We start from the raw sequence: 144,179 nt of genomic DNA, 5'->3' as shown, positions 1-144,179 counted from the left end.
TGATAGGCCATTTGATGTATATTGTGATGCCTCGAAGATGGAGTTGGGGTGTGTGCTTATGCAAGATGGGCATGTGATAGCTTATGCTTCGCGCCAACTGAAGAAGCACAAGGTGAATTACCCCACTGATGACTTAGAGCTAGCCGCTGTTGTCCACGCTCTAAAGATTTGGAGGCACTATCTGTTTGGCAACAAAGTACATATTTTCACTGATCACAAGAGCCTCAAGTATATTTTTACTCAGTCTGAGTTGAACATGAGGCAAAGGAGATGGTTAGAGTTGATAAAGGATTATAATTTGGAAGTCCATTATCACCCAGGAAAGGCCAATGTTGTAGCAGATGCCTTGAGCCGTAAGTCACATCAGGTTGAGGAAATACCTTTGTCTCTCATCCACATAGAGGTGCTAGCTCATATTGCATTGACCTCAGAATTGCTAGAGTAGATTATTCGGGAACAGAAGGAAGACCTCGAAGAGATTCCTCATATCAGGAAATTGATGGCCAAAGGTCATGGCCCTCACTTTAGCATTGATGATCAGGGGGTCATGAGATACAAGGATAGACTGGTGGTTCCATCCAATGAAGAGCTAAAAAGAAAATTTTTGAATGAAGCTCACCATTCAAAGTTGTCTATTCATCCTGGTAGTAACAGGATGTATCATGATCTGCGCCACTTGTACTGATGGTCTAACATGAAGCAGGACATCACCCGGCACGTCACGGAGTGCGACACTTGTGGCAGGGTTAAAGCAGATCATATACGTACCCCTAGATATCTGCAGCCCTTGCCCATTCCTGTTTGGAAATGGGAGGATATTTCCATGGATTTCATTATGGGTTTACCCTGCACATCCACAGGCTACGATTCTATCTGGGTCACCAAGTCCGCTCACTTTATCCCAGTGGACACTAGATATACTGCTAAGAATATGCTGAGATATATTTCAATCAGATTGTGACCCTACATGGAGTTCCTCTTACTATCGTTTCTGATAGAGGGTCAATTTTTGTCTCTCATTTCTAGGAGCAACTGCAGCACTATCTGGGTACTCATCTTCTTAGAAGCTCAGCATACCACCCACAAACTGATGGTCAAACTGAAAGGGTGAACCAGGTGCTCGAGAATATGTTGAGGGCTTGTACCATTTCTTTTCCTGAGAAGTGGGATAAGTGTTTGAAGTTAGCTAAATTTTCATATAATAACAACTATCAGGAAAGCATCCGCATGGCACCATTTGAAGCTCTATACGGAAGAAAGTGTAGGACGCCACTCAACTGGGTTGAAGTGGGAGACCACGGATACTTTGGGCCTGAGCTCATCCAAGTGGCTCGGGATCAAGTGAGCATTATTTGGAGTCACTTGAAGGCAGCTCAAAGCCGACAGAATGCTTATGCTGATAAGCGGAGAAGGCCCTTGGAGTTTGCAGCTGGAGATTATGTATATCTCAAGGTGTCTCCTATGAGATGGGTGCATTGGTTTGACATTCATGACAAGCTAGCCCCTCGATATGTGGGTCCATATCAGGTGTTGGAGCAATGTGGTCCAGTTGCTTACCGTCTATAACTTCCAGATATTCTATCTACAGTACACAATGTGTTCCATGTATCACAACTGAAGAAGTGTTTGTGGGTTCCTGATGAAGCGGTGGAAATGGAAGGACTTCCCCTCTAGTCAGATTTAACTTATGTGGAGCACCCTATCAAAATCTTGGATGAGAAGGAGAGAGTGACTAGGAATAGAGTGGTAAAATTCTACAAGGTGCAGTGGCAAAATCATTCAGAGGCTGAAGCCACTTGGGAACAAGAGAGTTACCTATTGCAGCATTACCCTCACCTTCTCGCCGGCTCAAATAGTTAGTGTTGCGCCAAAAATGTATTCCTAGTCTCTTTCTCACACTAGGCACACAAAATCTTGGGTCGAGATTTTATTTTAGGGGGGTAGATTTGTAACACCCTCGGTGTTACATTGTACTGTTCTTGCTAAAACATCACATGAGCATCATATTTATGTGCATATGTGTGCAACATGAATTATAAATCAATGTTAGGCGCTTGAAGCATTTATGCAAAACAAGAAACGAATGTTACGTCTTGTGTCACATAACATTGTTTAGTATTCTAATCGAATTCTTGTCAAAACAAAAATGCTATAGAATGTTTTGCGAACGGCGATAAAACATGTGCGGTCGAGGACAAGGATAACTAGCTAGTACATCCCATAGGTCGGATTTGGGATTCGACGCGAAATCGTTCGAATCAACGTCGTTCCATGTAAGTTTTAAAAGGTGTCGACGAAGCTGTTTCTGGCCATTTGTGTAGAGCGATAGGCTTAGGAGGTTGCGCGATGTCATGACTTCGGTGGATAGCTTGATGTACCCTCTTGCGCATCGAACAATTAGTTTGGCATTTGGAGCATTGCGTACAAGTTTTCTAATTGCTTTAAAAAGCGTGCACGACACATGGCCTAAGCCCTAGGCACGGTCACCACCTGCTACTGGCCTGGCATCGCTGCTGGCTTGCCAGCGCACACTGCCACGCCGGCTATGCCCCACCGCCGTGCCTATGCACGCGCACGGCCCTTGCGCTGCGTGCCTGACCGTCTGTCATCGCGCGCTGACCACGGCCGTCGTCGCTGCTGACCGTGACCGCCGCTGCTGACTTGCCCAAACACGCGCGCGCCAATGCACCGGCCACATCCGCACTACCATTGTGAAGGCACACGCGCGTAGGGTCTTAGCACGGCTGCCTTGTCTGCCTGTTGCCACCCGTTGGCGCGTGGGTCACAGCACCGCGGCTGACGTGCTGCGTCCGAGCCACCGACCAAGCTCTGTCGTGCCATGCCCTGCCCTACTTTGGTCGGAGGTGCACTGGGTCCCACGCTACACGCCACCAGTGGCCACGCCTGGTATTGCTCCATTGACTCGCCTTGGCTGCTCATGCGAAGGACGATAGCCTGCTCCACCATCACCTCCACATAACTCACACTGTGTTTTTCTTATCTGGCGCTGCCCGCTACGGCACCGTGCCGAGCCTCGTCGGTTTGCAGCCGTGGCTGGGCAGACAGTTGCCTAGAGCACGTCCCGCTGTCCCCCATCGTGGTGCGTGCTTGTTTGTTGCGTTGACATCCACAACCGAACTGAGCCAAGCCACGCTAGGACCCCACTGCCTCCGCTGTCTCCATGGCCACCGGGACTGTTCTTTCAAATTCACTGTGGTAGCAGTGCCTTGTTACAAACTGACTACGTCCTTGACTCTGCTAGGTAGCCTATAGTCCTACCGACCCCACATCGCTGCCTATAGCGCCGTCCTATGCTTCAATTTTGAATCACCGCTCGCCGGGTCCATAAGACCAGGGTGTCCTGTGCCGTCGGCTAACCACACAACCAAGGCATTCTGGTCCAATTCCTTGCTCTACTAGCCTCTCCTCCAGTTGGGCATCACCATGCTCACCACAGTCTAAGCCCTACCACCATGTAGCAGTCCCTGGTACAGCCATGCCACCATCGTGCACTGCGGCACCACCTCGCGCGCACGTGGCCAACTCACCTCGGGCTTTCTCTGGCCAGACCGTCACCTCTAGGGTCTCCGTGGGTAGTGCCTCGAGCTTTCTAGCTATTTGGTTTGCTTCATTTTCGCTATGGCTCATGGGAACATATCGGCCATCATAGGTCAGGGACAACCGCCAGGGAGGGAGCCTGGGACGATGCCCCTATTTGTCGTAGCACTTCCAGCCACTACGCGTTGTCGTGGAGGTAATCATTGGCCCCTTAGCTAGGCCTTAGAGGCTTGGATGACGCCGTCGTGGCCACCCGGTGCCCGTGCCATCGCGCCAGTGCGTGCACGGGTGCCGGGGGACATCGCCGCGGTAAAGAAGGAGAAAGGGGAGGGTGCAGCTGTAAACCCGAAGACTAAAGGAATAGTTCTTTTGAGCTCGTAGTAAATACATAGTGGTTTGGGGGTGTCTTTGCATAATTGCATCGCGCGCGGGCCTCTCCCATCGTGGGCCGTTGGCCAGCTGGGCCACGCGCGTGTCGCGCTGTGGCGGGCCAGGCCGCGCGTGTTGGGCCACGAAGCCAGGTTTCGGTTTCTTAATTTCCAGAAGAATATAAATGCTTATTCAAATTAGTTTTCAAGCTAAACTTTAAGAAATTGTAGTAAATTGTGTAGTGATCCTAAAATAGTGAGACTAATTTTGTTAGGTTCGCAAAAATACCATCTATTCATTAGTATAGTCTGATTGCAGCTCCGTGTGGCAAGTATTGGGTCATAAATTACAAACTAGTGGGCTAATATTATGTAGATTAAGATTTGTAGGAATATTTGTGGGCGATTGGGAATAGCTATAGACCTCAACATTGTATAGTAGGTTCACTAGGTTAGCAGGCACTTGCTGTAAATTTTGTAGCCTTAGAATGAGTTGCTAAATGACGTAGCTACTACCCTTACTTAATCGTATTTAACGTAAATCAACGTTAGGAGTAAGAATAACCGTAGTTGTTATAATAATAATGAATGTCATACCTCAAACTTAGCGGTAACAATAGATGACTTAGCACCATGGTTGGTATCATTAGCTTAGGAGTTAAATCAATGTACTTTTATTTTAAGAATTTCTATTGCCGTATTATTAAATGTTGCATCATCATTTCATGTAGATCATGAACTGGTAGACTTCGTGCCCGTTGGTGAGCCAGAGTACGACGAGGTGATCAAGGAGTACGAGGAGGAGATCCTCGTGCAGGAGGGAGCCTTGGAGCCTGTTGGTGCTGACCCTGCTAACCCAGCGCCTGCCCAAGGCAAGCCCCGGAGCATAACCCATATTTTTATGATCACTGAATATATATATGTGATGTGCATTTAAGTTACAAGCATTTGATGGAAACTACCTGCATAAACATATCTACCCATGAGTCCTACTAGCATAGGTCGAGTAGCTGCTTTGCTCAGGATATCGGTAGCGTGAGTAACCTGCCGTTACTCGCAAATAGGTAATAAAATATGAACACTCATGTTAAAATGGTGGAAAAGAAAATGGTGACCGGGCAGGGATATGGATTGGGTACTGGTGGGTGTAAGGGGTTGTGTCCTACGGCCAACAGGGCATGGCTTGGTTACACTTTTTCCCTGTCCGTGTCGATTAAGGACTGGTAGTTACATATAGCTCTAGGCAAGTCATAGATTTATTGTCCCGAGCGCATACTTGGGTATGGGCGCAAGGAAGACTTGTTGCTCTCTTATCGTGGATCCGGCTCTTTCCGGACCGACTGATGGGAAGAGGAGGTGGTGGAGGTCCTTGCACCACACTAAGTCCGGGACTCAGGATGTGGGGGCTTGGAGTCTAAGTTTGGATGGGGACCTGGACACCCAGGATAGGAGAGTGATGGGTTAGTCCTACTTGTGCCTAGGGTACAAGCGAGGCGTGTGTTTTTGGGGCACCCAGCTGGGCACATTGATTCGCGAATCACCGGGAAATCTGGTATGGCTTGTCTGCAGTTTAGCATCGTAGTAAGAACTGAAAGTGGAAAAGGAGAAGAAATATACTGATTGCTCAACTCTTGTTTGAAAGTAGAACATGTGCTTATATAGATTGGCTAGATGATAACTTAATACGGCTAATAATAATAATACATAAATAAGGACTCACTATTAGTATTGCTTTCTGCTAAAGAAAACCAGCAAACCATAAAGCCTATCATATTCCTTGGAGTTGGAAAATTATTTCCACTAGTCAGGTAAGTCTTGCGAGTACATTGTGTACTCAGGGTTTATTTACTCCTGTTGCAGGTGATGCTTGATGAGTACCTTTGTGTGGAGGATCCTTCTAGTGGGCTCAGACAGAATCCTCGCCCCTACCGCTAGATGTTATTTTTAAATTCTGCTGTTATTATTCCGCACTCTGATATTTGGTATTATAATAATGTACTTTTAAGAAACTCATATGTATGAAATGGACTTGTATTGTAACTCGTTCTCATTATTGGATCCTTGGGAATAATGTGGATCTTTTAGGTTCTCCCTCGGGGTGTGCCCGACGGACACCGCTCGTTGTATCTTGCTTTCGGGGTGCTTAGTGTCTGGTGGAAGACCAGCGCCTCCGTAAGTATACTATTTCGGGCGGTTCTGCCACACCTCCATTCTTTTGGGCGCATTATAAGTAGGATAAGAGGATTTTGTGACACCCTTATTATCAGTAAATGTTTCTGGCAGATTCTTTGCAATATGATGCAAATATAAGATATTCTAAACGATTAGGTTTAGAATTTTTGGTACGTGGATGTGAGGATTGCTCTTTTGATTCCTAGCATTCTTAATGTGGTATAAATCTCCCCCTAATGCCTGGAATTATCCTCAAATATGATCAACATACAGACAATTTATAAATCCCCTATAGAGTTACCTCTTGGGATCCCTAATGCCCATTGGTATGTTGGGGTGGTGATATGGGTATGTGAAAACATACTCGATGCGCAGATGGGAAATGTTTGGCTACGACCAAAGTTTCACGTACATACTGCAACGGAGGGAGTTGTATAAGTGTAGCTTGATGAATTTGAATTAATGATGCGGTGTGTAAGGCCGCATGAAAACAACTTAGTTCTGGTAAATTACAATTCTATGTTAACATGTCATGCAATTTGATTCTCAATAAGAGACTCAATAAAACTATTATTGGTATAGACATAAGGTACTGGATATATAGTACCCAAAAACCAAATTGTTCCATATAAATGGATTTGATCCCGCGTCTAGGATAATTTGCTCTAAATTGAAGATTTCGAGCAATGAGTTTGGTATAGTGATGGTTCTCATGACTAAGAGACACACCTGGGACTATATGATGGATGCATAAATGTGTATTACATAGTATCTTTATGGTCCATAAAATGGTAAATAGAGTCACATGTATGTTCTTGAATTTCTTCAAGAAATGTAGTGGCTCATATTGATGCTATGACCAATAGAATTGACAATAATTCTCAAGTTATCTCTATAGTTGAATAACTAAGACAAATGTGCCAAGTCATGTTGACATCAAGAGATATATATAGTCAAATCCAACTGAGGATGTTTTGTTTAAGTATTGCCATATCCGTTGTTAAGAGAAAAATACTCCTCTTAGTTGTCATCTTGGGGTTTCCATATAAAAACCACATTGACGGATATCTCTATAATTTTAATTGGATACATTTTGGAATCAGAATACAAGAATGAATTCATGATTATTATTTAAGTACCAATAGGGAGTATGATAGTAGGACGACCAAAACCCACTATCATGACATCGCGTCAAGTGATTAACAAAATATTTCTTTGTCTCTATGTAAGAGTTTAGAAATATTTTGCTTTCCTATATATAGAGTTTGTGGTGCAACTATCCACTAGGCAAAATTCCTCTTTGCATTTAGATTGACTCCTGTATAAGTCTATATATAGCATGAAAAATATAATGACATTCTTTGCAGATATATAGATTACATACAAGTTAATTAATGGAATATCAAATGTAATGGCACATTATTGTGATATTCAATTGAAATTGATGACAACATTTTATATTACAACACCAAAATGGGACGTAGATACTAGGTATGTTTGTAAATGGGAGACAAATTTTGGTCCCCAAAATGGATCAAGCGAAGTAAATTCGAGAATCGTGCTCTCCATGCTCATAAGACCCACTTATTAATTAAGTGTTTGGTTGCTACTTAGTTTTTTTATAAAACTTGTTGTGAACAATTGGCCTTCCTGGTGGTGTCAGGTTGAAGATAGAAGCGTGCTTCATATCTTTATTGTTGAGCCAGAAACTTATGTCCAATGGATTTGTAATACCGATCAATTAAATGTTTCAAGGCATGACATTTCCAAGTTGTGTGGCTGTAACATACATAATTGGAATAAAATATGGTTCTGTCATATTTGGGAAATGCCTTAACCCTAAAGAATGCACGAGGCTGCTACTTCTTTTTGCGTTAAATCTTACCATTAAAGTTCTATAGATGGCATTATTACATGGCATCAAACTTGTTATGATTCTGAAAATTCAATGTACTTTAGATGATAGAGCATCACTATAATGCTAATGATGATTCCTCGATAAGAGTTTATCATACACTTAGACCTGAAGTAATGTAGGAATTAATCTAGAATACATATGGTAAGTCGCGGGAATCGCAAAACGCAATATAGAGGATATTTGGGAACAACATAATTCTATTCTCAAGTGGACTTAAGATCCTAGAGATAAAATTGTGGCCAAACTTAGTCGGCATTGGGCAGAATGACTGTCTTGTGTTGTTCATATCACCCATTAAGAGCTAGCCATATAGTGCTTCGGTTTGCACCCATTGAGATACACATACGTGTGATCTGGATGTAAATAGTGCTTTATTTCAATAAAACTCTATATTTAAATTGATCATAAGTGGTGATGCTCTCTTATGAGGAGCATCAAATATTGAATTCATAGAACATCAAGTTTAACATTACGTCCATTGACCATGATAGATAATGGTGACCATCAAGAGCAAGAGATCAAACTCTTTGATGGCTATTATTCTAACAAGGTTTAAACCATAGATTTTCTGAATTTACGCTAAGGGTAAATTTAAAATTGCAATGGTGATGCTGTATTAATTAATGCAAAATAAATAGGAGACAAGATCTATCTCACTAATAGTGTAAACCTCATTTATGCTAACACATTAGAGGTATTCATCATAAAGATGTAGACCTCTAATAATATGGACATAGTCTGTTGAATAGTTGATGCCTAGTGGTGTATGCAATTTATATAAACACATTTTAAGGTAATCATCAAAAGATTGATGTAGACCTTAGTTAATTCGCAACGAATTGGGTACGCACGTTGAGGATAGTCACTAAGTTGTGGACTTAGTGTAGATCCCACAGTAGCAACTATGGTGCTACCTTATGTATGGCCAATAGGAATATTGATTAATGATAGTCATCTTTATGAAAAGATGTAGACCATATGTTCCAATTTATGATGTTGGGTACGCACATTGAGGATAGTCACCCAGAATTTAGTGTAGATCCCACAGTAGCAACTATGGCGCTACCTTGTGTATGGCCAACATACAATATAGAACATTTGTGTTATATAAATAATGAGGTAATACACTTAATTGATTTTGCATTAAAATGTAAGCGCTATAAGCTTTAAATAAAGCATAAATGGGCTTAACATAAAATAAAAATTACAAATAACAAAGTAATTACAATAATAAGGTCATGATAGTAATACTACATGTTTATTGTGTTTGCCATTTTGGACAAACACTTTGAACAATGTAATAATTATACTACATGTTTATTGGGTTTGCCAATTTGGACAAACACTTTGAACATGCAATGTTAATAGCACATGTTTATTGGGTTTGCTAATTTGGACAAACGCTTTGAACAGTACTAAAAAAATTCCAGAAAACATAGGATCTGAAAAGCGAATTTACAGTGGTAAATTCATCTGCAGTGGTACATGCCATGATGCTTTTATTTTTATGACACATGGGTCCCAAAATTACTTATTAACCGAGGTAAATATTGTGCATCATATTGCATTTTAAACCTAGGGTCTAAAGTTAATATTTACATGAGGTAAATATAGTATGGTACATACATGTTAAAATCTGAGGGCTTAATCATGAATCTGGATTACAATAATAATTTATAAAAATCATTATGTAATTCACAAGTAATATGGGGGATTTTTTTCTGCAAAAACCGCAGAATCTTATCCCTTCCACGCGAAGGCATGGACGGTTTCTTCCGTCGCCCGTCCTCTCGTACAGGGGCCTCTCGGCCGCCTCCATGGGGACCGGCCGCCGCCGGGCTGGCCTCTGGCCGCCATAGCGAGGCGCGGGAGGAGGTGTGCGACGTCCTCGGCAGCGAGCTCGTTGCCGTGGCTGCGGTCCTGGCCGCCACGAGCGCCGGCCGCGGGGGCGCGAAGCCGCGAGCCGCCAGGCGTGTGAGGCGAGGATAGGATCGCCTCCGTCGGGCGTGGGGGCCGCTCGAGAGCGTCGGGCGTGGCTCCTAGTTGCCAGGCGCAAGGCCGCAGTCGCGGGAGGGGCCGCCGTCGTCTTGGTCCTAGCCACAGCCGTCTAGGCGGCAGACACTGCTGCCGCCCTGGCGCGTGTGCGCGTCACCGCCGTTGTGCAAACGCGCGGCCGCTGCCGTCAGTCGGATCCACGGGCCAGGCATCTGTCGGGGCTCGGGTCCTGATTCCGTCGCACAGCCGCAATAGGCTCGCCGGCGAAGGAGTAGTTGGAAGAAAGAATTTGCTGTTTCTCAGAAAGGTAAGACCATTGTAGATTAATAAATAACAATGGTAAGACCATCGTAGATTAATAAATAACAATGATTTCTTACTGCTCTGTACTCTTGTTCGATGATTGAAGCCAGTAGCATCTCGTTCCAATTTCTCGTACAAGACCTGATGCTTCAGTTCCTGCCACAGGCCTTTGTGCCTTCTTTCTTCATGTAGGATGCCGATGCCGATACTGCCAGCGTTGCAGCGAGCGCTGACGGCCGCTGGCTGTTGTCGTCGCCGGTGAGGCTAGATGTATGGGCGTTGTTTTCTTTCTTCATCGAAGGGCCTAGAATTCTTCTTCCTGGATGGAGATCGACGGCCTCCAGTTCTGGCAATCGAGTCAGATGCCTCGTTTTCCCTTGTTCTCGGTGAACTCTGAGGGAACGGTGATGGTCGAGAGGCATGCGCACTTTTCCTCTGGTTCGCAGAGCAAAGTGCTGATAATGTGTTAAAGCGTGAATGTAAATGAACAAGATTTGGAAGAACTGTTTTTTTTCTTCGATCTCTGAAATATATTTATACAAGTGAAGGATGTCACGAAGGGACACGACTATTTTCAAAGGACATGCCCTTTGGAGTAAAACTAACTGTCTAATCCTATCCACTAATCTTGTAATTAATGGATAAGATCATTTCGTGAACAGGAGTCTGTTCATGACATCGTTGATGAGATCACCGAAGGGGTGTTTGTTGAGAGACACTGTTTCGTAACACATATCAAACACGCCCTTGGTGCACCCGAAAGACGCAAACCGTGACCCAAATGCAAAATAAGTCAATTCACAGTGTTTTGCCTACCAAAACAACGCGAAGACCCAAACACATCACCCATTTTGTCGGCAAATCTACGTCGTCGAGAGAAACCAACGCAAATCTCTGGCATCCTAGTGGTGGGCCCGTAGGAGCGGGGCACAGCAAGGCGCGGCCAGGCGGACCGTTGCGGGGAGCCGCCGCGGCGAGGAGCCAACACGGCGAGGTCCGCCTTGAGGCGCGGCCGACGGGTACCGCAGCGAGGCGGGGAGCGGCCTTCGGGGAGCGGGGATCCGGGGTCCTCCTCGCCCGCGACGGCCGGATCCGGGAGGGAAGGGCACCGTGCTCAACGAGGGAGGGGAGATAGGGACGGACGACGCCAGGGTAGAGAGGGAGAGAGGGACGGGAACAGGCGGCGCGGGGGAGAGAGAGTGAGGAGAGGGGGACGGGCTTTTGGGTAGGCTGTTGGAGAATGCGAGTTTTGGGTGCATGACCCTTTTACTGTGCGTGACCCAAACTATGGAATGAATCTTCGATTTGGGTCTGTGCTGTTGGAGATAGCCTAGGTACCGAATGCACACTGCAGAGTACTGAGTACAAGTGCCGCTTGTATCTGTTGCTGTTTAACTTAAAACAAGCACACCATCGTATGCACACTGAGCATTGTCGACACATCTTAGCACAAATTTCAGAACTTCACCTGTCAGGCATTCCAAGTCTGGAAGGTGCCACAAACAAAGTCGTAGCGAGCACCGATGAGTTTGAGTGTTCCCTTGGCCAATCTATCCATGACAAATGGGTAGGTCTTCAGGTTTCTAAGGGACAAATTGACGGCCTCCTGCATACCATTCAAAAAATGCTAGATCAGCATGTAATCCGATTGAGAATCAACTAGTAGTTAGCACTGGGGTTTCACTAACTTGGTTAGCAAATGAGAAATAAATCAGCAAACTGAAGCACTGAAAACAAATTTTTAGTAGACTCACAATTTCCAACTTGGTGCATTGTTCATCAAAAGGCAGAAAGCCATGTATTCTCTCCACCTTCTTCTTGATATCCAGACCGATCTTGACCCAGTTTTCAATGAAGCTAAGAGATCAAATGAACAGAATACAACTTAGAATAAAGAGAGTATCAAAGATGCTTAGATAATATATATTAGTACAGTACCCATTACTCAAACCAACTTTTAGCTCACTTATTTATGGGAAATATACAATTATGCATGTTTTTCTACTCCTCTTTGTAACATACAATTATGCATGATTTTCTTTATCACCAAACCAAGATTAAGATGACTACTTACTAGGTGTGTGGTCTATCTTCCTTCAAAGAGAGGAGTGCCCTGATTCCACCACAGCAGCTGTGACCAATAACCAAAATACACTCAACCTGAGAATAGGGTGTCCATCAACTTGTTTTCCATGGACAGAAGAATAAATCTCTTATAGTTCGTAATAGGGCAATTTATGTGACTATATACAGTATAACTGCCAGTATCATTCCATTGTAGGAATATTTTATTCCTCTGCACAAATTTCAGTGGTTTTGATATAGCTAATGGAGGTATAGTTACCACAGCGATTCTAAACAGCAAACTATAAATTTAGGTTTATTCATAAAGTATTAGATAAATGACACATGACAAAAAAAACTTCCCAAATCATGCTAACAATTAGGGAGGAGTGCAACAGGATCCTGTAGCACAAGTAGTCTGGTGGCACTGTGTTTTTATTGTCTTTTTTTTTTCTTACAAGACTATGTCACATTCATTGACAAATGAACCAAAACACATGAATGCAAGATGGATGTTTTAGGGTTAGGCATTCTAAAAACAACAGGGAGAAGCTCACCTTGAGGATGGTCACAGCATACTCGATGGCTGAACCGATATTGCAGTGCACATTCTGTGGTCATAAATGAATGTCCAGGTTAGTTAATTGTACCTCCAAAAGCACTGGCCAGAATTATTACTTCTTGAAAATAAGATATGAAAAATAATCTCCATAAGCATGAACCTGCTTGTAGGCTGGGACCAGGCTGGCAATATTACGGACAGTAAAGGCTTCTCCTGGCTTTAGGTCAAGGGTCACTGATGGACAGACACGCGAGTCAGAGCATGCAAACACCATGTACTGCAAGAAATAACAGAATAACCATCAAATCAGAGAGGAGAAAAAAAGGCTGACTCCTTAGAACACGGACCTTATAGAGATCAAAGATTTCCGAATGGAATGGTTTTGACTATAGATTTATTGGGGACCTTCGCAACACAGCAAGGAAGTAAATAGACATTGAATGATTCACATCCACTCCTGCCTAATATCCAGAAGATGAGTGAAAGTTGTTCATGTATCCTTTATGTGTCTCCTTCAGCCCTTCCCATTAAATGAATGATGATGTGAATGAACATATTACAGACACCAATCAGACCATAAACACTACAACTTGGTAGGAGGCATTAATTATTTTGGTGGAGCTCCAGGTTCCAAGTCCCACCTGACGCAGCAGGTAGGTTACTTGCTTATCTCCAGTTGACCAAACTGATCATCTCCAGATACTAAGTTACAGAAACTCACAGAATGTATGAAAATGAAGAAGCAGCTAGAAGAGTTGATGGACAAGGTTTCATCCGTCCTAGTTCTTCACCATGGGGTTGCCCGGCTATTTTTGTGAAGAAGAAGGATGGTACCTTGTGGATGTGTGTAGATTACCGCCCCCTTAATGCAGTAATAGTTAAGAACAAGTATCCCTTGCCCCGCATAGATACTTTGTTTGACCAATTAGCTGGTGCTAAAGTGTTCTCGAAGATAGATCTCCGATCAGGCTATCATCAGATCAAGATCAGGCCACATGATATAACAAAGACAGCTTTCTCTACTAGGTATGGGCTGTATGAGTACCTAGTGATGTCTTTTGGTCTCACCAATGCTCCTGCCTTCTTCATGTACCTGACGAATTTAGTTTTCATGTTGGAGCTGGATAAGTTTGTGGTACTTTTCATTGATGACATCCTTATCTATTCCAAGAATGATGAAGAGCATGCACAACACCTTCGGATAGTACTGACTCGACTAAGGGAGCACAAGCTGTATGCTAAATTCAGCAAGTGCAAGTTTTGGTTAGATCGAGTGTAGTTTTTGGGGCATGTGTTGACACCTGAAGGCGTTTCTATAGATCCCAGCAAGGTGCAAGATGTATTGGATTAGAAGTCTCCCAAGTCTGTGCATCAGATTCGTCAGTTCCTGGGTCTAGCTGGGTACTATCGGCGTTTCATTCCTGATTTCTCCAAGATAGCCTAGCCCATGACCAAGTTGCTCCAGAAAGAAGCTAAGTTTGATTGGAGTCCAGCTTGTGAAGAAGCTTTTCAATCTCTGAAGACTTTTCTAACCACTGCTCCTTTGTTGGCTCAACCAGATATTGATAGGCCATTTGATGTATATTGTGATGCCTCGAAGATGGAGTTGGGGTGTGTGCTTATGCAAGATGGGCATGTGATAGCTTATGCTTCGCGCCAACTGAAGAAGCACAAGGTGAATTACCCCACTGATGACTTAGAGCTAGCCGCTGTTGTCCACGCTCTAAAGATTTGGAGGCACTATCTGTTTGGCAACAAAGTACATATTTTCACTGATCACAAGAGCCTCAAGTATATTTTTACTCAGTCTGAGTTGAACATGAGGCAAAGGAGATGGTTAGAGTTGATAAAGGATTATAATTTGGAAGTCCATTATCACCCAGGAAAGGCCAATGTTGTAGCAGATGCCTTGAGCCGTAAGTCACATCAGGTTGAGGAAATACCTTTGTCTCTCATCCACATAGAGGTGCTAGCTCATATTGCATTGACCTCAGAATTGCTAGAGTAGATTATTCGGGAACAGAAGGAAGACCTCGAAGAGATTCCTCATATCAGGAAATTGATGGCCAAAGGTCATGGCCCTCACTTTAGCATTGATGATCAGGGGGTCATGAGATACAAGGATAGACTGGTGGTTCCATCCAATGAAGAGCTAAAAGAAAATTTTGAATGAAGCTCACCATTCAAAGTTGTCTATTCATCCTGGTAGTAACAGGATGTATCATGATCTGCGCCACTTGTACTGATGGTCTAACATGAAGCAGGACATCACCCGGCACGTCACGGAGTGCGACACTTGTGGCAGGGTTAAAGCAGATCATATACGTACCCCTAGATATCTGCAGCCCTTGCCCATTCCTGTTTGGAAATGGGAGGATATTTCCATGGATTTCATTATGGGTTTACCCTGCACATCCACAGGCTACGATTCTATCTGGGTCATTGTGGACCGTCTCACCAAGTCCGCTCACTTTATCCCAGTGGACACTAGATATACTGCTAAGAATATGCTGAGATATATTTCAATCAGATTGTGACCCTACATGGAGTTCCTCTTACTATCGTTTCTGATAGAGGGTCAATTTTTGTCTCTCAGTTTCTAGGAGCAACTGCAGCACTATCTGGGTACTCATCTTCTTAGAAGCTCAGCATACCACCCACAAACTGATGGTCAAACTGAAAGGGTGAACCAGGTGCTCGAGAATATGTTGAGGGCTTGTACCATTTCTTTTCCTGAGAAGTGGGATAAGTGTTTGAAGTTAGCTAAATTTTCATATAATAACAACTATCAGGAAAGCATCCGCATGGCACCATTTGAAGCTCTATACGGAAGAAGTGTAGGACGCCACTCAACTGGGTTGAAGTGGGAGACCACGGATACTTTGGGCCTGAGCTCATCCAAGTGGCTCGGGATCAAGTGAGCATTATTTGGAGTCACTTGAAGGCAGCTCAAAGCCGACAGAATGCTTATGCTGATAAGCGGAGAAGGCCCTTGGAGTTTGCAGCTGGAGATTATGTATATCTCAAGGTGTCTCCTATGAGATGGGTGCATTGGTTTGACATTCATGACAAGCTAGCCCCTCGATATGTGGGTCCATATCAGGTGTTGGAGCAATGTGGTCCAGTTGCTTACCGTCTATAACTTCCAGATATTCTATCTACAGTACACAATGTGTTCCATGTATCACAACTGAAGAAGTGTTTGTGGGTTCCTGATGAAGCGGTGGAAATGGAAGGACTTCCCCTCTAGTCAGATTTAACTTATGTGGAGCACCCTATCAAAATCTTGGATGAGAAGGAGAGAGTGACTAGGAATAGAGTGGTAAAATTCTACAAGGTGCAGTGGCAAAATCATTCAGAGGCTGAAGCCACTTGGGAACAAGAGAGTTACCTATTGCAGCATTACCCTCACCTTCTCGCCGGCTCAAATAGTTAGTGTTGCGCCAAAAATGTATTCCTAGTCTCTTTCTCACACTAGGCACACAAAATCTTGGGTCGAGATTTTATTTTAGGGGGGTAGATTTGTAACACCCTCGGTGTTACATTGTACTGTTCTTGCTAAAACATCACATGAGCATCATATTTATGTGCATATGTGTGCAACATGAATTATAAATCAATGTTAGGCGCTTGAAGCATTTATGCAAAACAAGAAACGAATGTTACGTCTTGTGTCACATAACATTGTTTAGTATTCTAATCGAATTCTTGTCAAAACAAAAATGCTATAGAATGTTTTGCGAACGGCGATAAAACATGTGCGGTCGAGGACAAGGATAACTAGCTAGTACATCCCATAGGTCGGATTTGGGATTCGACGCGAAATCGTTCGAATCAACGTCGTTCCATGTAAGTTTTAAAAGGTGTCGACGAAGCTGTTTCTGGCCATTTGTGTAGAGCGATAGGCTTAGGAGGTTGCGCGATGTCATGACTTCGGTGGATAGCTTGATGTACCCTCTTGCGCATCGAACAATTAGTTTGGCATTTGGAGCATTGCGTACAAGTTTTCTAATTGCTTTAAAAAGCGTGCACGACACATGGCCTAAGCCCTAGGCACGGTCACCACCTGCTACTGGCCTGGCATCGCTGCTGGCTTGCCAGCGCACACTGCCACGCCGGCTATGCCCCACCGCCGTGCCTATGCACGCGCACGGCCCTTGCGCTGCGTGCCTGACCGTCTGTCATCGCGCGCTGACCACGGCCGTCGTCGCTGCTGACCGTGACCGCCGCTGCTGACTTGCCCAAACACGCGCGCGCCAATGCACCGGCCACATCCGCACTACCATTGTGAAGGCACACGCGCGTAGGGTCTTAGCACGGCTGCCTTGTCTGCCTGTTGCCACCCGTTGGCGCGTGGGTCACAGCACCGCGGCTGACGTGCTGCGTCCGAGCCACCGACCAAGCTCTGTCGTGCCATGCCCTGCCCTACTTTGGTCGGAGGTGCACTGGGTCCCACGCTACACGCCACCAGTGGCCACGCCTGGTATTGCTCCATTGACTCGCCTTGGCTGCTCATGCGAAGGACGATAGCCTGCTCCACCATCACCTCCACATAACTCACACTGTGTTTTTCTTATCTGGCGCTGCCCGCTACGGCACCGTGCCGAGCCTCGTCGGTTTGCAGCCGTGGCTGGGCAGACAGTTGCCTAGAGCACGTCCCGCTGTCCCCCATCGTGGTGCGTGCTTGTTTGTTGCGTTGACATCCACAACCGAACTGAGCCAAGCCACGCTAGGACCCCACTGCCTCCGCTGTCTCCATGGCCACCGGGACTGTTCTTTCAAATTCACTGTGGTAGCAGTGCCTTGTTACAAACTGACTACGTCCTTGACTCTGCTAGGTAGCCTATAGTCCTACCGACCCCACATCGCTGCCTATAGCGCCGTCCTATGCTTCAATTTTGAATCACCGCTCGCCGGGTCCATAAGACCAGGGTGTCCTGTGCCGTCGGCTAACCACACAACCAAGGCATTCTGGTCCAATTCCTTGCTCTACTAGCCTCTCCTCCAGTTGGGCATCACCATGCTCACCACAGTCTAAGCCCTACCACCATGTAGCAGTCCCTGGTACAGCCATGCCACCATCGTGCACTGCGGCACCACCTCGCGCGCACGTGGCCAACTCACCTCGGGCTTTCTCTGGCCAGACCGTCACCTCTAGGGTCTCCGTGGGTAGTGCCTCGAGCTTTCTAGCTATTTGGTTTGCTTCATTTTCGCTATGGCTCATGGGAACATATCGGCCATCATAGGTCAGGGACAACCGCCAGGGAGGGAGCCTGGGACGATGCCCCTATTTGTCGTAGCACTTCCAGCCACTACGCGTTGTCGTGGAGGTAATCATTGGCCCCTTAGCTAGGCCTTAGAGGCTTGGATGACGCCGTCGTGGCCACCCGGTGCCCGTGCCATCGCGCCAGTGCGTGCACGGGTGCCGGGGGACATCGCCGCGGTAAAGAAGGAGAAAGGGGAGGGTGCAGCTGTAAACCCGAAGACTAAAGGAATAGTTCTTTTGAGCTCGTAGTAAATACATAGTGGTTTGGGGGTGTCTTTGCATAATTGCATCGCGCGCGGGCCTCTCCCATCGTGGGCCGTTGGCCAGCTGGGCCACGCGCGTGTCGCGCTGTGGCGGGCCAGGCCGCGCGTGTTGGGCCACGAAGCCAGGTTTCGGTTTCTTAATTTCCAGAAGAATATAAATGCTTATTCAAATTAGTTTTCAAGCTAAACTTTAAGAAATTGTAGTAAATTGTGTAGTGATCCTAAAATAGTGAGACTAATTTTGTTAGGTTCGCAAAAATACCATCTATTCATTAGTATAGTCTGATTGCAGCTCCGTGTGGCAAGTATTGGGTCATAAATTACAAACTAGTGGGCTAATATTATGTAGATTAAGATTTGTAGGAATATTTGTGGGCGATTGGGAATAGCTATAGACCTCAACATTGTATAGTAGGTTCACTAGGTTAGCAGGCACTTGCTGTAAATTTTGTAGCCTTAGAATGAGTTGCTAAATGACGTAGCTACTACCCTTACTTAATCGTATTTAACGTAAATCAACGTTAGGAGTAAGAATAACCGTAGTTGTTATAATAATAATGAATGTCATACCTCAAACTTAGCGGTAACAATAGATGACTTAGCACCATGGTTGGTATCATTAGCTTAGGAGTTAAATCAATGTACTTTTATTTTAAGAATTTCTATTGCCGTATTATTAAATGTTGCATCATCATTTCATGTAGATCATGAACTGGTAGACTTCGTGCCCGTTGGTGAGCCAGAGTACGACGAGGTGATCAAGGAGTACGAGGAGGAGATCCTCGTGCAGGAGGGAGCCTTGGAGCCTGTTGGTGCTGACCCTGCTAACCCAGCGCCTGCCCAAGGCAAGCCCCGGAGCATAACCCATATTTTTATGATCACTGAATATATATATGTGATGTGCATTTAAGTTACAAGCATTTGATGGAAACTACCTGCATAAACATATCTACCCATGAGTCCTACTAGCATAGGTCGAGTAGCTGCTTTGCTCAGGATATCGGTAGCGTGAGTAACCTGCCGTTACTCGCAAATAGGTAATAAAATATGAACACTCATGTTAAAATGGTGGAAAAGAAAATGGTGACCGGGCAGGGATATGGATTGGGTACTGGTGGGTGTAAGGGGTTGTGTCCTACGGCCAACAGGGCATGGCTTGGTTACACTTTTTCCCTGTCCGTGTCGATTAAGGACTGGTAGTTACATATAGCTCTAGGCAAGTCATAGATTTATTGTCCCGAGCGCATACTTGGGTATGGGCGCAAGGAAGACTTGTTGCTCTCTTATCGTGGATCCGGCTCTTTCCGGACCGACTGATGGGAAGAGGAGGTGGTGGAGGTCCTTGCACCACACTAAGTCCGGGACTCAGGATGTGGGGGCTTGGAGTCTAAGTTTGGATGGGGACCTGGACACCCAGGATAGGAGAGTGATGGGTTAGTCCTACTTGTGCCTAGGGTACAAGCGAGGCGTGTGTTTTTGGGGCACCCAGCTGGGCACATTGATTCGCGAATCACCGGGAAATCTGGTATGGCTTGTCTGCAGTTTAGCATCGTAGTAAGAACTGAAAGTGGAAAAGGAGAAGAAATATACTGATTGCTCAACTCTTGTTTGAAAGTAGAACATGTGCTTATATAGATTGGCTAGATGATAACTTAATACGGCTAATAATAATAATACATAAATAAGGACTCACTATTAGTATTGCTTTCTGCTAAAGAAAACCAGCAAACCATAAAGCCTATCATATTCCTTGGAGTTGGAAAATTATTTCCACTAGTCAGGTAAGTCTTGCGAGTACATTGTGTACTCAGGGTTTATTTACTCCTGTTGCAGGTGATGCTTGATGAGTACCTTTGTGTGGAGGATCCTTCTAGTGGGCTCAGACAGAATCCTCGCCCCTACCGCTAGATGTTATTTTTAAATTCTGCTGTTATTATTCCGCACTCTGATATTTGGTATTATAATAATGTACTTTTAAGAAACTCATATGTATGAAATGGACTTGTATTGTAACTCGTTCTCATTATTGGATCCTTGGGAATAATGTGGATCTTTTAGGTTCTCCCTCGGGGTGTGCCCGACGGACACCGCTCGTTGTATCTTGCTTTCGGGGTGCTTAGTGTCTGGTGGAAGACCAGCGCCTCCGTAAGTATACTATTTCGGGCGGTTCTGCCACACCTCCATTCTTTTGGGCGCATTATAAGTAGGATAAGAGGATTTTGTGACACCCTTATTATCAGTAAATGTTTCTGGCAGATTCTTTGCAATATGATGCAAATATAAGATATTCTAAACGATTAGGTTTAGAATTTTTGGTACGTGGATGTGAGGATTGCTCTTTTGATTCCTAGCATTCTTAATGTGGTATAAATCTCCCCCTAATGCCTGGAATTATCCTCAAATATGATCAACATACAGACAATTTATAAATCCCCTATAGAGTTACCTCTTGGGATCCCTAATGCCCATTGGTATGTTGGGGTGGTGATATGGGTATGTGAAAACATACTCGATGCGCAGATGGGAAATGTTTGGCTACGACCAAAGTTTCACGTACATACTGCAACGGAGGGAGTTGTATAAGTGTAGCTTGATGAATTTGAATTAATGATGCGGTGTGTAAGGCCGCATGAAAACAACTTAGTTCTGGTAAATTACAATTCTATGTTAACATGTCATGCAATTTGATTCTCAATAAGAGACTCAATAAAACTATTATTGGTATAGACATAAGGTACTGGATATATAGTACCCAAAAACCAAATTGTTCCATATAAATGGATTTGATCCCGCGTCTAGGATAATTTGCTCTAAATTGAAGATTTCGAGCAATGAGTTTGGTATAGTGATGGTTCTCATGACTAAGAGACACACCTGGGACTATATGATGGATGCATAAATGTGTATTACATAGTATCTTTATGGTCCATAAAATGGTAAATAGAGTCACATGTATGTTCTTGAATTTCTTCAAGAAATGTAGTGGCTCATATTGATGCTATGACCAATAGAATTGACAATAATTCTCAAGTTATCTCTATAGTTGAATAACTAAGACAAATGTGCCAAGTCATGTTGACATCAAGAGATATATATAGTCAAATCCAACTGAGGATGTTTTGTTTAAGTATTGCCATATCCGTTGTTAAGAGAAAAATACTCCTCTTAGTTGTCATCTTGGGGTTTCCATATAAAAACCACATTGACGGATATCTCTATAATTTTAATTGGATACATTTTGGAATCAGAATACAAGAATGAATTCATGATTATTATTTAAGTACCAATAGGGAGTATGATAGTAGGACGACCAAAACCCACTATCATGACATCGCGTCAAGTGATTAACAAAATATTTCTTTGTCTCTATGTAAGAGTTTAGAAATATTTTGCTTTCCTATATATAGAGTTTGTGGTGCAACTATCCACTAGGCAAAATTCCTCTTTGCATTTAGATTGACTCCTGTATAAGTCTATATATAGCATGAAAAATATAATGACATTCTTTGCAGATATATAGATTACATACAAGTTAATTAATGGAATATCAAATGTAATGGCACATTATTGTGATATTCAATTGAAATTGATGACAACATTTTATATTACAACACCAAAATGGGACGTAGATACTAGGTATGTTTGTAAATGGGAGACAAATTTTGGTCCCCAAAATGGATCAAGCGAAGTAAATTCGAGAATCGTGCTCTCCATGCTCATAAGACCCACTTATTAATTAAGTGTTTGGTTGCTACTTAGTTTTTTTATAAAACTTGTTGTGAACAATTGGCCTTCCTGGTGGTGTCAGGTTGAAGATAGAAGCGTGCTTCATATCTTTATTGTTGAGCCAGAAACTTATGTCCAATGGATTTGTAATACCGATCAATTAAATGTTTCAAGGCATGACATTTCCAAGTTGTGTGGCTGTAACATACATAATTGGAATAAAATATGGTTCTGTCATATTTGGGAAATGCCTTAACCCTAAAGAATGCACGAGGCTGCTACTTCTTTTTGCGTTAAATCTTACCATTAAAGTTCTATAGATGGCATTATTACATGGCATCAAACTTGTTATGATTCTGAAAATTCAATGTACTTTAGATGATAGAGCATCACTATAATGCTAATGATGATTCCTCGATAAGAGTTTATCATACACTTAGACCTGAAGTAATGTAGGAATTAATCTAGAATACATATGGTAAGTCGCGGGAATCGCAAAACGCAATATAGAGGATATTTGGGAACAACATAATTCTATTCTCAAGTGGACTTAAGATCCTAGAGATAAAATTGTGGCCAAACTTAGTCGGCATTGGGCAGAATGACTGTCTTGTGTTGTTCATATCACCCATTAAGAGCTAGCCATATAGTGCTTCGGTTTGCACCCATTGAGATACACATACGTGTGATCTGGATGTAAATAGTGCTTTATTTCAATAAAACTCTATATTTAAATTGATCATAAGTGGTGATGCTCTCTTATGAGGAGCATCAAATATTGAATTCATAGAACATCAAGTTTAACATTACGTCCATTGACCATGATAGATAATGGTGACCATCAAGAGCAAGAGATCAAACTCTTTGATGGCTATTATTCTAACAAGGTTTAAACCATAGATTTTCTGAATTTACGCTAAGGGTAAATTTAAAATTGCAATGGTGATGCTGTATTAATTAATGCAAAATAAATAGGAGACAAGATCTATCTCACTAATAGTGTAAACCTCATTTATGCTAACACATTAGAGGTATTCATCATAAAGATGTAGACCTCTAATAATATGGACATAGTCTGTTGAATAGTTGATGCCTAGTGGTGTATGCAATTTATATAAACACATTTTAAGGTAATCATCAAAAGATTGATGTAGACCTTAGTTAATTCGCAACGAATTGGGTACGCACGTTGAGGATAGTCACTAAGTTGTGGACTTAGTGTAGATCCCACAGTAGCAACTATGGTGCTACCTTATGTATGGCCAATAGGAATATTGATTAATGATAGTCATCTTTATGAAAAGATGTAGACCATATGTTCCAATTTATGATGTTGGGTACGCACATTGAGGATAGTCACCCAGAATTTAGTGTAGATCCCACAGTAGCAACTATGGCGCTACCTTGTGTATGGCCAACATACAATATAGAACATTTGTGTTATATAAATAATGAGGTAATACACTTAATTGATTTTGCATTAAAATGTAAGCGCTATAAGCTTTAAATAAAGCATAAATGGGCTTAACATAAAATAAAAATTACAAATAACAAAGTAATTACAATAATAAGGTCATGATAGTAATACTACATGTTTATTGTGTTTGCCATTTTGGACAAACACTTTGAACAATGTAATAATTATACTACATGTTTATTGGGTTTGCCAATTTGGACAAACACTTTGAACATGCAATGTTAATAGCACATGTTTATTGGGTTTGCTAATTTGGACAAACGCTTTGAACAGTACTAAAAAAATTCCAGAAAACATAGGATCTGAAAAGCGAATTTACAGTGGTAAATTCATCTGCAGTGGTACATGCCATGATGCTTTTATTTTTATGACACATGGGTCCCAAAATTACTTATTAACCGAGGTAAATATTGTGCATCATATTGCATTTTAAACCTAGGGTCTAAAGTTAATATTTACATGAGGTAAATATAGTATGGTACATACATGTTAAAATCTGAGGGCTTAATCATGAATCTGGATTACAATAATAATTTATAAAAATCATTATGTAATTCACAAGTAATATGGGGGATTTTTTTCTGCAAAAACCGCAGAATCTTATCCCTTCCACGCGAAGGCATGGACGGTTTCTTCCGTCGCCCGTCCTCTCGTACAGGGGCCTCTCGGCCGCCTCCATGGGGACCGGCCGCCGCCGGGCTGGCCTCTGGCCGCCATAGCGAGGCGCGGGAGGAGGTGTGCGACGTCCTCGGCAGCGAGCTCGTTGCCGTGGCTGCGGTCCTGGCCGCCACGAGCGCCGGCCGCGGGGGCGCGAAGCCGCGAGCCGCCAGGCGTGTGAGGCGAGGATAGGATCGCCTCCGTCGGGCGTGGGGGCCGCTCGAGAGCGTCGGGCGTGGCTCCTAGTTGCCAGGCGCAAGGCCGCAGTCGCGGGAGGGGCCGCCGTCGTCTTGGTCCTAGCCACAGCCGTCTAGGCGGCAGACACTGCTGCCGCCCTGGCGCGTGTGCGCGTCACCGCCGTTGTGCAAACGCGCGGCCGCTGCCGTCAGTCGGATCCACGGGCCAGGCATCTGTCGGGGCTCGGGTCCTGATTCCGTCGCACAGCCGCAATAGGCTCGCCGGCGAAGGAGTAGTTGGAAGAAAGAATTTGCTGTTTCTCAGAAAGGTAAGACCATTGTAGATTAATAAATAACAATGGTAAGACCATCGTAGATTAATAAATAACAATGATTTCTTACTGCTCTGTACTCTTGTTCGATGATTGAAGCCAGTAGCATCTCGTTCCAATTTCTCGTACAAGACCTGATGCTTCAGTTCCTGCCACAGGCCTTTGTGCCTTCTTTCTTCATGTAGGATGCCGATGCCGATACTGCCAGCGTTGCAGCGAGCGCTGACGGCCGCTGGCTGTTGTCGTCGCCGGTGAGGCTAGATGTATGGGCGTTGTTTTCTTTCTTCATCGAAGGGCCTAGAATTCTTCTTCCTGGATGGAGATCGACGGCCTCCAGTTCTGGCAATCGAGTCAGATGCCTCGTTTTCCCTTGTTCTCGGTGAACTCTGAGGGAACGGTGATGGTCGAGAGGCATGCGCACTTTTCCTCTGGTTCGCAGAGCAAAGTGCTGATAATGTGTTAAAGCGTGAATGTAAATGAACAAGATTTGGAAGAACTGTTTTTTTTCTTCGATCTCTGAAATATATTTATACAAGTGAAGGATGTCACGAAGGGACACGACTATTTTCAAAGGACATGCCCTTTGGAGTAAAACTAACTGTCTAATCCTATCCACTAATCTTGTAATTAATGGATAAGATCATTTCGTGAACAGGAGTCTGTTCATGACATCGTTGATGAGATCACCGAAGGGGTGTTTGTTGAGAGACACTGTTTCGTAACACATATCAAACACGCCCTTGGTGCACCCGAAAGACGCAAACCGTGACCCAAATGCAAAATAAGTCAATTCACAGTGTTTTGCCTACCAAAACAACGCGAAGACCCAAACACATCACCCATTTTGTCGGCAAATCTACGTCGTCGAGAGAAACCAACGCAAATCTCTGGCATCCTAGTGGTGGGCCCGTAGGAGCGGGGCACAGCAAGGCGCGGCCAGGCGGACCGTTGCGGGGAGCCGCCGCGGCGAGGAGCCAACACGGCGAGGTCCGCCTTGAGGCGCGGCCGACGGGTACCGCAGCGAGGCGGGGAGCGGCCTTCGGGGAGCGGGGATCCGGGGTCCTCCTCGCCCGCGACGGCCGGATCCGGGAGGGAAGGGCACCGTGCTCAACGAGGGAGGGGAGATAGGGACGGACGACGCCAGGGTAGAGAGGGAGAGAGGGACGGGAACAGGCGGCGCGGGGGAGAGAGAGTGAGGAGAGGGGGACGGGCTTTTGGGTAGGCTGTTGGAGAATGCGAGTTTTGGGTGCATGACCCTTTTACTGTGCGTGACCCAAACTATGGAATGAATCTTCGATTTGGGTCTGTGCTGTTGGAGATAGCCTAGGTACCGAATGCACACTGCAGAGTACTGAGTACAAGTGCCGCTTGTATCTGTTGCTGTTTAACTTAAAACAAGCACACCATCGTATGCACACTGAGCATTGTCGACACATCTTAGCACAAATTTCAGAACTTCACCTGTCAGGCATTCCAAGTCTGGAAGGTGCCACAAACAAAGTCGTAGCGAGCACCGATGAGTTTGAGTGTTCCCTTGGCCAATCTATCCATGACAAATGGGTAGGTCTTCAGGTTTCTAAGGGACAAATTGACGGCCTCCTGCATACCATTCAAAAAATGCTAGATCAGCATGTAATCCGATTGAGAATCAACTAGTAGTTAGCACTGGGGTTTCACTAACTTGGTTAGCAAATGAGAAATAAATCAGCAAACTGAAGCACTGAAAACAAATTTTTAGTAGACTCACAATTTCCAACTTGGTGCATTGTTCATCAAAAGGCAGAAAGCCATGTATTCTCTCCACCTTCTTCTTGATATCCAGACCGATCTTGACCCAGTTTTCAATGAAGCTAAGAGATCAAATGAACAGAATACAACTTAGAATAAAGAGAGTATCAAAGATGCTTAGATAATATATATTAGTACAGTACCCATTACTCAAACCAACTTTTAGCTCACTTATTTATGGGAAATATACAATTATGCATGTTTTTCTACTCCTCTTTGTAACATACAATTATGCATGATTTTCTTTATCACCAAACCAAGATTAAGATGACTACTTACTAGGTGTGTGGTCTATCTTCCTTCAAAGAGAGGAGTGCCCTGATTCCACCACAGCAGCTGTGACCAATAACCAAAATACACTCAACCTGAGAATAGGGTGTCCATCAACTTGTTTTCCATGGACAGAAGAATAAATCTCTTATAGTTCGTAATAGGGCAATTTATGTGACTATATACAGTATAACTGCCAGTATCATTCCATTGTAGGAATATTTTATTCCTCTGCACAAATTTCAGTGGTTTTGATATAGCTAATGGAGGTATAGTTACCACAGCGATTCTAAACAGCAAACTATAAATTTAGGTTTATTCATAAAGTATTAGATAAATGACACATGACAAAAAAAACTTCCCAAATCATGCTAACAATTAGGGAGGAGTGCAACAGGATCCTGTAGCACAAGTAGTCTGGTGGCACTGTGTTTTTATTGTCTTTTTTTTTTCTTACAAGACTATGTCACATTCATTGACAAATGAACCAAAACACATGAATGCAAGATGGATGTTTTAGGGTTAGGCATTCTAAAAACAACAGGGAGAAGCTCACCTTGAGGATGGTCACAGCATACTCGATGGCTGAACCGATATTGCAGTGCACATTCTGTGGTCATAAATGAATGTCCAGGTTAGTTAATTGTACCTCCAAAAGCACTGGCCAGAATTATTACTTCTTGAAAATAAGATATGAAAAATAATCTCCATAAGCATGAACCTGCTTGTAGGCTGGGACCAGGCTGGCAATATTACGGACAGTAAAGGCTTCTCCTGGCTTTAGGTCAAGGGTCACTGATGGACAGACACGCGAGTCAGAGCATGCAAACACCATGTACTGCAAGAAATAACAGAATAACCATCAAATCAGAGAGGAGAAAAAAAGGCTGACTCCTTAGAACACGGACCTTATAGAGATCAAAGATTTCCGAATGGAATGGTTTTGACTATAGATTTATTGGGGACCTTCGCAACACAGCAAGGAAGTAAATAGACATTGAATGATTCACATCCACTCCTGCCTAATATCCAGAAGATGAGTGAAAGTTGTTCATGTATCCTTTATGTGTCTCCTTCAGCCCTTCCCATTAAATGAATGATGATGTGAATGAACATATTACAGACACCAATCAGACCATAAACACTACAACTTGGTAGGAGGCATTAATTATTTTGGTGGAGCTCCAGGTTCCAAGTCCCACCTGACGCAGCAGGTAGGTTACTTGCTTATCTCCAGTTGACCAAACTGATCATCTCCAGATACTAAGTTACAGAAACTCACAGAATGTATGAAATCATATGAAGTGTGAAGTGTAAATTAAACTACAACCCAAAGGACAAGACCAATTGCCAAACAGACAATATGTAAATATGCATGACGGGGTGAAAAGACTCATTTGCCTCATCTGTTTAACAGGCAATCAGAGTATCAGACACCACCACATGCACAATTCTCTTGTGTATTTATTATTGTTGGAGTTTCACCTTTGGAAAAATGCTCCAACCACAAAAGCGACCCTCCAGACAGCAAGGTTTGTTGCCCCATCAAGAATCTGTATGCAGGGTGAAGTGGCAAGGTGGGCATGATTCAGTTTTTATGTTATATATATAACCAGTTATGGATGGGTGTAATTGCGTTTTAAAGTTATCATCAGCTTATTCTTGTATGTGAGCAACACACAAATTGCCATGTTTAACATTTGACCCTGTGCGGCCAACAAGTCTACTCATTTAGTATCATGAGGAGAAGAAGCTAATTCTAGTCTATGGCCCAACACAAACTGCTGCAAAACTGAAGCTACAAGTATTACCTTTTGTTTTAAAGACCTACTCCGTACTTCTGAACTGAAGAACTGCAGCTTAATTCTTGTTTGTGGGATTTCATTTAGTATCCTAAGGTTTCCAAAACTATGAGACCAGAATTTCGATTAGTAAATTTGTTATTCAAACTTATAAATACGTTGCAAATAATCAGACTTCTCATATATAACTTTCTAGGACAAGAGAAAGTAGAAGCAGCAACAGAATAACCAGACATTTTGTTCAGTTTTTATTTTATTTGAGAATGTTCTATTTGGCTGAACTATCGGTGAAAGTTATCCTTAACAGATGCACACATTGATGAATGAACACATCCTGAATACAGTTGAACGAACAGAGGTTTTTTTTCCCCAGGCATCAATGGATGGAAAATACCTTCGGCGACTGGGCAGACTTGAGCTGACCGAACAACTTTGGGTTCTGACTGCAACAACCGCCAAATCAGAAGAACGAACTGAATCAGGAACAAACTCAAATTCAGGTGCAGAATTCCTTGGCCGTAAGAGAAAACTCACTCGTAGACGTTCTTTTTAAACGTCCGGAACCCAGCCTTCAATCTCTCTGCAGCGCCCAGCCCCTGCAAACATCGGCAGCAGCCGTCAGCCACGAGGGTGAAAGTTGAAACAACACAATGCGGGCAGGTGACAGGAAAATTGCAGGAACCGGAGACTGACCTCGCTGTACGTGACCATCGGTGCTGGGTAGGGGTAGTCGGCAGCGCTCGATCCGCGCCCGATGAGCTGTTCCTGATGCATCGCCATCGGGTTTTCCCGCGGAGGCTTTCGATCGAGGAAGCAGCAGCAGCAGCCCCCCATAGCCGATCCCGCTCGCGAGCCGCTCGAGGAGGGAGAGATCGATGGAGGGGATTTTTGGACTGTCCGCGGACCTAGGGAAGGTCGAGGAGAAGAGGGTTTTGCAGATTTTGGTCGGGATGAAATTGAACTCGGTCAGAGTATTCGTTAGAGCATCTCCAACGATTATTGGTTGTTTTCTTCTACGTAACATCGAATCTATATGTTTTTTTTTTTTTGATATGCCTGTTTTTGGTCGACCTCCTTCGCCGCTAGGTAGAAACGCGTTGGGTCTGTATATTTAAACTCTTCTCATTAATACAATGATACGTAAATCTTTTGTATATTCAAGAAAAAAATCTACAAGTATTGGAGTTGCCTAATATCATCTTTTATTAATATTAGGGAAGTTGCTGTAGTAGTACCCTAATATATCACCCTAATACATATATGAAAGGTGAGAGTCCCACGTGAGTGTAAGAGAAAATATTGCTAAAAAGTGGTAGTTGGGATGGTTCCTATGGTATTGAGGGAATTGTATCTCTCCCTTTTCTTTGAGGGGAGATTAGAAAAATATTGGTGACCACAAAAAAAAAAAAAGATATTAGGAAACTGTTAGAACAAGAAAAAAATACAGTTGTCCTAATATAACAGATTTATGAAGATATGAGAGGTCTTGAAGAACTGCTGAAAATGCTCTTAGCAGCAAGGGATTGATTAGGACATTAGGCTTCCTCTGATGTGAACGGGAAAGCACTGAAGTTGAAAGCGAGAGCTCTGTTCAGGTCTCAGGATCGCACTATGGCTCCGGCCACAACTTTAAGGTTCCGTTTGGCATAAATTTTTGGGAAAATTTGAAGACTAATTTTTTTCGCCGGCTTCCGAAGCCGTTTTGCGTCAAATAGGTTAAAATGAAATAGTTTCACCCAACAAGTATTGTTGAGTATCAAATAAAGAGGTAGATTTTTTTTACGAATTACACAAGTACAGACGCAGACGTTCAATATGGACGCACACTCATCTCTATGGACACACGTATGCAAATCCTACCCCTATGAGCACATTCGAATAGACTGTGCCGGCACATCTCGAGATTGACGAAGTCACTACAGGCGTCTCGCTGTCGACGGGAACATCGCCTACCACTAAAAGCACAACGTCGTTAAATCCCAAAGTCACCACAGGCGTCTCGCTGTCGACGGGAACGCCGCCTACCACTGGAAGCACAACGCCGTTAGCTGTCGACGAGAACGTCGTCTACCACTGAAAGCACAATGTCGTTAAATTCTATAATAAATCCAAGAAAGTACAGAGCACCCGTGCTAAGTCAAGTACTTAAACCCGAGTGGACAGGTTCCACCACAAAGAACCTAACCAACTGAGCTAGACTTAGTTTGCAAAAAACAAAGAGGTAGATTAAACCCTTGGATGAACACCATGACGGTCCGATGAACCACCGTAGTAACTTAATCGGATTCGCTCACGCACCCTCTGGCCCATCGACGAATGGTTTAGCGGGCCTTAAAAAGGCCTGTTTTAGGAGGCCTTAAAAAGGCCTGTTTTAGGAGAATGTCTAGGTGTCGGCTGAAGGAGTCGAGGAACTAAGAGTGTGTTTGTTTTAAGAAATAAGGTGGTCCATCATCAATAAATAAATTTGCCATAAGTAAATTTTCAATAAGTAAATTTAATATAATATTTTTATAATATCTAAAAAAACTAAAGTGCCAGATTAAGTTTATTTTTGGCCCTTAATTATTGCCTTTGTCTAAGTTTAGCACCTCAACTATAAAACCATTCAATTTTGACCTCTGAGACGGTTTTGAGTAGCTTTGAGGTGCCAAAGCTATACAATTTTGTAGCGGAAGGTTACAATTAGACAAAGACAAAAATTGAGAGGTTAAAAATTGACTTAATCCAAGAAAAAACACTGTCTTTGCACGTTACCTTTGCAGTTTTCCGCTGGCGACATACCTGGTCTATCGTCCATAAGCCCGACTTATATAGGTTTTGGTTGTGGAGGTCTCTAACAATTGCTACCGGTGGTCATAGACTTTTTCCCCAGGCACATGAGTGGTGGTCTAGTCTACAGATTAATAGCTATCAAAATGTGTGTTTATTTGTTTTATTTGTTGTATGCTTCTTGTTAGGTAGTAGAGGCCAAAAATGCTCTTCCAAGACTGTGTATCAACTCGATGTGTTGTCCTCGGAGGTTTTAATAAAGTCGTCCATTATAAAAAAGTCATTTTTAGTATTCTCTCTAAACAAAATATCTAACGGTAAGAAACATTGGCAGGCCTACATGATAGGGCCTGCGGCCCAAGATCAAGTCATGCCAACAAGAAAGTCTGGGACTTCATGCCAAATGCCCACTTTTCACCGATGGAGAAGACTTTCATGTTCGTTTTATGGTTTCCAGCAGGGTTTATCAGCCATGATATAGTATTTTTCTCTCACAACAAACTAGCACAAGCCGGACTTATCAGTCCAGAAACCAACCAACGAACATGCTGTTTTCCTTAAAAATTTAAATAAAGAACCTAGCACGCTATTCCGCAAAAAAAAAAAAAAAAAAAATAGCACGCCATAGCCGTTCTTTCCTTTGAGGGTACGAGAGTCAGCATTTCAGGGAGAGAGAGAGAGACAGAAAGACAGAACAGTGTGCGATCATAGTATAAATATTATATATGGCTGATGTCTTCTGACCACACGTTGATCAAATTATGCATCATATTCATATCATAAAAAAAAACTCCGCGTTAGAAGTCAAAGCACGCAGGTATTATTGCTTATTACAGTATAGTTGCTCTCATCGGTCAATTCCGGTATATGTGTGTGTGTGTGTATAGCGGCAAAGAAGTACTCCACGCGCGCGGCAAATAAGTTCGCGGGAGCGTATTTGTACGTATGGTGTAGCCTTGTTGGGGTTATATGAAGCTGCGGCTGTTTGGCCGCTTAGGGGTCCCATGTCTCGAACTTTCCATTGACGAAGTCGTAGTGGCCGCCGACTAGCTTGAGGGTCCCTTTCTCCAGCCCTTCCTTGACGAACGGGTAGGTCTTGAGGTTCTCAAGGGACACGTTGACGGCCTCCTGCAAGATGAAAGTATTATATTGGTATTCAGAGACCGAGATGTCGTATTCAGAGACCCAACACAGCATACGTACGCCAATAAGCGTGCGTGTACAACGTGGTCAAAGAGACATCGTGTGTAGGAGTAGTGTGCACCGTACCTTCTCGAGGATGGAGCATTGGTCTTCGAAAGGCACCGAGGCGTGGTCGGCCTGCACCTTAGTCTTGGCCGGGGCGCCGATCCTGACCCATTCCTCGACGAAGTGGCTGCAGGACAAGGCAATCAAACAACATGCAACACAGGCTCTCTCGTCAACAACGACAGCAATAAAAAAGTGATGCAAGAAGAAGAAACAGCTAGCTTTAACGCCAGTGCTGTGCTGTCATCAGTGATCGGTGTCTGAATCGATCGTTCATCCGGTAGAGTACTAGGTGCTTACAACTTGTCTGGCGCGCCGTCCTCGAGGGAGAGCAGCGCCTTGATCCCGCCGCAGCGGCTGTGGCCGATGACGACGATGACCTCCACCTTGAGGGCGCACACGGCGTACTCGATGGCGGACCCGACGCCGGCGTACTTGGTCTGCAGGAGGCGTGCGTACGTGTGAGTCGCATCAATGGCGGCACCAGGCCATGCAGGAGGAGGAGGAGGAGGCGTCCATGCGTGCGTGCGTGTGCATGCTTTGTTACCTTGTCGTAGGGTGGCACCATGCTGGCGATGTTGCGGACGGCGAAGGCCTCGCCGGGGTGCAGGCCCAGGGTCACCGACGGGCACACGCGGGAGTCGGAGCAGGCGAACACCATGTACTGCAATTGCATGCAGCCAATTCATGGACGGCAAGAGAAAGAGAACAGTCAACAGAGCCGGCCGGTGGAGAATGTACTCTTCCGATTCCGATACTAAAAGAGAAAAAAAAAGCTGCTGCTGTACTTTGGAGGAAAAAAACAGCTGGCCTTTGACGCTTTTGTTCTCAGGCTCTCAGCCTCTTCCTTAAACGAGAAAAAAAAAAGCTGGGGGTAGGAACTAAAAGGTAAATAAAAGCTAGGGTGAGTGACGTACAGTACAGCTAGGGGTCGTAGAAACCAGCGTATGGCTTGGAAAACGTATGGAATCTTGTGTTCCAGCCAGCGGCACGTATGTAACTATGTATTATAGCTCGCGCTCGACATTTTCAACGGCAAACGTCAGCTAACTTTAAAGACGTCGATATCAATATCAATATTTACTTCACGAGGAAGAAAGAAATTAAGAGAGATAGAAGCTGCTGCTACCTGTCATCGCAAGTAGTACGTATATATTTGTCCATTTAAGTTATTCTATATCTAAGTTAGATTTTCCTAGCTTTGACCATCATTCTTTTTAAAAAAATATATATATTCAGACATAAATATTGGTGTTGTTTTTTTTTAATAAATTCTTAGATCAAATTCAAAATAGTTTGACTTTGGGAAGTTGATTTGTTTTGGAAACGAGGGAGTCGTCTCTATCTATCTATGCAATATATCTACAGTCATTAACTTATATCTACAGTCATTAACTTCTCATAAAAAAGCACACTATTGGCAACATCCCAAGCGGGGGACCCGTGATCCCGCCCGGATGTGAAGTGTCGTGGACCAAGGTGTGGAGTGTTGGACAAATCCCCACGGAATTCCAAATTCACTGAATACGCGGTACGGCTTGGAAATAAAATTCCGACGCAGGCAAAACTCGCAGAATAATAGGAAATGAAATAGCATTTCGCTGCTCCAAGAGGAAGATCGGACGATCCGCCAGCAGGACATACCTTGGGTGACTGGTGCGCCTTGAGTGGCTCGAACAGCTCCGGCTTCTTGCTGCCAACAAAACGGGAGGCAGATCGCAAGCAGATCAGTTCACGTAAACTCGTTCGTCGATTCGCGTAACATCGACTCCATTTACGAATCGATCGAGCACAGGGTTAGAATTACTTACTCGTAGACATCGGCCTTGAACTGCTCGAACCCGGTCTTCAAGCGCTCGACGGCGTCCGCCATGTCGTCCGGCCTGCAAGAACAACGTTACCGCAAATTAATTAATTAATAATCGTCAACCACCTCTTTCCACATCCACAACAAGAGCGTGTGTGTAGTGGATATTCTTTAATCTTCGATGCATCAGCGGATTTCTTGTGAGGATCGTTCGAATTTTGGCTTTTCTTGTCCGATCCCCACATGATGCCACAAGAAAAGCATGCGGGAAGGTGATGTAAACTGGATACAGGATCTGCTTTTTGCAACATAAAAGAAAGCGAAAGGGCATGCTAGATAAGCTGGAAGATGGATGGATGGATCATGGATGCTTGCATGGAAGGATGGGATCGGTGGATGGGAGGAGGAGGAGGAGGACGACGGACCTTACACGCACGGTCGGAGAGGAAGAAGCTGGTTTCTGAAGGATTGACGAAGAGGAGGGAGGGATCGGAGGAGTCTGCGGACTGCTGCTTCGCTGTAGCCTGTAGAGCTACCTCGCGATGGGGCCGTATTTTTATAGAGGGGAGAGGCAGGAGAAGGAGCGGCCCAGCTTCTTTTCCTCCTGCCCACTCCGGCCGTGTGTGACAGGAACAGGATGGATGGACGCGGTAAACGGCGAAGCTGTCCAGACCGAGACGTTTCTCCTGTATACTCCCTCTCGGTCCCTCCGTCTTCAAATGTAGCGTATCTATATCTATATTTGTCCTAAAGTCAATTCATTTCATATTTAATCATAATTATAGAAAACATATTAACTACCACATCAAAAAGGCAAGTCATAATATTCCATAAAAAAGGTATTGATGTCAAAGATATTTATTAACCCTTTCTATAAATTTAGTCAAATTTAAGATGAATTCACTTAGGACAAATGAAATATACTATACTTCACGACAGAGGGAGTATGTATTGTGCTATATTAGGACTATATATAGGAAAGGTACTAGTAAACACATAGCTTGTTACATGGTCATTTGGACAATTTGTTGTTTAGATATTTATCCGGTGATCGTCATATATTTTATTTGGAATTGAACTCCATACCTTGCGTGTTATTTTAACTCGTATGAGAATGGATTGTGAGTCCAGGTGATCAGGTCACATACGGATAGGGAGGGTGTGAGGGCATTATGGAAAATATATAAAAAATGGACAAAAGAGTAGATAGATAGATTAGGTAGATAGATATAGATATAAATATATTTAGAGATATAGATACACCACCAACTCACAAAACTCTCGTGAAGGTCAAGGGGAGGCCTCAGTCTGGTGAAGATATTATTGTTATTTTATATAAATTTAATCAAATTTAAGATAGGTTAACTTAGGACAAATGAAAATACACTATACTTCAGGGGAGCATATATTATGCTACATTAGGACTATACTAGGAAGGGAGATGAGGTTTTCCACAATGATGCCTCTAAGAAAGGGAACAATATGAACCGATGTCATCAAATGTCAACAGAAGAACCAAGGTTTTTCAACAGACCAGATGAAAGGGGGCCTCACGATAATGCCTCTAGCAAGGATGGTGCTACCAAAAGCGTCACTATTGTCGGACACAAACACAACGAAAGCCTGGCAGGAGCCAGGAGCTTCGCTCGATAGCCCCCTCACCTCTGTTCCAAAAACCAGTTACGCCGTGGAACCGAGGGCGAAGGCATTGTCATGTGATTACCAAGACATCAACGACAGCCATGACGGCTAGCCGAATGATCTCTAAATCTATTATCCGGCCAATTATCGATGTGAAATCATGCCCTGGCTACCGAAGTGCCAAATTTGGTTGTCAACGTGAATATTGCTTTTGGATGTATTTTGAGAATTTTGATAACATTTCATATACACATATATTGGGTATCATGTTGAGGTGTTTATATATTATATTATTGTTAACCGGCCTCGAGTTCAATTTGACCCTGACTGGGCCCCAGGAATTTTAGGACCGTGGCACACTGCAAGCATCCAGCAACGGAAACAATGCCGGCCGGTCGAATAATACGAGCTTTTGGCATTTCATTTCTCGCCCGAACAGACATATGTGCCGCCCTTATAAAAGACAAATAACAATGGTAGAGATATATATACGTCAGGCGGGCCTGTCAACGTTAATATTTTGCATCTAGCTGGAGGCAGAGATACGTCTGGCGAGCCTTGCCAGTACTATCTCCAGAGCTCGGTTTCATCTTATACATCTATCTATCTATACTATAAAAGAGCAAATAAATTAGAAATACCGTGTCACCCGAAAAATTATACCCACCTTTATGAGAACCCTTAGATTATTCGATACCTTTTAATCTGAAGGTGGATATTAATTTGACCATGGGCCACGCATTAAAAAACAAAGTCTTACGCTCAGCGTAAGAAATCTTACACACGTTCCTGCCGTGTAAAAGCTCTCCCCCGTCCTCCTCCGTGCTGTTTTTTTTTTCGTCTCTCATCTAGGTACAACTGTAGTATCTGTTCGTGAACAGACACACACCAACGCCACACACACCATAAGTACACAAACAGATCCTACAACTACACCTAGATTCTAAGATCGCATCCTTTGTGAGATCACCAGATCCATGGATCCGTAGATGATTGTGGTTCCACGCGCGAGAGGTAGACAACAGAGTTATTTGGGGACGAACCCAGTGAGACACCAGAAAATCGCAGCCACTGGGGCTCGATCCCTGGCCGGCAAAGTCCCAGCCACCGGGCCTTGCCACCCGAGCGACGCTCGGTTCTCTCCTCCGTGCTGGTTTTTTCACCCACGCACGTACCACTAGTAGAGAACAGACCTTTGATCCAAGGGCCAAATCAGGCTCTAGTCCCGGTATTTTTTGCGCCCGGGACTAGAGAGACCTTTAGTCCCGGTTGGTGGATCCAACCGGGACTAAAGGTCCCTGCCCAACGGCTCCTGCGCCAGGTCGTTGTGGCAGGGGACTTTTAGTCCCGGTTGGATACACCAACCGGGACTAAAGGTCGACCTTTACTCCCGGTTGGTGGATCCAACCGGGAGTAAAGCTCTTGTCCCGGCTGGTGGCGTGGCCCGTGGCTGAAAACATACCTTTAGTCCCGGTCGGATCCACCAACCGGGACTAAAGGTCCACCCTATATATACCGGCCGGCTTCTTCCTCCCCGAGCCCGCCCGAGAGCTCAGTGTTCTCGCTCTTCCATCCATTCTTCTTCGATTCTCCGTCGATTTCTTCGATTCCTCCGTCGATTCTTCGGTTCTAAAGGTTATCAACTTCAAACTCTCATGTTTCACCATTGTCTTATCTCATTTTGTTCACTATATATAATTATATATATATGGTTCTTTATTGTGGTTTTTTTCATTTGTAAGCAATTTGAGCTCAAAATCACTTAAAGTTTGCATATTTACATTAAGGAAGGTTAAAGTAGCTATTAAAAACTAGTATTCACCGTTCATTTGTAGCATGCATAGCACACTTCATTGTTTAGAGATATAGAGAATTTTAGAGTTTTTTTTAATTTTATTTGATTATAAAATGAGAAATTTATAGTGTATTAAAAAATGAGTATAGAGAGTAGATGGCAACTGCTTCCGGGTCCTCGGCCTCTCATGGGTTCCCAAAGCGACTTAGGCCGGGCCTCCCACTCATTGCATGCGGCAAGTGTTGTGATGAGACGAAGATTGTGATGGAGTACCGAGTGAAGAAGGAGGGTCCGAACAAGGGTCGCATTTTCTACAAGTGTCCGGATCGCAATGTGAGTTATTTTATCGTATTTAATGACTATGGTTAGTTTATACCTATTTTCATGATGGTTGTGATTAAAGTTCTAATTTATGTTTTAATTTCAGTGGGATGGCACTGGATGTTCAGGCTTCTACTGGGAGGAAGAATATGTTGAACTCGTGCAAAAATATCTTGCACAACAGGCAGATATGGTGGCTAATGATGCAGTGATCCAGCCAAAGAAGCCCAAAGATGTTGAACAAACGGGAGATCTGTTTGTTTTAGTTGAGATTGGTCGCAAAATCCTTGTTCTGCTGAAGTGCATTTTAGCTTTAGTGTTTATAGTGGTAGTTGGGATTGTCTACATTGTAGCGAGGCTTTCTTAAATTTATAGCTTTTGTGGTGGTATGCATGTTGTATAGTTAACTAATTATGTTCTAGGTTTTAATACGGTATTTATGTCATGTAATGCAGATGAGTCGGCATTGGATGTACAATGCTGATCGTCGCTCACAAGAGTTCATGGACGGCGTGCATTCTTTGTTACGTGCGGCCGAGGCAAACAAACGCGATGGTTTCATGTGCTGCCCATGTGCCGTATGTAAGAATACGATGGAATATGCTAACTCAAAGACTCTTCATTCACACTTGTTCAAGTCGGGTTTCATGGCAAACTATATTTGTTGGACGAAGCACGGAGAAACCGGAGTTTTAATGGAAGAAGGTGAAGAAGAACAATGGGGCGATGATGACATTTTTGCTGAATATGGTGCCTTTAATGATACTGCAATGGGGGAAGCTGAAGAAGAGGTGGGGGCAAAGGAGAAACCCACTGAAGAAGAGGCGGGGGCAGAGGAGGAGCCCGCTGACGATCTTGGTCAGGCCATTCGTGACGCACAAAGAGAATGCGAAAGTGAAAAGGAGAAGATCAAGTTCGACCGCATGCTAGAGGATCACAAGAAATTGCTATACCCAACTTGTGATGCGGGGCAGAAAAAGTTAGGTACCACATTGGAATTGCTGCAATGGAAGGCAAAGAATGGTGTATCTGACAAGGGATTCGCGGAGTTGCTAAAAATCCAAAAGAAGATGCTTCCGAAGGATAACGAATTGCCCAGCACTACGTACGAAGCAAAACAGGTAGTCTGCCCTTTAGGATTAGAAATCCAGAAGATACATGCATGCCCTAATGACTGCATCCTCTACCGTGGCACGGAGTACGAGAAGTTGGATGCATGCCCTGTATGTCACGCGTCGCGGTATAAGATCAGGCGAGATGACCCTGGTGATGTTGAGGGCGAACGTCCCAAGAAGAAAATCCCTGCCAAGGTTATGTGGTATGCTCCTATAATACCACTCTTGAAACGTCTTTTTAGAAACAGAGACCATGCAAAGTTGTTGCGATGGCACAAAGAAGACCGTAAGGTAGACAATATGTTGAGACACCCTGCTGATGGGTCCCAGTGGAGAGCAATCGATAGAGAATTCCCCGAGTTTGCAAGTGACGCAAGAAACTTAAGGTTTGCTTTAAGTACGGATGGTATGAATCCTTTCGGGGAGCAGAGCAGTAGTCACAGCACTTGGCCTGTTACTCTATGTATCTACAACCTTCCTCCCTAGTTATGCATGAAGCGTAAGTTTATTATGATGCCGGTGCTCATCCAAGGCCCAAAGCAACCTGGCAACGACATCGATGTGTACCTGAGGCCACTAGTTGAAGAACTTCTACTTTTGTGGAACAAGCCAGGTGTACGCGTGTGGGATGAGCACAAGCAGGAGCACTTTGACCTGCGAGCATTGTTGTTCATAACAATCAATGATTGGCCAGCTCTAAGTAATCTTTCAGGACAATCAAATAAGGGATATAATGCATGCACGCACTGTTTCGGTGACATGAAAGGTATATTCTTGAAAAAGTGTCGCAAGGTCGTGTACCTTGGGCATCGACGATTTCTTCCTGCAAATCACCCCGTAAGAAAGAAAGGCAAGCATTTTAAAGGTAAGGCAGACCACCAGACCAAGCCTCGCAACCGAACTGGTGAGGACGTCCTCGATATGGTTAATGATGTGAAAGTAATATTTGGAAAGGGACCTGGCAGCCAACCTGTTTCGAAGGACGCTAACGGTCACGCACCCATGTGGAAGAAGAAGTCCATATTTTGGGAGCTACCCTATTGGCAAGTTCTAGAGGTCCGCAGCGCGATCGACGTGATGCACCTGACGAAGAATCTTTGTGTGAACCTGCTAGGCTTCATGGGCGTGTATGGGAAGCCTAAGGACACAATTGAAGCACGACAGGACCTGCGGCGTTTGAAAGAATGAGACAACCTGCATCCAGAGAAGACAGATGATGGACGCCAGTACTTAAGTCCTACCAGCTACACTCTTAGCAAAGAAGAGAAGGACAGCTTGTTTGAATGCCTAGATAGCATTAAGGTACCGTCTGGATTCTCCTCGAATATAAAGGGTATAATAAATGTGCCAGAGAAGAAATTTGGACACTTAAAGTCCCATGACTGCCACGTGCTCATGACTCAATTGCTTTCAATTGCATTAAGAGGAATTCTACCGCCAAATGTACGTCTAGCCACCGTGAAGCTATGTGCATTCCTCAATGCAATTTCTTAGAAGGCAATCGATCCAACGGATCTAGCGAAACTATAGAATGATGTGGTTCAATGTCTTGTCAGCTTTGAGTTGGTGTTCCCTCCTTCCTTCTTTGATATCATGACACACCTCCTAGTTCATCTGGTCAAGGAGATTACTATTCTCGGTCCTGTGTTCCTACACAACATGTTCCCCTTTGAGAGGTTTATGGGAGTCCTGAAAAAATATGTTCATAACCGTGCTCGGCCAGAAGGAAGCATTGTCAAGGGCTACGGAACAGAGGAGGTCATTGAGTTCTGTGTTGACTTCATTCCCGATATTAACCCGATTGGTGTTCCTGAATCGCGACACGAGGGGAGACTAAGTGGAAAGGGGACACTAGGGAAGAAAACATATATTGGTAAGGGTGATGATTATTTCAATAAAGCATACTACACAGTTCTACAGAACTCCGCCTTGGTAGATCCATATATCGAGACACACAAGAACCTCCTCCGATCTGAGTTCTCAGGGAAGTCTGAAGCATGGATTACACGTCAGCACATGGAAACTTTCAGCGACTGATTGCGAAAAGAATGTCAGGGTGATGAGAGTATTGATGAGGAGTTGTATTTGTTGGCTAGGCAGCCATCGTGGCATATCCTCACATACAAAGGGTACGAGATAAATGGGAATACATTTTACACAGTAGCACAAGATAAAAGGAGCACCAACCAGAACAGTGGTGTCCACATAGATGCCACCGACCCTAGTGGGAACAAGCAAACATATTATGGCCGCATAGAGGAGATATGGGAACTGGACTATGCATCTCATTTTAAGGTACCTTTGTTCAAGTGCCAGTGGGTAAAGACAACTGGAGGCGGCGTAGTAGTCGACAACCAGTATGGAATGACAACAGTGGACCTCAACAATATTGGGTACAAAGGCGAACCGTTTGTCCTTGCGAAGGATGTGACTCAGGTGTTCTATGTCAAGGATATGTCTACAAAACCGAAGAGAGGGAAAAACGACAACCACCCAATCAATGATGAGCCAAAGCGCCACATAGTTCTTTCAGGAAAAAGAAACATCGTCGGAATCAAAGACAAGTCAGACATGTCAGAAGATTATGAAAAGGATGACCGAATTTCACCCTTCACAGTGAACAAAGACCCTAGCATCCAGCTAAACGATGAGGACACTCCATGGTTACGGCGCGATCATAACCAAGGGACATACGTCAAGAAGAAGTTCACTACTGTGCCCGCTTGATATATATATATTGATGTTCAATAGTGTGTATTTGAGATATTATGTAATAATTGTGAATTTATGTTTGAATGTGGGGTTATGTCACGTTGAAACGATGTGAAAACAAATTTATGTTTGATGTTGGGATTATGTCGCGTTGAAATGATGTGAAAACAAATTTATGTTTGATGGTGGGATAATGTCACGTTCAAATGATGTGAAAACAAATTTCCAGTCGAAACACAAGAGTTTTTCTGAATTTAATTAAACATTATATTTTTGCATTATCGAAATAGTAATTTAAACACAATATTATGTTTTAAAACTTGTTAAAAAAATTAAAACTTTAGGTCACATAATTTTGCTGTGTACAATAAAGCAAAATAGAATCTATATATTTTTTAAAACATTTTTATGCCTTGTATTTAATTTTCTGTGCATTTAACAAACATTTTATCAATTGTATTTAATAAAGCAAAATAAAATCCTAATGAATTGGCGGGCAGTGAAACTGCATGTTTGGTGCCCGCCAAAACACCTTTAGTCCCGGCTGGTGGCGGCGCCCGGGACTAAAGGTATTTTCCTCTGCTCCCGCCCCGGCCCCTCAGGGACCTTTAGTCCCGGGCCCTGTGAACGCCCGGGACTAAAGGACCTTTAGTCCCGGCTGGTGGTTGAGCCCGGGACTAAAGGTTCTCCACCTATATAAGCGCCCGCCCGGCCCCTCTTCTTCCTCCTCCCCACTGCCCTAAGTCTACCGCCGCCGACGCCGACGCCGACACCGACGCCGCACCTCGCCCGCATGCCACCTCGCTGACGCGGCCCACCTCGACGACATCGGCGCCCCTCCTCGACCTCGCGCCGGCCCCCGACCCCCACCGGCTCGGCCCACCGGCGCCCCGACGCCGGCCCCCGACCCCCACCGCTCGGCCATCGGTGCCCCGACGCCCCTCCTCCACCTCGCGCCGGCCCCCGACCCCCACCGGTTCGGCCCACCGGCGCCCCGACCCTACGCCACACCGACACGCCGCCCCGGATCGACGGCCGCACGCCACACCGACACGCCGCCCCGGATCGATGGCCCTACGCCGACCCTACGCCGCCGACCCTACGCCGCCCCCACTGCCACTATGCCGCCGACCCTATGCCGACCCTCGACGCTGGCCATCACCGCCCCGACGCCCACCGAAGCTCACCGCCGAGCACACGGTATATGACTTGCATTGTGTGTATGGTATATGACTTGTGTGTATGCAGTGTATGTTGTAACTGCGGAGCAACGCCGCCCCGTTGTTGTATATGCGGAGCAACGCCGCCCCGTTGTTGTATATGCGGAGCAACGCCGCCCTGTTGTTGTATATGCGGAGCAACGCCGCCCCGTTGTTGTATATGCGGAGCAACGCCGCCCTGTTGTTGTATATGCGGAGCAACGCCGCCCCGTTGTGTTGTATATGCGTAGCAACGTACGCCGCGATTCGTCCTAGCGAGAACGACGATTCGCCCTAGCGAGAACGACGATTCGCCCTAGCGAGAAGGACGAATTCGCCCTAGCGAGAACGACGATTCGCCCTAGCGAGAAGGGCGAATTCGCCCTAGCGAGAACGACGAATTTGCCCAGCGAGAACGACGATTCGCCCTTCTCGCTAGGGCGAATCGTCGTTCTCGCTAGGGCGAATTCGTCGTTCTCGCTAGGGCGATTTTTCCTTCTCGCTAGGGCGAATTGTCGTTCTAGCTACGGCGAATCGTCATTCTCGCTAGGGCGAATTGTCGTTCTCGCTAGGGCGAATTGTACATATATGACTTGTTTACATATATGAATTGTTTATATATATGACTTGTTTATATATGTGACTTAGATTTTGTTAAATTTGTTAGATATGGCTGCCCCGGGAGACAACATGGATGAAGAAATGATGAATATTATTGCTGGAGGTGATGCGCAGGATGTTGATGACGGAAGTCAATATCTAGCTCTTGAAAATGAGCAAGAAAATGTTTTGCAAGAAAATACAGGCGAGGTATATATACTAAATATATATTATATGTGGAATATTGTATATATTTCTGTGTACAAAAGATATTTATTTATTATTTTTTTATATGTAGCCCTCTGGATCGGTGACCACAACGGCGAAGAGCAAAAATGTTCGAGGACCGAAGAAACCACTGGAGGGCCGGTACATAATATCGGAATTCAAGATCGAGACAGGCGAACCACTTGGTCCACATAAAAGGAAATTCGTGGAACACTGTGGGTACCTTGTAAGGGACAGAATTCCAATTAGTATCCGTGAATGGAAGAAAAAGATCAACGAGCCTGATGTTAGTTTTGTCCCTGATGTTGACAAGAATTTGCTCTGGAATGATATCCTTGCCCATTTCACGTTGCAAGCGGATGATTATGATGATATCAACGATGATGAATTGAAGGAGCTAGTTCGATCGTGGGCTATGAAGAAGATGGCCACACAATTCCAGACTTGGAAGAAATACCTATACAACACATACATCAAGAAGAACGAAACGCCGAATTGGGTTACTGCTAAGGGCCTGATCTCGAAACAGAGGGCCTATTGGAATGCTTTCGTACAGTACAAGACATCAGAAGAGGGTGAGGCACGGGTGAGAAGGAACCAAGAGAATGCCCGAAAAAAGGTATACCACCATGACATGGGATCAGGTGGCTACGATACTGCCATTTCGAAGTGGCAAAAAATGGAAGCGAACATTATTGCCAAGGGGATCGAACCAGAATCAGAAGTGGCCCCTACGCTCGAAGAATTGGTTTTTCGGTCATGGGGGAAGACTCGACCCACAGACCGATCGAGCAATGTATGGGCCAAAACTCGAAACAGCAGCACGCCGATTGGCTTTTGCTATAGAAGCCAAAGAGATTGGTGCGTTCAAGCCCAATAGAGAGAAGGATGAGCTGACGTATGCCATCGGGACTGCTGAACACACTGGTCGAACCAGAGGCTTAGGACGCAACACTCCATGGGTTCATGGTTTTCCTGATGACAGGGAAACCTACCGAAGCCGCCAGAGAAGCAAGGAGGAGCAAGCAGCGCGGGTGGCAGTGTTGGAGGAAATGGTGCTTGAAGCAAAGGAGCGAGAAAAAGCAATGGAAGCAAGAATGCAGGAAGAAATCAGAAAGCAAGTGCAGATAGCAATGAGTGCTCAGAGGCAGGCATCAGAGCTAGGAATGAATGTTAATATTAGCCCCCCTGGTCAGTTGAAAAGCAGCTGCGCTTCCACTAAGCTGCCAAAGCAAGATGACGCAGCGCTGCGCTTCCCCGTGGATGATGTCACTATTCCAATGACATCAATTGAGCTACATGTTCCAAGGGGGAATGACACAATTAAGGTCGCTGTCGGTGTTTTTACTCCTCCAGACCCTACCAAGACACCAAGAATCCATGGGGCACCAATACAACCTGGATATGCTAGGGTTGCAGTGGACCAAGTGAGCAAAGGTTATGAGGATCTAGTTCTTGACATTCCTGGAGGTGATGGAGAGAAGACTCTAGGAGAAGCAGAGAAGGCATATATACTATGGCGCAAGCGCTACATCATTATCCCTGGGACGTCTGCTCCACCGCCAGCAGACATTAGGTGCGGACAAAAGTTAACAAAACATTTTTTTGATAATTTTCTATGGGCATGACTAATAATAAGCATTTACTTATATCTCATTATTTTTTGTACTCACAAAGCAGGGCCTCCGCCAACCTAAGTCCAGTTGTTGCTTCTCCCGACCATCATAGTGCTCAGGGCAATGATGACGCCTTCGAAGGCACTGCTGCATCCCCACCATCTCCAACTCCTCCGCCGCCTCCAAGGAAGTCCACAACTCCTCCGCCGAGGTCTCCAACGCCTCCGCCACCTCCAAAGTCTGCACTGCCTCCAAGGCGGTCTCCAACGCCTCCCCCGCCTCCAAGGAAGCCAGCCCCTAAGAGGTCCGCCCCGCAAACGAAGCCGTTGCCCCGCCCGTCGGCAAAGAAGCAGAAAGCAAGTACTCATCCAGTTCCCCAAAAACTATCTTATGAGAAAAGTGATCAGGAATTAAAGGATGCAGTACAAAAAGATGTGCATGATTTCTTTGAAGGTGTAAAACAGGCACAACGAGCGAGGGACAACCCGGAGAAATCATACTTCTACCTACCTCCGGATCAGCTAAGAAAGAAGGTGTAACAAAAAAAACGGGATTCTCTTAAGAGCGCCGCGAAACAACCGATATCGGACTATGACCGCTCTCTCACCAAGTCATATGAGGCGGCGCAAAAAAAGAAGACAGTAGGGAAAGGTGTTGCACAACTCGGACAACAATCGCAACAATCAATCCCCCCCTTGTCGTTCCTAACGAATATGGTTCAAACTTAAACTTAATGGAGGAGGTAGGCGGCTATGAGTCGTTGCTTCAGTTTTATCACGACACTGGTTTGAACCTTGCCCAAGTGCTCGCTGAAGGACCATCTGCTCCAGAAGTGGATCCTTACAAGAAGTTTGTAGCAGGCCAGAGTCTATACAACCCAGAGAAATTAGATGAACTGGGTACGCAAATGTACCTGCTAAACGAGTGGTACATGTCGGCGTCTGCTGCGGGACAAATCTATATTTCTGTCAGAATTAGAAACCACCATTACTTCCGTGGCAATGACATTATCTATGTCGAGCTTTCAGAATTACACCAACTATGCCACCTGGACTCTCTCGACAAAAGTCTCGTTAGCTGCTATTGTCTGTAAGTGTGATTATTTTCTACTATATTCACAATTTCTTTATTATATATTCACAATATATATTCACTATTTTCATGTATGCAGATATGAGATGACAGAACTTAGAAAGAGAAAGGATAATGATGTTGGGTTCGTTGATTCGTATGTCGTATTCAAACACCCTAACCCCCCGAAGGATTATAAGCCAGAACCTGAGAGAAATCTCATGAATTTCTTAGTGAACCAATGCGACAAGAAGGAGATACTCTTCCCCTACAACTTCAAGTGAGTGTTATTATAAGTAATTAATGTCGATCATATATATGGAACATCAATATTTCCTTACTAGCTAGTTACCTCTCACACACACACACACACACACACACATATATATATATATATATATATATATATATATATATATATATATATATATATATATATTTATGCAGCAATCACTGGATATTGATGGTCATCGATATGGCCAATAGTAGATTGAAAATCTTAGACTCGTTGAGAAAATCACAAGCGGAGTATCAAGACATGATAGATATTATACAAGGGTAATTAATTTAGTTTCTCTATAACAACATATATATATATATATATATATATATATATATATATATATATATATATATATATATATAATGGCGCCGATCTCTCAACAATTATTAAAGGTTAAATTATTTTTTTATTTTATTGGGAGCAGGGTTTGGAAAAGGTTAATTGAGGAACAAAAAATGAAACATTGCAAAGAGCCACTGGATGTAATCGCACACAAAGTAAGTACTATAACTACACATTTATATTCAATTAACACCATATGATGATTTCAATTCACCCTAATTGATTTTTTTTCGTAAAAGTGGGTTCTAAGGCAGGAGCAGGGTAACAACTACTGCGGATACTATATTTGCGAGTTTATCATGGCGTACTCAAAGAGAACTCCTGAAGAGCGTCTCAAAGTACGTATATAAATACTTTTTCCTTCATATTATTTCGATCGTATATTTACAATTTCTTTATTGCTCTCATTTGTATAAGTAATTACATGAGCAATACACATACATATATATATATATATATATATTAATACTTTTTCCTTTAACTTTTATTGAAGACTGAATGGTTGAGGAAAAGAGTCATACGACTTGACCAACTTAAAGCAATTCGAGAGACTATAGCAGGATTTTTCAATGACCAGGTCATCAACCCCAACGGCGAGTTCTACAATGACCCGAACGAAACGTGGAATCCAAATCTGGAGGAGTGAATTCCTAAGGACCTAAACAATTTATATATCAAACATTTGTAATATATATAGAGTATGGTGTACAAAGTAAGGACGCGTATATTCGTTTGTTATTTATGTACAAAGTTCGAACGAAAACTTACGCGTGCGAAGTACACATATATATTACTATTATATATTACTATTAGCAGCGTATTCGAAAATATATTTTAATATCAAAACTAACTAATCATTAAATGAAAAAGAAACAAAAAATAGAAACCAGAAAAAGGAAAAAAAAAAGAGGGACCTTTAGTCCCGGTTGGTAACACCAACCGGGACTAAAAGTCCTGCCGCGTGGCGTTGAACGCCAACCCTGGAGACCCCCCTTTAGTTCCGGTTGGTGTTTCCAACCGGGACTAAAGGTCCCCCTTTAGTCCCGGGCGCCAAGCCGGGACTAAAAGTAGGTACCTTTAGTCCCGGATTGGTGCTCCCGGTTGGGAAACCGGGACTAAAGGGGTTTCCCAACCGGGAGAAAAACCCTTGCTGCACCACCCGCTGATCGCCTATACCCACATACTAGGGAGAAAAAACTTACGTATCCTAACCAATCTATGGAACCGCCGGCACCGATCGGTTCTCAATCAGCGCCTCCTTCTCCATCCTTCTGTCTCCCTAGCGGAGGGCGAGCCGGCCCTTGCCGCCGCCGCTGTATTTTTTTTCGTGCCTCCTTGACGAGGCCGAGCCGGCATCTTCTACGAGACCGGCTAGGCCACCACTCCTATGCTTTGCGGTCCACCGTCCGAGATGATCAAGCCGTCACAACCTTACGGTCTCGGCGAGATCGCGTCTGCGGTCTGCCATAGCCAGAGAGCGCCATCGCACGTGAAGACCCAACTGACCTCAATGTCCATCTGCCGCTCCTGCCATTGTCCGGTCGTCGGTGAGCCTCCCTGCATCTTCCTTTTGTCTCTCTGACTCGCGCCTCATGTTCGTTTTCTGCTCAGCCGTCCGTCATGCCAGCCTTCCATGCCAAGTGCATGCACCTCCCTGTGGGAAGTCCGATGCTACTTTGTGTGTCGCCTTGCTGCTGCTTGCGATAGTTGCCTCTGGCCTGGAGAGTGAAGCTGCCGCTAGAAAAATGATGTTGCCTACCAGGAACGTAAGAACTACGAAGCTGCAAGACGTGCTCCAGGGCAGGTCCCTTCTATCTTCCATGCATGTTGCTTTCTAGCTTCCATGCATGTTGTTTTCAGTTAATCAACCCTGTTTTGTTAATTGTCTGCAGTCTGTGTCATGCCGTGTTCTATCTAATAACCCATGATTAGAATAATAGATGCTATCCTCCTATAGTCCTAACATACATCTTTGATCAAACGCTTCATCCTTTTATTAGGCGAACAGTGCTTCTTATGTGGTGAGTGGTGACATCATGACTCTCATGCTGCAGTGATACTGAGCTTTTAACTGGCTTGACACGAGAAAAGCATCGAGGCATGGAATTTTTTGAACGAGTCAAGTAATAATTGGGAAAATAATTTGATCTTCGTGATCTTGGTTTAGCTTGATGTATAATGATTAAAAAATTAATGCTCGATCGATTTTAAAAATGAATAAATGCTAACTAATTTGTAATGGTTTTCAGACGAGCCGCCATCATATGCTTCCTACGTTGCGGATGAAATAGGACATCTGATCGCCGGAGGCAGGTATAGTTGGCCAACGGGCGGCCTGGCCTGGCCCGGCCCGGGCCCAGGCCAAGCACAACCCGTAGGGGGACAGGCCGGCACGGCACGCCGTGCCTCCCGTGTCGTGCCCCTCCGGGCATCGTGCCTGGCCTTCGGCCCAAGCACGGCCCTACGAGCTGAAATCCATGCCGTGCTGGTCCGATAAGCACAGTCAAATCCGCAGGCCGTGCCAGCCCACAGCTTGGTGGCATTAAAACACCTCAAACTGATCACAGTCACAAACACAATCACATTTCACAATTCAATCACATTTCATAATTTATTCACATCTCAAACTGATCACAGTCACAATCACAATTACATTTCACAATTCATTCACATTTCAAACTGATCACAGTCACAGATTCTCAATTCTAAGTTTCTAACAAAAGCCACCAAAGGAGACAAGATAATTAAAATAACTAAGCTGTTTGTGCAATGTTGCCTCATTAAAAACATTTCTAGGTAAAACTCACCCTTGTGAGAAACCCTAGAAAGAAAAAAAAGAGTGCAGCACAACTCTTAATAAGTTTTTCATCATTGTTCAAAGGTCCCAAGTCACACTGTCACAGATGACAGATACAAAATGGAGATAACAGATTAATCACCAGTAGCCCTACCAGCCCTAGCCCCAGATGAACCAACCCCAGCCCCAGATGACAGATACAAAATGGAGATAACAGATTAATTATCAGCAACCTTAGATGTACCAGCCCCAGATGAACCAGCAGTACCAGCAGCCCCATCAGCATCATCATCGAGGTACAGATTCTTGAAGGAGTCCTCCAGCTCTTGGTTGTCAACAATATGTTGTAATCTGCTTTCTCCCAACTCCCAATCCTTTATGCAGGCCAGCATCTCCACAGTTCCAGGCAACAAGCGGCGTCGCCGCTCTTCAATTATCCTTCCTGTCAAGCTAAAATATGATTCTAAAGAGACAGTAGAAATAGGAACAGACATAATATCTCTAGCCATTATAGATAGGATTGTATATGTTAGTTTGTGGTCATGCCACCAGAGAAGTAAATCAAAATTATCCTCATATGTAGTGACATTATCACTGTCCAGATAAACTGAGAGCTCATTAACAGTAGAAGCAGATGGAAATAAAGTGGGGGCACAGGCAGGGGAAGGACCAATAACAGATCCAGGGTCTCCAAAGACTCTTTCCCATGCCTGTTTTTTCTTGCCTATATGGCTTGCAGGTTGTGCGTTCCTTTGACTCTAGCTGCACCAAACTTTCTCTCATATTTGTTAAATAACTTGTAAATTTTAGTTTTCACATCAGCATAATATGAAGTATAATCACAACCAGTGCTCTCTTTAAGTAATTCCAGGACTCTACATAAACCTCTCATCTTAGCTCTAGAATCAAGAATGAATGCAAATAAATATAATAGAGGTATATGCTGCCAGTATTTAAGGAATTTAAGCTTCATATGATATACAACAGTAATTAGATTTTGATCTTTTTCACTTGCATGTAAATGAGAAGCAATTTCTAGCAGATGGTGCAGGATAAGTGTACTAGTTGGATAGTAAGCACCAGAAAGAACAACAGTGGAGTCATAAAATTGTTCCAGAAACTCCAATATCTTTTCAGCTATATACCAATGCCTTGCAGACAATAATTCAGAGCCATAATTGAAATTAATGAACACAGAAAAAAACATGCTTATATGGAACCAAGTGTTTAAGCATAATATATGTAGTATTCCATCTAACATCCATATATAAGCCAAACTTTCTAGGTCTAACACCCTGAGCAGTACAATAGTTCTTAAACATAGCAATTCTTTGATTAGAGAAATTTAAGAAGTTAATAGCAGTTCTAAAATCTTCTGTGTAAGGTTTGAACCTCTTTAAACTAGATTTTACAATCAGATTAATGATATGACAAGCACAACGTTGATGCACAAGACTCTACTTACACTTAGAAGGATCAACAGGCTAAGGTGTAGGATCAGGACCCAAATAACCAGCAAACATATGTGTCAAAGTTTTCATAGCTTTAGTATTAGAAGAAGCATTGTCTAGAGTTATAGAGAAAACCTTATCAATGAGACCAAACTTCTCAACCACACAAGCAACTCTTTCAGCAATATTTTCACCAGTATGTTTCACCTCAATCAACCTAAGCCCAATAACCTTTTTCTGTAACTCCCAATCAGCACTAACAAAATGAGCAACAACACTACTGTAATCCTCCTTAGCATTACCAGACCAAATGTTTGATGTCAGAGCAACAAAGGAAGCAACAGACAACACAAAATTCTTAAGCATATTACGACATTCAGTAAACAGTTTACTCAGATCTCTAGTGGTGGTCTGTCTAGATACTTTAACAAACCTAGGGTTATGAGCACGGACAATGTAATCCTCCCAGGCCTCTGTCTCACCAATATCTAACGGTAAATCAAGCCTAGCAATCAAGCGACACAATTCTGATCTAGCAACATCAGGTTTATAGTCCCAGTTATGCACAGAACCATCAGCATTGTAAGCAAGCCTAGACTGAACCCTAGCAGCTTGATCAGTTTTCTGCCTATAAGATTTCTGGTGCCTCTTCAAGTGCCCAGTGCCAGCATTAGATCTAGCAGACAAAGTATGCTTACATATTTTACAGGTAGCTTTAGTGCAGATTTTCCTACCATTCACATTCTCATAGATCTCATCAAAATCAGCCCACACAGTAGATTTACGCTTACCAACAGCAAGTCCGAAAGAGGTACCAGTACCAGCAACATATAGAGTTGAGCTATTGGAGCAGACCAGGGTCCTAGTCGCTGTCGCCCCTTCACCATCGCCGCCATCCAGACCGAACAAGGCAGCAGCGTGCTCTTGAGTGTCATCGTCGTCCTCAGGTGCCAGGCCTGTCGCGATGAGATCGTCGTTGTCGGTGAGCGGCCAAACGATCTCGTCATCAGCACCAGCCATGGCGCCCTCGACCGTGGAGGGCTCTCCAGCACCGTTCCTCAACGGTGCGCGGGGCCACCTTGGTCGCTCTATGCCATAGCTAGAGGACGACGCATCGGCTACCGACCTACGAAAAGACATGGAGGAGGAGGAAAATAATATATTAGAATAGATCAATCACCATTCATCAATGAAAGAAGAGGAGGTTAGGGTTAGGGTTAGGGTTAGGGTTAGGGTTAGGGATGTACCTGCGCAACCAGAGCCCAGTGCTAGAGAAGATGAGGGCCACCCAGAGAAGACGACACACCAGTTAGAAGGACGGCGAGCGGCGGAGAAGGGGCAGACGGGGACATGAACTCACATAATCATCGAGATCTAGAGGGGAGATAGGGATAGGGAGAAGGGAGAGGCGAAGAGGGAGCATGGAGGGGATCAGGTAGGGAGAGTAGGGAGCTGCTCGCCGGCGGCAGGCGGGGTTAGGGTTAGGGACTTAGGGTTAGGGTTGTACTATACCTGCGTAACCGGAGCCCGATGCTGGAGAAGACGACGACCACCTAGAGAAGACGACACACCAGTTAGAAGGACGGCGAGCGACAGAGGAGGGGCAGACGGGGATACGAACTCACATAATCACTGAGATCTAGAGGGGAGATAGGGATAGGGAGAAGGGAGACGCGGAGAGGGAGCAAGGAGGGGATCAGGTAGGAGGAGTAGGGAGCTGCTCGTCGGCGGCAGGCAGATCGTCGAGGTTACCTCACCAGAGTCGGGGAGGATGGAGTCGAGATGCGAGGGCGAGACCACGAGAGCGAGGCGAGACGAGAGCGGCGCTGCCGGTGTGGGATGAAATGAAATGAGCTAGGGTTCAGGGTGTGACCATGTGAGGGAGAGCGACGCCACGACGTGCGATTATATATGAGGGGGAGGCGGGGACGGTGGGGGGTGGGCCACGCTGGGCCGTGGGGAGGGGAGGAAGGAGTGAGGAGGCCTAGGAGGGGGAGGAGGCAGGCCGGCCCACTGCCGGTCCGACCGTCGAAGGCCGGGCTGTGCCGTGCCAGCCCACGGGCCTGAGCAACGGCCCAGGCATGGCCTGCTCCCTTGGGCCGGGCCAGCCCGGGCCCGCACATCATCGGGCCGGGCCGGGCTTGTGTCAGGCTAAAAAAACGGGCTTCATGCCATGCCGTCGTGCCTCGGGTTGCATGGACATTTATAGAGGCAGGTGACCAAGTTTTGATCCCAACGAAGCACCGCCAACATGACATAATATTGGGTTGGTTGCTTCCTTGCTTCTCTTGTTTAATTTCTGCATTATTAGCTATCACCAGGAGGATGACGTAGGGCTCGCCATTGCTTAAATTATTTGTAATTATATGCTAACTGGTTTGTCATATTAATTATTCGGAGCTGATTTTGTTGAATCTTTGCAACCAGGTGGTTGCTTCAGATTTGAGTTGTCGTTCATGAGGCTACCGAGTGAAGATTGTGATTTGGCAAAAGCAATAATACTACCGGTAATGCTTGATCGATTTCTATATTGAATAAATACTAACTAATTTCTAATGGTTTTCAGACGAGCCACTATCGTATGCTTGCTATGCGTTGTGGATGGAATGGGACATCAGATCGCCTTAAACAAGGGGCAAGAGGCAAGTGACTGAGTTTCGATCCCCAGCAAAGCATCACCAACATCACTTAATATTGGGTTGGTTGCTTCCTTTCTTCTCATGTTTAATTTCTGCATTATTGACTATCATGAGTGGATGACATAGGGCTGGCCATTGCTTCTATTATTTGTAACGGCATATTAATCATTCGGAGCTGATTTTATTGAATCTCCGCAACTAGGTGGTTGCTTCAGATGTGAGTTGTCATTCATGAGGTTAAGAGTGAAGATTGTGATTTGGCGAAAGCAACAATGCTACCGGTAATCTATATGTTTCTTGATTTTATGCAAGACACGATAGCTATTCCAAGCATGATAATTTGGACTGCGTTGAACATGCAAGGCTATGTAGAAGAGAAATATACTCTATGTTGTGTTGTATCAATAGTTTGCATTATATTAATAAAGAAAAAATGTTCCCAATTATAAGGAATGCATCTTGGAATTTTATGTGAAATTGACCATTTGTCTTAGCATGATTTGATATATATTAGACTGATAACTTTTATTAGTCTATATATTTAATTTAAGATCTAAGTCTATTATTGTTATTCTTTTATTTATATATGTATATTTCGTAGACACGTGCGTGTCGCACATGCATTTCCACTAGTATAGAGGAAAGATACTAGCAAATACATAGCTTGTTACATTGTTATTTTGACGATTTGTTATTTAGAGACTTATTCAGTGATCGTCATATGTTTTATTTTGAATCCACTTGATGTACACGTGTTATTTTAACTCGTATAAGCATGGACCATGAATCCAGCTGTGACCAGGTCATAGGGTGAGGGCATTATGGAAAATATAAAAAAAAATGGACAGATGAATCATTTCGTCCTTTAATATTAGGCAGAAGAATAGATATAGATATAAGTCTGAGTCTGGTGGGAGCTCCAGAGGAAGCAGGCGTGGCAACGGTGACGATGTGCCATACGTTCTACAGAGGGAAATGCACGCGGGTTTATTTACAAAGCCGCACCTAGAAATAAATTTTCTAGGAATAGTTGAAAGACAATTTTCTAGGAACAGTTGAAAGACCGCACTATAAAAGTCATGTCTTTATAATCAATAACGTAGTTTTGGTTTTATAAACTTTTTTTTGCTGTTCCTAGAAACCATTTCTACAGTAGTGATGAGGAGGATCATGATGGATACTAGAGTGCATGGTGGAGTGCGGCGGGAACACGTAAACTTTTGTAGGAAAACTATCTAGGCCAAGGTCTAGGCCACTTGGAGAGGTTTTACTTAGGGGGTGTTTAGTTCTCCAATTTTGCCAAAAGTTTTGGTGTTTTAGCCTATCTTTTGGCAAAATGGATCTAAACACCATGTACCCAAAACATCAAAAGTGGGGTTTCAAAAGTTTTGACATTTGGGACCCAAGAGGCCCAAAACTTCTAAAAAACGCGCGTGCGCGTGTGTGTGTGTGTGTGTGTGTGGGGGGGGGGGGGGTTGAGAAAGACGCCCACTACCCCTGCACCCACCCACCCGTCGGTGATACTGCAGAGCGCAGGTCGCTCTCCTGGGCGACTCAGGTGGCGCTCCTCCTCCCCCGCCATCGGGCCGTCCCCACCGCTTCTCGCCCCTCGCCGCCGCCAAAGTAGGCTGCCGGAAGCCCGTGCAACAGCAAGGATGACGGCGATGGGGCCATTCTCTTTCTCCTCTCTTTCTCTTCCCTTCTGGTGAAGACCATGGCGTGGTGACCGGCGGTGGCGTGCTCCCAGCATTCCACCGGATCCGACAGCCCTGTGGCCGGATCTGGAAGGGCCCAAGATGGAGGAGCCTCCCATGGCGTCAAGCAGCGGCACTCGGGTGAAGGTGCCGCTGGAGCCAGATGGCTGGACGGTGGTGGGCCGGATCCGGGCGTCCCAGGGGCGGATCCGCGCTCCCTCTTGCCTGATCTGCTGCGCTGATGCGGGTGCGTCGGGCACGGCATCGTGGTAGCGGATGGGGCGCCTCTTCCTCGGGCCTCAACGGCGGGGCGCGCAGGGTTTGGATCCACGCTCCCCTCGCTGATTCTGCGGCAAGCGGAGCCGCTTCGTCTAGCGCAGGTGCGGGCGACGGTGGCTGGCCGGCACGCACTATGACGGCTATGTGGCCTCCCACGTCGACCGTTGGACGACGGCCAGGGCAAATCAACCATTAAATGAGGGCAAATCAGTCTTCTATTTATATGGTGCTAAAGTTTTGCTATGGATCTAAACACCTAAGCCTCAAGTCATAATGCCAAAACTTTAGCACCAAAAGATTTGGTGGCATGGCTGTTGGATCTAAACACCCCCTTAGTTTTATTTTGCGTTAGATGCATTCGGGGTGAGGTAACATTTGTTGTAATAAGTAATAACATAGTGTGGTGAATGACAACGCGGCAGCGAGAGACATCCCCTTCATCCCGTTCCTTGCTCTCCTTCCCCCTGACTCAGGGGGTCACCCGCTGGCGCCGCTAGGCCCCCCCCCCCCCCCCCCTCCTCCCGGCCTCCACTCCGAACACTGTCATTGCCCCTCCAACGCGCGGTGACGGCAGTCCGTGGCGGCCCCCCCAAAAAGGGCAACCGTCGCAACCCCTCCTCCCTCCCCCTCTCCTACACCACCCCTCACCTTCTTCTCCGGTGTCCTGGGCGTCTGGCGAGGCCGATCTGAGCTTTTGAATTATTATTATAGTTTGTTCGCCTTCCTTTTGTAAGCATAATACACCCGCTTGTATGCGTTAATATTGCTGGAGATTGAGCTTTTCCTCATTGTTGAGAATCATTTTTTCTCGTTCCTTCAGGTCGTCTTCTTTTTTTGATAATACTTGCTCCGTTAAGGAGTATATGGTGCATATGCATGAAAAAAAAAACATATGAAGAATAAATTTGAATCGACCTCACATAAAATGGTGTCATATATCAGCATTTCATAGAGAGACAGACAAGATGAGCATCACAAGGCAGTAGAAAAAGGTAAACGCTTCATAATAATATTGCGAAAAAAGGATTATAGCTGATGTCTTTTGACCACAGGGCGGTCAAATTACTCATCATATAATATATTACATAGACATGAAAGCTCGGCGTTAGAAATAAAAGCGGTAGAAAATGATATTGCTTATTACATTCACATTGGGTGATCCGGTATATATGTATGTAGCTGCATGCTGAAAACATATGCAGGTAGTACTCCACGCATTCACATCGATCGGGTGCATATCGGTAGGTATGTAGTATATATATTTATGATGGTGTAGGAGTTGTTAAGCGGGCGGCCGGGTGGCTTAGCTCTTAATTTCCCATGTGTGGAACTCCCCTTTCACGAAGTTGTAGTGGCCGCCGACCAGCTTGAGGGTCCCGTTGGCCAGCCCTTCCTTGACGAAGGGATAGGTCTTGAGGTTCTCGAGGGACACGTTCACAGCCTCCTGCACAAACATTAAGAAATACAAGATCCTTTGATGAGCAAAATCAATCTATTCAGACAACGACTGCTCGAGCGTGTACGGTGTATACCTTCTCCAGGATGGAGCATTGGTCATCGAACGGCACCGAGGCGTGCTCTTTCTTCACCTTCACCTTGGCAGGGAAGCCGATCCTGACCCAGTCCTCAACGAAGTGGCTGGGTACACACCACCAAACCAACAGACAACATGCTGGGATCAAATTCATGACACGAGACACCAGTTTTTTTTTTTATCTGAATCAAACTTGTATATATTTTACGGTGACGACTTACAAGTTGTCAGGTGCGCCATCCTGGAGGGAGAGAAGCGCCCTGATGCCACCGCAGCAGCTGTGGCCAATGACCACGAGGACCTCCACCTTGAGGGCGCACACGGCGTACTCAATGGCAGACCCGATGCCGGTGTACTTGGTCTGCAGTTGGCGAAGACGAAAGGCAACCATGTTAGTCGTCCGTCAATGGCCCGCCCGGGATAGAAAAAATAGACGTCCATTGCGACGGTCAGTGTGTACGCGTACCTTGTCGTAGGCTGGGACCATGGCGGCGATGTTGCGGACGGTGAAGGCCTCACCGGGCTGTAGGCCCAGGGTCACCGACGGGCACACCCGGGAGTCAGCGCAGGCGAACACCATGTACTGCATGCAGCAGAGGAAAATCACCATCAGAGGTCGGCGAAAAGAGGGAGGGAGCCCGCAAAATCAGTCCAGTTCCCACGGCTCTTATCGATAAGCAGGGAGGCAGATCGGCCTGATCAGTGGAGTACTACACGATTCTGGCTGTGGTGGATTTGCAAGCTGGCACCCAGAACCAAAAGGCAGCAACTTTTGAGTTTTGACCCGCCTGTCTTTGTTCCAGTGCTCTTTTTACAGGGGCAGGATGGAGAAAATCCAGGCTGCAGGAAGGTTCCTTCCGGGCTACTAGTACTAGCTGCGACGAGGATATTCTAGGCTGATTTCCGTGTGCTCCCGGGGCAGATAAAAGTAGTCAAGGAACAACACGCGGATCCATCCTATTCCCGGCGGCCAAGCAAGAATATTCCCGGCCAAGTTGGCACGCAAAAGGGAGGCTGCATATATGCATAAGTGAATGAACCGATAACGAATTTCATGTAACGGGTTTATGTGGCCCAGGGACGTGGGTGTCCAAATCAGCACTGCAAAGTAAGCTTGACGGCAAGAGCAGCATCCATCAGCCATCAGGACTTCAGGGCATGAGCAATGGAGGCTAACAATTTTAGTGGTTTAAGTACAAATAAAGTAGTCTACATAGACGATTGAGACTACTATTCACACAATGCAAACTATCACTACTTATGATGTCAAAAGTGCCTTTTTTTTCTTTCATATATGTCACTTTTATTCTATCTCTCTCTTTTTTTTATGGACCACCTTCTCTTCCTAAGCATACGTAGCTTCTGCAGGTAACTATGATAACTCTAGAGCACCTACTTTTTGTACAGCATGACATCCGATCCTATATGGATTTTGGGGCTACTTCTAAAGCCACTGCATTGGGGAAGCCCTCAGGAGGCAGGACGCTGGAATATTTGTTCTGGCTTGGATTAGCTCACACTTGGGATGCCATGATTTGGAAAGGGGCCCGGGGATACAAAGGCAATTAGGACCCGTGGCGTAATGCAATCATCTTCCACTGTTTTTTTTGTATACTTTGAGACATCTGTAGTGTAGGAAAGCATATTTTCTCGAGGATCGGCATGGCCAGTGAGGTATGGATGCGACTACACAGTGTTCTCAATGCTAAAGCAACAGCCAATAGGCCCTCCTGCCCAACAATTATGCGCCTAACTTTTGCAAGGTGTGTGAGAGGAGAGGAGAGAGGACACGTCCAAACCAACTACTTCTCTACCATACTGACGATGAAGAAAGAATCCCGTGAGGTGAATGGTGGGCCTGTGCTCAATCATGGCTGGACCACACATTAGCCATGGAATGATGAATGCTAATACACACCTGTTCTTATCTAGTACATGGCTCCCCTTGCATTCTCTCTGTTCTATCATAAGGTAAGCCAAGGAGACTTGGGGTTCACGTCTCTTTGTGTTATGTATGGTATGTGAGTGTCAAACAAAAATCAAAATGATGAGACATCTGAAATGGCTGGTCACCACCATCTGTTGCTGGCGTTCAAATGTAATGATGGAAGTGACCATTATAGTTCAAAAAAGAATTCAACACGGCTAGCAGGTGGAAGTGACCATTATACTTCAAATGTACAGAGTAGTTCTTTGTTTTCCACAGGCCGAGTAGGCCAAATTAGACTGCTTCTATCTTCTCCTTTTACTACAAAGAATATTTGACTACTACTGTAGTAAATTTTATGGGTAGGAAAACTAGTAGAACCAGCTAGCTACACCACGCAAAAGCATGCATGAAGTAATTACTAATTAGGAGCATGGGATCGATGCCAGCTCAAGACTCCCATAAATGAAAACAATAAACTCTGTACTTGCAAGATTCTGGCACCAGGTTATACTAGTTAACTGAAGGAAAATCAATATACTAACAATAACTATATCCGTCATCTGCAAAGTGAGCCTATATAGGGATGGCGGCATCTCAATAATTTACCAACCAAATGCAAATCACCAGAAGCAGCACATGGGTTAGCACTCGCGGAGCGCATGTTAGTGCCCGCCACAGTGGTGGCCGGTGGGAGCTGTGAAGGATTTTGCTTTGCATGCGTCTATGTATCCCACTACAACATTTCTTTGCGCTATGACATGACTACTAGTAGTGCCAAAGTTGAAGCTTGTGCCTTATGGATGGGGCAGACTTGTACAAAACAATTATAGGACTAGTTATATATGTATATCCAGCAGACTACTTGCCCATTGGCCGCTAATATAATGGCGACAAGCTGTCACTATCAGTTTTAAGCCGTGCAATTAGGACAATCCGTTTCCTTTTGTCTACTGCAACTTTGACCTCGTTACCGGCGCAAAGGCTGCGTGCGCACCCAGGGACACAGGGTGGACGATGAATAGTGCAGCAGGGTTATTGCAGCTGGGAATGCAATGCAGGGATGCTGATGAGCTACAGCCTAGTACTAGCAGCGATACAATTCTCTGAGCAGAGCTTGCCTCAATCTGGACAGCTGGGCAACCAGGCAGCAAGTGCTACTACCAAATCTGTGGGCCAGTCGGGCGTTGCCCAGAGTCCCACGTTAAATCCGAAATTACAGAACGCGGTTTCGCCTAATTAACCATCCAGATCTGTGCTGAGGATCACGGAAGCACCAGCACCTACGAGTACGACAGAATAACCGGCCAACCGGCCGGCCGGAGTCGCTAGAGACGAAAAACTTAGCGGCGTACAAGGGAGAGCTGAGAAGAGAAGGCAGTATGGTAGTAGCGCATACCTTGGGGGACTGGCCGGCCTTGAGAGGCTCAAACAGCTCCGGCTTCTTGCTGCGAAAAAAAAAAATCAACGGGGTCTCTCAGAATTCCCGAAAAAAAAGCAAGCACCGTAGGGTTGGAAACTGAAACGACTAAACCAAACGCGGGGCTGCAGAAGAAAGCGACAGCTCTGAGTAGAGACATGACTTACTCATAGACCTCGGTCTTGAACTTGTTGAACCCGCTCTTCAAGCGCTCGACGGCTTCCGCCATGTCCTGCAGGATGAATAACCATAAAACCGTCGGTCAGTTCGCCATCCCTAGAAAGACCAACTTGCATACTCTTGATCGTGATGCAGCATGAGGGGGTAGAGAGAGAGAGAGAGAGAGAGAGAGAGAGAGAGAGAAGGGGGGCATTGATGCAATTTTTGGCCTCGCCCACGGACCACAAGAAAAGCATGCACAAAGGTGATCTAAAAGGGGGAACAGGGATCTTCTTTGCACCAGCATAGTACAACACAACACAAGGAGAAAGTAGAAGCTACAGGCTACTGATGGCAACAACAGAGGAAAAGAAAACGGAGGGATTGACGGAGAGATTACTGTGTGTGCTGTGAGGATAATGGTGCTGAGCATGAGGGAGGAGGAGGAGGAGGAGGGGGGCAGGGGACGGACCTTGGAGGGTGGGTGGCCTTCTGGTTCTCAAGGAGTGATGACTGACGAGGCGGAGGAATCTATGGACGGCTTCCCTGCCCCCGCCTCCTTTTTATAACAGGGGAGGCAAAGTCAGCTGCTCATCTTCTCCTCTCTTATCTCCGGACGGATGGATGCGATGCGGCCCTCCCTCCCTTTCTCTCTCTCGTCTCGTTCGACTCTTGAGCTGCCCCGCCCGCTGTCCAGTTTACTAGCAACAGGACACGTGCAATTGTTTCAGCGAGAGAAAGAGACGCCCAATAACGGCTGAGCGCGGCTTCTGTGGACAAAATTAAACGCCTGAGCGGAATGCCGATGGCGATGGCTACTTCTACTTGAGCGCGCGTTGTGGAGAAATAACGACTCCAAAATGACGTTTGGGACCACTGATTCAGCGAAACCACGGTGGCCATGGAAACGCAGTGGCGTCGTTGTGGTAGATGGACCTCGATGGCCATGGCCTCGTCGTATCCCCATCCCCGCCCTCGTCCCCATGAGTCGATTCGCAGCCAAAGAAATCAAAATATGGGGGAGCAGGACTACGGGAGGAGCAGCGGAGCACCTTCTGTAGAGGATCGGCTGGCCAACGATGTGGATCCGCCGAGCTCCTGCATCTACTGGCGGCGAACCCTGCTCCTGCATCTGCTGGCGGCGAACCCTGCTCCTGCATCTGCTGGTGGCGAACCCTGCTCTGCCCCTGCGCCTTCTTGGGTGGGAATCGGAGGAGGAGCGATTGGGGGCTTGGCCGCTTGGGGCGTCGGGAGGCGGGCCCCAGTGGCGGAGCCACCCTAGCGGCGACATGGGGCAGCCGCCCCAGCTACCGGCGGTGTAGTCACGGAGCACCGAAGACGTCGCGAGAGGCAGAAAAGGTTGATGGATGCACCTTGGCTGTTTGTTAATTTGACCACAGTGACCTACGCAGCTATGCCCCCCACAGGCCAAAGCCCACCGCCCTTGCAGACAACCGGAGGCACAGAATGACGGAAGCCGGCAAAGCGCCCCGTTCCTTGGTAGTGTCTGTCTGTCTGATGAGTTTGGACTTTAAACAATTGCAGTCAACAGAAAAGCACTGTGTTTTGGTGATTCATGATGGTCGGGTACCCTTTGTAAACTACTCTCTATATCCCTATATATAAGTGTCGCTACGGAACATATCCATCAAACTTTTTAGAGTTTAGCTAGGTTGGTAGAAAATATTATATCTTCAAATAAATTTATTATGAAAATAAATTTAACAATCTTTCCAATAATAATAATTATATACCATAAATATTAATATTTTTAATATATATTTAGTTAAAGTTGAATAAGTTTGACTTTCCGGGAATCGAGAACGACACTAAAAAGGGGTGGAGGGAGTGTATGGGTTCGTTTTTGTGTGCGTTTTATGTTTAGGTCATGTATAATATTCGCCCTAGCTAGAAAAGGTGTCCGGCTCCGTCACTGGCAGGCGCTGTCGACTTGTTGCAGCGAACTGACGGAGGAAACACGGTGGGGATGGGGTTATAGCTGCTAGGACGCCGGGCGGAGGACTGTTTGCAGCATGTCCGCGCGTGGTGACTGGTGAGACGTGAGAGACGCCGAGGGTCCGAGACGGGTCGAAGTGGGTGTCGGCCAGGGTGGGCGGGTGGCCCGGTGCGAAGTGCTACACATGAATGGATTAAATTATAAGTCATTTTAACTTTCTCAATAGTCAATGCATCTCAAATGTAACTAAATTTATATAATAAAGTAACAACATTTATAATACTAAATAACTATCACTAGATTCTTCATTACTTATACTTTTATAGTATACCGATTTTTTAATTACATTCTACGGTGGCGGTAGAGCAACCTGAGGTTGGTACTCATGGAGCAGTGACCGCACCGCCGTGTCCCGCTCGCCCTGATCCACCGCCACTGCTGCAGCGCCAGCAGCCTGCAGTGGCCCCACCGCCTGCGCTTGTCACGACACCGGATCTAACTCTGCTTCCCTCTCTCGCTCTGGCTCCTCCGGCCCCGGCTTATGCACAGGTCAGATTGGGCGACCGTGCGGTGCCCACCATCCTATTCCTATCACGCAAGCGTCGGGCAGTAGCGATGCGGCATGCCATGCTGCTGGCCAAGAGTGCGGTCGCGGGGCTCTGCCTTGCCATGCTTGGCGTGGTCGCTGCCGACACCCGCAAGAGCTGGACTCGTGACTCCTATAACAACTGCACACAGTTCCGATACATGCAGTGGCGAAGCTACATAGTCGCTCCCCCCCCTCCCACCCAAAAAAAAGAAAAATCACTACTTGGGTTACATTTTTACCATAGTTGTATCTTAAATTTTCACACCTATCAGAGAAGCGCACCCCTCTAATTTGTTCTAGGTTCACCGCTAGGTACGCGCTAAGAAAACCCCCCTTGATTCCTTTTACTCACATGATAGGGTACTAGGAGGCCATGAATGTGATCGGCTTCCTGTACTCTGTGTTCTAGTTCGTCGCGCTCGCGCTTGCCCAGCTAATGAGGAATGTCAGTTAAAACAATTAGGTATTTAGCTGTACTATACGAGATTTCTGTGCCAAATATCCATGTCATTTTCATTCTACAATTGTTTCAGTCGTCCGTGACCCAGTTTGATTCTTTTCCTTTCCATTGTCCTGAATATTCATAGGTTTGATAAGCCGGTGCTGATATACAACCCAATTAGAGAGGCCAAATGTACTAACGACAGCTAAAGATCCTTATCTCATACGCACATAAGTAGCCATTGCGTAGGAAAAGATTTTGCCGAGGGTAGCTGCTCACTTAATGAGATTATATATAGGGATGGATAATCTCGCAAAGGAGCAAAGTGTTCCTGTCACGTATCTGCTCTGGCCAGGCGAAGGGCTGGACGGCTTCAGGCAGCTAGGACGCCGACTGCGGCTGGCCTAGGGCAGGCGGCGCCTAGGTGTCAGCAGGTCTGCTGCGGGCGACTGGAGTGGAGGCATGTGAAAGATCCTAATGGCTAGAGAGAGATGAATAGCCTATAAAAATTTCTACAACGACACTTAAGCCAAGAGGTTAGACAATTATAAAGCGAAACGAGTGTTGTGCTAGTCTACTCAAAATCCAAGCCTCATACCCATAATTCTAGTTGCTATGATATCTAATTCACACAAAGATGCTAAGTCACTACCACTAAGTTAGTGAGTTCTCAAAGGCTAACTAAAGAGCCTCACTAACCAAACTAGACAAGACACAAGCTAGTTCTCAAAACTAGTTACACTAAATAGCTTATCTACACTAGGTAAGTAAATGCACAAGAGAGGTAGTGAGTTATACCGCGGTGGCATTTGATGATCAATCAATCACAACGAATATAAATGAAATTCTCGCTTGCTTGCTAGCAAGCTAGTCACTCACTTGGAGGTTCACGTGCTTATAGGCATCACATGCCTAACCCGCAATCGGGTGCCGCATAACCAATACAAGATGAGGATCCACAAGCCATGACCAATCAACTAGAGTACCTTTTGGCTCTTCATCGAGAAAAGGTCAAGAACCCCACACAATCACTACGATCGAAGCTAGAGACAATCACCTTCCTCCGCTCGACGATCATCGCTGCACCAAGCCATCCGAATGGTGGCAACCACCAAGAGAAACAAGCGAATCCCACAGCGAAACACAATCACCAAGTGCCTCTAGATGCAATCACTTAAGCAATGCACTTGGATTCACTCCCAATCTCACAAAGATAATAAATCAATGATGGAGATGAGTGGGAGGGCTTTGGCTTAGCTCACTAGGTTGCTATGTCAATAAAGATGGCCAAGAGAGTGAGCTAGAGCTGGCCATATGGCTTAAATAGAAGCCCCTATAAAATAGAGCCGTTAGACTTAACACACAGCCCAACTCGCGCTGACCAGACGCGCCGGTCAGATCGATCGGACGTAGCCAGCCCAACGTCGGGTCGCGGAATCCTCACCACATGTCCCCGCGATTCAACGCCCACCGCGCGATCCCAATGGTCGACTTTGCCCGCGCCTGCACTCAAGTGGAGATCAGACACACCCGCGAACTGACCTGACACACTAGAGCCGCGTCCGATCGTGCGCACACCTGAGCGCCCAAACCAATGACCGAACGCAACGCTGCCACCACCTAACTCTACGCCACCTCACGTTCGATCAGATCCAGAGATGATTTTTGTTGATCGGACGTGTCAGCTCAACCTCAACCGGAAGCAGGCTAGCGTCCAATCCTTTCTCTAGTTGCGCGCCAAGTTCAAACGTCCCCAAGTCAGCATACGTCAGTGTGACCAGATGCACCACAATCAAGTCCGATCGCTCCTTGCGCCAGCATCCGATCAAAGACCGAAGCCGCGCTCTTCACTGCTAAAATTGACCGGATGCACCCGACTAAGTCCGATCGCTGCCAGTGCAACGTCCGGTCACCTCGGGACAACTCCTCCACTTCTCAAACTTTGCCACCCTTGCTCAAATGTTCCAACCATCAAGTGTATCACCTTGTGCACGTGTGTTAGCATATTTTCACAAACATTTTTAAGGGTGTTAGCACTCACTAGAATCTAAATGCATATGCAATGAGTTAGAACATCTAGTGGCACTTTGATAACCGCATTTCATGATGAGTTTCACCCCTCTTAATAGTATGGCTATCTATCCTAAATGTGATCACACCCACTAGGTGTCTTGATCACTAAAATAAAGAGCTCCTATCAAATATACCTTTGCCCTGACTTTTTTGTTATCCTCTTTCTTCTTTTCCAAGTCCGAAGTACTTGATCATCACCTATTTGCTCACCACTTGGAATGTGCTACCCTATCTCATGATCACTTAGAGCAATGGGTTAGCACTTAGGGTTTCATCAATTCACCAAAACCAAACTAGAGCTTTCAATCTTCCCCTTTTTAGTAATAGATGACAACCCTTTCACAAAGATATGAATTGAAATTCAATTGAATCTATGTTGCTTGCCCAAGCATATTTACCATGTGTAAAGGATTTGGACAAGTTTTATGAACCTCAATTGGTAGCATTAGCTCCCCCTATATATGTGCTAAGAGTTTGGATTAAAGCTTACACATATGCATGGATTAGAGTTGTAAGAGAGTAATGTCTACCAAATAATGCTAAGGTATAAGAGGTTGTAAGAGAGTAATGTCTACCAAATAATGCTAAGGTATAAGAGATAGACCTTTGAAGTATGATACCAATCGGAGTGCACCAAATATACCATCCTTAGCACCATGGTTAGTTAGATACCACTTGCAAAACACAAACACTAGATACCTCATGAGCAATGTTTTTCTAAACGCTAAACAGTCGGTCACCTACCGTTTAGCCATTATTCGGGCAAAACACTCCATTAAACGGGCTAAACGGACAATTAAACAGGGTAAATGAACGATTAAATGGAAACGGAGCACCACCATGTAGCATTTATATGGTGTTTAAATGGGCTAAACGACTGTTGTTGACGGTAGTTAACAACTAATTTAAACCGTCAATTAAACATGTATAAGGCCATAAATATAATCACCAATGAAGGTTTAGGGGCTTAAACTAATAAATTCTATGAGTTTCGTTGAATCTGTGTTTTCAGCAGGGTTTAATCAAAAAACAGCCAAGGAGAACCTAATCGTCAAAGGAAAATACGGAGTTCCACCGTGATACCTATGTGGGAAGACTCTAGAAGGATCCAGAAGCCACGTCAACGAAGCAGAGGGCCACCCCTTGACAGGTGGGGCCGTCCGGCCTACAGGTGGGGCCACCTGCCCCCCTAGGCCCATCTGTCAGCCAGCTTCGTATGTCAGTCTCCCACCACCTTTGAGGATGCATCTAGGTCGTTGCTTAAGTTGGTTTGATCCAAGGGCTCACGTTGGACCCTTAGGGCTATACAATCCAGCCCCTGCCTCCCCTTAGGCATCAGAAGTCATCAAGTCATTTGAGAAGATAGAAACTGATGAGGACATCACTCCTTTGGATGTACCAGCTGATCCTCCAACCGTCATGCAAGGTCCAATGACCCGGGCTCGAATGCGTCAACTCAATTTACAGGTGAGCTCGTTCTTAAGCGATCCTTTTCATACTTTTGATAATAGACTACTACCTAATGATGTTATCTTGTTTAGGAACATTGGAGAGGGTCAAGAGGGACTAAGAGGACGTGGAGGAGGTGATGATGACCAGCAAGGACATCCAACACAAGCCGGAGGCCCAGTCCAACACGAATTCAAGTCTGCCTCGGCCTCCAGGACCAGTCTGCCTTAAACTGGTCACCCAGGACGCATCCGGACTCTGTTTTCGATGATCCATATATGGATGGAAAGCTAATTTGATAAGGAAGCCAATCCAAGTAGTTTCACGTCAAAAGCTGTTCGGACTCAACAGAAATCGTCGAAACAAGTCAGCGTCCAGAATCTATCAGGGTGCTGCGACACCGTCTTTTGGTCCGTTGGACCATGTATCGAGTTTGGGCCCATTAGGGGCACATCCAGGGGTCTTGCACGACCCTAGAGTCTTCATAAACAGCCGCCGCCCCTCCATTAGGGTTTGGGTTTTGCTTAGATTATTTTGTCAAGAAACAGTTTCGCCGTTCTTCGGTTTGTGAGACCCCAACTCGTGAGATTAATCATTTATCTGCAATTTGGTTGCTTTCTTTCTCGTTCTTGCTTGTGTTCTTCGTTGCGCAGGCAGGGATTAGCCTTCTTGGCGAGGTCAACCTGGTCCGTGACTTGGTTGATAACTAGAGGAGCTATGGTGCTAAGATTGCAGGGTTCGATCTTTCGATCTGAAGCCGGATCGGTGTGTCATTCTCCGTCACAACGATAGTTACCATCACCTGACGGAAGATCGGGATCCCCGTCTCCATTAAGTGGTAATCAGAGCTAAGGTATACCATCAGGTTCACTTTTATCCCCTAGTTTGAGTGTTTCGTATTTGTCCCATAGTCCAGCGCCATACTCGTTTTTCCTATCCTAGAACCTTCCGCGCCATAGCCTTTGCATATTTCAGTTTCTGAGTCCGTCGTGTTGAGTTTGTGTCCTGGTCAAGGTCTTGTTGCTGGTTAGGTCGTGTTAGAGTCCAGTTTGTGTGTTTTCCCCCATCGTTTCCATCAAATCTTGGCTGTTGTGACCAATTTTGCACACATTGTTCCCGTTTTATCCTCTAATTCGGAGCCAATTCTTAAAACTGGTTCAGTTTTCGCATACGAACTCTGTTTTCGACGTTCTATATATGCAAATCGATCAAAAAATTTTTTTGGATCCGTCCATCCCTCGCATTATTGGGGTTCGGAATTTTTAGATTGGCCAAAAAGTGGTCACAAGATTCTCGTTTCGTGGTCACAAGGTTTTTGTCAATTTTCATCCAGTTTTCTGAAAATTCCACAGGCCACGTCTTACACTTGTTTGAGCTCATATTTTCTGTGGTTACTGCTTTTGTGCTCCTAAGTAAAGGAAAAATATAAAAAAAATAAAATAAAAAAGTCAAAATTTTCTAAAAAAACAACGACAGCCCAAAAAATAAAAAAAAGAGAGAGGCAAAAGAGGAACAATATCTAGAGGAGCATATAGAGAAGCCCAAAGTGAGCTGTATTTGTGTGTGCTGTCTGGTTCCTTGTTTGTGTTGCTGTTTCCATCCACCATACTTGTTTTTCTCATACCTATCACCTTGCTATCCACCATACTTTTGTCACAACTTGGTACTTGCAACACTTTAGACCAGCAATGAGGACAAGTACTTTGGACTATAATTCAGCATTACTTTCTGTTACTGACTTGTATGCTATATATATATATTACTCTTTGTTTGCCTTCTAAGCTCCACAAATTCTTCAGATCAGTACAGACAAAGGGCCTTGCAATCTTGGTACCACTACCTCATAGGTATCACGAATCAGCCACCGGTTGTACCACCCACTGCTTGCGTTGGTAAGAACTTGGTAAGAGCTTGGTAAGACACTTCCACTTGCTGTGAAAAGTGACACCACTACAACCACGTAGTCATTTGGTAGGGATAACTTTTACCTGTTTGTTCCTGTTTTTGTGTTTTCAATGGCAGGAGGTGAACAGACTACAGATAACAATCCTAAGGGTTTCAGTGAGTGTGTCAGCCAAGAGCAACTACAAGCTGTTGTAGAGGATGCCCAAAAAAGGATGAATGAGGCCGTTAGGAAGGCCGTCACTGACGCACTCATTGAACTCAATATTGGCAATAGCATGGTGAGATTGGACAAGCGAATTTCCACGCTAATCAACAAGGTTACTGAGTTGGAAACCTTTGTGGCGGGCAACAACGATGTTTCCGGCAGCAACACCGATGGTCAAGACACGGTGCATGATGCCGCTGGAAACATAGGTCGAGCAGCTATCTGACAAGAGAGATTACGGCAACGTCTTCGCCGCAACACGACAGGTATGGGTGGTGTCCACCACCACCACCGTCAAGGTAATAATCACCGTGTGCCCGATGATCCTTATGCTAAGGTTAAGTTCACAATACCATCTTTTTCGGGTCATTATGATGCTGAGGGATATCTTGATTGGGAGATGACGGTAGAACAAAAGTTTAGTGCCCACCTTATACCTAAGCAGCATAGAGTTAGACAAGCTACTAGTGAGTTTAAGGATTTTGCCATTATTTGGTGGAATGGGCTAGCTGCACAGGATGCTTTACCTGGTACATGGAAAGAACTTAAGGTAGCTATGCGTGATCGTTTTGTTCCTCCTTATCATAGAGACTTGCGTAAGAAATTGATGCGTTTAGAACAAGGAGATAAATCTATACAGGATTACTATGGTGAGCTCCAAAAGGGATTGATGCGCTATAGTGTTGTAGAGGGAAACAAAGATGCCATTTGTCGTTTTTATTCTGGTTTGAGGCGTGACATTCAGGACATTGTTGATTATAAAGAATTTAACACTGTTAACCAGTTGTTTCAGTTTACTATGCTTGTAGAAAAGGAATTGTAGGGGCGTGAACAGCAGGGCAAGAGCAAGGTCAGCACCAGCACATACACGCCATGCTCGGCACCATCTTCGGGGCTGACCAAACCAACCACTTTTCGGACGCCTCCACCAGCGAGCAAGTGACCAACAGCCTCTGGAGTTTCCGCTACACCTAAGACACCTCCCGCATGACCTTCAGATTCAGGTAAAAATTCTTTGCAGGTGCCTACCAAGAGTTCCTCATCCGTTGCATCAACGGGACGCACTTCGGGTATTCAGTGCCACCGCTGCCATGGCATTGGCCATGTGCAGAAGGACTGCCCAAGTTAGCGGGCATATATTGCTACAGAAGATGGTTACATCAGCACCTCTGACATTGAGGATGAAGAAGACCAAGATGCAGATGAGGAGGACGGCGAAGTCCTTGGTGACGAGGCCACGGCGTCCTATAGGAGCATTATTGTACAGTGGGTGCTCAGCTCACAAGTCCAGCAGCCTGAGAAGCTACAACGCCATAACTTATTCCAGATTTTCTTCGTCATCAGCGACCGTCGAGCACGTGTCATTATTGATGGAGGTAGCTGCAACAATTTGGTGAGTTCTGATTTGGTCAAGAAGCTTAGCTTGACCACACGCCCACACCCACGTCCATATCATATTCAGTGGCTAAATGATTCTGGTAAAGCAAAGGTAACACAAACTTGCAAGAGTTTCATTTTCTATTGGTTCTTATGCTGATTCTGTTGATTGTGATGTGATACCTATGCAATGCTTGTTCACTTTTATTGGGTCATCCTTAGGAACATGATAATGATGCTACACACCATGGTAGAAGTAATAAATACACTTTTGTGCATAAAGAAAAGAAAATTACTTTGGTACCTTTGACCCCTGCTCAAATTGTACAAGCTGATAGAGAACGCGCTGCTAGTTTGAATGATGTTCAATCTGAAAATCAGCAAGTTGCTAATTCTATTTTCCCACCTAAAAAGGATAAGTCTACATCTATTTCTAAGGCTAAGGGGATTAAATTGAAGGGTGGTGTTATGCTTGCAACAAAATGTGACTTTGCTGAAATTTCTGATGATGATATTTGCTATGCTTTGGTATGCAAACGAGCTATGTTTTCACTTGATGATATTGTTAGCTCGGTACCTCCTGCTATCACTAACCTTTTGCAGGAGTATGAGGACATTTTTCTAGCTGAGATACCCCCGGGGCTGCCACCTATGAGAGGGATAGAGCATCAAATCGATTTGATTCCGGGAGCGACCTTGCCCAATCGAGCTACATATCGAACCAATCCTGAGGAGACTAAGGAAATTCAGTGGCAAGTCTAAGACCTCTTGGACCGCAGGTATGTACGTGAAAGCCTTAGTCCTTGTGCCGTTCTTGTACTTTTGGTTCCTAAGAAAGATGGAAGTTGGCGTATGTGTGTTGATTGTAGAGCCATCAATAATATTACTATTCAGTATCGTCATCCTATTCCTAGGCTAGACGACATGCTTGATGAGTTGTGTGGTTCTATAATTTTCACTAAGATTGACTTGCGAAGTGGCTACCACCAGATTAGAATGAAACTTGGAGATAAATGGAAAACTGCATTTAAAACCAAATTCGGGTTGTATGAGTGGTTAGTTATGCCTTTTGGTCTGACAAATGCACCTAGCACTTTCATGCGCTTAATGAATGAGGTTTTAAGAGTTTTTATTGGTCATTTTATGGTAGTTTACTTTGATGATATATTGATTTACAGCAAGTCTTTTGATGAACATATGGATCACTTACGTGCTGTTTTTAATGCCTTACGTGATGCACGTTTATTTGGTAACCTTGAGAAGTGCATCTTTTGCACGGATCGAGTTTCTTTTCTTGGCTATGTTGTAACTCCATAGGGAATTGAGGTGGACGAGATGAAAATTGAAGCCATAAAGAGCTGGCTGGTTCCCCAAACTGTCACATAGGTGAGGAGTTTTCTTGGTCATGCAGGATTCTACCGCCGCTTCGTCAAAGATTTCAGCACCATTGTTGCCCCATTGCATGAGTTGACGAAGAAAGGAGTGGTGTTTCATTGGGGAGAGGCACATGAGGAGTCCTTTGACACTTTGAAGGACAAGCTTACACACGCACCATTGCTGCAACTTCTAAATTTTGGTAAGACTTTTGAGCTAGAATGTGATGCTAGTGGAGTTGGCATTGGTGGTGTTTTGATGCAAGATGGTAAACCTGTTGCTTACTTTAGTGAAAAATTACATGGTTCTGTTCTTAATTATTCCACGTATGATAAAGAATTGTATGCACTTGTCCGTTCTTTAGAGACGTGGCATCATTATTTGTGGCCTAAAGAATTTGTTATTCATTCTGATCATGAATCGCTTAAGTATCTTCGCTCTCAAAATAATCTGAATCGTAGGCATGCTAAATGGGTTGAATTTATTGAGTCTTTTCCTTATATTATCAAACATAAGAAAGGGAAGGATAATGTGATTGCTGATGCTTTGTCTAGAAGATATACATTGCTGTCTCAACTTGATTGCCGGATTTTTGGTCTTCAATCCATTAAAGAACAATATGCGCTTGATCCTGATTTTAAGGATGTGTTGCTTAATTGTAGAGAGGGACGCACATGGAATAAGTTTATGATCAGCGATGGGTTTTTGTTTAGAGCTAATCGCCTATGCATTCTAGTTGGTTCCGTTCGTCTTTTGTTGTTGAAGGAGGCACATGGAGGCGGATTGATGGGACATTTTGGTGCCAAGAAGATGGAGGAGGTGCTGTCCACACACTTCTTTTGGCCTAGGATGAGGCATGATGTGGAGCGGTACGTGGCTCGGTGTGCCACATGTCAAAAAGCTAAGTCGCGTTTGAACCCACATGGTTTGTATATGCCTCTTCCTATTCCTTCTACTCCTTGGGCAGATATATCTATGGATTTTGTGTTGGGATTGCCAAGGTCTAAGAGGGGGCGGGATAGTATTTTTGTGGTGGTTGATCGTTTTTCTAAGATGGCACATTTTATTCCTTGTCATAAGAGCGATGATGCTATTCATATTGCTGACCTTTTCTTTCAAGAATTTGTTCGCTTGCATGGTATGCCTTCTACTATTGTTTCAGATCATGATGCAAAATTCTTGAGTCATTTTTGGCGCACGTTGTGGAATAAATTGGGGACCAAGCTGCTGTTTTCTACAACATGTCATCCCCAAACTGATGGGCAAACTGAGGTTGTGAATGGAACATTGTCTACTATATTGAGAGCCATTTTGAAGCGCAATTTGAAGATGTGGGAAGAGTGTTTGCCGCATGTGGAGTTTGCATATAACAGGGCAAAACATTCCACCACCAAGGTAAGTCCTTTTCAGGTAGTGTATGGTTTTAACCCCCGTGCTCCTATTGATCTTTTGCCTTTACCTACCACTAAGAGAATACATAGTGATGCTAGAGAGCATGCTGATTTTATTCGTAAGTTGCATGAAACAACTAAAGCAAATATTAAAAGCATGAATGAAAAGTATAGAATTGCTGGTAGTAAAGGTAGAAAAGAGATTAAACTTGAACCTGGTGATTTGGTTTGGTTACATTTAAGAAAAGATAGATTTCCTAAGCTACGTAAGTCTAAATTAATGCCAAGAGCAGCTGGTCCTTATAAGATTATTGAGAAAATAAATGATAATGCATACAAACTTGAGTTGCCACCCGAGTTCGGGGTTAGTCCCACATTTAACATTGCAGATTTGAAACCTTATTTGGGAGAAGAAGATGAGCTTGAGTCGAGGACGACTCCAATTCAAGAGGGGGAGTATGATGAGGACATCACTCCTTTGGATGTACCAGCTGATCCTCCAACTGTCATGCAAGGTCCAATGACCCGGGCTCGAATGCGTCAACTCAATTTACAGGTGAGCTCATTCTTAAGCGATCCTTTTCATACTTTTGAGAATAGACTACTACCTAATGATGTTATCTTGCTTAGGAACATTAGAGAGGGTCAAGAGGGACTAACAGGACGTGGAGGAGGTGATGATGACCAGCAAGGACATCCAACACAAGCCGGAGGCCCAGTCCAACACGAATTCGAGTCTGCCTCGGCCTCCAGGACCAGTCTGACTTAAACTGGTCTCCTAGGACACATCCGGACTCCGTTTTTTATGATCCACATATGGATGGAAAGCTAATTTGATAAGGAAGCCAATCCAAGTGGTTTCACGTCAAAAGCTGTTCGGAATCAATGGGAATCATCAAAACAAGTCAGCATCCAGAATCTGCTAGGGTGCTGCGACACCGTCTTTTGGTCCGTTGGACCATGTATCGAGTTTGGGCCCATTAGGGGCGTGTCCAGGGGTCTTGCACAACCCTAGAGTCTTCATAAACAGCCGCCGCCCCTCCATTAGGGTTTGGGTTTTGCTTAGATTATTTTGTCAAGAAACAGTTTCGCCGTTCTTCGGTTTGTGAGACCCCAACTCGTGAGATTAATCATTCATCTGCAATTTGGTTGCTTTCTTTCTCGTTCTTGCTTGTGTTCTTCGTTGTGCAGGCAGGGATTAGCCTTCTTGGCGAGGTCAACCTGGTCTATGACTTGGTTAATAACTAGAGGAGCTATGGTGCTAAGATTGTAGGGTTCGATCTTTCAATCTGAAGCCGGATCGGTGTGTCATTCTCCGCCACAACAATAGTTACCATCACCTGACGGAAGATCGGGATCCCCGTCTCCATTAGAAACCCTAATCTCCTCATAGCTCCTCCTCCTTCGTAGCATAGCTAGTTAGGATAGATCTAAAGGGAGGCAAGCGGTACTTTGCTTGGATTCCCGATCTTATCAAGAGCGTGGTTCGGTATAAACTTTGTACCCCTCTCTCTTTTGTTTCTCTATTATTTTTATATGCTAGTTACAATTGTTATGACAATCTCAGTGTTCATCTTATTCATGTTCTTCATTATGATGTTCAATGTCTATTTTATTTATATACTTAGTATAGCTAGTTTATCATTGTGTTTATGAATAAGTTCGTACAACGCTCACTCTGATGTACACAGGGTGGGTGGTCGACATTGTGTAAGCATGGTGCTTATACGTTGTTTACCTGTGGATACATCCTATATTCTAGGTCATGTGGTAGATCACGGATGTGACACTCCCATTGAGTCCTTTGTAGTCCACTCCCCGAATATAGGTGCACGTAGGGTCCAATTACAAAGGTAGAACGAGTTCTGCCCTCAATTTTCCTTCGTAATATCCCTTAGGTGTAGATATGATGATGATCTTAGCCATGATTACTAGGTGTAATTACACTAATCAAATGTATGCTTTGACTTATAATTAAGAATGACTTAGGAATTATTCCTCTAATATTATACCCGACCATGCTAATGCTATATAAAGGAGTGCTCTGAGTGATTTATCATTATTATTACTTATTATGTACATATCTTATCCTATGACATATCCCTATTATGAGTAGAACATTGGTTATGGTTTATTTCTCCTTCAACAGTATAAGTTATCAATACATATCCATGCTAGACCTTCCCAGTAGTCAAAATATAAATAACGATACCTGAAATACTCTCGGGTAAAATGCTACAATGGTATATTATCTATGCACTTGCGGATACTTTTCATTCATAGATTTATATATATTCTCTCTAGTCACATAATTAATAAAGAATTGCTTAGTGTTATTCAAGTAGTAATACTATGTAGTACCAACAAATATCTTTGCATCAACACTAGGGATGACAACCTAGTAAAGTTAGGGATATAGGTTTATGATAGGTGGCTAAGTATTTCAAACAAGTGACACGTTAAGAAATACCAACAAGCATTTTTGGCGCCGTTGCCAGGGAAGGTAGCTAGCAAAGGAAGTATTGATAAACTTATGCTTATTGATGTGATCGAAATAAACCACTGACCTCTACTCAAGCAGGATTACCCTTGTTTTGTCTACTTATGTATCTTATGCAGGATAATGTATGATTGGTTTTAACCTTCCGACAAACTACGTTGAAGATCCAGAAGCATTAATCAGGAGAACCAGAGCTAAACTCAAGAAAGTCTGAGCTTTGAAATTAGAAGACAACTAGATAAGGCGAAGCTTAACACCTGAATTTGAAGCTATGGCTAACATGATTCTCCGTGATTCTCTGCTCTAACTATAGCCAACATCTGAGTCGGACCAATAGTGAATGTTGGAGACAATGGATTCGAGCTCAAGCCAGCACTCATCAACATGGTTCAAGCAAGCCAGTTTTATAAAAAGGCACATAAAGACGTGAGTGCACATCTTCAACACTTCCTAGAGATCTGTAGCACTTTCACCATCAAAGGAGTAACCCAGGATGCCATACTACTTTGTCTTTCCCATTCTCACTTTTGGGAAAGGCAAAGCAGTGGTTCTACGCCAATAAAGATAGAAATACTACATGGGATAACTGCTCTACTGCCTTTCTAGCAAAGTTCTTTCCTATAGGCAAGACCAATGCTCTGCATAGGAGAATCTCAAGCTTTCAGCAACAACATGATGAATCTATCCCTGAGTCATGGGAACGCTTTCAAGACTATATAGTAGAATGTCCTCATCATGGGATGGAGAATTGGCTACTCATGTAGACTTTCTATCATGGGCTGACCAATAGTACCCGTGAGACTATGGATGTTGCTGCTGGAGGTGCATTCTTGTCACTTACACTTCTAGCTATGACCACTCATGGAGAATATGGCCTCCAACCAAGGCTGGAATGAAGAATGTGTTTAGACCCACAAGGGAGGTGGAGGTATGCATCAACTCAAGGAAGTAGACATGCTATCTACCAAGATGGACTTACTAATGAAGAAGCTTGAAGATCAAGCCAATGAGAAGCAAGAAGTCATGCACATTCATGATAATCGCATGACATGTGAAGTGTGTGGAAGCACTAGGCATTCAGGGAATAACTATCCTAAGACCCATGAGGATGTGAATTTTGTCAACAACAACTACTACTTTCGTCCTCAGCAGAATCAAGGATGGAACCAACAACAAAGGCCGAACTACTAAGGTAATTATCAAGGTAACTATCAAGGTAATAATTTTAATAATTTCAATCAACCACCCTTAAGAGAATTAATTGCTGGTCAATCCAAAATTATGGAGGGATTATCTAGAAAGGTAGCTTCCAATGATAAAATTCTAGAGAACATAAATAATATAATGGATAGCTTTGCTTCTGCCATTAAGAACTAGCATAGCTTTAATAAAATGATAGAATCACAAATAGCTCAGCTAGCAACTACTGTTCCTCCATCCAATAAAGGTAAGATTCTAGGGCAACCGAAAGATCTAGAAACTATAAATCTTGTTGATATTCACAATATAGCTTACTACTACACGGAGCCATCGATGAGAAGGTGGATAGATTATACCTTGCTTGAGAAGAAGAGCGATCTAGGAAGACCTGTCATCCCCATCGCCATTGGGCCTCACATTTTTCAAGAAGCTATCTGTGACTTCGGAGCAAATGTCAACATCACGCCTAAGGTAATCTATGATAAAACTAATGGGGATACTTTGTTGTACACAAACATATGTTTACAGCTTGCAGATCAGTCACTCTACTACCCTAAGGGAGTTCTTGAAGATGCCATTGTTCGAGTGGGATAATCATATGTTTCCGTAGACTTTGTGGTTTTGGAAACAGGTGGAGATGTAAGGACACCCATTATCTTGGGCTGACCTTTCCTAAGCACCGCTAAAGTCATCATCTACGCGGATAGTGCCAAGATCTGCTTCACAATCAAGAATATAAAGGAGAAGTTTTCTTTCAAGAATCGCATCTTGCAATCTCCTAGTCATCCACAAAAGGCATACCTGCCTGAAGAGACAACAGTAACTAAGAAGAACAACCGAAGAAGGAGGAATAACAAAGCTAGACAACAACATGAAGAGACAATCAACATGATCAACACATTCTGATCAGAGTACGAACACCTCCTCGCTTCACTATTCCTCGCTAAGAAGGATGATCCTGGTGTACCAACGATTGAGTGTACCATTAGACAAAGAATCTTCCACAAGACCTTCTATGACATTGGATCGGGGATCAACATAATGTCCAAGATAACATATGAATATTTATTCAAAGATGAACCTTTGTTCCCTACATATATGCAATTATAGATGGCAGACCAATCAATCTGATTCTCAGAGGAGATAGCAAAAGATATTATGGTAAGAATACATGATCACTATGCCCCTACCGACTTCATGGTTCTGGACATGGGTGAAGAAGAAGATGATACACCCATCATTCTTGGAAGACCATTCCTCAACACCACCAATGTGATCATCTACGTCGAATCTGGACAAGTCCACTTCTAATTCCCTAGAGAAAAGGTACGCTGTTATTTTAATAGTTACACTACTTATGAGTAGCCAAAGAAGTCTCACTCTAGGAGGAGATGTCGATTATCCTGAAACCAGAAGAATCAATCTCCAAAGAATGAATGGGAGGAAGATAAGGAACTTGAAGGAGTTGTAAAAGATGAACCCGATCCGCCAAAGTCAAGTCCATAGACCAAGCTGGTGTGGAAGGAGAAGGAAACATTGTCACCAGAGTTACAAGAGGTGCAATCATCAGGGTCTCCATCCTCGGGACCGGATGATGCACCCGAAAAGTAAAGGACTCTTCTCTAGCCAAGTCCTATCCGGAGGACTTAAAAATCTAAACCCTGGCCATGAGGTAACATTGGTAGTTATCCATATTTACTTTTAGCATTGCATGAATTATTTTTCACTTTAGCATATTTACTTTTCTGCATTAGCATTGCATTTACAAAAGAAAAATAAAAAGTTCCATTATTGCATTACATCATTGCATCAGGAAAATCCTAAGCCCCATGTGAATAAATCTGTGGTGTGTAAAATCCCAAGGGAATATTCACTATGGCAGCATAAAAATAAAAATAAAAACAAAAATAAACATGCATACATACTTCTTTCTGCATTATATAAATAGGAAAATCCAAAAATATTAAATAGACATCCTGCTAGAACTTTGTCAATTAGAAAATCTGTCTAGCCTCCAAGGACAACAAATCTCTAAATGGCTGACCGCTAACCCCTTATGTTAATCCATGCCATGAGTTTTTGGTGTTCTTGTTGGAGTATTTTGCAGGATGATCAGAAGTAAAACCATCCATCCAAAGTACATTCTCCCGAGCCGCTGCTACACCCGCTACATGAGGAAAATAACTTCTGGAAGGATAAGAGAGATTTTAAGAAAGACCACAACAACATCTAGCTTGGGGGAGGAGCATCCCCCATGTATCTAGCTAAGTATTTCTTTCCCTTTTTGATTTTACTATCTTTGAGTTTTCTATATATTTGCTAAAGTCATAAAAAGATGCATAACAATAACTAAAAGCAAAATAAAAATTTATCTTTGTCTTACATATGTATATTAGTAAGGTGTGATCTAAAAAAGTGAGAAAACAAAATAAAAGTGTGTGTCTATTTTTTATTTTTAAGAGTTGAATAAATAAAATAGACTCTAAGGATAATCTCTTGCAATAGAAATGATGACTAGTTGCTCTATCGTGATTCCTTTCGAGTACCTAGTTTTTAGCCTTGAATTTTTCTGAGTTTTGGATATGACTATTTTGATATAAGAATTTACTCTGAACTTAAAACTTGTGGGTAGCATATGCTTAAGCTAAGTCTAGGTAATTGACGGATATGATATGAGAAGGTCTGAGCTGCTGTTTATCTTGTTCCTAGTGATACAAAAGTTCTGGAGATTTATCTTTTGAAAAACATAAAAATCTTACATGATGAACTCCTATATGATAAAACTTGAATTCCTACCAAGGCCATATATGATATTAGATTAGAAAAAACTTCCACTCATATATGCTATTTGTTTTTGCATTGAGTTTAGTCAAGCTTTGTTGATGCCTTATGAGAGGTTTGTCATGCTCTTAAAATCAAGATCACGTACACACTACCTAAATATGCACTACTCCTACACTGGGGGTAGGCGCAACAACATGCCATCCATTTAGATTGACCTAAAAATGTTTTACTCCTACATCGAGAGTAAACACCAAAAATATTCTTAATAGATATCCACCAAATAAATGCTCCAAGTTCTTCTTGCTATCTCTCAAAAGTTTTCGTTGTAGAAAAGAAGCATGGGGTTATGCAAAAGTTATTCATAAAAGAGAGAGACAGATGAAAAATAGACAAGTGTTTGAGATATTGAAAACAATGGGTACTCAGATGCCCGCTTAAAAAAAGAAAAGAAGAAGAAGATGATGAATAAGATATCCCCTGTTTTCTTGCAAAGTTGTTTTCAAATTTCAAATGAGAGATATGTTTTCAAAGAGCAAAGTAGAATTAGGTTAGCCACCATATATATCCACCATATACATCCATACACATGCACATCTTAATTTGATTGTATGACATAACTCTCTTTGGATCTAAGGTTTGACTTTACAATATATGTATTGCAAGTATGCTCCTTTATGCTTTCTCTACACCTATGAGCTCCACATAAGCCTTAGATGTAGGAAGAGAAAGGCATAACACCACTATTGTATTGGTGAGGATCCATAAATTCCACATATATTGAGAGAGTGTCATACAATAGGAAGTTCTGAGTTTTATTTTGAAAATCTATAAAAACTCCAGAGTAATGGTAGAGCAAAGAACTTGAGACATAGTGCTTGACTTGATCATTCTATCTTTCAATTGCTCAAGACCCAAGTGAAGGCTGAGAAGCCCTATGGTTGAAGGTAATATGGGCAAGTTTGAAAGTTAGATTGATTTATTCTAATCCGGAGGAGAATGTACTTTTGAGGAGTTGCTTCAATGTTTTCAAAATCCTTAAACTCCAGATTTAGTTACTAAGTTTAGTTTTGCTAAGGGACTAGCAAAAGGTAAGCTTGGGGGAGTTGTTGAAGGTAGTTAACAACCAATTTAAACCATCAATTAAACGTGTATAAGGGCATAAGTATAATCACCAATGAAGGTTTAGGGGTATAAACTAATAAATTCCATGAGTTTTGGTGAATCCGTGTTTCCAGCAGGGTTTAATCAGAAAACCACCAAAGAGGACCTAATCGTCAAAGGAAAATATGGAGTTCCACCGCAGTACCTATGTGAGAAGACTCTAGAAGGGTCTAGAAGCCATGTCACCGAAGCGGAGGGCCACCCCCTGACAGGTGGGGTTGCCTAGCCCCTGTGGGGCCATATGTTAGCTAGCTTGGTATGTCGATCTCCCACCGCCTTTGAGGCTGCATCTAGGCCGTTGCTTAAGTTAGTTTGATCCAATGGCTCAGGTTGGACCCTCAGGTCTATATAATCCAGCCCTGCCTCCCTGAGGCATCAGAAGTCATCAAGTCATTTGAGAAGATAGAAACCCTAATCTCCTTAGAGCTCCTCCTCCTTCGTAGCATAGCTAGTTAGGATAGATCTAGAGGAAGGCATGTAGGAAGTTAGAACGAGCTCTGCCCTCAATTTTCCTTAGTAATATCTCTTAGATGTAGATATGATGATGATCTTATCCATGATTACTAGGTGTAATTGCACTAATCAAATGTATGCTTTGACTTGTAATTAAGAATGACTTAAGAATTATTCCTCTAATATTCTACCTAACCATGCTAATGCTATAGAAAGGAGTGCTCTGAGTGATTTATCATTATTATTACTTATTATATACATATCTTATCCTATGACTTATCCCTGTTATGAGTAGAACATTGGTTATTGTTTATTTCTCCTTATATAGTATAAGTTATCAATACATATCCATGCTAGACCTTTCTAGTGGTAAAAATATAAATAAGGATACCTAGAATACTCTTGGGTAAAATGCTACAATGGTATATTATTTGTGCACTTGCAGATACTTTCCATTCATAGATTTATATATATTCTTTCTAGTCACATAATTAATAAAGAACTATTTAGTGTTATTCAAGCAGTAATACTATGTAGTACCAACAAATGTCTCTGCATCAACACTAGGGATGACAACCTAGTAAAGTTAGGGATATAGATTTATGATAGTTGGCTAGTACTTCAAACAAGTGACACGTTAAGGAATACTAACAGTAGTTTAGGCAAACAGTGCTCGTGAGATCACATCATATGCAAGGCTCTAGCACCACTCGAAAATCAAACAAGTAAGCAAGGTATATCTAACTATCATCCTATGCATGCTAGTTTTTCATTTCATCAATGAAACCTACAACTAGCATACACCACACAAGCATGGGGTTTTAATTTAAAACTTGTACAATGCAAGCATACATATGAAATGCACATTCAAATACATCAAATAAGTTTATGAGCTTGATCCCCCTACTGTGTGCTCAAATTTTAATTGATCCCCTTACTTTCATATTTCTCCACTTTTGTCATCTTTTCCTTATCTTTGTTTCTCTCCCCCTATCTTTGTGAATTACTTCTCCTCCTTTGTCATCAATGACCATAAAGGTTCAATTTTAGATATGTTAAGATTATTAATGTCAATCAATGGGGGTGAGGATCATTTTCCCAAATTTTGGTTCAATCTACAACACTTGCCAAAGATATTTAACTCAGTATGATCCAAGGTCAAGCTTCTTCACACCTCATTTCAAGGGTTATCTTGACCATGTTGAGTTAAACACTTATTGCTCATTTGCTAGATCAAACACTAGGTTAATAAGCCCACAAACATGCCATATGCTACCACTAGATCAAGTCAAGTATAGAAGCAATAGTGGTACCATACAAGCATCAAATTCATTTGATTTTCATAAACGAGCCTATTAAATGTGAGGAATGACTAGATGCACTAAACAAGTCCTTAACAAAGAATGTATGCATGCCAATCAACCTTTACCTTGGATTGTTTGAAGGAGAGGCATGTCATATAAGTGTGGGAGGGGGGGTGCATCAACATATATTTGAGAAATCCAATATGTTAAACTCATTCCTTAGCTTGCAAAATCTCTTTTCTTCAAGTGGCTTGGTGAATATATCGGCAAGTTGATCTTCGGTGCCTACACTCTCAATTTAAATGTCCCCTTTTTGTTGATGATCTCTTATGAAATTGTGGCAGACATCAATGTGCTTTGTTCTTGCATGTTGAATTGGATTGTTGGTTAGCTTGATTGCACTCTTATTGTCACATAGCAATGGCACTTTCTTGAACTTGATTCCAAAGTCATTCAAAGTGGCCTTCATCCAAAGAATTTATACATAACAACACCAACAGATATGTATTCGGCTTCGGCGGTTGATAATGCAACACTATTTTGCTTCTTTGATGACCATGAAACAAGTGATCTTCCCAACAATTGACAAGTGCCCGATATGCTTTTCCTTTCAACCTGCATCCCGCATAATAGGAGTCCAAATATCCAACTAGCTCAAACTTTGCTCCTTTACGATACCACAAACCAACATTTTGTGTATGCTTTAAGCACCTCAATATTCTCTTTGTTACCTTAAAATGACTTTCTCTTGGTGAGGCTTGAAATCTTGCACACATGCACACACTAAACATGACATCTGGCCTTGATGAGGTCACATAGAGTACGTTTCCAATCATAGAGCGAGACAACTTTTGATTCACCATGTTGCCACTTGCATCACTATCCAAATTGCCATTTGTTCCCATTAGTGTACTAATGGCTTTGCTCTCATTCATGCCAAACTTCTTGAGCACGTCTTTGATGTACTTTCCTTGGCTCACAAATGTACCATGTAACACCCTAAAAATTTGACCCTAGTTTAAAAATCACTAAAATTTGAACTTTTTAAAACTTTGCATAGGAACTAGAATATATAATCAACATAGGTAATATTTATAAATAAATTTGATGTGTGAACTTTATGTGAGAATGTTTGCTTGAGTTGTTGAACTTATGGTGGTACACTTTTGCATACTCATGCATTCAAATTTGAATTCAAAATCATTTAAACATATGCATATATAATCTGGGAAATAGAAAAGAGAAAGGAAAATAGAAAAGCCACTTGGGCTCAATCTCTCCCTCTTTCTCTCACTCGGCCCGCAGCTGTAGCCCATCTCCTTCTCTTCCCCCTTCCCTCTCTCCCTCCTCCCCGCGTGGGCTGGCCCAGCCAGCGCCGCAATAGCCATGGCCCAACCTCGCCCGCGCCCCTCTCTTCTCTCCCTCTCTCCCGCTAATGCCCGGACCCTGCGTGTTAGCTTCATCATCAACCTCACGATCGGTAGCCGTACGTGGCACAGCCGCACGTCACGCCCTGCCAGCTCGACCTTGGTGCCAGCAGAGGTAAACGGCGACATGAGGAGACCATGGGACCCCACGGCGCCCTTTTTTCTCTCATCTTCTCCCCTCTCCTCCCTCACTGTGAGCTGGTCAACGCCAATGCCATGGTCGCCTCCATGCCAAGCCCCCGGAGTAGCCGCCAAGGCATTTCACCGTGCGTATGGGCAAGCACCAGCTATGGCGAAGTGACCTGACGAGGTCAACCACGAGCGCGCGTGGTGGATAAGAGCGGCCGGAGAAATATATCGCCACCAAGACCAACCTAGCCGGCCTATAAATAGGCTCGGCCGGCGACGCTCTCGCCTCGCCCTCTCCACCATCCACTCCGCTGAGGGCAAGAAAACACACCATCTCCCTCTCTATTCCAGCTCTCCCATCTCCCTCTCCACCTCCTCCCAATTTCCCCCCAAATTAGAGTTCGTCGGTGCCATTGGTGCCACCTTCTCCCTTCTTCTCCCCCACTGCATCTTTGTCCGATTGGAGTGACCAGTGAGTCCTAGAGCCCCTCCCTTATCTCTTTTGCTAGCTAGTTGGTCATCTCCCCTCTATGTTGTGCTATCACCACGCGCCCTGCTCCGTCGAGCTGCCATGGCCATCGGCCATCACCACATAGTCACCCAAGGCACCACACCACCCTCACCACACTCACCACTGACCCGCACTCACGTACATGCAATTGGTCATGACGGTAGAGGCTCGTATGGCTAGGTTGCCTACACAGCGTTGTCGCGTTCCCTCTGGCAAGCTGCCACCACCACCGCGGGCACCCATTGCCGATGGCAACCCCGCCATCAGCCACGGCGTGACCTCGTGAGTACCGTACACCCATTACCCGTCATCACCGAAGGCTGCTGCCCTCCGATGAGCTAGGTCTCACTCTCCCCTGTTTCGGTGTCACGATGGTCACCTCACCCGTCGCCATCTCCCTCTCCCCCTGTCTTTGTCTCTAATGTGTGGGCCAAGCACGTGACAACATTGTCTTTACCATCCCTCCTGTTCATCCCCTCCCCTCTCTTCCACTCTCACTGACGCGTGGACCCTAGGCCATAACACCACTGCCACCATCTTCGCTGACGTTGGCAGAGTAGCCCACCTGTCATCCACACACACACCACACACACAGCATGGGGTACGCTTTAGAAAACATTGGGTACACCCGGCTATTGTACACAGAGAGCTAAAAATACATCTTCCTAGCTTAGAAAAAAATCCTAGAAAATTTGTAAATAAATTAGATGCATTAGGGAATTTTATCATGTAGTTTGAACATATTTTCATGCACCAGAAAATGCATATAAATTTCTACCTAGTTAAATAGCTATAGAATAAACTTCTAAAATATATAACTTTTAAACCCTAACTCCTTTTTACATGAAAGAAGCTCTAAAATTCATCTAAAATCTAATCCTATCATTTGCACCTAGTACCACCATATTGTTTTATGTTTGCTTTTGCCCTTTATTTTGTGGTTAGTGGTAGTCTTATTTCGATCGATACGCCCGATAGATGACGGTAATCTTTAGGAGGACGATGACCCAAATTTTGTAGACGTGCCGGAAGGTGACAACAACGAAGGCAAGTCCTAGCTCCCCTCCCTACCATCTTGCTTTAAACCACTGAAATGCTAAAACATGACTATAAGATTATTACCCTAGAATATGAGCTTGGTTATTGTGATATGAGTATTGTTGGATTAAGATAAATGGTTATCTTGTTATATTATGAGCTCCACATTATGAATAGACTTAGGGATAATAATAGAACTTAAAATTATTAATCTTGAAACTAAACCCCGATAGGGGCGAGTGGTGGTAAACTTTGTAGGTAGTTTACCATGGTAGGGATGCCTAGAGGAGATTCCTATGGGAGATACTTGCCTCAATCACATAAGGACCGATTTGTAGTCTGTCTCGCCTAGTGAGATATTACGTATAGCCACATGTCTATATGGGTAGGCCTGATCTCACACCCCGTTAGATAGAAGTATAATTTCTACTAGGAAGCTAGTGTAGGTAGTGGAATATCAGGAACTAACACGAGATAGGTTTTCTTCCATGGTCCGATTGGAGTGGATGCTCTGTGATCTTCCATGTTAAGCTTTAGTGTTTTTGGCCGCGTTCGTGCCCATGTTTATTTTTTGCCGTGTTTGAGCCATGTTATTTTGTGATGATTTGGTATCATCACGTTGGGACGATTAGGTATCTTCTCAGTATCTGTGTTTCCAACCCCTGAGAAGCCATAGTAGAGTTATATGGACATCTAAGGTCATGTACATTCGAGTACTAGGTCTCATTAGGTCTATTTCGTCCGTTGATCATGGATGAGGTTGCACCTATAGTGTGGAGAAATTTGTACACCTCTGTAGAGTTACTTAAACCTATTTAAATAGCCACGTCCTTAGAATGGACAAATGACCCTTTGGGCCACTGTAGTATTCCACTAGATATGTAGCCTATGACCATGCCCCTTTGGTCCACTATTGTAAGACCTTAATTCTAGATATCAATAAAGCTCGAAACCTTTTATTGTATATCTATGTACCATTATTGTGATTTTGTGCGTATTTATGCATGATCTTGGCGCAAATATGGATGCACATAGGAATCTCAAATTGAGGGGCCGACATACCATTCTTCAATTGCTTGATTTGAAGACCAAGGAAGTAACTCAACCCTCTAATCATGGACATCTCAAACTTATTAGCCATCATCTTTTTAAACTCTTCATAAAAGTCTTAATTGGTTGATCCAAATATGATATCATCAATATAGATTTGCAACACAAACAAGTCCTTTCCAATCTTCTTGGTGAAAAGTGTGGTGTCAACCTTACTTGTTATGAATCCATTAGAGAGTAGGAAATCCCTCAACCTCTCATACCATGCTCTAGGTGCTTGCTTCAAAGCCATACAATGCCTTCTTCAACTTGTACATATGGTCTGGCTTCTTGTCATCTTCAAAACCAGGAGGTTGCTCAACATAAACTTCTTCATTGATGTAGCCATTGAGAAATGCACTCTTGACATCCATTTGATAGAGCTTGATGTTGTGGGCACAAGCATAGGTGAGCAAGATTCTAATTGCTTCTAATCTAGCAACTGGGGCATATGTTTCTCCAAAGTCAAGACCTTCCACTTGAGTGTAACCTTATGCTACCAATCTTGCTCTATTTCTTACTACTATCCTATCTTGATCTTGCTTGTTTCTAAAGACCTATTTAGTTCCAATTACATAGTGGTTCTTTGGTCTTTCAACTAACTCCCATACTTGATTTCTTGTGAAGTTGTTCAATTCTTCATGCATAGCATTCACCCAATCAACATCCATTGATGTTTTTTCTATCTTCTTTGGTTCAATGGATGACACAAATCAGAAGTGCTCACAAAATGATGCCAATCTTGATCTTGTTTGTACATCTCTAGAAATATCTCCAATTATAGTGTCCAATGGATGGTCTTTTGCAATATTAGTTGGTTGGAGTATTAGAACTTGATTGCTTGCACTTGCTTGCTCATTGAATTGAGATGATGTACTAGCCACTTGATCTTCCACATTGTCATGAGAGTCACTTGTATTGCATGATTTGTATCTTCTTGCACACTTGAGTTAGAGAACACTTGCACTTGATCATCTTCATCATCTATCACTTGTTTAGGCCTTAATTCACCAACATCCATGTTCTTCATGGCATTTGAAAGTTAAATGCCTCTAACATCATCAAGATTCTCATTCTCATCTTGGGAACCCTTGGTTTCATCAAATTCAACATCATAAACTTCCTTAAGAGTACCACTTGCTAAATTCCAAACTCTATATGCTTTGCTAGTGATTGAGTATCCAAGCAAGAATCCTTCATCACATTTCTTGTCAAACTTGCTCAGTCTAGTGCCTTTCTTTAATATGTAGCATAGACCTTGCCATGTCAATAAGTGTTATATTCTTCCTCTCAACAAGGTCATTTGATTGTGGAGTGTACGTGGCCGAGAATTGATGTCTAATTCCAAATTCATCACACAACTCATCAATTCTTGTGTTCTTGAACTCACTACCATTGTCACTTTTAACTCTCTTGATGGTTGTTTCAAACTCATTGTGAATGCCCTTGACAAATGATTTGAATGTTGCAAACATATTACTCTTGTCTACTAGAAAGAATGCCCAAGTGTATCTAGTATAGTCATCCACTATCACAAAGCCATATTTGTTTCCATCGATGCTAGTGTATTATGTTTGCCCAAACAAATTCATGTGCAACAACTCAAATGCTTTGCTAGTGCTTATTATGCTCTTCTTAGGATGGGTGTTTCCAACTTGTTTGCTGGCTTGACAAGAGCTACAAAGTTTATCCTTCTCAAATACCATATCTTTTAAGCCTCTAACTAGATCATGCTTTACCAATCTATTCAATTATTTTATTCCAGCATGACCAAGTGTAGGGTCAAGATAGCGAACTAGAGGGGGGTGAATAGTCCTTTCTAAAACTTAATCGCGCTAGATAACCAAAACAAATATGGAAATAAAACTATCAGTCTAGCCAAGACTATACCCCTCTATCTAAGTTCATAAGCACCATAAAAAGATCCTAATTAGGCAACAAAGGTGCTGGGCTAGCTAGAGCTCACCTAACCAATCTAGCTTGCAAGGTCATACTAACCTATGCAACTAGTACTTCACACAACCGGGGAGCTCCTACATAACTAGTGATGCAAAAGCTCAAAGCCACCTAAGCTCACTAGCAATGCTCAAAAACAAGGCTACACAAGCCAAATTATAGAGCACAAAATACTTAGCTACACAAAGTAAGCAATGTGACTAACAAGGTTACTAAAACCAAATTAGCCATGCAAGGGAGCTACTTCTATGCTACACAAGCAAGAAGGCAACTAGCAAGCTACTAAAGCTAAACTAGTCACAAGAGCAACTACACAAGCACAATGTAAATGAAAGCAATACAAGCTTGTGTTTCGCGGAATGCAAACCACCAAGAAGATGATGAAGACAATGTTGACATGGTGATTTTCTCCCAAGGTTCACTTGGTTGCCACCAAGCTATGTTCCTGTTGTGTCGACCGCTCACTTGGTGGTTCGGTGACTAATTAGCATCACCCACCAAGCCCGCGCGTCGGGCACCACAAGAATCTACACCGAAAGTGAGGGTAGCTCAATGACACGCTCAACTAGAGTTGCTCTTCACGATCCCCGTGGGGTGAGCACAATCCCCCTCACAAATCCTCCTCTAGAGCACCGCACAATCTTCCTACGTGCTTCAATGGAGTCACAAGCCACCAAGCCATCTAGGAGGTGGCAACCTCCAAGAGTAACAAGCACCACCGGCTTGCAACACGACCACCTAGTGCAACTCTATGCAACCTCATGATGCAATCGCACTAGAATCGTTCACTCACTCTATCGGATGATCACTATCAAGCTCAAGTGAGTTAGAGGGCTCCTAAGCACACCTACACAAGACACCAAGGCTCAAGGGTGCTCAGCAATCGGCCAAATGCCGACCAACACTGCTATTTATAGCCCCAAGGGCTAAACTAGCCGTTTCCCCTTCACTGGGCTTTCTACGACGTGATCGGATGCGCAGATCAATAACGACCAGATGCAACATAGTGGAGTCTGGTTGCCATGATGCTGCCACATGTTGCCCGGATTCAACGTCGCGCGTTGATCTCCAACGGTTGGCTCCTTTACCCTGCGCGATTAGTTACGACCGGATGCACTGACCCAGTGATCTGACATGCCGCCTAATGACCGGATGCACCACCATGAGTCAGGTCACTTCTAGAGATGGTCCAGAGAGGATAAATCATGACCTGATGTGTCCAGTCAATGACGACCTGATGCGGTTAGCGTCTGGTCTCTCACTCTCCCACTCCGCGTGCCAGAATGCCACCACATCACCATATGTCAGCAATGACCAGACGCAGCCCCTATGCGTCAGGTCACTTTCAACACTAGCGTCCATTCAGAAACTCATGCTCCTTGGCCAGGTACCAGCACTGACCGAACGCATAGGTCACACCAGCGCCACCTTTTTCTTCTCCATTTCTTCGCCGAGTTGATCAACTTCAACTCCAACCACTTCTCCTTTGTAAATGTGCCAACACCACTAAGTGTACATCACCATGTGCATGTGTGTTAGCATTTTCACAATCAATTTTCAAAGTATTAGCCACTCAACTTGCCACGCCACTCGATCCTAGCAACGATGCAAAGTTAGATCACTCGAGTGGCACTAGATGACCGATATGCAAACAAGTTTGCCCCTCTTGATAGTACGACCATCTATCCTAAACCTGGTCATCAACTTCTCTACACAACTATGACTGGTGAAATAAAATGCCCTATAGGTTATACCTTTGCCTTGTGTATTCTATTCCATCTCCTCCAATATTGATGCAATACATGCACCAACACGATCAATAATGATATGATTCACTTCATATCATCACGTGACCATATTGGTTCATTGATCTTGACCTCACTTGCTCTTCACCATTGCGTCGGTCCATTGACGCCAAGTCTTTGCTCAAGCATCCCGCCACGCGGTCTAGTGCTTCAAAGCCTCCGACTTGTCCTTCAATCTTGTAACCGGTCCATCAAGCCAAGCCTCATCTTGATCTTCTCCACCTTAGTCACATGACTCTATGCCATGTCTCATATGCAATGAGCTCCTTCATTATATATTCACTTGTGGACTAATCTCCTGTGTAATCTCACATAACCACATATTAGTCCACCATGGTTGTCACTCAATTACCAAAATCAAACAAGGACCTTTCACCAAGCCTTCTATGCCATAACCAACCCATACTAGACTTAGTGAACAAGCATGTTGACAATTGAGCTTCACTAGCATTGAAATCAACCAAGTATAGATTCTCATATCTAAAGCCTTTGAAGATCAAATTAGAGTCATCTACACTTATGATCTCTAGATCATCTACTCCAAATATGCACTTGAATTCAAGATCACAGAATTGAGCCACGTATAGCAAATTGAAGTTCAAGCTCTCTACTAGCAACACATTGGATATGCTCAAGTCATTGGATATTGCAATCTTACCAAGCCCTTTGACCATGCCTTTGCCATTGTCACCAAATGAGATACTATCATAACCATCATTGTCATTGGTGTTGATTGAGTTGAACATTCTTGAATCATCGATCATGTGTTGAATCAAGAATCCAATGCCTTCCTCTGACTTTGTAATTGACCTACAAAAGAAGATCAATTCTTTTTAGGTACCCAAACTTGCTTGGGTCCTTAAAGGTTAGTTACTAAGCTCTTTGGCATCCAAATGGCTTTCTTCTTTGAGCCCACAATTGGTGTACCAACAAACTTAGCCTTCACACCATTGGCTCCCTTAGTAAGCAAATAACAAGAATCAAACTTAATTGAGGATACATTAGAGTCCTTGTTCTTGTTTTTGCAATAGTGCTCTACATGCCTAACTTGCTTGCATCTATTGCAAAACTGGCCATTACCTCCCACAAAGCTAGCTTTGGAAGTTTCAAAGGATGCCTTGCCTTTCTTGGGGGTATAGCCTAATCCCTCTTTGTTGAGAGAAAATCTTTGACTACTCAAGTACTTTAGCAAGCAGGCCTCATCACCATAGGCATTGCCTAAGGCACGGTGAGCCCATTGACCTCCTTTAAGGTCTCATTCTGAACCATAAGTGAGGCATCACAAGTGCAACCATCACTCATAGGTGAAGTGGAAGTGGATGATGAGCTACAAGAAGGGTTAGCAGGAGCAACAACAATAGGCTTATAGAAAGATTCATCAATTATGTCATATGTTAAGCCTATGTCACATGTCACAATTACTTTCTCATTTTGTTCAATGAGAGTGAAATGAGATTTTTCAAGCTTCTTGTGAGCCTTGCCAAGCTCCTCATGGTCTTCCTTTAGACACTTATAACTGGCATTGAGCTCATCAAATGCTTTCCTAAGGGCTTTTAGTTCCTTAGTCAAGTCTTTGCATTCCCTTTTCTTAATGTCAAAGTGAGTTTTAGCATCTTCAAGCATGTCAATTAGTTCAACTTTAGTGGGTTCATCATCATCATCACTTTCACTTTCACTTTCACATCCATCATCATGAGATTGTACCTTAGTGGCCTTAGCCATGAAGCAAGTCGATGGAGTGTCGAAGAGAGAAGGCTTCTCATTGATAACAATGCTTGCAAGAGCCTTCTTCTTGGTGGTCTTGTCATCATCACTATCAACATCATCACTTGAGGAAGCATCACTATCCCAAGTGACCACATATGAACCACCCTTCTTCTTCTTGAAGGTCATCTTGTCCTTCTTCTCCTTCTTCTTTCCCTTCTTGTCATCATCTTCATTTTCACTATTGTAGGGGCATTGAGCAACAACATGATCCTTGCTACCACACTTGAAGTGCCTCCTTGGTTCATCCTTGTTCCTTGATGATGACTTCTTTCTTCTTGCACGATAACTCTTCTTCACCATGAATTTGCCAAATCTCTTCACAAATAGTGCCATCTTCTCATCATCTTCATCATCCCAAGAACATGAGTCTTCATCTTCACTTGATGTGTCTTGCTTGGCCTTGCCCTTGCACTTGGATGATGAACCGACCTTGAATGCCACACTCTTCTTCTCATCTTCTTGTCCTCTTTCTTCTCCTTCTTCTCTTCCTTCTCATCATCATCTCTATATGTGCCATCGGTCATCACATCTCCCAACATTTGGTTTGGTGTCATGGTGTCCAAACCACTCCTCACTAGAATAGTGATCAATGTGCCAAACCTCAATGGTAAGCATCTCAAGAACTTGTGGGAGAAGTCCTTGTCCTTCACTTCTTCTCCAAGTGCTTTGAGATCATTGACAAGCACTTAAAGCCTATGGAACATCTTCGGCACACTCTTATCTTCCTTTATCTTGAAATTACCAACTTTACCTTGAGGATATAAGCCTTGGCACCCTTCACCCCTTGTGTGCCCTTAAATGATTTCTCCAGCTTCTTCCATGCCTCATGATCTATCTCAATGTTCTTTATTTGCTCAAATGTCCTCTCATCCACGGCATTATGAATGGCACTAAGAGCAATGTCATTGTTTTGGAGTAGCACTTCTTTGGCAATGGTGAGAGTCTCCAGATTGGCTATCTCAATCTTGGTCTCCACCACCTTCCACATCTTTCTATTGATTGACTTGATATAGGTGGTCATCTTTGCCTTCTAATAAGGATAATTAGAACCATCGAATTGGGGTGACTTCTTGGTGTTGTTGATTTGAGCCATTTTGACACCGAAGGTTGTTAAGCCTCAAATCACGGTGACCACAGCTTCGATATCACTTGAAAGGTCCTAATGGCTAGAGGGGGTGAATAGCCTATAAAAATTTCTACAACAACACTTAAGCCAAGAGGTTAGACAATTATGAAGCGAAGCGAGTGTTGCGCTAGCTTACTCAAAATGTAAGCCTCCTACCCACAATTCTAGTTGCTACAATCTCTAATTCACACAAAGAGGCTAAAGTCACTTCCACTAAGTTAGTGAGCTCTCAAAGACTAACTAAAGAGTCTCACTAACCAAACTAGACAAGACATAAGCTAGCTCTCAAAACTAATTATACTAAAGAGCTTAGCTACACTAGGTAAGTAAATGCACAAGAGAGGTAGTGAGTTATACTACCATGGCAAGAGATGATGAATCGATCACAATGAATACCAATGAAATCCTCGGAGAAAAGATGACACAATGATTTTTCACTGAGGTTCACTTGCTTGCTAGCAAGCTAATCCCTATTGTGGCGATTCACTCACTTGGAGGTTCACGCGCTTATAGGCATCACATGTGTAACCCACAATCAGGTGCCGCATAACCAACACAAGATGAGGATCCATAAGCCACGAGCAATCCACTAGAGTACATTTTGGCTCTCCACCGGGGAAAGGTCAAGAATCCCTCACAATCACCGTGATCAGAGCTGGAGAGAATCACCTTCATATGCTCGACAATCCTCACTGCACCAAGATGTCTAGGTGGCAGCAACCACCAAGAGAAATAAGCGAACCCCGCAGTGAAACACAATCATCAAGTGCCTCTAGATGCAATCACTCAAACAATGCACTTGGATTCACTCCCAATCTCACAAAGATGATGAATCAATGATGGAGATGAGTGAGAGGGCTTTGGCTTGCCCACTAGGTTGTCATGTCAATGAAAATAGCCAAGATAGTGAGCTAGAGCCGGCCATGGGGTTTAAATAGAAGCCCTCACGAAATAGAGACGTTGGCTCAACACAAAGCCCAACTCACGCTTACTGAACGCGCTGGTCAGATCGACCGAATGTAGCTAGCCCAGCGTTTGATCGCATGATCCTCGCCATGTGTCCCCGCGATTCAATGCCCACCGCATGATCCCAACGGTCGACTTTGCCCGCGCCTACGCTCAAGTGGAGACCGGACGCACCCGCGAACCAACTTGATGCGCCAGAGCCATGTCCGATTGCGCACATGCCCGAGCGCCCAAGCCAATGACCGGATGCAACTCTACCACCACCTGACTCTATGCCACCTCATGTCCGATCAGATCTAGTGAGGGTCCAGAGACAATTTTTGTCGATCGAACACGTCAGCTCAACCTCGACCGGATGTAGGCTAGCGTCCGATCCTTTCTCTAGCTATGCGCCAAGTTCAAACATCCCCACGTCAGCATACGTCACTATGACTAGACATACCATAGTCAAGTCTGATCGCTCCTTGCGCTAGCGTCTGGTCAAAGACCGAAGCCACGCTCTTCACTGCTAAAATTGACCAGACGCACCCGACCGAGTCTCGTCGCTGCTAGAGCAGCGTCCGGTCACCTCGGCATAGTTCCTTCACTTCTCAAACTTCGCTACCCTTGCTCAAATGTGCCAATCACCAAGTGTATCACCTTGTGCATGCGTGTTAACATATTTTCACAAATATTTTCAAGGGTGTTAGCACTCACTAGAATCTAAATGCATATGCAACGAGTTAGAACATCTAGTGGCACTTTGATAACCGCATTTCACGATGAGTTTCACCCCTCTTAATAGTACGACTATCTATCCTAAATGTGATCACACCCACTAGGTGTCTTGATCACCAAAACAAAGAGCTCCTATCAAATATACCTTTGCCTTGAGCTTTTTGTTTTCCTCTTTCTTCTTTTCCAAGTCCGGAGTACTTGATCATCACCATGGCCTCCACCATCATCTTGATCATCACCCATTTGCTCACCACTTGGAATGTGCTACCCTATCTCATGACCACTTAGAGAAATGGGTTAGCACTTAGGGTTTCATCAATTCACTAAAACAAAACTAGAGCTTTCAGCATGACATGGGAAAGGGGGGAGCGGTGGCTTGCAGAGAGAGGGAGGGAGAAAAGAGATAAGGGATTAACCCTAAACTTTCTTATCTCTATTGATAATTCTACCCTCATATATATAGGAGTTTACAAGAACGCTAATGGGCTTAGACATGTTATCAATAGAGTCCATATCCCCTACTACTCTTTTTAGATCTAATCTATAACAATTGAGCCTAGGCCCCTCCCTAATTAATTAGTCCACTAACATGTCTGGGCGCCTTCTTCTACTATATGTCTTAATGACCATAACCTCCTTTGGTGGTGCTGCAGAACCTCCTTCCTTGAATGGGTTTGATTTTGAGATGAAAAATTGAGGGCAAACTACGGATGATAACTTGATGGCAAACTTAAGATTCAAATTTAAGGTTCCGACCATAGCTAACTTCATGGCAAACTTAAGATTCAAATATATTAAAATTCCTAGGCTTATGCTTTTCTCGGCAATGGCGCCAGAAATGCTTGTTGGTATTTCTTATGCTCAAGTAGAGGATTCCGCAAGCGTACAGAATACCGTTGTAGCACTTCACTAAGAAGTGTTTCAAGGTATATATATCATTACTTATTTAATCCTAAGGCAAAGCTATAACTAGGAATGATACTAAATGAGAGATCTTAGTGTTTACCACAACTTAGTTCGATAGTGTAGTGGGGGTAATCAAAATATGATAGGAAGGGTTCAAGAAAGAAGCTCAACATGGTCCTTCAACCCCTTCTCTAACCATCAACATGTCTTTACTCTGAGCATCCAAACAACATAAAAGTAATGTTTTTGTTACAATTTTACTTGGTTCCACTTGTACTCGGAAATGTTTTGGATGTAGGAACAAACATGCAAATTCATCAAAATTAAGCACTAAGAGGCAACGAAGCAAGGCATGGCCACCAAGGGCCACCTGGTGGGGTCAGTTGTCCCCACCCTGGGTCGTCTGACTTGGCCCCACCAAGTGCTACCTCACCAATCCGTGGCTCACTGAGGAAACACACTTTGAAACATCCTGGCATGTTGATCCATTGTCGGTTTGATCCAAGGGCTCACATGAATGCTCCCAAGGATTGGATGGCCCACCATGCATACTTGGGTAATTGCTAAGGCATCCAAACAACTTGGGTAACCACGAACTGCCATCAGGAAGCACTGTGAGGCGTTGGATCAATGGCGGTGGCCATCCCTAGGTTTGCCGACCCTATAGGGGGTCGCACGACTCCCCTTGTCAGCTTCGCCGCCGTCCACTGCACTACAAATACCCCCTGCTAATGTACACTATAAATAGGGGTAATTGGCACCAGTTGTACACACACCTCAAGAAGAAGAATCTCACCACTCTCTCAAGATGTAGTACTAGCATTAATGTTAGTGTTAGTGCTAGTGGGACTTAGAGTGAGTCGAGCTCTGCTCAGAGTCCGGAAGCAGTCTTCAGGAATCTGGTATAAATCTTGGTTGTCGCTGTGAGGGCATTCCCCCAACACTAGTGTCATCAACATTTCATACAGAGATAGACGAGCTGTAAATGTAGTAAAAAAACAGGGGCAGATGCACCGAGGGGCTGCAGCCCTGGTTGTGGTCCTAATTCCTAGGGAACAGATCTTCAGCCTAGCCCAATAGTCCCCATCCATCCGTAAATCCATCCCCCTGCCTGCTGCCCTAGACTCATGACTGCGACCGCCAACCGCGCCGCGTCTGGCCATCCCCGCAACCCACCGGTTTCCTCGGCTGCCTCGCACCAGTCCAGTGTCTCGTGGTAGTGGCTCCTGCCTACGTGGCAGCCTGCTGCGCCTGGCCGACAACGCCCTGCTCCGCGCCTCCCTCAGCGGCTAAGCCCAGCTACTGGCAGCCATAAACAGGGGCCCGGTGCCCCCTAGTTGTGGGGCTACCCAGGTCGCCTGCGTGGCTACGCCAGGGGCTAGGCCGTCCAGTCGGCAGGCCCTTCGGCCCTTCCTCTTCCCTGTTGGCTGTCTCCTGCTCCGACTTCTCGGTGACAGACTGACAGTGAGGTGAGACTGAGATCCAATCATCTAGATCTTTTTTTTTTATTTTTTGTTTTAATATTTAGTCATTGTGATTCGGTGATTTTAGTACATGTGTAGACAATGACAAGTGTAGGAGAAGAGGAGGCATATAATGCTCGTTTAACTAAAATTTTAAAGCGCTTACAAGGCTTAAGAAACAGTAAGATAAATTTGCCACGCGAGGGCCGAGGTGTGTGTTGTATTAGTTCATTTCAATCCATAATATTATCCTGCTTTTTGAAGAACTATGACATTTTTATTTTTGTATGTAGAATGGAGGATGCTGTTCCAAATGGTGTGAAATTGTGAAGGCATATTTGATCATTTAGTTAACAGAAGCAATTCATTAGGTACCTTTCTATCATTAATGATGTATTGTTTAATTAAGCATTTTGAATTGAGTGTTGTTTGTTAGATCTATTAGTGTATGGTAAGTATAATTTCTAGCCTTCTAGGCCTAATTTGGAAACTCATCTTTTCGGGATCTCGGACTTTTCCCAGGATATGTAATCCATAGGGATATCATTTTAGTTATTATCTTAGTTGTTCATAGGGGGGCTTTCCGTCCCTGGGTTTTGCTCCCCTTGCTTCCAAAGTAGGTCCTATTGTTTTGCCCCCTAGTCCGTTTCTGGATCCGCTAATGGTAAAACAAGTAAACTCTTCGTAACAATATTGTGAAAAATGGATTATAGCTGACGATCTTTTGACCACAAGGCGGTCAAATTATGCATCATATAATATATAGAACATAAAAGCTCGGCGTTAGAAACGAAAGCGGTAGAAAATGCTATTGCTTATTACATTCACATTGGGCGATCCGGTATGTATGTAGCTGCTGAAAACAGGTAGTACTCCACGCATTCACATCGATCGGGTGCATATCATTAGGTATGTAGCATATATTTATGATGATGTAGGAGTTGGGCCGGCCAGGTGGCTTAGCTCTAGACTTTCCATGTAAGGAACTCCCCTTTCACAAAGTTGTAGTGGCCGCCGACCAACTTGAGGGTCCCGTTGGCCAGCCCTTCCTTGACGAAGGGGTAGGTCTTGAGGTTCTCCAGGGACACGTTCACGGCCTCCTGTAGAAACATTAAGAGATACAAGGTCTTTTGGTGAGCAGACAATCCATTCATGCAACAACTAGCTGCTCGTGTGTGTACGGTATACGTACCTTCTCCAGAATATAGCACTGGTCATCAAACGGCACCGAGGCGTGCTCTTTCTTCACCTTCATCTTGGCAGGGAAGCCGATTTTGACCCAGTCCTCAACAAAGTGGCTGGGTACACCACCAAACCAACAGACAACAATCTTGGATCAAAATCATGACACGAGACACGAGTTTTTTTTAATCTGAATGAAACTTGTATATTTTACGGTGATGACTTACAAGTTGTCAGGTGCGCCGTCCTGGAGGGAGAGGAGCGCCCTGATGCCACCGCAGCAGCTGTGGCCAATGACCACGAGGACCTGCACCTTGAGAGCGCACACGGCGTACTCGATGGCGGAGCCGATGCCGGTGTACTTGGTCTGCAGTCGACGAATACGAAAGGCGGCCGTGTGAGTCTCCATCTTCTGTCAATGCCCCGCGGCGGCCGGGCCGAGAAGAATAGACGTCCATTGCGTCTGTCGGTGTGTGTATGCGTACCTTGTCGTAGCCTGGGACCATGGCGGCGATGTTGCGGACGGTGAAGGCCTCACCGGGCAGCAGGCCCAGGGTCACCGACGGGCACACACGGGAGTCAGCGCAGGCGAACACCATGTACTGCATGCAGCAGAGGAAGAAAATCACCATCAGGTCGGGAAAAGAGGGAGCACGCAAAATCGAGTCCGGTTCCAAATGCAATATATCAGTCAAGTGAGCCTATATAGGGACGGCGGCATCTAAATAATTTACCAACCAAATGCAAATCACCAGCTAGCATGCAGCACATGGGTTAGCACTCAGCGGCGCGCATGTTAGACTGTTACGGCTTGTTCGTTTGTTGGTTTCAGCCAGGGCTTATCAGTCAGCCAATAGTATTTTTCTCTCACAACCAACCAGCACTAGTCAGGCTTATCAGCTCAGAAACTAACCCGTGAACAGGCTATTAGTGTCCACAACAGTGGTGACCGGTGGGTAGTGGGAGTTGTGAAGGATTTTGCATGTATGCATGTATCCCACCACCATTTCTTTGCGCTATGACTAGCAGTGCCAAAGTTGAAGCCAGTGCCCCATAGAGCAGACTTGTACAAAATAATTATAGGACTAGTTATATACACCTCGCTTTACGAGAAGTTAAACTTTTAAATTTTGACTAGATTTATATAAAAACATATTAATATTTATAATGTATAATAAATATCATTAGATTGAGCATTAAGTATACTTTGATGATAAATTTATTTAAAGATAAAAAATATTGATATTATTTCCTTTACTTTTAGTCAAACTGAAAAAAGTTGGACTCCTCGATAAATGATATCTGTATTTATTTTAGGATGGAGGGAGTATATCCAACAGACTACTACTATACTTGCCAATTGGCCGCTAATGGCGACAAGCTGTCACCATCAGTTTTAAGTTATATACAAACACTTTAATCTAATAATTTGTAAACCTAAAAATTGATAAAACAAAATGGTTGCTTACCATTTTTATTTAAACTTCTCCACTTTACCTATTGTTTTATTAATTATTGTCCACTATAATTTAGTTTACTTCAATATTGGAGATCTTTCATTGGGATATGATATTGAAGATTATTAGAAGGGTACTTTCATATAGTCTACTTTGGTTATCGATGAATTTAGCAGTAAAATTTTATACATGTACCTTAAGAATATATACTTTGAGTTGAATTGAGTAAATGTCCAAATAGAAATCCAAATCCAAGACATCTGTTATTTGAAAATTTGTCTTTGAATTAAAATGTCATAAAAGGTGATATCTGGATTCGATTCTATGCGAATCTGATCCGTTTTCATCCCTACACATACCTTGGGGGCCTGGCCGGATTTGAGAGGCTCGAAAAGCTCCGGCTTCTTGCTGCAAAAAAAAACCAATGGGGCATAGGATCAGTAGGAGCTCTCGGAATTCCCAAAATAAATCAGGCGGTTGAAACTGAAAAGATTAAACCAAATGCTTGTGTTGCAGAAAACAACAGCTCTGAGTAGAGAGATGACTTACTCATAGACTTCGATCTTGAACTGCTCGAACCCGCTCTTCAAGCGCTCAACGACGTCAATCATCTGCAGGACCAACAACCAGAAAATCGTCGGTCAGTTCGCCATCCCCAGAAAGACCAACTTGCATGCTTGTGGTCGTGTTGCAGCATGAGGGGGTAGAGAGAGGGGGGGGGCATGATGCAATGTTGGTCTCCTTGGCCACGGACCACAAGAAAAGCATGCATACAGGTGATCTAAAAAGGGGGACACGGATCTTCTTTGCACCAGCACGGTACAACATAGGGAGAAAGTAGAAGGTGCACGCCAATGATGGCAACTGAGGAAAAGAAAATGGATGGATGGACATAGTGTGTGCTGTATGGAGGATGATGCCGAGGGTGAGGGAGGAGGAGGAGGGAACGGACCTTAGACTGGGTGGGTGGGCTTCTGGTTCTCAAGGAGTGACGAGGTGTGGGAATCTATGGACGGCTTCGATGCCTCTCCTTTTTATATATAACAGGGGAGGCAAAGGTAAATTCTCGTCTTCTCCTCTTTTCTTCCTTTCCTCCCTTATAGCCGGGCGGATGGATGCGGTGCGGCCCTCCCTCCCTTTCTCTCTCTCGTTCACCTCTTGAGCTGCCCAGTCATCTAGATTACTAGCAACATGAACATGATGACACGTGCAATTGTTTCAGTGAGAGAAACAGACATTGCACAGCGCACGCTTTCATGAATAAAAAATCAGTAATGGCTGAGCGCAGCTTTTGTGGACGATATATCCTACTTAAGCGCACGTTGTGGAGAAGAACGACTCCAACATGATGTTTTCTTCCTCGGGGACCACTGATTCGGCAAGCCATGGTGGCCATGGAAAGGAAGTGGCATCTTGTGGTAGATGGACCTCGATGGCCATGGCCTCATATCCAGCATCACAGACAAGCCTGGTGCACCGACAAGGTTAGAAATTCAAGACGAGGGCAAGCGCCCAATCGGATCTAGGACCTGACAACAACTGGACTGGAAGTTGGTAGGGGTGGAACGTGACCGATGGATTTGCAGCGCAGATAGAGTTCAAGTGCTGCGGGAGGATTTCAAGTGTCGTGCGCTGGAATTGGTGGTGATTTTGTTGTTCTTAGAAAGAAATTGCGATGGCAACGAGGGAGAGAAAGTGGATCGGAAGTTTGGATCTGGAGTGTGCCAGGAGAAAAATGATGTGGTCTCAGATACAACATGTACGATTGAAAATGTAAAGAAGGTTGTGGACCCTACAGGCTCCCATGTAACGAACTTCCCGGACACGAAGTCGTAGTGGCCGCCGACCAGCTTGAGGGTCCCTTTGGCCAGCCGTTCCTTGACGAAGGGGTAGGTCTTGAGGTTCGCGAGGGACACGTTCACGGCCTCCTGCAGAGACATTCAGAAACACAAGGTCCTTTGGTGAGCAAAATCAACCTATTCTTGCAACGACTACCTGCTCGCGTGTGTCCGGTGCACGTACCTTCTCCAGGATGGAGCACTGGTCATCGAACGGCACCGACGCGTGCTCTTTCTGCACCTTCGTCTTGGCAGGCGAGCCGATCCTGACCCAGTCCTCAACGAAGTGGCTGGGTACACACCACCAAACCAACAGACAACATGTTAGGATCAAAATCATGACACGAGGCACACGACTCTCTTTTTTTTATCTGAATGAAACTTGTATATTTTTACGATGACAACTTACAAGTTGTGAGGTGCGCTGTCCTTGAGGGAGAGGAGCGCCCTAATGCCACCACAGCAGCTGTGGCCAATGACCACGAGGACCTCCACCTTGAGGGCGCACACGGCGTACTCGATGGCGGACCCGGTGCCGCTGTATTTGGTCTGCAGTTGAAGAAAACGAAAGGAGACCGTGTGCGGCGTTTGTCAATGCATGCCCCGCGGCGGCGGCCGGGCCAGGAAAAAAAAAGACGTCGATCGGTCGGTGTGTACGCGTACCTTGTCGTAGGGTGGGACCATGGCGGCGATGTTGCGGACGGTGAAGGCCTCACCGGGCTGCAGGCCCAGGGTCACCGACGGGCACACACGGGAGTCAGCGCAGGCGAACACCATGTACTGCATGCAGCAGAGGAAAAATCACCATCAGGTCGGCAAAAAGAGGGAGCACGCACGCAAAACCTGTCCGGTTCCTATGGCTCTTATCGATAAGCAGGGAGGCAGATCAGTGGAGGACTACACCCAAAACCAAAAGGCGGCAACTTTTGAGTTTTGACCGGCCTGTCTTTGTTCCAATGCTTTACTACAGGCTGCAGGAAGGTTCCTTCCGTTCCGTGCTACTAGTACTAGTAGTTACGACAAGGATATTCTACGCTGGTTTCCGTGTGGCTCTCGGGGCGATCAGCGGCCAAGAAACAACTCGCTGATCTATCCTATTCCCGGCGGCCAAGCAAGAATATTTCCGGCCAAGTTGGCACGCGAAAGTGAGGCTGCATATATATGCATGCATGAATGAACCGAGAACGAATTTCACGTGAGGGGTTTATCTGGCCCTGAGATGTGGGTGTTCAAATCCATCTTCCTCCCTCTGTTCCAAATTATAAGTCGCTTTGACTTTTTTGGTAAATCGATTTTTTTATATATCTAGATATAACATATGTTTAGATATATAGCAAATTCTATAGGCCTGATTGGTTGGCTACCAAAATTTGACATGTCCAAGATTTGGCAAGAAAACGTTATCAAAACTTGGGGAAAAATATTTGTCATAGATTGCCAATTGTGAGGTATTTGACAAATTTTGGTACCAAACCAAATGACTGCCAAAATCTTAGCTTGCCTAAGTTTTGACAACCAAATTTTGGCTGTCAACCAACGAGGCTCTACGTACTTAAAAAAGAAAGTCAAAGTGACTTATAATTTGAAACGGGAGGAGTACAAATTAAGGTTGGCGGCAAGAGCAGCTAGCATAAGGAGGCAGGAGGCTGGAATGTTTGTTCTGGCTTTGGATTAGCTCACACTTGGAGAGGCCGTGTGATTTAGAAAGGGATCCGGGGATACAAAGGAGACTAGGACGCATGGCGTAATGCAATCATCTTCCACAAACTTTGAGACATCTGCAGTGTAGTAGAGCATATTTCCTCGAGGATCGGCATGCATGGCCAGTGAGATATGGATGCGAATACACACAGTGTTCTCAAGGCTAAAGCAACAGGCCCTGCCCAACATTTATGCGCCTAAGTACTTTTGCAAGGGGTGTGAGAGGACAGGAGAGACGACACGTCCAAACCAACTACTCACGATGAAGAAAGAATATATCCCGTGAGGTGAGCGACGGACCAGTGCTTCACAACCACGGGACAGGACCGGTCGGTCGATAGCTCAATGGTGGGGCCTTTGCTCAATCATGGCTGGACCACACATTATTAGCCATGGAATGATGATCGCTAATACTCCTACACACCTAGTATTATCTACATGGCTCCCCTTGCATTATTTCTGTTCTATCATGAGGTTACGAGACTTGGGGTTCGTCTCTTTGTGTTGTGTATGGTTATGGTATGTGAGTGTCAAACAAAAAGCAAAATGACGAGACATGCATCTGAAATGGCTGGTCACCACCATCTGTTGCTGGCGTTCAAATGTAATGATGGAAGTGACCATTATAGTTCAAAAAAGAATTCAACACGGCTAGAAGGTGGAAGTGACCATTATACTTCAAATGTACAGAGTAGTTCTTTGTTTTCCACAGACCGAGTAGGCCAAATTAGACTGCTTTTATCTTCTCCTTTTACTACAAAGAATATTTGACCACTAGTAACTTTTATGGGTCAAAAAACTAGTAGAACCAGCTAGCTACACCATGCATGCATGCATGAAGTAATTTCTACTAATTAGGCGCATGGGATCGATGCCAAATCAAAACTCCCATCAAGAAAAACAATAAACTCTGTACTTACAAGATTCTGGCACCAGGTTATAATACTAGGAAACACAAGGAAAACCAATATATCCGTCATCTGCAAAGTGAGCCTATATAGGGACGGCGGCATCTCAATAATTTACCAACCAAATGCAATTAAATCACCAGCCAGCATGCAGCGTATGGCTTTGCACGTGCATGGGGATGCACTGGCAGCGCGCATGTTAGTGCCCACCACGGTGGTGGCGGGAGCTATGAAGGATTTTGCATTCATCTATGTATCCCACTACACCATTTCTTTGCGCCATGGCCTAGCTAGTGCCCCCATGGATCGGAGCAGACTTGCACAAAACAGTTCTAGGACTAGTTATATAGTATATCCAACAGACTACTGCTTGCCAATTGGTCGCTAATACTAATACAATGGCGGCAAGCTGTCACCGTCAGCGTTAAGCCGTGCAATTAGGACAATCCGTTTCCTTTTGTCTACTGCAGCTTTGACCTCGTTACATCAGGCGCGCGGCAATAATAATGCTGCGTGCGCACCCAGGAACACAGGGTGGGCGATGAATAGTGCAGGTCCGGCAGGGTTGCTTGCCTCTTGCCTCTTGCCTCTTGTAGATGGGAATGCGCAGCAATGAAGGGATGGTGATGAGCTACAGAGCTAGTACTAGCTAGGCACGAGTAACGACTCGGTTCTCTGAGCTTGCCTCAGTCTGGACAGCTGGGCAACCAGCAAGAAGTACTACCAAATCTTTGGGCCAGTTAGTTGCCCGGAGTTGCTACACGCTAGAGACAAAAAAAAAAAAAAAAAAAAAAAAAACTTAGCGGCGTACAAGGGAGCCGAGAAGAGAAGTCAGTATGGTAGTAGCACATACCTTGGGGGCCTGGCCGGCCTTGAGAGGCTCGAACAGCTCTGGCTTCTTGCTGCGGAAAAAAATCAAAGGTGCACGGGATCAGTTGGAGCTCACAGAATTAAAAAAAAAACAGCTCAGATGACTTACTCATAGACCTCGGTCTTGAACTTCTGGAACCCGACCTTCAAGCGCTCGACGGGGTCCATGCCCTGCAATATCAACAGAGAAACATCGTCGATCAGTCAGTTTGCCAACCACAGAAAGGCCAACTTCCATGCTCGTGATCGTGATGCAGCATGAGGGGGTACAAAGAGAGAGGGAAGGGGGCATGATGCAATGTTTGGCATCCTTGCCCACATACCACAAGAAAAGCATGCACAAAGGTGATTGAAAAGGGAAACAAGGATCTTTACACCACCACACAGGGGGAAAGTGGAAGCTGCATGCAGTGGCTACTGATGGCAACACGCTAGAGGAAAAATAAAACAGAGGAATAGGAGGAGATAACTGTTTGGAGGATGGTGCTAAGGGTGCAGGAGAAGGAGGAGGAGGAGGAGGAGGGAACGGACCTTGGAGGGAGGAGGTGGAGGTTGGGTGGGCTTCGGGTTCTGAACGACTGATGTGGTGGTTGAATCTATGGACGGCTTCGCTGCCCCCTCCTTCTTTTTGGGGAGGCAAAGGCAGCTGCTCATCTCCTCCTCTTTGCTTCCTCTCCTCCCTTATCGCCGGACGGATGGATGTGATGCGGCTCTCCCTCCCTTTCTCTCTCTCGTTTGACTGGTGAGCCGCCCGTCGTCTCGTTTACTAGCAACATGACGCGTGCAATTGTGTCAGTGAAGAGAAAGATGCACCACGCAGCGTGCACGTTCAGGAAAAAAATCAATAACGGCTGAGAGCAGCTTTTGTGGATAGATATAAAATGTCAAGTCCCCGTCCCGGTTTTTCTTTTTCTTTTTCTTTTTCTTTTTTGAGTGGTACGGACGTGCGTGCTAAACTTTTTCTTTTAAGTTTATTTAGCTAGCGGATTAAATGCAATCAGGCGCTGATGTTCTTTGGCATACCAAAAGTAGAGCCAACCCGACGTGTGTAATTTAGACTACAGGTTGGGCCAGAAATTAAACGGGGGTACTATGGATGCACTCGTAATCGCTGAGGCCGAGATTGGAGGGACAAGCTGACCATGCTGGGAGGAGCAATTTTCTGACGATCTGTGCAGTGCAGTGCAGTGGGTACCGTAAGCACAAACAAGTGGCCCGGCCCGGCCATCTGCGCGAGCGCGATCCTTCCTTTTGCTCCCCACACCGCAAGAAACGTTAGTTTCCCCAAGAGGTTCTCGTTCCCAGATCCAAGGACGCTGGCACACTGGCCACGTGCGCACGCCCCCCTAGACAAGGTTAGCGAATTCTGCAACTAGACCGAAGAAGGTCCCCCGCAGGGGTTTCGGTTCCCAGATCCAAGGACGATGGCACGCTGATTCAGATCTGCCTATAGGCTACGACGCTACGTGCGGTCCGCCCTCTGGACTGGACTAGCAAATTCTGCCAGCTTCTGAATCATCTACTAGACTGAAGGTCCCCGCTCCGGACGCCAATAGGCGATGGCACACGGCCCTGGGCCCTGGGGCGCGCTTAAATTACTCCCTTCAGCCGTCGGGACCGTGCCAGTTCTCTTCCCAAATTATTGGAGCGGCTCAGCAAATCATCACGCCAGCCAAGACGACGAAACCCTGCCCCCTGGATCCGCCAGGAAAGAGGTCCATTCCACCCGGATTGGCTACCAGTCCAGCACGGAACAGGTGTTCGGTTAAGGCTAGCCTAGATTACAATCCGGCCCGTTTGGACAATTCGACCCTCTCTACAGCGTGGAACCAATCCCCACCTATGACCCGCGGGAACGAATCCCTCTTGAAGGGTCCTGGAATGAAAAGTGGGTCGGATTCAAGCCTGAGCTGCCGAACGAGGCCTGATGTGCGCTCCTAATCCGGCATTCGCTGCCGTGCTTTGCTGCTAGCTTACCCATCATGCATGTTGGTGTGCTAATGAGGAACCGCTGTTAATAATGCACTCTTAAACATGTCGCTACCTGAACCAACCATCGATCGATGCCGGAACGACCTTTTTGGAGTATTGTTTTTTTTAATTTCGATTAATGGTGTGCTAGCTCCTTCTACTACATATTTCTCCCCTTCTCCGCATATCTACTGCGTTTGTCTGATGGTAGCTACGGTTTTTTTGACTGTACAGTCTGTAGCACAGAGTCGTGGTCCGGTACCGCGGTCGATGTCATGCTTGCATTTGCGCGCATCACATCAGTGTGAGGTGTCGTGTGGGCAACGAAAATCTGGCCTCGCTCCTCGTACATACTCCTGCCTACTAGCCTGACAAGTTTGCACATTGTTACTACCAAAGTTTACCACAGAAAACCGCCGTTAATTAACTCATGTCCCTGATCCAATATGCATGAAAATTTGGTTCCTCCAAAAGAATGAAAAATATGTTTTTTCCTCAAATTAAATCTCCGGCTAGCTAGTTCGTTGCTCTGAAAGACCCAACAGTGAACAAATTAAAGCAAAGCAGGAATGTAACAAAAAAAAATAAACCCAGCAAAGCAGGAAATTATTGCCGTTATAAAAAAGGTAAACTGACGTTGATGGGCACTACTAGTAGAGCTTTATCGATGGTCGGTTATTGAACTACCTGGATGCGTCGTGGATCAAAAGGGAACTCAAAAGCCAAAAGACGCGGATTAGCTCTTCGAGACGACCCTTCTAACTGTAGCTATCATGTACAGTACATGTCCATGACCCCACTACATACACTACTGGTCTTATCGCTTTAGGGAAAAGGCAGCCATATATATATATATATATATATATATATTATATTTCACGCTCGACATCACTAAACAAGTGTACTTGGAACTTTTCTTCTTTCCACACTCGAGACTTTTTGTGGAATTCTGTTATTATTGAAAAGCCGGCATCTAGTGGTTGCCTTCTTCAAACTAGCACTATCATTGGCCATCTCTTCGGAAACACCTCCCTTCCGGACTATTCTATTGGAGATGGTTGGCATGCTTATGTGCTACCTACTAGATGGTGGGAAAGTGATTTAAGTTACTGTCACTGGCTATTCCCTCTGTCCAAAATAAATATGTTCTGGATTTAACGTAAATTAAACTATCTTAAATTTGATAAATTGGAAAATACAATAGCATGTCCATCTTGATGTTATAAAGGCTAGTTAAGATACTTGACTTTAAGATGAAGCTAAGAATGACTTCTTTTCAAGATGCATGGGCGGAGTATATATTATACTATTCCATGATTGGTCCAAAATAAGTGGAGAACATGAGATTATACTATATATATGCATGGTACGACGCATTTGCAGACCTGGCCGGCGCTAGACTGTCTTCAACAACCGCGACCCAAAATACAAGACACATTCGTACTTTGGGTAGCGCTACAGGCAAAGAGTTCAATACCTATTTTTGGTCTTTTCTAACAACAAGACCCAAAAGACAACCCTTTCTACAAATATGTCTCCAGGAGACAGGATACTCAGATTTAGGTTATGCCTCTCCCGGCACCTAAAATGGGTCTTCCATATAGATACTCTGTTGTAGGCTATAGGTATTATGTTGGAGACCTATTTTGTGTTTGGACTCTACAATAGGTCTCCGGTTGGAGACAGCCCTTAGTAGCTCTTGGTAGACCGGAAGGGTGCGGTGCCTCCGTGCTCTTACGGAGGACATATATGGCACACACACATTTTTTTCCCCTATTGACTGGCGAGGGCAATGAAGCGGCAAAACTATAGGCGGAAAAACTATATATGGCACACACATTTTTTATTACTTTGGGTTGAAATCCTTGCGTGGCACTCGGATTTTGTTCGGGTTTCCAGAATATCCTGCATGGCCCGTACCATACTCCTAGGTAATGGGAGCGAGGACCTTTGGTTGCATGAGTCCATTTCGTGGAGACACGTGTTTAGAAGCGACGACATGCATGCATGCTGTACAATGCATGTGCTCAGTGTGCAGTGAGCCATGCATTGACACGTACGTACCACGAGGGTGGCGGGGACGGCGAAGACGGGGGCGTTCCTGATGAGGCTGGGCCGCCGGCGGACCGACGACGGCGCGGGGGTGCTGTCGAGGCTGGCGACGATGCTGGACGTGGAGGCGCGGACGGCGAAGCTGGACATTAATTGTTGTGCGAGTACTGCCGCTTGCCCTGTGCTGCGCCTCCGGTCCTTATACACACGGACGCGCGCGTGCCGACAAGGCCGTTACAGCCCCGGGTGTGCATGTGTGGCGGCAGTCTCAGCGCGCGGCGGCGTCGTGCGGCTCGCCTGCGCCGGTGCATCCGGGCCACTCGGCGCCTCATCCGCCAGCGCGCCACTCGCTCCTCTCGCGAGGATCGATGGGCTTCCCCCCTCGCTATCGGACAGGCTCGGGATAACGCGCGGCGGCACCGTGTGGCCGACGGGCGCGCGCCGGATGCACATCTGCGTCCTGGACCACACGCGCGCGCGGCCGGGTGCAGGGGAAGCGGGCCGGCGGGATTGAAACGCGCGGCGTCGAGAAACGACGACGCTGCGCGGCCTTGCTTGCCTGTGTGGGTCGCGCTCTCGCAGTAGTCTCGCTGGATCACCAGCGTATCTGGTGGATGTGCAGTTTGTGTGGACGCGATGCTGCTGCGGCAAGGGAGCCGTTGGCCCGTTGTGTGCGGTGGTACAAGAGATGGAGACATGGAAGAAGAATGCAGGCAGAAAAAAACGAGGGAGCTTGCTTTCAATTGTTTGCTTGCCGAAATGCCGAGACAAGAGCGGCGAAATCAAGCTAGGGACTGTTGTTCTTGGCTATGAGAGAGACGGGCTTGTTGCTTACTCATCTACTGCGTGTGAATCTGTGGATGTTAGGAGTAGGAATGCAGGATCCCGCCGTCGCCAGCGCGCGCGAATCTGAATTCTGAATCCTCTGTGCGTCATCACCGTTGCTCCTCATCTCCGGCGGTCTCCCTGTGTGGTGTGCGGCGGCGGGCTATGGTTGACACTTGGCAGGGACGCCTACCGTTACAGTTGGCGGGCCGTGGGCTAGTGACTGTGGGCCTGCTAGTGTCCAGCACTTCAGCTGTTCCTTTTGCTTTAGCTGGAAAACAGCAGCTGTTTCTCAAAAAAAAAAAAAAAAGGGAACACTGCAGGTGCTTTACCTTTGCATGTGAAAAGGATAACAAAATTTACACGGCGTTTAAAAGTGCCCAGAAAAACTGAAAAGAAAAAGGAAAACGGAGATGAAAAAAACTGCACAACAGCACTTTGGCTTTACATACAGATTAGTTATCTACACGATGTCGCTATATATAGTAGAATGTCTTATTGAATTAAGCTAGCTTGCTACCTGTTAAATTCCGTACCAAACCACTTCAACCCATATGGATTGAGGTGGATATATATATATAGACATCTAAAAGGGCTAAGTCCTTCGTCAGGATAAAATTAATCTCATTATCGTTCCTTAATAAGAGAATTCTCCGCGGAGAAACGGAGAATAGGGCGGTTGACATCTCTGTGTGTGTAATTGGGGTTTTCTTGGCGTCGGTGAAATATATCTCTATCTAGCTATATTCTGGCCACCAGTCATCAGTCATCACGGTCGGTGCAAGATGTGGCTACCGTTTATTGATCACCGGGACCGTGCTGTCATATTTAACGCATGGTCTTGGTCACAGTGGTCCCAGTGCTGACGACACGTACGTGCTGGACTGGAGGTTGAGAGCTGACACACGTCGGCGAAATGCTAGCTGCTATTCTCTGGTTCAGAATTGGTAAGCTTTGGAGTGAAGAGGAACATGTGTCCCGACATGTACAGTTCAGCCCATGAGCTGGTTGGGCAACCAAAGCCTCGGAGCTGGCCCGTACCTGATATGGGCCAGGCCCTTAGCCTATGCGGACCTTTCCTACAGCACCTGCTAGATCATTTTAGGCACTTCTGTTAAATATAAGGGCCTCTAGACTAATTGTGTTCCATTTGATTGCGCCATCATAAGTCATGGTTGAGTTTGAAATATCGTTCGAAAATCTTCAAACAACTATAAACTCTAAAAAGGTGCTCAAGTGCTGAAGCAAGTATCTCGATAAGGGACTCGAGAATGGAGCGGAGCTTAGCTTTGGCCCGGTCTAATGTAAACCGAAATGAGCTGAAACTACTGGGACTAATATAGAGCAATATTCACCAATTTAGACTACATAAAAGATGATCATACATGAAGCCTGTGGATCCAGGCTGCAGCACCCAAGAGCTGAAATGTGAGGGGTATATAGACACACCCGCTGCTTTGTGTGCCACCGCTGCGGAAACTCTCACCACTCTTGCCAGAACTGTGAGAGAGAAGTGAATGAACACAGGGAGCGATGCGTAAATAACTTATTACCTTTCTCCATGCCCGCCGTATTCATCCCCCCGTTAGTTTCTTGCAGCAGGGGACTCCGGTCCGAGGCCAAGTTTTGCTGATGCGTGTGTCTGCTCCAGTAATGCCCGCGCTGCCGATCGAATTACGACGAACGCAGCTAGCCACGAACTATATGCCGATAACGATGCCGGTGGGCGGTGGTGACCTTGCATTGTAGGCTTGCACGGCGCTGAAGCTCCATCTTGAGAGTAATTTGCGTACGGGCCTTAGCTTATAATGCCCGGTGGACGGAACGACGACGTACATATGTACGTGAAAGGTTGACGCTTGAGCCTAGCTTGACATGCTGCCAGGATGTGCTCATTTTGGCGACAGCATAAACACATGAGATTTTTGTGTCCAGGTCTAGACAGCGCATGAGCATGACTACGACAACGCAAGCCAAGGGGAAAAGCAAGTGCTACAAACTGATGTTGTCATGTGCGTCTTCACTTTGTCATGCATACACCTGTAGCTCTAGCCGCCGACCTGTTAAGGAACAATATTCTGCCCTCTACAATAATATTGGTTGTAAGCAATGTTTTCCTAAACGGTAAACGGTAGACAGTCGGCGAGGTCTCGTGTAGCGTTTAGACCGTGTACACGGCGTGTACACGGTTTTACACGGATTACTCGTTTTTACTTTATTTGTAAAAATAACTATAATAACCTATGTATATATTCCTATAACATAGATAATATTTGTATATTCAAATAATTTTATTATGAAAGTATATTCCACAACTAATCTAATGGTACTTATTACACATCATAAACATTTGTAATATTTTGAAAATAACATAGATAAATTATTTTCAAAATATTACCTAGTGTTCGCCTACATGGCCGTGTAGACCGATTACACGACCGTTTTTTACCGTTTACACGGCGATTCCGTGTAACCTACCGTTTATGGCCTAAACTGCACGTTCGGCTACCGAGTAGCGATTACACGCCGAGTAATCGGTCTACACGGCCGTGTTGGCGAACATTGGTTGTAAGAAGAAGAATACAATGGAGCAAATTAAATGGTGCTTAGAGCAGTGAACACTAATAGTAGCAGTGTTACAGTATATTGGGGTAACACTAATAGTAATAGGTGTTTATTCAGTTTTCCTCTGAACACTGAAGTGCTTGGCAGTTGAAATTGTCGGTTCATTTCTCATGCAAATCGTAGGTATGGTGTCCCTTAATACTCACTCACCAGATTCTTGCTGTTCCGGCGTGATAGTAGCAGTCGATGGTCGCTAGTGTGGCTTTCACTTGACAGATTGAAGGTTGTTCGTTTTATGGTCTACTAGTCTAAAGTCTGCACCAAGTGCAGAAGAAAACAATATGCCACTAGTTCATCGTTTGCTTCCCTGGCTTGGCCCTTGATTCTGATTGTTTTATGTGAACTACTGTAGCTCTGTTAGTTAGGTTCATCTTACCTACTTAGGTTCAAAGTCCTAGATTTGGAATGGGTGCCCGTTGAATTTATTTTAAGAGCAAGGGGCATTATTATTAATTCATCAGTGCTAGGCTGCTAGCGTCTAGATGTTCGGACGCTAGCCACCATCCGGACGTATGGACACTAGCCCAGTCTTGACACCCACGCCTGCCCCGCCTACTGTTGCGCCTGCCCCGCCTATTGCACCTGCCCGCCCGCGCTTGCTACTACTACGCGCCCGCCTGCTGCTGCTACACCTGCGCGCCCCTTCTCGCCTGCTGCTGCTGCGCATGCACGTGGGGACCACCCCGTACACGCTTCGCTTCCCACGCACACGCCGGGACCGCCTCCGCCTCCGCTCGCTTCTCGTGCCTGCTAATGAAAAGACTTGTATCATGAAGCACTTGCTGCAACGTACGTATGAAACACATGGAACATTTGGAATATACGCTTGCAACATATGTGTATAGGTACTACAACATATGCAACATCTAGATAAACACTTGTAACATACGTCTGAAATATCTGAAACATTTGAAACATAGACTAGCAACATATGTGTATAGCCATTGCAACATATGCAACACATGATCTACTTTTGCAACATCCAAATGAAACACTTGCAGCATACGTCAGAAACAGTGAAACACTTGCAACTTACGTCTGAAACACTTGCAAAAATACCTAAAAACATTTGAAAAGCTATTGCAAAACATATGCAACATACATATAAAACACTTGCAACATATGTGTGAAACATATACAATATCCCGATGCTGAAAGCATATAAAACATTTAGAACAAACACTTGTAACATACGTATATAACCATAACAACATCCCGATCTACTTTTGCAACATCAACATGAAACATTTGCAACATACCTCTGAAACATCTAAAACACTTGCAACATACACTTGCGACATACGCTTTCAAGCGCAACATCTACTTGTTACTTGGACGAATGGAGGCCCGTCGACGCGGAGCTTGACGCCGGTGCAGAGCTCGATGACACAGAGTGGCATGGGGGATGCCAGTGGGTGGGTGGCTGTGCGGCCCCCGACGGCATGGCTGGCGGGTACGGTCCCCAGCGGTGGAGGCGACAACGTTGGGTGGCTGCGCTGCCCACGATGAACGTCTCACGTGCTGGAGAAGGTGAGCGGCGGGAGGGCGGCACGGTGGAGTCGGCCGCGGCGGTCATATGCGCACGATGAAGAAGGCCGCGACAGGCAAGGAGGAACGGGCAAATCGACAACCATTCTTTTAAATGGACAAGCTATGAGGGGAGCAAGCATATTGAGCTCCGCAAGCTCAGAAAGGACGCATGTGGATGGACGGACAAGGAGAGCATTTCCGTTATCAATTCTGCTGTGTGTCTGACAACAACAAATATGACTGTTGTAACTTCGTTAGTTCATTTATACCTCAAAAAAGGGCCTAAACAGTACACTAATCTGTATCAGCCTTCAATTCCCCCCGCATTTGCTGGTAGCCCAGTGGAGTCTGAGGAAAGTTAAGTGGAACCACATCTTGAAATATAATTTTCAGACAAAATAAGGAGTTTGCAAAAGACCATCTTACTCCTTACTAATTAGGATAGAGGTGAGTAGAAAATAACTTTGCCTCTGTTTCCTCGTCTTGCGTTGTTTGTTTTGTTGTAACATCATCCCTGCTGGTGTTATTTACTGCTACTCTGCATCCGTAAGGCTGGGCCTTTCTCTTATTTTTCGAGATCGTGCCTTGGCACGTTTGTCATTAAGCAGGAGTAGAAAGTTTGTTACAAAACTGTCAAGTTACAGTAATCCAAAGATTACCGAAACCCACGGCCCACACCGCTCACCCAACTCGCACGTGATTGTGATTACACAAGAAACAATTTTGTGACTAAGACAAGGGTGCACCTCAAACCTCATCCATCCTGACCATATCCAATTTCATGTCCAACGGGTCAAAATTCCCACCGAAAAGAAGCTGCAGCGCTTCCTACTTGGAGGCCGATAACGGTGCCTGGAAGGTAGATTTGTACTTGTGCACTGTCTCAGAGTCGACGTTGGGCGTGCTTGCTACGACTCCCAGCTTCTGCATGAGCACGCACTGAGCCTGCTTGGTAGAGTCCACCTTGCGTGGCTTCGCCGCAAGGCGTTCACTGCACCGCAGCGACAGAACGGAGACTGGCGTCCTGGGCCTACGCAGCCTAGGCGGCCCACGGATGAAGGGCGTCTGCAGCAGAAGGCAAAGCCTCCAGCATTTCATGAAGCATAGGGGGTATAGGCCCCGGTGATGCTGGCCTACCCGTGTCGTCATCGCTTGAAGAGTCCCTCGGCACGCCCACCATCTCCATTTCCCTGGGCGAAGTCAAGACCAGATGGACATCACTAGGATCGTCGACCATGATGGTGGCCATGTCCCCATGGCCTGCTTCTGAAGTGGAGCAACGGTTTGGTGGCAGAACTTGGATTGCCACTTCAACCAACATTGGGTCCAGTGTCGAGTCAACTGCGTGTGACGGTTGCCTCAGCCGACTCCACAGCACCAGGTCCGTCTCAGCCTCAAGACCAACTCCTTCGCATGACGAGCTAGGGCGGCCGTCCAGCTGAAGCTCGCATGCTAAGCTGCCCCTGAGCTAGGCACAAACGCAGGCCACGCCCTCCGACACCTCATACATTGAGGCAAGGTGCGCCCAGAACTCCTCTGGCGGGACAGCTGGCTGATTCACACCAATGAGCGCGACAAGAACAAGCAAAAATTCTGCTTCAGGTGCGGCGAGCTCCGCGTTCTTCGGGACAACGAAGACCTCAATCTTACCCATAGGTGGTGATAGCGGCAGGCTACTATTGTGGTGCTGCTACGGCGACGACGACGGTGTGGTCGACTGCTACACACGATGAGGCGATGACGGCGTCGGCGCCTAGCCTGGCGCATCACAACCTCTCAGCAACAGCATTGGACCAGCAGGGCGACGTGCCTTGGCACCCTAGCTAAAGCGAAGCACCTCTGAGGACGAAGGCTTGCATGTCGGCAAAGGGCCTCACCTGCACGCCTGCGAATGACCATGCTTGCATGCCCTGGCCCGATGGCCGGTACCCCGACAGCGGAAGCAGTGGGATGGGGAGCGACACTGAGCGGTGATGTGGTCATGCGTGAGGCAGTTGAAGCAGAGACCCACAAGCTCTGGCGGGACAGGGTGGTGGCATTTAGGTGTTGATTTCCTCGAGCAGTGCCGGTGACGATGGCTCATGACAGTCTAGAAACCATCGGCGGTGACGTTGGGCCCCGAAGGGGCTGCCCGGACGTGTTAGGCACAGACGACCCACGCCGCGGGCCAAGGCGCTAGTGCACCGGGACTCTCGCCAACGACTGCGAACCAAGGCGCACTGGTCTTGCATCGACAGCGCCGCTTCCCCCTTGCAGGCACTGGATGGGTTCCCTCCGCAGCGGCAGAGCTCTGCGCTGCGTCCGGAGCCCCAGCCGACGGTGGAGGCGTGGCCCGAAGAGCCTTGCGAGCGATGTCTAGGTACGACGAGCGCGTGGCTTCGTTGTCGAAGCTGCCCATGCCGGGGTCTTCCTCCCAATGTCAGAGCTTGCTCCTACCAGCTGACCGACGGCACGAGAAAGAAGGGGGGCAAGCGTAGAGAGGGAGGACGATGAGGACCTGCTCGAGCACGCGGCATCCTCCTCCTCGTCTTCATCTTCGGGGATGTCCTCGATGATGGCCAGTGTCTCATCCTCAATCCTTCCATCTGTGGCAGGCACAGGTAGGACGGTGATGGATTTGGGCCCGGCGGGGGCAGCGACGCTGGGGATGGCCATCGGAACCAGGGCGTCAAAGGTGGCCGGTGGCGCCGGAGTGGCTGTCGGCGGCTCGGTGGAGGCAATGAATGAAAGGTCTTTATTTAGTTTTGGTAATTGAGTGACAACCTCAGGTGGACTGATATGTCTTTGAGTGAGATACACATGTGATAAGTCCACAAGTACATCATGTGTGATCAACCTATGCCATGGACGTGAAATGGCTTGGATACATTACAAGGCTCACACATGTTATGAAGGAGCTCATTGCATATGAGACATGACATGGAGTCATGTGACTAAGGTGGAGAAGATCAAGACAAGACTTGGCTTGATGGATCGGTTGCAAGTATGTAGGGCAAGTTGGAGGCTTTGGAGCGATGGACCGCGTGGAAGTGAAGCTTGAGCAAGACTTGGCGCCGATGGACGAAGGCAACGGTGAAAAGGAAGTGAGGTCAAGATCGATGAACCAACAAGGTCACATGATGATATGAAGTGGATCATATCATTTGTGATATGGTTGGTGCATGTGTTGCATCAACACTAGAATAGATGAAATGGAATGCGCAAGGCAAATGTATAATCTATAGGGCATTTCATTTCACCGGTCATAGGTGTAGAGAAGTTCATGACCGGATTTAGGATAGATAGCCGTACTATCAAGAGGGGCAAACTTGTTTGCATATCGGTCATCTAGTGCCACTCGAATGATCTAACTTTGCATTGTTGATAGGATCGAGTGGCGTGGTGATTTGAGTGACTGATCCATTGGAAAATGATTGTGAAAATGCTAACACACTTGCACAAGATGGTGAACACTTGGTGGTGTTGGCACATTTGTAAAGGAGAAGTTGTTGGTGTTGAAACGGATCAAGTTGGAGAGGAAAAGGAGAAGAAAAGTGCAAGTTATGGTTGTTCGGGGGTCGGAAGTTGCAACCTAACTCGTAGCCAAATCGCAGCCGTTGTAGAGGTTGGCACCGCCCTTTCTTGTGGCCAAAAAGTGGGCACCGCCAGCCCTAGGGCGGAGCATTGTACCCTAGGGCGGTGCCTAAAAACAGCAGCAGCACCCTTTCGTATTTCGGGCATAACTCTTAGCTCTAAACTCTGATTTCGATGATCTAGGACTTTTCAGAAATCTAATGAAATTCTCTACAAGATTGATCTGGTGGTTTTTTGTTTTGAGCTGAAGAGGGAACCACCATGGTCACCGGACTGTCCAGTGGTGCCACCGTCGCTTTTTTCTAGAGAGTGCAGTTTTCGGGGGTTGGCCTGGGTGGTCACTGCCACCCCTAGGGCGGTGCACCACCACCATATGTCCGGTGCTAGGGGCTCAACGGCTAGTTCAAATTAGCCATTGGGACTTGACCGTTGGAGGGGCACTGCCCTGTCCGGTGCCCTCGTAGAAAAGGGATACTTTGCTCCAACAACTCTATTTGGCTTGGGGGCTATAAATAGAGGTGGAGCTTGGCCATGGGCTGGTTGCTGAGCACCCTTAAGCCTTGGTGGCTTTGTGTAGGTGTGCTTGGGAGCCCTCTAACTCATATACGCTTGATAGTGATCATCCGATTGAGTGTGAGTGTGATTCTAGTGTGATTGCATTGCGAGAGTGCATCGAGTGGCACTAGGTGATCGAGTTGCAAGCTAGTGGTGCTTGTTACTCTCGAAGGTTGCCACCTCCTAGATGGCTTGGTGGTGGTCTTCATCGAAATGTGTAAGGAAGATTATGCGGTGCTCCGGAGAAGTGATTGTGAGGGGTATTGTGCTCACCCCGCGGGAGCCGCAAAGAGCAACTCTAGTTAAGCGTGTCATTGAGTTACCCTCACTTGGTTTATGGGGTTCTTGTAGCACCCAACGTGTGGGCTTGGTGTGGTGCCAATTAGCCGCCGAACCACCAAGTGAACGGTCGACACAACGAAGACTAGCGTGTTGACAAGCACGTGAACCTCGGGATAAAAATCATCGTGCCATCCTTGTCTTCCCGTTGGTTTGCAATCCCCTTACACAAGCTTGTAATTACTTTCATATACATTGTGCTTGTGTAGTTGCTCTTGTAATTAGTTAGCTTATATAGCTTGCTAGTTACCTTGTTGCTTGTGTAGCATAGAAGTAGCTCCCTTGCGTGACTAATTCGATTTGAGTAACCTTGTTAGTCACATTGCTTAGTTTGTGTAGCTAAGTAATTTGTGCTCTCTAATTTGGCTTGTGTAGCTTTGTTATTGAGCATTGCTAGTGAGTTTAGGTGGCTTTGCGCTTTGGCTTACTAGCTTGTGTAGGAGCTCCCCCGTTGTTTGAAGTACTAGTGGCATAGGTTTGTGTGACCTTGCTCCTAGAATTGGTTAGGTGAGCTCGAGCTAGCCCAGTACCTTAGTTGCCAGTTTAGGATCTTTTTAAGGTGCTTGAGAACATAGATAGAGGGGTGTAGTCTTGACTAGACCGATAGTTTTAATTCCGCATTTATTTTGGTTAGCCAGTGCGTTTAATTTTTAGAAAGGACTATTCACCCCCCCCTCTAGTCCGTTATCTCAACCCTACAACGTCGCCGGGGATGACTGCCGGAGCCAGGGCAGCAAAGGTGGCCGGCGGTGCCGGAGTGGTCGCCGACGGGCTGAGGTGATGGGTGCGAAAGTCGACCTGGTGGACACACCAAGGATCGTCGTGGTGGCAGCCCCATCCCCATGGATCGATAGATCCGGAAGCGGGGAGCTTGGATCTGTGCTTGGAAGGAGCTGGTGTGCAGCAGAAAGGTAGATCGACGGAGGTATGCCGCCGGCGTCGCTTGGGGCGGGTCGGGAGGGTGGGCGATGTCCATCAGCATCGACCAGGCTGGGTCTTTCTTTTGTTTCATCTCTGCCTTTTCTTTCCTTTCAGCTACTTTTTCTTTATAAAATAAGGAGCTCAACTCGTGTTGGTGTGACATGGTATGCTCGAGTGCTTTACAGTTTAAAATGTTCATGGGAAACGCTAAATGCATAAACAACCCTTAGAAAAAAAGCATAAAATGATCCTAACGATGTGTAACACCGAGAAGTTTAAAACTTCAGCACGGTCACTTCTTGCCCGGCAGTTTTTCACTACCGCTCCTTCACCAACAACCGATGTTCAGGATTTACGTCTGCTCCGCAGTAGGTTACGCAGTTGAGGACAAGTAACAAGTTGAAGGATGGTGTGTGCCGTTCCATTCCTCAAAAAACACAAATCGCATGCAGTAGGAGGTACTAGTAGGTGAAACCGTGAAAGTGCAGATGCGCTTTCTCCAACACCGGATACTATGGATAATTCCATTCCACTTCCACAGACCAAACGGGTATGTGGAGAATCAAATGCTCACTCCCCTGCATTTGTTTAGTTGCTCCCAACGACTGTGTTGTTCGTCCCCATTAGCTGTCTCCGATTCAGAGATATGGGCTGACCTATGTCGCTCAGATGCCAGAACTCGCAAAAACTAATCCCTCGCGTCTACATCGCCAGAAAGAAACCACACTAGACAAGGGGCTGCTGTTTGTTAGGTGTGTCTGAAAGCTGAACAAAACCCTCACATTACTCCTACATGGCACCAAGTAGGAGTACTTGCGTGCTGCTTGATGAGCAAGTTACCGCACCAGAAGGGAACTAGGAACTGGCACCAGAGATCAGCTTTGACGTGATGCTGCCTGCCCGGCCCGCTCCGGTGTAAAAGCAGGAGGCGACGTGTTCCTGTCCTCGGCTCGGCACCGTGCGAACGCGTGGATCGGAGGTCGGAGCACAGGTCTCCGCCGTTGAATGGATCCGCGACATGAGCCTGACGCTCGCGAGAAAGGCCGCCGGTGTGCTTCTGTCATCCCCGATCTCGTAAATCCCTCGGTTCACTCTGTTGACAAGTTCTGGTAAATCTGGTGCACCTCTTTTTTTCTACTATATTTGATTAATTCATTTGACTTGTAAACCTCGTGCAGGTGCAGCTAGCGCGCGCCCTTTTCGTCAATTTGGAGTTCCTACTACCAGCAAGCGGCAGCCACAACGTAATAAGCCTAGCACAAACCTAAACCTTGTTCGCTTCGTATCAGCTATGTTTATCAGTCATAATATAATATTTTTCTCTCGTAATAAAACAGCATACATCGGCTTATAAGCCACAGAAACAATAAGCAAACAGGGTACTAACATGTATCTGACACTACCAAACATGTACAAACCCGGGACAGGGTCTGGTCTGCAGATGGATAGGGAAGAAAAGTGCTAGCGTAAGCTGCTGACCGGTCCAACGTCCAAGCGTACGTACGTGCGCACATCTGTAAAAAGCCAGCATGCACGCAATAAGCTAAGGTGGTTCCAGAAACCACTTGTACGACGAGTCGTCTGGCAAGTGGGGTGATTAAATACTAATGTTACCACTTTGTTGGCAAACTAGATAGCGTGTTCGTGCGTTGTTACAGAATAACTAATAATTTATACTAAAAACATACGGATCACACGATAAAATAATAATACTGTAAAAATTAAATATCAACGTTAAAGTTACAGTTAATCCAAAAAGTAAAGTTTGTGAAATTAACAGTCAGGAAGAACGCGACGTCACAGGCTTACAAACTCTACTTTATAGACCTTTTCGTGATGCGCCTAAGATAATATTTTATATCCATTTCTTTCGTACGCCAATAAATCCACGAATAAGTTCCGCCGCATCTCCATACCATCATGTACACAGGCTCGAGTATATATGTCAATATTAGTGCCTGTCACATGGGTAATACTGCGTCTCTTGAAAAATCTTGCACAAAACTTAAAACAAAGTGTTATACTCACCTTATAAATATGTGTGGCTTTTGGTCTATTTCACGTAGACATATACTGTAGAATAAGATATCCACTTAAGTGTCTGTGGCAAGATTCACGATCAGCGATATATATAACTCGTAGTACTCGTGCCTAATCCTACAGCCGTCGCTACAAAAGACAGCGCAGCCGCCGGTCCATCCTTCCGCCACGCCGCAGCCGCTGCCCTTACAACCTACCTCCGGCGGTGGCAATCAGCCATAGACAAGTCATGGAACTGTTACTTAGTCGCAGGGCTGAATAGATTTAGTAACTGCATGAGAAAAATATTTTCAGCTAATGCACCAGTATACTGAATTTGGAATTGTTACTTAGCGGCAGAAACTGTTACATATGTAGGTTTGCTCTAGACAAATATACTGAATTGTTAAAAAATCATATAGGTCAATCTTATTTTGTATTAAGTGCATTAGGTACTGATCAGTTTCAGAAACCAGTTTCTAAGTTGGGCTGACGGGGTATGGTAATCTACAGAATAATATAGATCAAGCTGCTAATGCACTGTAAGTCTGCGTATGGCTAACAGCAACATTGATCCCATACAGTAAACCCAAGTGCTTAGATGTTATGCCCTACAACTCTAATCAAGTGATGAAGTGAATGATGATAGCTATACAATTATTTTCATGGCAGGATAGTTTCATATAGCAACTAAGCATGCAGTAATTGAAGCTGAGAGAATACCTTATCAGAAGGACACAACTTGCTACGGGTTAATCCCTCGGAAACACAACAAAAATTAGCAGTTAAAAGGAATCACACATCTAGAAAGGTCAACCAGGAACCCTGTGTCAAGTGATAAACAGAAACAATCCTCTTGAAAAGCAGTGCAAAGAAATGTACACAATACTTGAATTCTCATGATAACTTTTGAAAGGGATCGAAGTTAGCAGGCATAATACATGTACACACATATAATTAGATCGAAGTTAGGTAGGGTTTGGGTGCTCGATTTCGCACAACAGGAAGGGAAGAGAAGGGATTGGCACACCTGGTGGTGCTCCTCGCAAGACGGGAGGGAGGTGGAAGTGCGGCAGGAGTAAAGGATTTGGCAGCATAGCAGGACCGACGAAGACACGAGCCAGATCGGGGGGAGGGACGCGCGGGCGCCCTCCCGGCTTCTGCTGCCACGGGTCTTCATCGCCGGTGGAGGGCCCGATGAAGATCTGGTGACGCAGATGCGGGCGAGCCGAATCAGGGATGCAGACACGGACACCGACATGGATGCTGGTGGTCGGCAAGAACCAGGAGCCAGGAGCGACGGCATGGCGGCGGTCCTCGGTGGCGACGGGGGTCGCAGGAGTTGGTGAGGGCGGTCGGCGAAGGGGTGCTGCGGAGAGGATTGGAGGAGAGCGGGGAGGAGATCGCATGGGCGGGCGCAGGCGACGGCGGTGCTGAAAGCATCTAGGCCCCTAGTTGGGTTTCGGTGATTAATGACAATACAAGATTATTATGACTAACGTGTGTTTTGCAGAGACAAGTAAGTTAGGTCATGGTAATGGAGATCAATTGGGCAATCAAGGTTGTCATGCCCCTATGATGGAAATCGTTTCGGTTTTCAAAGGATGGACGACAAGGTTAAGGATGACTAGTTCTAAGTGTCGATTGGAGTTGGAGTGACACTTAGAGTAGTTTAGGACTTTGTTTTTTCCTTTGGCCGTACTATTAAGGGGGGTATGGACGGGTAGCTTGACCTAGGTGAGTCTAGTGAGTTAGGTGTGGTGCACACTTGTTAAAACTAGCTCTAGGTAGCTCCTATGAATACCTAAGATCCTTTGGAGCAAACTTCATTCACATATGATCGAGAGTTAGAAGTGAATGGAGGGTCAAATACTGACCGGACGCTGGCTCCGGGGCGACCGGACGCTGGCCGCAGGGTCCGGTCAATTCATTTGATCAAGCAGATTGCGTTCGGTGCGACCGGACGCTGGAGAGGTCAAGTGACCAGATGCTGAGAGGCAGCGTCCGGTCGACTCCAGTAAGGTTCCAGAGAAGAGAATCTGCGACCGGACGCGTCCGGTCAGTACTGACCGGACCCTAGGGGTTCAGCGTCCGGTCGAGTACAGTAAGGTTCCAGTAAGGGTTTAATGCGACCGGACGCGTCCGGTCAGTGGTGACCGAACCCTGCCAGTGTCCGGTCAACACATATTCACTGGTTCGCGGGTTTAACTGACCGGAGCGTCCGGTCAATACGACCGGAGCGTCCGGTCACCCCGCAGAAGCTCATAACGGTTCGTTTTTCAGGCTGCCTTATAAATAGAAGCTCCACTCGTGTGTGGAGTTACTTTTGCTCATTCCAACAGCTAAGAAACACGTTTGTGAGTGCCAAGAAGAGCAAGGTCCTAGTGAGGTGATTGAGATTTGAAAATCCAAGAGAGTAGCATCATTAGTGAATCAAGAGTAGCCAAGTGTGCATCCATCTTCTCATTAGGCTTCGTGTGGTCAAGTGAGAGTTTGTGCTTGTTACTCTTGGTGATCGCCATCACCTAGACGGCTTGGTGGTGATTGGGAGCTTGGTGATCACCCAACGGAGCTTGTGGGTGACCCAACTCAAGTTGTGAGCGGCTTTGGGTGATTCGCCGCGACGGAGTGTCGAAGAATCAACCCGTAGAGAGCACTTGATCCTTGCGCGGATCAAGGGGGAGCTATACCCTTGCGCGGGTGCTCCAACGAGGACTAGTGGGGAGTGGCGACTCTCCAATACCTCGGCAAAACATCGCCGCGTTCCTCTCTCTCTATTTACTTTGAGCATTTACTTTGAGCAATTCAATATTTGTTCTTACATTCATAGAATTGCCATGCTAGAGTAAGTTTGGAACATAGGTTACAAGTCCGTTGTGCGTTAGATTAATAGAAACACTTTTCTAGGCACAAGGGGTTAATTGGGCTAACCATAGGAGTTGATTATTGCAAGAAAATTTAGAATTAGCCCAATTCACCCCCCCTCTTGGGCATCTTGATCCTTTCAATTGGTATCAGAGCCTCGTGCTCACATTTTTAAGCTTAACCGCTTAGAGCAAGATGTCTCACGGGGATGGACCTCCTCCTATCTTTGAGGGAGATGACTTTCCATATTGGAAAATCCGCATGGAGGCGTACTTAGAAGCTCTAGACGTTGGTATTCTTAGAGCCGCCTCACAAAGCTTCCCAAAACCTCGGGATGCTACTAACCTACAAGGCGATGAGGTTAATTATAAAAAATGGAATGCAAAGGCTCACAACACCATCTTTAGAGGCCTTTGCAAAGATGTGTTCAACCGTGTAAGGAACCACAAAGACGCCCATGCACTATGGTCGGACGTTTGTGCGCTCCATGAGGGAACCAAGAGTGAGCGTGAGGAACGCTATCATCTTGTGATTAAAAAGCTAAATTCATTTGAAATGCTTCCCAAAGAAAGTGCTAATGAGATGTATTCTCGTTTAAATGTTCTTGTAGAGGAAGTCAATGGGCTTGGACTTACTCAAATGTCACCATCCGACGTTGTGAGAAAGATCTTGAGTGTCCTCCCCATTGACAAATATGGGCACATTGTGACCTTGCTACATCAAGGTGATCTTTCCGCCGCTACACCGACACAAATCTTGGGAAAGATCAATGCTCATAAGATGTACATGCACATCACGCCACAAGATGGCTCATCCTCTACAAAGAAGAAAGAGAAGGACTTAGCATTCAAAGCTAGCCAAGATAAGGGCAAAGAAAGACTTGAGTATGAGAGCTCAAGTGATGAAGAAGATGATGAAGAAAGTCTTGCTCTCATGGTGAAGAAGACCGCCAAGATGCTAAAGAAGCTAAACAAGAGTGGCATCAAGTTTGACGGCAAGAAGAAGAAGTTCTTCACTAGCTCAAGAAGAAAGCCAATCTCCGAGATGGATTGCTACAATTGTGGCAAACTTGGCCATCTAGCTCATCAATGCACAAAGCCCAAGAAAGACAAGTTCAAGAACAAGAACAAGGGCAAGAAAGATGACTCAAGCAATGAAGATGAAGATGAGAAGAAAAAGAACAAGCCATACAAGAAGAGAGATGGCAAAAAGAGGGACTTCTACAAGAAGAAGAAGAGTGGAAAGGCCTACATCGTCGGTGATTGGCTCATATACATTGATTCATCAAGTGGATCATCCGATGATGATAGTGACAATGAGAAGGTGGCCGCCATTGCTATTGATCTCTCATCTTCACCGCCACCACCGCTATCATCCTCTACACACCTATGCCTTATGGCCAAGGGTGAATGCAAGGTATCAAATGATGGTGATAGTAGTGATGATGAACATGCTAGTGATGATGATAGCGATAGCGATGATGATGATTCACCTTCATATGATGATCTTGTCAAAATACTAAGAAAATACACTAAGATCATTAGAAAGAGTAGAGCTAAAAATGAAAGGCTTGATGCTAAAAATGATTCACTTTTAGCAAAATGTGATACATTGGAAAAGACTAATGATGAGCTTAGAGAAACAAATGATGCTATATCATCCAAACTCAAGGAGCTCAAATCTTCTAAGAAAGAGCTTAAAGATAAACATGATAAACTTGAGTGGGTGCACAATGAGCTCATCACTAGCCACAACAAGCTAAAAGATGAATACACTACTCTTAAGATTAATCATGATACTCTTGTTATTGCTCAAGAATTTTTACCAAATGAGCCACATGATGCTACTAACCATGTTGTCAAGATTCATATAGCTACTTCATGTGATGACTTAATTGATGAGAGCATTGAGCAAGGATCTAGTAGCAAAGGCAAGCAAGTGGTTGAGTGCAATGACTATGATGAGTATGTCAAGCTCAAGAGTGATAATGAGAAGCTCATGAAAGATCTTGAAGAGATGAAAAGCCACAACATCATTGTGCTAGAAACTCTTGATCATGACAAAGAGTTGATCCTTGAGAATGAGAAGCTCAAAGAAGAAAACAAGAAGCTCAAGCAAGAGAAGAAAGATGATGCTCTAAAGGAAGAAAATAAGAAGCTCAAGTTGGAGAAAGAGCATCTCAAGATTGGGTTGAGCAAGTTTGCTAGAGGCAAGCACCTCCAAAGTGAGCTACTTATGAACACCATCATGAAGATGGATAGAAGTGGCATTGGATATGTGGCAAGTGTAGAGAAGAAGAAAGCTCAAGCTCAACAACAACAATCAAAGCCAAAGCCAAAGCCAAAGCCAAAGAGATGTTTTGAGTGTGGACAAGAAGGCCACTTTGCTCATGAGTGTCAAACTCCACCGCCACAACCCTTGCCCAAGCATGCTAGACCCTTTGCTTTCAATGCTCACTACATGCTTAGAAAAGATTCTAGTAAAAAGATGAAAGTCATGTTCTTAGGACCCCCTAACAAGAGTAGGCCTAAGAAGATTTGGGTGGCTAAGTCACTTGTTGAGAAGGTGAAGGGCCCTCAACAAGTTTGGATTCCTAAAGCTTGAATCTCTTGTGTGTAGGTGAACTACAAGACCGGTGGAAGTCATTGGGTTATTGATAGTGGTTGCACTCAACATATGACCGATGATCCTCGTATGTTCACCTCACTAGATGAAGAGGTAGATGGACAAGAGAAAATAACATTTGGAGATAATTCAAAGGGCAAGGTTAAAGGATTGGGCAAAGTGGCAATATCAAATGATCATTCCATCTCCAATGTGCTCTATGTTGCTTCAACTTGCTATCCGTTGGACAATTGTGTGATCTTGGCTTTCAATGCTTGTTCACCGAGAAGGAGGTTGTTGTATCCAAGGTAGATGACAATCAAGTCATATTCAATGGATTTAGATACAACAACTTATATCTAGTGGACTTCACCTCCGAAGATGCAAATTTGAAGACTTGTCTATTCACCAAAACAACACTTGGGTGGCTATGGCATAGAAGACTTGCTCATGTTGGGATGAGCTCACTCAAGAAGCTTATGAAGAATGATTTGGTGAGAGGGTTGAAGGATGTGAAGTTTGAGAAGGATAAGCTTTGTAGTGCATGTCAAGCTGGCAAGCAAGTTGTAAATACTCATCCAACCAAAGCTTTCATGTCAACCACAAGAGTGCTAGAACTCCTACACATGGATTTATTTGGACCAACAACATACAAGAGTTTGGGAGGGAATCTCTATTGTCTTGTGATTGTGGATGACTATTCAAGATATACATGGGTGTAATGACTCGATCACAAAAACTTACTTCATTTATTGCTCATCACTCTTTTGTCTCTTGCTATGAGCCTACCAAGGTAGAAGAAGCTCTTAAAGATCCGGATTGGATCAATGCCTTGCATGAAGAGTTGAACAACTTCACTCGCAATGAAGTTTGGACTCTTGAAGAGCGACCAAAAGGTGCAAGAGTCATTAGAACAAAGTGGGTGTTCTGCAAGCAAGATGATCAAGGTGTTGTTGTGAGGAACAAGGCAAGACTAGTTGCAAAGGGGTTCTCTCAAGTTGAAGGTTTGGATTTTGGAGAGACCTTTGCACCGGTTGCAAGATTAGAAGCCATCCGTATCCTTCTTGCATATGCATCACATCATGAAATGAAACTATATCAAATGGATGTGAAAAGTGCATTTTTAAATGGCTTTATTAATGAACTAGTCTATGTTGATCAACCTCCCAGGTTTGAAGACCCTAGATATCCCAATCATGTTTATAGGTTGTCCAAGGCACTATATGGGCTTAAGCAAGCCCCAAGAGCTTGGTATGAGCGCCTTCAGGACTTCCTCATTGAGAAGGGCTTCACCATTGGGAAGGTCGACACCACACTATTCACCAAGAAGCTTGATGGGCATATCTTCATTTGTCAAGTATATGTTGATGATATCATCTTTGGATCATCAAATGAAGACTCATACAAAGAATTTGGTGAATTGATGTCGAAAGAGTTCGAGATGTCAATGATTGGTGAGCTCACATTCTTTCTTGGTTTTCAAGTCAAGCAAATGAAAGAAGGCATCTTCATCTCTCAAGAGAAATACACAAAAGATCTTCTCAAGAGATTCAAGATGGATAAATGTAAGCCAATCAAGACACCAATGCCTACCAATGGACATCTCGACCTAGATGAGGGAGGTAACCCGGTTGATCAAACTCTCTACCGTTCCATGATTGGTAGCTTGTTATATTTAACCGCATCTAGGCCCGACATCATGTTTAGTGTGTGTATGTGTGCTAGATTTCAAGCTAGTCCTAAGGAAACACATTTTATTGCTATAAAAAGAATCCTTAGGTATCTTAAGCACACACCAAGCATTGGTCTTTGGTATCCCAAAGGAGCTATATTTGAATTAATTGGCTATTCCGATTCGGATTACGCCGGATGCAAAGTTGATAGAAAAAGCACATCCGGAGGGTGCCATTTGCTTGGTAGATCACTTGTGTCTTAGTCCTCCAAGAAACAAAATAGTGTGGCTTTGTCCACCGCCGAAGCGGAATACATTGCCGCGGGTGCTTGTTGTGCACAAATTTTATACATGAAACAAACTTTGCTAGACTATGGTGTAGTTCTAGAAAAGGTACCTCTTTTGTGCGACAATGAAAGTGTGGTAAAACTTGCAAATAATCTGGTTCAATACTCTCACACCAAGCACATAGATATCCGCCATCACTTTCTAAGAGATCATGTTGCTAAAAATGATATATCACTAGAAGGTGTAAGAACCGAAGATCAATTAGCGGATATCTTCACTAAACCGCTAGATGAGGCTACATTTTGTAGATTGCGGAATGAGCTCAATGTACTTGACTTTAGCAACTTCACTAAAAATTGAGCTTGTGTTGTCCCTTGCATTCATTGTAATATACAACATGTTTAATTTTTGGCAATGCATATAGGGCTTGTCTAACATGGTTAAGATAACCGCCGACAAGCGTGTGAAGAAGCTTAACCTTGGATCAAACTTGACAAGCAACTAGATTTACTTACAAAGTATTCCATATGCATGGATGTTGTTTTGTCGTTTTGTTCCATTTGCTCTCTTATTGCCTATTTTCTTTAAAAAGAATTATAGCCTAAGGCAAAATATTTTGAAAAATATGAGGGTTTGAGAGATCACTCACATCAGTCCCAATTTGTGTTTATTTGGATCTTATTCAAGTTGGGACTTGATTGGGAACATGCAGCGCGAAGGAACTTTGAAGATTTGCTAGAAAAGGACCACCGGACGCTGCACCGGACGCTGCTGTCCAGCGTCCGGTCAGTTCACAGGAGGTGAACTATGGCTAAAGGAGTGACCGGACGCTGCGTTTGTGCGTCCGGTCAGGAAGGGATCCAGCGTCCGGTCGTTTGAAGAAGGCACAGGCTGTACTAACCGGACCCTGCCTACGTCCGATCATGGACCACCGGACACGTCCGATCGCGATTCCAGAGGAATTGGACCTCTCTGGAATCGACCGGACACTGGGTGGTAGCGTCCGGTCGCTACCACCGGAGCGTCGGGTCAGTGGATCTCGTGCGGCGTTAGGACTCTTTTCCCATTTCCTTTCTTGTCGCGTTGGGGGACCTATTTAATGGCAACTACCGTACCCTTTGCCCTGCATCTCACCGAGCCCTAGCCAGCGCCGCCGCAGCTCCTCCGCGCCTCCCGTGATCACATGCCATCGCGCGCCTCCCGCGCCCAAGCCACACCGCGCCTCCCGCGCCCAAGCCACACCGTGCCGCCGCAGCCGAGCCCGTAGCCGAGCACTTCGCCACGCCGTCGTCGCCCGTGTGTGCCACCGTCGGCTCCCAGGCACCGAGCGCCACTCAAGTCCGTTTCTAGTGCCCTAGCCCTACCTCCTCGTTGGTAAGGCCAGACCGTTGTTCCAATTTTGATTTGCTTGTGACCTAGATCAAATTGCAATGCACTGATTTCAAATCACATTCAGGGCTTTCGATCTACCCTAACCCTAGTCGGTTCCGAGGTTCCCCGCGTGACATCTCTTCTTTTCCCGGATCGCTGATCGTTAGGTAGCATGCCCGTCGTCTCAATTTCACACCTACATTGCTTGCTTCCTAGGTTTTTCGCATCTATTAGATATATTGTATTTATTTGTATATCCATCTATTCCATCGTGCAGCGAGTTGGTGTCGTTGAGGTTCTTGTGGCAGTTGGCAGTCAACTCGGAGCCAAGCTCACGAGTAAGGATCGAGGCCAAGCCTCGGGAGTGTCAGTTTGACAGTTGATCTTCGTTAGTGGTAGTTCATCTTCTTGTCAGATCAGATGGCTCGCACGAAGAATGTTGGTGGTGGTCCAAGAGATGACGATCGGAGGCCCCCGCCTCGCTAGCCTGCAGGATCGAAAGGCAGGGCAACAAAGCAGGTGACATCCAAGAAGCGCAAGTACCCCGACGCAGAGACAGCGAGAGCAGCAGCAGTCGCTGAGGCCGCAGAGCGTGTCGAGAGAGGAGGTGCCCGTAGTGGAGTTGTCATAGCAGATCATCTGGCACCAGACGCGTAGGGCAGACTGAGGGAGATTGAGCGACTTCATGGTAGTCCACCTGGGACTATCATGATGGCAGGACGTCATCTAGCTATTGAGGAGCCTCAGTGTCAGGGGGAGTCCCAGTAGGAGCCACAGCAATAGCCCCCACCAGCAGAGCCTCAGCCAGCTCAGGAGACTCAGGAGGGCCAGCAGGTCGAGGAGACCGAGCCGGCACCCTAGCTATGCCGCTTTGGTCATACCAGTGCTACAGTTCCACAGAGGCTAGCTACACAGCGCAGGGGTTCACGCCCACCGCCTAGACCACAGGGTCCGCCTCCAGTGGTACATCTTGACTTGAGGGCCACCACAGCCAGACAGGTTCGCCAGCCGAGGTTTGTTGAGTTTGACGTGTGGTTCCCTTCGAGGAGGGATGCGAGAGCAGCAGAGGGTTTTTATACACCGCTCCAGGAGGATTTCTATAATGCTTATCTCAACAGTGGGGCAGTGTTCAGATCTCAGAGAGTCTGCAGTATAGAGTCTATTGTGGCAGCAGCCGGAGAGCATATCCGCCCCTACTTGTCATATTTGCCAGGGCTCACAGATCTGATTAGGCAGAAAGGAGTATATGTACCATCCTGGGTTCGGCAGTTCTATGCATCGCTCTATGTTGACCCACATCATAACTTCATTCACTTTGCATTCAACGGCAGAGATTACAGGGTGATGAGTTTCAGGGCCCGGGAGATATTGAGGCTACAGGATCAGCCTGTCAGATTGCATGAGGTATGTTATGGATAGCAGGAGCCTCCTAGGCGTCCTCATGGAGGGTTGGTGCCCCCTACTGATCTTGTGCGCCATTGCTTCAAGGAGCCCTTTGGTGAGGGGTCGAGGAGGAACCCCAGTGACATGACTCCTATAGCTCGAGTACTAGAGGCTATTATTAGGAGGACACTACTTCCCAGGTTGGGTTACAGAGAGGGTCTGACTCGCTTACAGCTCTGGCTCCTCAACGCCCTGATGCAGCAGACCGTGTTCGACATTTGGGACCTCCTTCTATTAGAGATGGAGGATACTATAGCTGAGGGCTTCAAGGGTCGTAGGCAGCTTCCGTATGCACATTGGATTACCTTCCTGATGCTCCAGTATGTGCAGGTTCGGACCCCTGAGATGGTTGCAGAATACAGAGGTGCCACTACTGAGTTTCCAGCTTATAACATGGCGTAGAGGATCCGGCACAGCACACCACAGGCACCCGCTCGTCCCAGTCGTCGTCCAGATGTTCCAGAGTCAGCAGCTCAGCAGGACGAGATCATCAGAGGCATAGCCGCTACTGAGGAGGAGCAGCTTGAGGCATAGCAGGAGATGACTGAGTCCAGTGACAGTTCAGATGATGACTATCAGCCGATTCCTCAGATGCCTCCACGTAGACATGATGTAGAGGCCGGCAGTTCCAGCTCAGCTCCACCTGCACCGCAGACGGACCCTGCCTTGATTGCTATTCTTGAGCGGATGCGGCAGGATCAGGCACGACAGGCATAGGAGACTGCTGCCAACTTTGCACAGTTCCAGGCTCGTCAAGATGAGTTCTAGCGGCAGCAGCAGCTCCTCCAGCAGCAGTAGCAGTAGATGCATCAGCAGCAGTTACTCATGCAGCAGCAGCTTATGGGATTTATGCAGCATGTAGTGACGGCACTTGGGGCCCCATAGCCACAGCCTTCGCCCCAGCTTGCTCAGCCTGCCACCACTACTACGACTCCAGCAGTACAACCTAGTGGGCTTCAGAGTCACAGACAACCTCTAGCTCCTTTTGCTTCACCCACAGTTCAGGTGTCCCAGTGGTTGTCCTCACCAGTGGTTGCCCCGCAGTTCATTCCATATCATATGGGCTTCTCACCGGAGCAGTCACCCTCGCTATTCGTGCCTAACACGTCAGTCTCCAGGAGTCTTGGAGCATCCTTCAATGAGTTGATCGGCATGCCTACACTGCCTCATATGCATACTACCGGTCCTTCTACAGCAGCCCTAGTTGTTGTGACTACTCAGAGGCTCCCCTTGTCTGTCGCCTCATCAGATCCTACGACAGACGTCCCAGCAGCATCACAAGCAGCACCTGCCCCAGCTCAGACCCAGACCGCTTCAGAGACATTGCTAGACACAGAGGGTCAGTCAGTTCAGAGCTCAGGGTCAGATGATGATGGCGCCTAGTTTCAGCTTGCTCCTCGTACCTCAACGCCCGGCTCATCCGCTGCAGCCCCGCCGACCGACCCTTAGGTTTTGGTGTTTGATGCCAAAGGGGGAGAGGGTTCGAGTATGTAGACTCAGGGGGAGCGACTTTTAGGGGGAGCTAGTTATCTAGTATTAGCTTTAGGGGGAGCTAGTTATCTAGTATTAGCTTATTATATACATTTGGAGTTTTATCTGTGTGATACACTACTACTTATGCATTCGTGTGTTACTTTCATGCATATTATTATATCTATGTGATAGTGATATCTACGTGATTGTGATAAATGACATGTGTGCTCTCTACTTTACATTATTTATGTGTCATATCACTTGTGTTATGCTCATTTGCCTTTGCTTCCGCTTTTATACTCCGATGCAAATGAGCTTTGTTACTTGTACTCTTGCTTAATTCATATTCTTTGAGTACATCGTGTTGGCTTGGGTCATATAAGCTTGACTAACACTTTTGTTCTTATCGACAAAAGCTTATATGAACCAAGCCCGTCAAAAACCTCACTCTTTTACATACTCAAGGTGGTATTGTCATCAATCACCAAAAAGGGGGGAGATTGAAAGCATCTAGGCCCCTAGTTGGGTTTTGGTGATTAATGACAATACAAGATTACTATGACTAACGTGTGTTTTGCAGAGACAAGTAAGTTAGGTCATGGTAATGGAGATCAATTGGGCAATCAAGGTTGTCATGCCCCTACGATGGAAATCATTTCGGTTTTCAAAGGATGGACGACAAGGTTAAGGATGACTAGTTCTAAGTGTCGATTGGAGTTGGAGTGACACTTAGAGTAGTTTAGGACTTTGTTTTTTCTTTTGGCCATACTATTAAGGGGGGTATGGACGGGTAGCTTGACCTAGGTGAGTCTAGTGAGTTAGGTGTGGTGCACACTTGTTAAAACTAGCTCTAGGTAGCTCCTATGAATACCTAAGATCCTTTGGAGCAAACTTCATTCACATATGATCGAGAGTTGGAAGTGAATGGAGGGTCAAATACTGACCGGACGCTGGCTCCGGGGCGACCGGACGCTGGCCGCAGGGTCTGGTCAGTTCATTTGATCAAGCAGATTGCGTTCGGTGCGACCGGACGCTGGAGAGGTCAAGTGACCGGACGCTGAGAGGCAGCGTCCGGTCGACTCCAGTAAGGTTCCAGAGAAGAGAATCTGCGACCGGACGCGTCCGGTCAGTACTGACCGGACCCTAGGGGTTCAGCGTCCGGTTGAGTACAGTAAGGTTCCAGTAAGGGTTTAATGCGATGTGACGCGTCCGGTTAGTGGTGACCGGACCCTGCCAGCGTCCAGTCAACACATATTCACTGGTTCGCGGGTTTAACTGACCAGAGCGTCCGGTCAATACGACCGGAGCGTCCGGTCACCCCGCAGAAGCTCATAACGGTTCATTTTTCAGGCTGCCTTATAAATAGAAGCTCCACTCGTGTGTGGAGTTACTTTTGCTCATTCCAACAGCTGAGAAACACGTTTGTGAGTGCCAAGAAGAGCAAGGTCCTAGTGAGGTGATTGAGATTTGAAAATCCAAGAGAGTAGCATCATTAGTGAATCAAGAGTAGCCAAGTGTGCATCCATCTTCTCATTAGGCTTCGTGTGGTCAAGTGAGAGTTCGTGCTTGTTACTCTTGGTGATCGCCATCACCTAGATGGCTTGGTGGTGATTGGGAGCTTGGTGATCACCCAATGGAGCTTGTGGGTGACCCAACTCAAGTTGTGAGCGGCTTTGGGTGATTCGCCGCGACGGAGTATCGAAGAATCAACCCGTAGAGAGCACTTGATCCTTGCGCGGATCAAGGGGGAGCTACACCCTTGCGCGGGTGCTCCAACGAGGACTAGTGGGGAGTGGCGACTCTCCGATACCTCGTCAAAACATCGCCGCGTTCCTCTCTCTCTATTTACTTTGAGCATTTACTTTGAGCAATTCAATATTTGTTCTTACATTCATAGAATTGCCATGCTAGAGTAAGTTTGGAACATAGGTTGCAAGTCCGTTGTGCGTTAGATTAATAGAAACACTTTTCTAGGCACAAGGGGTTAATTGGGCTAACCGTAGGAGTTGATTATTGCAAGAAAATTTAGAATTAGCCCAATTCACCCCCCCTCTTGGACATCTTAATCCTTTCAGGTGCGGCCAGCTTCGAGCGGGCGCGGGAGCTGAGTAGGCGCATGCGGCGATGGCGTGGTGAGGGTGGCGATGGGGCACGGTGGATGCATAGCCGTGCAGATGAATCATGGGAGCGATCCTTCCTTTTCAAATGACAGGAGCGAGGTTTGAGGCTAAATCACAACAGCGGTTTCATTTTAGCTCTTTCCTTTTAAATATCGCAAGGGACGGCCACGCGTCGGAGCGAGGATGAGGGAAAACAGCAGGCAGGACGATGGACCCACGTTAGAATGTCATACCAAAAAGTATCCACGCTTTGTTCTTTTTAGTTGTAGGAGACTCTAACCTGCCCAGGAGATGTCAGATTTCTTCTAAAAATGCATGCATTCCTCATCATTTACACATTTGTGAGATTGACTACCTTGGCACATGGCGTTGGCGACGTAGTGCCACAGCCCACAGCTTCCCCATGTGCCATGTGAGGACGGAGGGCCGCAATCACGTCCAGGACATGCACCTATGACTTGGGAGCGATCTGAGTTTGTCAGTGGCACATACACAAAGGGACTGCAAAATCGAAGTGAGAATGGTGATATATGTCGATGAACAAAAATGGTAAAAGAAAATATCAGCACCATCTAGATAACTCGGCAACCATAGTCCAATTACCTTACATGTTGATGCAAAAGTGGATCTGCAAACACAAAGGGCTAATACCCGAATCGATATCCAAAGCGTGCCAGTCGATTTGACCTGCTAATCGACAAGGATGAAGATACGAACACTTTGGTCCTGACAACAGCGATACGCCCGGAAGTCACGGCCAAGAGGTGCTCACGCGGAACTCGAGAATCGCCGAAGGTCGCACTGAAGCAATGCAGCTCGCCGAATCAATGAGAACTCGTAAAAAAGGAAAAATATGCAAATTGACGAAGTCGCCGAAAAGTAAGTAGATGCAAATAGGAGTAAAAATTGGTTTTTTGATATTGATTGATATATATTACATTGCCCCTTACTCCATATTTATACCCTGATCTAAAGAGACACAACCAAACACAACTAGGACACCAATCCCATATCTAAGGAAACACGTGACTCTTACATGAATCATACTCTAACAAATATAGAAAAGGAAATCAACTCCTATCTATTTCCCTGTCCGCCTCAATTACGATGGAAATCTCACCGTCCTCCTTCCCATCGGCATACTCCCTATTTCATCGGCAGTAGTCTTCAAGTCTTCCTTCATCGGCATACTCCCTGTTTCATCGGCAGTAGTCTTCAAGCCTCCCTTCATCGGCATACTCCATGTTTCATCGGCAGTAGTCTTCAAGCCTCCCTTCATCGGCATCGACAATAACACCTCCAACCTCATCGGCAACGCCCGAGTCCAAATCAACCTTTCCATCGACCATCACCAGCTATCGGCAACCATCTTTACAAGCTGGCTTTCATCGGCTATCAAAGTATTCAATAACTTTCCCCTTGCCGATTAGTCCACTCCGATTATTTTGACACGTGCAAAAAACGGTGTCAACACATGACAATTCCATACATACAAATCAATAGCTTGTATGGAAAGAACAGAATGGGGAACACAAATATTAAATTGGTGCAAGTAGAGGAAGGAGGAAATATAAGCTAGTCACGGAGGAAATGCCATGCCTAGCGAATTAGGTATAACAACAGGCCTTACCTGTGGCACTTCTACTTTGGCTACCTTTGCTGAAGGATCTTCCTCCACACCTGAAACAAATGTTGGTAAAAGGGAAAAGTTATAACACTCTTTCTGGAATGATACAAAATAGCAATTTCAGCTCTTAAATTCAATTATTTCCCATGCATGCATAATTTCATTATACTTTCTATATGTGAGCGTTATATGTAGCTAGAGTAGTCTAGAAACCTACAATGTGTACTGCTTTCCTAGTGATAAGGCAAACAAAACAACTGCTACTATGAAAAAAGAAACTACAGAAACGGAGCCCTTCTAAGTTCATCACAGTTTCAGCACTCTCTGGTCATCCAAAAGACGTAAGAAAACATTTTACAGCAGAAAAACCACCATACCTTCTCCATAATGAGCAGCCAATACATGTGCAGGGATTCCCTGCACTCCAAATATATCTATCTCCTTTGACTCCCTATCAGGCTTTGCCACTATTTTACAGCAACGACAAGGACATCATTTGGTCTATTACAACAAGGCTGATATATAGATAGATAGATAGATAGATAGATAGATAGATAGACAGACAGATAGACAGATAGACAGACAGAGATAGACGGACAGATAGACAGATAGATAGATAGATAGATAGATAGATAGATAGATAGATAGATAGATAGATAGATAGATAGATAGATACAGCCCAACTTTTCATGCAACACAAACTTCCCTTGATGAACCATCTATCACAAAACCTAATGCATCCTAGGCAAGATGCTAGTACCGGTGCTAATCCAAGAAACCTCTCACCCACAAAATGCAGATCAAAGCAAGAGAAGGCACAATAATTAACACATCTTTACCATCAAAGATGCTCTATAAATCACCAATTAATGCAATGATAACACCATACTTCACTATCCAATCCTAATTTTCAAGGTCCCAAATGGTCCCTTTTCACATAAGAACTGGCTGGTCATCTACTTCTTTACCATCCAAGATGCTCTATAAATCACAGCAACTAAGTACGAAGATAACGAACGGAATATCACTTCACAAAAGGACCAAAGAAAGCAAATATGCATCACACATAAGTATATAATAGAATAAAGCACAAGAGACTGTAACGGGATAAGGATATACAGGGTTGTACCAACATTGTCTTTTATCAAGTTAGTGTCTATACTAATCTCTATCTCTATAACTAAATAAAAAGCTTAAAAGCGACAAGCGTCATCATCTACCGGGCAATAACCTAATTAAAGATGTTTGAGGATTACAGTCCACTTGACTTCTCAAAGGTTTCTAGGTGATCTACAAGTGGGATGAGGTGCAGATACATGGCCCTACGTCGCAGTGTGGATGCTAGGCCCGTCTGATGGCGGAGAGTGGCCCCCGCGACCGATGGCAATGGCGGCACGAAACTAAAACCTTTCAAACTACCAAATAAAATTTTCAAATCACTATGGCAATGTTGAATCCTAATCATGTAGCTATACAGTTCCAAATTCAATTGCCGATGAATCGAGCCGTTACCTTTTTTGGCAAAGAACTCGGGGTAGTTGTCCTGGAGCAGCTATCCTCATTCTCCTCCAACCTTGAATGGTTCCCCAGGTACATTACTATAGACCACACCCAGGGCTACCTGAAATAGGGAATGAAACAACATATAGTAACTTTCAAGATTGATAAACGATATGGTTGTGGAAAAATGAAAAATGAACGTTTTTAGATGAAAAACTTTTCTGATCACTGGTTGTTCATACTATATATTATAGTGGTAGCTGCATCTGCTACACTATACTATAAAGATTTGGGCATTTACAGTGTAGAAAAAATTGAGGACACAGACTTTTTAGATTAAAATTCAAAAATTAAGAATCTCAGCATAATTGACAAAATAATTTCTCCGGAACCCTCATTTTCCGGGCGGCTTATAAATAGATTTCTCCGGAACCCTCATTTTCTATCTTCAGCCTCCAATCCTTGGCATTCTCTCTCTCCGGCGGCGACTCCGACGAACAACCGCGCGACCTCAACCAACAAGAACCCTTCTCCGGCGCTAACTTCAAGTTTCCGGCTCGTACCTCCACCTTCCTCAAGACAATGGCCATCAACTTCGACGTCCCCGCGGTTCGCTCCACTTCCATTACCTTTTACTTTGATCTTTTTGCAAATTCATTCAGTTGGTGATTTTTCCTTTCTTCTGTTCTCTGGATTCTGTAACCTTAGGAACTGCGCAACAAATTAGTTATCCCAGCCGATCAGCCGCACGTCCAATGCCTTGGACCAATGGGCAACCCAGATCCAACCGATCTGATCAATGCAGAGGTTAACAGAATCCCCTTTAGAGCCCAAAATTTCTCTCTGAATTTGTGGAAAGACACATTCCGATCTTGGCCCAAAACCACCAAAGGGTGGAAAGATTGGTACTTGAGGGTTAATAGATCGATGCAAGTATACTGGGCAGAACGAAGGTTAGACCAATGCATTAGGCTCTCTATTGCCGATATGCAGAAAAATGAATCAATGATAATTGCAGCTGCTTATTTCTGGTCAGACACGACCAACACTTTTATGTTTGGACATGGCCCAGCTACTCCTACCCTTGCCGATATCCACATGCTTACTGGCTTGGACATCTCAACTGCCGATGAAGGCTCCATCTATGGTAGAAAGTCTGAATATAGGGTGAATACCCGCAACATCGGCGGTTGGACAGGATATATTCAAGAATACCAGAAAACCGGGACACTTAGCCAGAGGGAACATGCCACATTCCTGAATATGTGGTTAGAAAAATTTATCTTCTGTGGTCGATCAGTAGGACCAACCAACGCCTTCCTCCCTGCAGCTGAACTTTTGGCTAATGGCGTAAGGTTTCCTCTTGGCCGATACCTTCTGAGCTCCACTTATCATCTTCTTCATCAAGTGTCTCAGAAACTTTTGCTTGGCGAACCCATCGGCAACCTGGGAGGCCCGTGGTGGTTTATCAACATGTGGCTGAATGCCCATATGCACAAACGTTTGCAATGGGACTTTTTTGCTCAACAATTCCCACGAGAAATTGCTGAAGACTATGTGCTTGGGGATGATGAATCAGCAACACGCTCACCCCTCAATTTTGGTGAAGCCATAATTGTCCTTCCTGGAACAGAAGCCAACGAAGACCAAATCGACAGATTCTTTCAAAGCTTCTACAATGGTCTTTCTCGTGATCATAGGGCCTGGGTGCCTTATATTGACGAAGAAAACAGATTCCCCCTTCTTTTCAACTTTGCCGATGACACTCTAAATCAAGATAAGGAGCTCATGATGGCTATCATCACTCCCAGGGCAATTCCAGTAAACACATTCAGCAGCGGGAAAAACACCAACATTACATATGAATTTTACAACCCATCGGCAGTATCCCGCCAATTGGCTTTTGGGCAACTGCCAATCAAACTCTGCTTTGCCGATGTGATCAAACCCAGGGAAACAATCACCTGTGGAACAGATTGAAACAAGGTAGTACAACTCTCCCCCGATGCCGATACTACAGATGTTGATATATCCACCTGGACACCAATATCTTTCATCACCGAGTCATATAAGCAATGGTGGCGAGAGTGGAAAGAACAACTGTTCGCAACTTCTGCTCACACATATCGGCACATGATCGACCCTGAATATGCCATCCCTGACGACGCGGTAAGTTTCCTTTAACTCCCTTCTGCTTTTCTCTTCATATATCAGTAACTGATTCTCTTGTAACAGGTTAACAACCCAGCACCATCGGTGAGCAAAAGTGGGAAACCCTTCAATCTCCGGCCTGTTTCCCCAACATCGCCGATCGGCTACAACGCTCCCACTTTAGCCGCTTTGACCCACCAGAAGATTCGTACCAAGACCATCACTTCCAAGTCCAAATTGGCTACATCCAGGGCTACTCCATCGGCTGCTGCTACAACCTTGGTCAAAGCATTTAAGGTAACAACCTTGTTTATTTTTACTTATGCCGATCACAAACTGTATTAACCTTAATCATCAGGGGGTAAGAGCTGCTACTGGATCGTCATCGGCAATTCCGCCGATATCAAGCACCACTTCTTTCGATGAACCTTCAGAGGTAGCTTCTTGACTTTACATTTTATCTGTTAAATATCATATCTTACACTTGTTTTGCAGCAACAATTGGGTACATCGGCAAACGTACCAGATGTCCAAGCTTCACAACCAACCAGTGTCGATGCCCCCCAGCCAATCATTGCCGATGCCCAAGCAAAGCGCAAAGCTTTAACAGATACTGAAGCACAGCCAAAACGACAAAGGTCTATGCCGATCCCTACATCTGCCCCAATGTCATCGGTCATCATACCTCAAGAGCCCACCACCGATGAAGTCACAGAGGATATCCCATCGGCAAGCTCAGCCGATCCCCCACACGACATACTCCAGGTTGCTTCCTCCAGTCAAGCACAGGAAATTGCCTTGAAACAGGTAAACCGATCAACCTAGCTGATTTTACAATACTCATACTTACCCCTAACTGATCTCCTTTTCTCTCTCTCAGGAACAAGATTCCCCGAACAGCCTATTTTCCTTCGCCATTGACATTTCTGACGACGATGGAGAGGAGACAAGTTCTTCCCTTGCACTGGGAACAATATCGGCAGAGACTAAATCCAAGTTGGAAACCCTCCTGAACTTGCTACAGCAAGGTACCGCCCAACTGGTAGATGACTCAGACCCCGCAAAGGCAATTTTCAAAACAATTCGTGGCCAGGTCCCTGCCGATGTTGAAGAAGTACTCTTCCCAGCAGCTCACTTAGAAAGCCGCCAACTGCAATATCAACGGGCTGCTCAGCGCATTGCCGATAGAGCAGCTCAAGCTCAACTCAAAGAAGAGATGCTACAACTGAAACAAATCGCTGATGAGAAGCACAAGGGCATCGTCAACTTGCAGACTTCGGGTACTGCACTTAAGCAGAAAATCTTGGATCTATCAGCAAGGAAGATAGCTCTATTGGCTGAATTGAAAGAAGTCGATGCAGCCTTAACTCATGCTCAACAAGAAGAAAGCCAGCTACCCAATGCCGTCAAAGCCCTTCAGCAAGAAAGAGATATCCAAGCTCGCAAAGCTTTAGCCATGAAGAAAAAACTCAAGCCTGTGGAGGGTGCTGCCGATGACGATATCAAAAAAATGGAGGAAGCCGACCAGATTCGCCTGCGTGCGATATTAGCTATCCAATCCTTGTTGAACGTGTAATCTTATTTATTGTATCGGCACTTTATGAGACATTGACATCCTTGCATAATTCTAGCCGATAGTACTGTTATCGGCACTTATACTTTTATGCATCTATCCAGATACTAGGGTAATATTTCTTTAAATATTTTCCATTTAACGCTCTGGGAAACACAACCCCTTCGAGAGTTTCTAAAATATATGCATTACCAGGAACAGACTGATTTATCCGATATGGACCTTCCCAATTAGGAGACCACTTTCCAAACTTTGAACTTTTAGTCCCAATCGGTAAAATCAATTTCCAGACCAGATCTCCATCGGCAAACTCTTTTACTTTCACCTTCTTGTCATACCATCTAGCTACTCTTTTCTTATTTTCTTCGATACTAACTAAAGCCCTTAACCGATGACCCGCCACATCTTCCAACTCATCTTTCATAAGAGTATTATAATCATCGGCTGTCAGCTGATTTTGAGAACGTATTCGTCTAGAGCCAACCTTAATTTCCCAAGGCAATACTGCATCGTGTCCATATACTAACTGATAAGGCGTTACTTTGGTTGCACCATGACATGACATCCGATATGACCACAAGGCTTCATTTAATACTGTATGCCACCTCCTAGGATTTTCTTCAATTTTGCGCTTAATGAGTTTGATGATCCCTTTGTTAGAAGCCTCAGCTTGACCATTAGCTTGAGCATAATATGGAGAAGAATTTAAAATTTTAAT

At 45.0% G+C, this 144,179-nt stretch overlaps 4 protein-coding genes, 1 long non-coding RNA gene and 1 other non-coding gene across 14 annotated transcripts; 1 reads left to right on the top strand and 5 right to left on the bottom strand.

Moving 5' to 3' along the window:
* The first annotated feature begins 10,179 nt into the window (after positions 1-10,179).
* On the top strand, positions 10,180-10,828 carry LOC136456290 (uncharacterized). The gene is made up of 2 exons (XR_010759396.1): positions 10,180-10,318; positions 10,480-10,828. It is a non-coding gene; the product is annotated as an uncharacterized lncRNA (long non-coding RNA).
* On the bottom strand, positions 10,634-13,634 carry LOC136456289 (carbonic anhydrase, chloroplastic-like). Of its 4 annotated transcripts, none has more exons than XM_066456099.1 (7): positions 13,288-13,634; positions 13,101-13,217; positions 12,936-12,989; positions 12,389-12,474; positions 12,069-12,171; positions 11,783-11,920; positions 10,634-10,769 (listed from the first exon to the last, which is right to left on the bottom strand). In XM_066456099.1, exons 2-6 carry the CDS (start codon positions 13,212-13,214, stop codon positions 11,786-11,788), a joined length of 492 nt encoding a protein of 163 aa, XP_066312196.1. In that variant the 5' UTR covers positions 13,215-13,217; positions 13,288-13,634; the 3' UTR covers positions 10,634-10,769; positions 11,783-11,785. The 4 variants fall into 4 exon arrangements, with proteins under 4 accessions (XP_066312196.1, XP_066312197.1, XP_066312194.1 ...); XM_066456100.1 differs by having other exon boundaries at positions 13,346-13,634; XM_066456097.1 differs by having other exon boundaries at positions 13,101-13,633.
* A 10,372-nt stretch (positions 13,635-24,006) lies between these two features.
* On the bottom strand, positions 24,007-29,683 carry LOC136456286 (carbonic anhydrase 2-like). The gene is made up of 10 exons (XM_066456092.1): positions 29,391-29,683; positions 29,232-29,293; positions 29,092-29,140; positions 27,617-27,733; positions 27,452-27,505; positions 26,905-26,990; positions 26,585-26,687; positions 26,299-26,436; positions 24,908-25,285; positions 24,007-24,819 (listed from the first exon to the last, which is right to left on the bottom strand). Exons 1-8 carry the CDS (start codon positions 29,529-29,531, stop codon positions 26,302-26,304), a joined length of 747 nt encoding a protein of 248 aa, XP_066312189.1. The 5' UTR covers positions 29,532-29,683; the 3' UTR covers positions 24,007-24,819; positions 24,908-25,285; positions 26,299-26,301.
* A 2,483-nt stretch (positions 29,684-32,166) lies between these two features.
* LOC136456288 (carbonic anhydrase, chloroplastic-like) lies at positions 32,167-35,090 on the bottom strand. Of its 3 annotated transcripts, none has more exons than XM_066456094.1 (7): positions 34,947-35,090; positions 34,526-34,597; positions 34,359-34,407; positions 33,262-33,378; positions 33,015-33,154; positions 32,736-32,841; positions 32,167-32,594 (listed from the first exon to the last, which is right to left on the bottom strand). In XM_066456094.1, the coding sequence occupies exons 2-7, from the start codon at positions 34,585-34,587 to the stop codon at positions 32,460-32,462; spliced, it is 609 nt and encodes a 202-aa protein (XP_066312191.1). In that variant the 5' UTR covers positions 34,588-34,597; positions 34,947-35,090; the 3' UTR covers positions 32,167-32,459. The 3 variants fall into 3 exon arrangements, with proteins under 3 accessions (XP_066312191.1, XP_066312192.1, XP_066312193.1); XM_066456095.1 differs by having other exon boundaries at positions 34,526-34,594; positions 34,948-35,077; XM_066456096.1 differs by having other exon boundaries at positions 34,952-35,053.
* Positions 35,091-57,287: 22,197 nt separating this feature from the next.
* Positions 57,288-110,570, bottom strand: LOC136456285 (carbonic anhydrase, chloroplastic-like). 4 transcript variants are annotated; one of them, XM_066456090.1, is made up of 14 exons: positions 110,400-110,541; positions 106,896-107,130; positions 106,474-106,535; positions 106,348-106,396; positions 103,549-103,665; positions 103,295-103,434; positions 103,070-103,175; positions 102,844-102,975; positions 101,597-101,658; positions 101,407-101,455; positions 100,076-100,192; positions 99,818-99,957; positions 57,837-57,942; positions 57,288-57,748 (listed from the first exon to the last, which is right to left on the bottom strand). In XM_066456090.1, exons 2-14 carry the CDS (start codon positions 107,016-107,018, stop codon positions 57,608-57,610), a joined length of 1,344 nt encoding a protein of 447 aa, XP_066312187.1. In that variant the 5' UTR covers positions 107,019-107,130; positions 110,400-110,541; the 3' UTR covers positions 57,288-57,607. The 4 variants fall into 4 exon arrangements, with proteins under 4 accessions (XP_066312187.1, XP_066312185.1, XP_066312188.1 ...); XM_066456091.1 differs by lacking the exons at positions 57,288-57,748; positions 57,837-57,942 and adding exons at positions 99,090-99,508; positions 99,601-99,706; XM_066456088.1 differs by lacking the exon at positions 106,896-107,130 and having other exon boundaries at positions 110,400-110,570.
* Positions 77,240-77,348, bottom strand: LOC136461991 (small nucleolar RNA R71). Its single transcript, XR_010760522.1, has one exon. It is a non-coding gene; the product is annotated as a small nucleolar RNA R71 (small nucleolar RNA).
* Positions 110,571-144,179: the final 33,609 nt, after the last annotated feature.

Source organism: Miscanthus floridulus, chromosome 6 (assembly GCF_019320115.1).
Source record: "Miscanthus floridulus cultivar M001 chromosome 6, ASM1932011v1, whole genome shotgun sequence".
Lineage (NCBI taxonomy): Eukaryota > Viridiplantae > Streptophyta > Magnoliopsida > Poales > Poaceae > Miscanthus > Miscanthus floridulus.
The sequence above is the reverse complement of the archived record's forward strand: the minus strand, read 5'-3'. Positions and strand labels throughout refer to the sequence as shown.

Bases quoted from the DNA above. Each gene is read 5' to 3' on its own strand.
- LOC136456285 (XM_066456088.1), bottom strand. From the start codon at position 110,537: ATGTCCAGCTTCGCCGTCCGCGCCTCCACGTCCAGCATCGTCGCCAGC. The intron at 106,397-106,473 runs GTAAGTCATCTG...TTTTTTCCGCAG, and splicing joins TTCAAGACCGAGGTCTATGA to CAAGAAGCCAGAGCTGTTCG. The intron at 100,193-101,406 runs GTATGTGTAGGG...TGCTGCATGCAG, and splicing joins AATCCGGCCAGGCCCCCAAG to TACATGGTGTTCGCCTGCGC.
- LOC136456286 (XM_066456092.1), bottom strand. From the start codon at position 29,531: ATGGGGGGCTGCTGCTGCTGCTTCCTCGATCGAAAGCCTCCGCGGGAA. The intron at 27,506-27,616 runs GTTCATGCTTAT...TTATGACCACAG, and splicing joins TGGTCCCAGCCTACAAGCAG to AATGTGCACTGCAATATCGG. The intron at 26,437-26,584 runs GTGAGTCTACTA...AATGGTATGCAG, and splicing joins AATGCACCAAGTTGGAAATT to GAGGCCGTCAATTTGTCCCT.
- LOC136456288 (XM_066456094.1), bottom strand. From the start codon at position 34,587: ATGGCGGACGCCGTCGAGCGCTTGAAGACCGGGTTCGAGCAGTTCAAG. The intron at 34,408-34,525 runs GTAAGTAATTCT...TTTTGTTGGCAG, and splicing joins TTCAAGGCCGATGTCTACGA to CAAGAAGCCGGAGCTGTTCG. The intron at 32,842-33,014 runs GTAAGCACCTAG...CTTGTCCTGCAG, and splicing joins GACGGCGCGCCAGACAAGTT to CCACTTCGTCGAGGAATGGG.
- LOC136456289 (XM_066456099.1), bottom strand. From the start codon at position 13,214: ATGGTGTTTGCATGCTCTGACTCGCGTGTCTGTCCATCAGTGACCCTT. The intron at 12,172-12,388 runs GTAAGTAGTCAT...TTGATCTCTTAG, and splicing joins GAAGATAGACCACACACCTA to CTTCATTGAAAACTGGGTCA. The intron at 11,921-12,068 runs GTGAGTCTACTA...AATGGTATGCAG, and splicing joins AATGCACCAAGTTGGAAATT to GAGGCCGTCAATTTGTCCCT.